At 39.4% G+C, this 105619-nt stretch overlaps 11 protein-coding genes across 22 annotated transcripts; 6 read left to right on the top strand and 5 right to left on the bottom strand.

The window, feature by feature from the left end:
* Positions 1–11615: 11615 nt before the first annotated feature.
* On the top strand, positions 11616–16994 carry LOC135167204 (L-lactate dehydrogenase-like). Its single transcript, XM_064130150.1, has 7 exons — positions 11616–11630; positions 11722–11810; positions 11879–12028; positions 12482–12599; positions 14495–14833; positions 15566–15816; positions 15931–16994. The coding sequence occupies exons 2-7, from the start codon at positions 11748–11750 to the stop codon at positions 16129–16131; spliced, it is 1122 nt and encodes a 373-aa protein (XP_063986220.1). The 5' UTR covers positions 11616–11630; positions 11722–11747; the 3' UTR covers positions 16132–16994.
* A 47-nt stretch (positions 16995–17041) lies between these two features.
* On the top strand, positions 17042–23645 carry LOC135167205 (L-lactate dehydrogenase A chain-like). 3 transcript variants are annotated; one of them, XM_064130153.1, is made up of 7 exons: positions 17042–17374; positions 17813–18009; positions 22089–22206; positions 22343–22516; positions 22624–22797; positions 22865–23103; positions 23161–23645. In XM_064130153.1, the coding sequence occupies exons 2-7, from the start codon at positions 17869–17871 to the stop codon at positions 23335–23337; spliced, it is 1023 nt and encodes a 340-aa protein (XP_063986223.1). In that variant the 5' UTR covers positions 17042–17374; positions 17813–17868; the 3' UTR covers positions 23338–23645. The 3 variants fall into 3 exon arrangements, with proteins under 3 accessions (XP_063986223.1, XP_063986221.1, XP_063986222.1); XM_064130151.1 differs by having other exon boundaries at positions 17042–17413; XM_064130152.1 differs by lacking the exon at positions 17042–17374 and having other exon boundaries at positions 17739–18009.
* Positions 23646–28506: 4861 nt separating this feature from the next.
* LOC135167227 (uncharacterized) lies at positions 28507–29782 on the bottom strand. 2 transcript variants are annotated; one of them, XM_064130202.1, is made up of 2 exons: positions 29277–29782; positions 28507–29208 (listed from the first exon to the last, which is right to left on the bottom strand). In XM_064130202.1, the coding sequence occupies exon 2, from the start codon at positions 29195–29197 to the stop codon at positions 28916–28918; it is 282 nt and encodes a 93-aa protein (XP_063986272.1). In that variant the 5' UTR covers positions 29198–29208; positions 29277–29782; the 3' UTR covers positions 28507–28915. The 2 variants fall into 2 exon arrangements, with proteins under 2 accessions (XP_063986272.1, XP_063986271.1); XM_064130201.1 differs by having other exon boundaries at positions 29282–29780.
* Positions 29783–39380: 9598 nt separating this feature from the next.
* LOC135167694 (TSC22 domain family protein 1-like) lies at positions 39381–78694 on the top strand. 5 transcript variants are annotated; one of them, XM_064131154.1, is made up of 7 exons: positions 39381–40111; positions 63687–63960; positions 70932–71034; positions 72002–72024; positions 74015–74176; positions 74727–75108; positions 75313–78694. In XM_064131154.1, exons 1-7 carry the CDS (start codon positions 40097–40099, stop codon positions 75476–75478), a joined length of 1125 nt encoding a protein of 374 aa, XP_063987224.1. In that variant the 5' UTR covers positions 39381–40096; the 3' UTR covers positions 75479–78694. The 5 variants fall into 5 exon arrangements, with proteins under 5 accessions (XP_063987224.1, XP_063987223.1, XP_063987226.1 ...); XM_064131153.1 differs by having other exon boundaries at positions 75310–78694; XM_064131156.1 differs by having other exon boundaries at positions 74727–75227.
* Positions 78690–86420, bottom strand: LOC135167693 (ubiquitin carboxyl-terminal hydrolase 47). Of its 3 annotated transcripts, XM_064131149.1 has the most exons (5): positions 86309–86387; positions 85780–85850; positions 85605–85682; positions 80005–84215; positions 78690–79847 (listed from the first exon to the last, which is right to left on the bottom strand). In XM_064131149.1, the coding sequence occupies exons 4-5, from the start codon at positions 84201–84203 to the stop codon at positions 79646–79648; spliced, it is 4401 nt and encodes a 1466-aa protein (XP_063987219.1). In that variant the 5' UTR covers positions 84204–84215; positions 85605–85682; positions 85780–85850; positions 86309–86387; the 3' UTR covers positions 78690–79645. The 3 variants fall into 3 exon arrangements, with proteins under 3 accessions (XP_063987219.1, XP_063987220.1, XP_063987221.1); XM_064131150.1 differs by lacking the exon at positions 85780–85850 and having other exon boundaries at positions 86309–86379; XM_064131151.1 differs by lacking the exons at positions 85605–85682; positions 85780–85850 and having other exon boundaries at positions 86309–86420.
* Positions 86421–87098: 678 nt separating this feature from the next.
* On the top strand, positions 87099–89660 carry LOC135167639 (ran GTPase-activating protein 1). The gene is made up of 4 exons (XM_064131035.1): positions 87099–87413; positions 87628–88850; positions 88996–89217; positions 89304–89660. The coding sequence occupies exons 1-4, from the start codon at positions 87299–87301 to the stop codon at positions 89520–89522; spliced, it is 1779 nt and encodes a 592-aa protein (XP_063987105.1). The 5' UTR covers positions 87099–87298; the 3' UTR covers positions 89523–89660.
* A 45-nt stretch (positions 89661–89705) lies between these two features.
* On the bottom strand, positions 89706–92880 carry LOC135167641 (phosphatidylserine lipase ABHD16A). 2 transcript variants are annotated; one of them, XM_064131038.1, is made up of 8 exons: positions 92739–92880; positions 92590–92643; positions 91882–92192; positions 91299–91722; positions 90893–91185; positions 90571–90806; positions 90258–90409; positions 89706–90093 (listed from the first exon to the last, which is right to left on the bottom strand). In XM_064131038.1, exons 1-8 carry the CDS (start codon positions 92808–92810, stop codon positions 89986–89988), a joined length of 1650 nt encoding a protein of 549 aa, XP_063987108.1. In that variant the 5' UTR covers positions 92811–92880; the 3' UTR covers positions 89706–89985. The 2 variants fall into 2 exon arrangements, with proteins under 2 accessions (XP_063987108.1, XP_063987109.1); XM_064131039.1 differs by having other exon boundaries at positions 92710–92850.
* A 437-nt stretch (positions 92881–93317) lies between these two features.
* On the top strand, positions 93318–95504 carry LOC135167640 (uncharacterized protein). 2 transcript variants are annotated; one of them, XM_064131036.1, is made up of 4 exons: positions 93318–93458; positions 93543–93657; positions 93742–94293; positions 94444–95504. In XM_064131036.1, exons 1-4 carry the CDS (start codon positions 93382–93384, stop codon positions 95467–95469), a joined length of 1770 nt encoding a protein of 589 aa, XP_063987106.1. In that variant the 5' UTR covers positions 93318–93381; the 3' UTR covers positions 95470–95504. The 2 variants fall into 2 exon arrangements, with proteins under 2 accessions (XP_063987106.1, XP_063987107.1); XM_064131037.1 differs by having other exon boundaries at positions 93321–93458; positions 93528–93657.
* Positions 95505–95784: 280 nt separating this feature from the next.
* On the bottom strand, positions 95785–98102 carry LOC135167638 (negative elongation factor B). The gene has a single exon (XM_064131034.1). It carries the CDS (start codon positions 97805–97807, stop codon positions 95888–95890), a length of 1920 nt encoding a protein of 639 aa, XP_063987104.1. The 5' UTR covers positions 97808–98102; the 3' UTR covers positions 95785–95887.
* Positions 98103–98282: 180 nt separating this feature from the next.
* On the top strand, positions 98283–100603 carry LOC135167642 (ataxin-3-like). Its single transcript, XM_064131040.1, has 5 exons — positions 98283–98449; positions 98552–98716; positions 98883–99019; positions 99559–99713; positions 99786–100603. The coding sequence occupies exons 1-5, from the start codon at positions 98426–98428 to the stop codon at positions 100394–100396; spliced, it is 1092 nt and encodes a 363-aa protein (XP_063987110.1). The 5' UTR covers positions 98283–98425; the 3' UTR covers positions 100397–100603.
* Positions 100604–103943: 3340 nt separating this feature from the next.
* LOC135167643 (serine protease inhibitor I/II-like) lies at positions 103944–105252 on the bottom strand. The gene is made up of 3 exons (XM_064131041.1): positions 105097–105252; positions 104447–104653; positions 103944–104373 (listed from the first exon to the last, which is right to left on the bottom strand). The coding sequence occupies exons 1-3, from the start codon at positions 105134–105136 to the stop codon at positions 104249–104251; spliced, it is 372 nt and encodes a 123-aa protein (XP_063987111.1). The 5' UTR covers positions 105137–105252; the 3' UTR covers positions 103944–104248.
* Between the last annotated feature and the right edge of the window lie 367 nt (positions 105253–105619).

Below are 105619 nucleotides of genomic sequence, written 5' to 3'. Positions count from 1 at the left end.
GCTCAATACTTCATTAACCCTCAATAAAAAATCAATGACATCATATACAGACAATTGCTCTAACAGGGCATTGATCCATAGAGAAATAGGATCTTCCCATCGATCTCTCATCACTCAGATTATTTAAATTTTTAACGCTTTTTAGAATTTAATATTCAAACATTTATCTAAACCTTCAAATACCTCGTGGTCGCGATTATCCATCGGGTAAAAATATCCCGACATTTCAAAGTTATTGCTCAAAGGGACTCACTCTATTGTACTAGGGTCACCTGCCCTCCTCCCCCTCCCCCCCATAGGTACGCAACTTATTCACACCCTGTGCAGAGCATTTATAAACGTCCACCTCGGCCAAGATAAATTCACTCTCGCTATTATACGTGTATTGATACATGTATAGGATATACATAGGGAGCCAATGGAGCAGTATATAATGCCCCGCTGTACTTGTTTATTTAGTTTACAGTGCATTTCATTACGACCAGAAAACGACGATGCTATTACCTTTTTATCTCGGCCGTAAATATTTTTTATTTTTTCCCACTGGAGACACCTTTCGCACACGATGCATTAGGTATTGAGTACCTGTAATCGGATTTTCATCAGGGAGAACGTCGATTGGCACGATTGGCTCTAGCCATTGGTCCATCGTATAAGGTATCCATCCAGCTTAATTAACAGCATTTAGTTATCTCAATGATCGTCATGTAGAATTTTATTATTTTTTCGAGGGATAATATTTATTTTTCTTTACCCTCCTGTGGTTTTTATTTTCATTACCTTCGGCATTAGATCAACGAACTCAGTGGTATGGTAAAAATGCGCAAGTTTGATGCTCCATTGCTGAGTGGTGGAAATTTTCGAGGGATATTTTCAGGGGGATTGGAAATTAATTGTCAAGTTATGGTTAAATGTCTGGAATTTTTTATTTTTTTAGCTGTGCGTGGAGATAAAAATTGTTTAGAATTTATGTACCTGTTTTGTAATGTGTTGGTTGAAACAATATTCGGTAAAAATTGCGGAACAGTTGACCACTTTTTCGGTGAACTTTCAGGAAAACGTCCGGAACGTTCCAAAAAATGTATGGAAACCTGAGTCGACATATTTGTCTTCGTTTGGGCCTCAAGAGTTCCAACGAGAGGACTATGAGGTGTTTGTGAAATCTGGGTATCAAAAAATATATTTGTTTTTGAGCCTCAAAAAGACCTGGAAATAGTAGTTATTTCCCTTTTATCATTAAAGAGGTTTAAACGAGGTAATTGATTAGCACTCGGGGGACCCTCGTAGGTCTTAAACTTCATTATCCGGATAGTCCTCAATTTAGCCTCACCAACCGCGACTATTGCAGGAAAGAGTCTGCCAAAATGCATCGACAGGGCAATATGAAACAATAAACAGTGACTACTTGACATAGTTCATGCGAAACGAAAAATATTTTTTTCACATCTCGTTTAGATGAACTTCTGTTGATTCATCATCTTGTCTATTTATTCTGTTTTGTCATTTACAAGATAATTTTATTATAATTCACGTTTATTGTAGATGTGAGTCCCATCTCACTATTCGAAAATTTATACCAAAATGGTTAGGAGGCCGTGAAGGTGACAAAATATTTTTCAGGAGCAGACGGAGGCTAAAATCGAGGTTCTAACCGATTAAGGACTCATTCAATCCTCGTACTTGACCTCCAAATCGACTCTGAGGCCTGAACAAAGACTAAACAAGACTATTGACGCCCAGTGAGGGTCAGAAATGTCTCCTCGGGACGTTCGGTAAAAAAATACCTAATTGTTCCATAATTTTCATTGAATGCTATTTTAACTGGCAGATTACGGCACACAATATTTATAGAATTCTTCTCTCCGCGTATAATGTCAATTTGATAACATGTGCACTTCGACTTTTTATCCCGCATTACTTCCGGGAATCTGGTGAGTTAAAAAACTACGCATTCCCACAACGCAAACGATTTTATCTGAAAATAGTTGGTAGAGAGAAGTTCGAGGTGCAGTTGTGAAGCGCAAATAGGTGCGTTGACCGGTGGGCAGCGTGAGCTTTTGGTTTACGATGTAGCCGAGTGACGTTTAATGCCTGCACGGTGCCCTTTGCAGCTATTCCCTTCTTTCGCACTATCTTCGGAATTTTTTTTTTTATATATTTTTTTTTCCACTAAAGTTCTTCACTGAGACTCCTTCCGAATGTAATCAAAGATAATTTATCTTCGAATTTTAACACGCAACCATTGACTTCGGGGGTAATCATTTTTTCCCTCTATGTCTTTTCACGACACGGTTTACACACCTGTAAATCTCGGATGACTGTCAAAACCTGAATTCGTCAGTAAAGTGTTGGAAAATAATTTTACGGAGGTTTTAAGGGGGAGAAATTATTTTCTCTTTGGACGGTACGAGGGAGATTAGACGAGTTTTATTATTTTGATAAAAATATACAGGATAATGTGCACCTGCACCGCTTCTCCTCCACTACAACAATTTTTCTTTTTTCTTGCGAGACCTGGATTCCCTAATCATCGAGCGAATTACGAGTCCCATAGATTTTACCCAATATTTATCCCCGCGTACTCGAATAAAAAATAAAGTGCGCGCTCATTATCAGCGTCGACTCTCAGGAAAAATAACAGGAAAAAAAATCCTCCCCTTAATGACTGCAGCGGAGGTCTTCACCAGTCTACGATATTCTCAAGACGTCTGATTGTGCAATGATGAGTGGTGCATCCACTCGAAAGCCCTCACGCGACTGAAGATGAGACGCCTAGACATCTCCCCATGTGACTCCGGTCCACTTGAAAATACCAGAAAAAAAGCCGAGTGCGCAGAGACGAGTAGATGAGTGAGGGGGGAAAAAAGAGGAGGCAGAGAAGAGGGACATTGTATGGATGAGGTGACGAAGGCTCGAGACATTCGAATACTCAAATGATGACCAACGATAAATCTCGAACTGCAAGATGAGTAGATGTGAAAAAAAAAAAATCATCGAGACTCACATGTTGATTTTCAAATTTTACTTAATGTCTTTTCAGGCAAATTAAGTTGCCCGAGCTGTCAAATAAATATTCGCCGACGAAAACCACAAGTCGTCGAAAATTTCATCGTCCCACACGTATTGCCGGAATATATATTCACCGTAGCAAAATTCTCCATCATTGGTATATACCCCCTCCCCCCCCCCCCACCCCCCTGGGGAACGAGTGGTGCAAATGCGTAGGCCCTCGAAGGCACTTCACTCACTTTTAATATTTATTTTTTTACAGGATTCATTTTTTAAAATTCTTTTTTTTTTTCTCTCGTTCTCTGTGTCCACCGCTCTTTGGAGTTCCTCCGACCAATTGCGAGAGACTCACCGGAGAAATTAAACCGCTTGGTTCGAAAATTCACTGTGTGTCAGAGGGAGAGAGCCATGGGGACCGTAAAAGAGACCGATTCAACTCAACCCTGAAACCTTTTTTCTTTTCCTTCTTCCTTGCCGGCGGTGTGTGTCATGCCCGGATATGAAGAAAGTACAAGGGGGTAAAACGAAGCCGCTGTTGTGCGTTAAAAATGAAGACATTCAGATTGAGATATGATTCTGCATAAATCACCGGAGACCCCAGAGTTTCTGTCATGATGCCATGCGTTATGCATTCACCCTACTTTTTCCACTCCCCTCATATTTTACATGTTCCCCCTTTTATCAGGGGACTTGCATGCGTGCCAATCGAATGTACATACGTTTATGTGTGTTTTCAGATTGCGGACTGAGTTTTGTTTACTTGTGACGGGGAGACACTCGAGGATTCCAATCATCGAAATGAGTTGGCAAACATTTCTTGAGGTTTTTCAATATCCCGGGGGGTTTTGTCAACTCGTTGTGCGAGAGAAAGAGAAAAATTTCCAAATTCCGGACTAAAAAATCCATATACGAACAAAAACATTACGCCCTTGGCATAAAAATTACGGTAGAACAAATCATCATTTACCTACTATCAAAGAAAAATTACACCCCCCCTCCCCCTAATAATTATGTGCCCTCGATTTTATAACAACTTCCTACGCACCTCAGCATCAAAAATCAAAGTTGCTCCGCAGTTGTTCCTCTCAATTCAATAATTTTTCTCCACCATTTTCCTCGTCCCCAGTTTGTGAGTGGTACATTCAATAGACGCGGGAGGGAAGAGGTACACCAGGGTAGACAAGAAAAGATGAACTGGTGCGCTATGCGCTGAAGGTTTAGATCGTATGTTGGGTCATTCGCGGGGCGATTTAATATAAATCGAGAAGACGAATGGCATGCGGTGTCTTGTGACTCAGGATATGTATCCCCCTCTTAAACCCTATATACCTGCCCCCTCCCCCATCCCCCTGCATCCCACCCCGCAAGGCATACATGTATTTACAGGCGTTTAACATAATTCATCTACGAGCGAGAGTTCTCTTCATCTCTATCTTTACGCCGGTATTTCTCGGTCTTTGTGCCGACACACTCGATCGCTTCCTCTTTATACATTTTCCTCGTTTTATGTTGGGTATAGGTTTACCATGGATTTTTCACCAGTATCAACCGCACTGCACTGACTAGGGGTATGTCTCATCCCAATGGTATGGTATGGTTATTGAGAATTCATATAAATGCTAATGGTAAATGTGGGTATGTTGGAAAACCGGTCATAGGGAGAGAAGGTTAGAACCTTTTGATCGTCAATATTCCCATATTTACTGTAAGCAATGGATAGATCGCTGGGCGGAAAGAGAATATGACGTACAATTAATTATATGCAATTTGATATTTATTGGTTGTAGAGTTTGGGGTGATAATTGCTTCTATATGTTTAATACAAATCACGGGGGGTTTCCTTCGGTGGGGGGAGGGGGATTTATTGATAGTTTGAGAATTTAAGGGCGATGGGGTGGAGGGAGGGGGTGGAACACTTGCTGTCGATTCACTATTCTAATGCCTCTGGACATTTGGGAAGACACGAAGTGGAGAAGAGAGTGAACCTCCCAGAACGTTAGAAAAAGAAAGGGAGGAGAACATTCGTGTAATGTTGGTAATAACAATGTAAAAGTTCGATTGTTTAGAGACTTTGAGACGTGTGGAAACAAATATTGGTTTGTCATGGAGAGAAACTTGGCGAAATGTATTTGATTCAGTTTATTTTTTTTATGTTTCAAATGTTTTGTTTGTTTTACATCGACTATATATCTATAATCAGGTGATTAGTTTATTTATATGTTTGTTTAGACGCACGTATAAACAATAACTTAAAAGCTAGTCTGGAAAGAGTATCGAAATTATTTTTTTCATTTAAAATTATGGCCACCCAGTGATTCTCAAATTTGTGATGTGTTTGTAGCATTTGAATAAAAAAAAAACAGGATATTTTGGATTTTTACCAACTTTTTGAATTTTGTTAGACGCGATTGATTAACTATAAAAAAAATGTAATGTAATTGTGTTTGAAAAAAATGAAACACCCCACTCCCTCAACCATTACAGTCGCTCTTTGACAAAATATAATTTTCCCAAAAAAATCGTAAAATATTTTCTGAAACCCAAAATGTTTTTCCTCATTTCCGAGACAATTTTTAATCAACTTTTTTCACAATGCAGAAGACTTTCATTAGATTGATGTGCACGCATTGTATCCTCCCACAATAAAAGAACCTGAAAAACACCTGTGATATCTTCAGGCATGAAAATAAATGGTGGAGATCGAGAGACTAGTCAGTGCCACTTGATATTGCTTGGTGTCTCTTTTGTTCACCGGTAAGGATTTACTATGCGTCCACGGTGGCTCCTATATAGATAAATATATACATTTTTCCTATTTAAATGAAATTCACAGAACTGAAGAATATTCTTTAAAAAAAAAATCGCAGACAAAAAGACCGTAAAACCACGGTACCCTCCCCCACACAAGAGCAAGGAGAGGTGACTACTATCTCTACTATACATAGGGTACCTACTATAGGATACCCACAGAACTGTCTTGCTCGTGGCCTCTTTTCTCCTTCTCTCGCATTTTCTCTTCTCCGGTACCTCGTGTGCCTCGAGAAAATTAAAACCCAAGGTGTACGCGGTCATAAAGCTTCCCTGCGATCCGGTAATTACGTATATAGGGTTCGTATTATGACCGCCATACCACCCCGACTTCGATATGTATGAATGTACATAACGTACATCATATGAGATACCGAATGACTGGGGCATAACTTTACGACACTTCTTGTGATCTCAGATGAGATAGAAAAAAAAAAACTTTAAAACCTTGACATTTTTAATTTTATTTCCCTTAATCATTCCTCTTTTTCTGCATAGTATTAGCAGTGGGAGAGGTAATTTCTCTCTTCAAAATCGGTCATTATGAAGAAGAATTCATAACGTCCTTTGAAAATTACTTTCAGCAAATTACCGTCAATATAATTTGCTCAATTACGCTGTTAGTTTCAGTTAATTTCAACATGAATTTAGTTTGATTTCATATCTGGAGCTTCCCATTGCGGAAAGTATGACCGATAATTCTTCAGGTAGAAGTTGAAGAGCGACGCATAGAACTTCGGATCGAGGCGTTAAACTTGTCGATGAGGGCAGGTGGTTACGCCTGAATAAGCCTGAATTATTAGAAAAAATAAATCTGGCGTATTAATGAATTAATTAATTCATAACTTCATTAATTAGAGATGAAGATATTTACAACTGTGCAGTTGCACGAGATAAGTCAATTGGAATGATGTGGTATACTCGAACTATTTGTTTGTATATTTATATTTTTCATTATCAGTTAATCTATTTGTTTCAATATTTTAATGATGGAACAGACCTACGAAATTGATTGTTGCAGCAGCCCTAGGTGATGCTTCATTCTCCCCCAAAAAAATGTTGATATTATAAATCTCCTCATGCACATGCTGTACAATAAAGCTCGAGTATATAAATTCCACGAGAACTTCCCCCATGAAGAGATACACAAGGGGGTATACACCGTTGGTAACGAATGGGCCGTGTGTGGTTTCGACTATCCCTCGAGATATGACGCTACAGTGTCTTCCTCCCTCCTTCGTCGTGGTATTATGGTGCGTATCTGCTTTTTTCCGCGGTGACTCGCGGGTCGTCCCTGCAATGTCTGTATGAGTTGCGTGTGTGTATCCGATGCGTCCCGATAGGGCGGGACATGGGCATAAACAATTGTGCACACCGGCCTCGCCCCTTCCGATGTGGTCGGAGCAAAAAAAAAAAACTGTTCGATAAAGTGAGAAAAAATCACGGGGAGAAATAAATCGAAAAAGCGTCGAATTAAAAACTTTTGTGATAAATAAAATTGAGTGGGAGGGGTGATAAATATGTGGTAGAGGGTAAATTATATTGTTATTGGTGAGAAAGTTCAGTTGTGAAGGGAAGAGTAGTTTAAATATTGTGAGGACGTGTTCACACGGACGCGTAATTAAAAAAAAATTATCTCTCCGCAGTTACGTATTTTTTTACTGAACGTTTCGTACTTTTCCCTGAAACTTTACTGAACAAGTCTGTCGACGTTCCGTAATTTTTACCGAATATTCCCTTGACTGGCATATTACGAAACGCTCACGTAATTTTTCAAGAATTTTTCCCTCCACGTGTGCATACAGACACTAAACTCAAGTTTTGTTCGCCCGGGTGTCTGAACTTGAAGGGGAGGCACAAGTATTGTAGGAATAGCCAGTGGATCGAGTACGGAAAACGCATAGATACACGTTTTATGCGCCGGTGTATAGGATATACCAGTTCACCGTGATATTTCAGCGAGCTGTGGGGGTCTAGGAAGTTATCTCTCCACACGCTCAGCCTCCCTTCTACCCCGACCCCTGGACCGTCCTGGAGCCGCCTTGAAGGTTGCAAATGGCAGACCGGGCGAAAGAGACGTGCGCCGGTGTGCGGATGTTTGTTATTTATGCGTGTGCACCTCGACTCGGGTGGGAAACGCTCGTCTTTCTACATTATACCACCATTATGTGTATACATTATATCGCAAAATATCAATAAAGCATGGATTATCATTGGAATTGCTTTACACAGGGGTCTGTGGATATTATAAAAATCAAAGTTGTACACAAGTGGATGTGAGTGTGTACATACGTACAGTTAACTGGTAAAAATTACCGAGGGTCTTGAGGCCCCTCTTTTTTTTTTGAACCTAACATCTACGCCAATTCCATATATTCTCCAAATTTATAAAGGTTACACAGAACATATGTATGAGACATATATCGAATACTTTATACATCACAAATTTTACGGTATTCTTTATTTAACATTTTACAATACTACGATAGTAATAATTTATCCTCCCTCATTGTTACTTTAGACGTTTTACATCCCCCCTCATACCCCACCCCTCAATATACAATACAACTATTTTTTAAAGAACTTCTGCTGTACTATAACACCAAGGTCACAGCCCCTTTTACCATAAATAAATAAGTAGAACCAAATTTTATGTAAAAATCAGACCTCCAGGGGGCGAAAAGAGAGACAAGGGTTAATTATATCCCAAAAATTAACCCTCCACGTCTAAATTTTCAACCGAACCATGACCTACAAACTAGTTGATTGTCATTTCGCCCTCTACAAGTCTAATTTTTATATTTAATGCACTTCACTCCAATTTTTGCAACTATTTATTTTTTATAAATCGAACAGATTCAAATTTTTTTAAAATCATTCTTCAGAATCATATTTTCCGGATGTACTCGGCTAGATAGCAATAGACCACAAGGTGAAATAAAGAATCCACCCCCCCCCTTTCCCCCTCTCAATCGCTGAATGACTTGGAATCGGCTCTATTGGCACAAGAACAATGGCCAATGGCCCTGGTGTGGACGTCTAAAATCCAGAGGCAAACAAATAGCCAATTAAAATTCCGTGTGCAAAGGCAAACGTTCACTTACATGTATACTGTGGCATGCAAGGGAGGGGTGGGGGGAGGGGGCTTATGTGCCTTTGCAAGTCCTGAATGAGGTCCCCACTGTTGCCTTCCTCCCCCCCCTTCACTCTTTATCCTTTGTAGTCCAACTTTTTCTCGCCGTGTCGTTCACACGATGCCATTTACTCCCTCTCGGTTTCCTCAAAGTTTAAAGGGAAAAAAAATGACGATAAAAGGGAGTAACATGTATAATATATCAATGACACTCTTGTCAATAGTTTTTACGTTTATAATCTTATCCGTAGGTGTATCGATGTTACTTGCTTGGCTGGAGAAGATTGCATGCAACATTGTGGAGAGAGCGGTGGAGTTTTTGAGGAAGTTAGCAAAGGTTTTCGATGGAGTTTTTGATTTTAAAAATTGGGAGTGTGGGAGGGAATTTTTGGAAATGTTATGAGATATGGTTTTGGGGTTGGAACAAAGACGAAATGTGCGGGGATCGGCGAGACTGTAGCATTAAGATACCGAGATGGAGAGAAAAATTGTTTAATAGTTGCGGAGTTAATGCGTAATCTGTCAGTTAATATGGGGTTCAGTAAAAATTATGGAATAGTTATGGACTTTTTAGGGAACTTTTGGTAAAATGTCTGGAAGGTTCGGGAAAAAGTGTGAAACGTTCAGTGAAAAAATATGTAACTTCCCTGGCAGGAGATGAGGAATGGCCGACAGTGGGCCGACATTTGGCCGATGCTGGCCGACAGTCGGCCGACTGAATATTCTGAATTGACAGAATTATTTGAATGAAGGTATTTCGATTCTCCCACACACTTGTAAAATATTTACTACAACTGTCACATTAGTTTCAGGCAAACACTTCTGTTATTATTTGAAATTAAATATCATATAATCATATAATTACCATTTATTAATTTATACTAAAGTTCAGGACATAAATAATGAACCGATGACTCATGATACGTTTTCGTAGAACGACAGGATAATTTCAATCACGAATTTATTTTCGCGCAGTGCACTGACCGATTGCGAAATGGACTCGGATAATTTACTGACTGTTCAAAGAGTCATTCAAATAAGTGAATATTATTCTCCGATTATTATCGGTTACTTAACTCATTGATATTCAGTCTGAAGCTGCAACTTTGAATTCATTCCCATGAATTTTTTTTTTTCTTAGTGAAGGTTTAGATAGGAATCGAAGTTGAGGCCGGATAATTGTACCACAGTTTGCGTACATTATTGGCTCATATATTATTTGACGCGATTCAATATAAGTTTTGGTGTGAGCTCAGGGGATTATTTGTAGACACCACTGGCTACCTATGCCGCGTAGTAAGGGCTTGAGGTCTGTGAGATGCTATCGGGATGAAAATGGGTGAGAGGTTGCGGGATCGAGAGGGAGAGAGAGAGAAAGAAAAAGTTAAAGGGGTTTGAATGGTTACGGCACGCATTTGTGGTATCGATCGGTGAATCTGATGAATGTCGGCGAGGGGGCGGCTGAGGAGGAGGGGATTTGCTCGTCATTTTTGCTCAGTGATTATTAATGTTGAAATTGAATGCCGGTGTCCGGCGCTGGTACCCCAAGCAAACCTGTCGGTAGGCCCACGTGCGGTGTAAAAAATCGGCTCCGAGGGAGGCCCCGATGGTACGCTACGAGAGGTGCAGAACTGATCGCGATCGAAAACCGCGCCGAGAAAAAATACGACGGCGCTTCCGATTATTATCGATACGCGCAACCCAGAGTCTCAACATAAATTCCACGGGTCCTTTATCGATGACTGCTTTAATTCGAATGTTAATAAAATTCTCGTCACTTTCGGTTTTTTTAATTGATTTAATTTCAACGTGACGAATGGAGACGCGGTGTGAGGAGCTGAACGGGCAGTATTTACTCTGGTGATTTTGCAATCAGCTTGATGATGCAGGAGGAGCGAAGTTCATTAAAAATTATGTAAAAAAAATTACTGTGTAGCACACAGAGACAAAAATTACAAAAATTATTGATTGTTCCGTAATCTGCCAGTCAAAACAATATTCAGTAAAAATTACGGAATAGTTATATTTTTCGACTGAACGTCTCCTATTTTTTCTCGAACATTCAGAATTTTCAGAAAAGTGCATAACTGTCCCGTAATTTTTACCGAATATTGTTTTGATTCACAGATTACAGAACAGGTACGTAATTTTTAAAGAGGTTTTCTCAAGATGTATTTCGTCCTCGAAGAATATTTTACAAACAACTATTCATTTACTTGAGATAAGTGTCTGCGAAATATAGTAATCCTTAATATGGATAAGATTATTATAATTGAATCGTAATTAGGCCCCTGGAAATGACTCAATTAAAAAATATCCACTCACGTGATTGAGAATTTTTTCTCAATGTAGATTATCTGTAAAAAATCATTCATCATCAGATTCCAATTCCCGAGCTGAAAATGAGTTTTCCTAAACTTCAATCAAAGATCCCAACTACTTCAGTTTGTAAATTACAACCGAAAAAAACTACATCTCCTATGAAGAAAATGGTTAGGGACGAAGGACGGCCAAAAGATTGATTGTTTTTAATACTCCGGATCGCCGAGGACAGCCGAACATTGAAATATGAATGAAGGGTGAAGAAAATTTGATAAGTCAAGTAACTTTTTTGAAAAACGAATTACAAAAATAAAAGACGATTGTACTGAAAGTGATTGATTGACTTTTTCATGCGTCGGTAAGAAATTTTTTTTGTCCTCGAAATGTCTCGGTATCTGAAAGCTACTATGTATGCAACGTGATGTTTTCCATTATTTTCCACTGCCCAGAAATTCTTCTCCCTCGATAGGTTAGAATGGAGGAAGAGCCGGATGTCAATACTGATGCAAAATTCCCTGAAACTCTCGACGAGTCGCAGGTAAAACGTGAAGAGAATTTTTCATTTTCTCATTTTCATTTTTCTATAGTTTGGATTTTAAACTTTAGGTCGACAGGGGCCCGATAACGACCACAACAAAAAATGCCTTGATTTCCAAACACCTGAGCCCATGCGATAGCTACCCCCATAGGCTGAAGGTGTCTGTCGTCGGGACTGGAAAGGTTGGCATGGCCTGTGCGATCGCTATCCTCATGCAAGTATGTGAAGTCGATGAAAAAATAGGGGAATGTAGATAACATAAATGAGGAAAAATACACGTATAGGAGGATAAACTAAAATGTCCACTTGTGCATAAAAACAATTTTAACACGTGATACCCTTCGTCTTCTCACTCCAATAATTAATCTCCAATAAAACTTTATGGAATAATTCTTAGGTTCATCCAAATTAAATTTCCCTCACCAAGTATCAACTTTGATAATTAATATCTACTGTTTCTTAACACAAATGAGATAAATTAATTCATGCAGATAATTCATGATACACTGAGAGCTAAAAATTTTCCCAGATATCCATTTCCTTCCTAAAATTACTGATTTTTTCAACCCCTCATTTCGGAAATCGACTAATTCCGAGTAATTCAGTTGTCTCTAATATATCCTAAAATGTGAGATAATTACCGCAATTAATCTGTCGGCAAAATCTCACAGAGAATGGCGAGCGAAGTCTGCCTGATCGACAAGAATGCGGCACGAGCGGAGGCCGAGGCCGAGGACATCCGGCATGCTGGCATTTTCCTAGGGAATCCATTGGTCACCGGTACAGCGGGTAAGGATTCCCAAAATTTTTTCAATGCAGCACATTCACCTGTTCCCAATCCGTGTTCCCTCTCCCCTTTCTCCACCAAATATTTAACCATATCCCACCCAACCTACGTATCCTCCTAGAAAAATGGAAAAATCCTGAGGAAAACAATAAACGACACCTGACACCCTTCCACCTGCTTGTCCCCATTGTCCCCCGTTAAAAAGTCGGAAATCTCCAATCTTTTGACTTATTTTTTATTCCGACCATTTCGTCCTATCAACGGGTGCAGGATTGGTCGTTTTAACGGATCACGCTCATCGCGTCGGAGGCCTATCTACGTGGAAAAGGCAGACAGACAGCTCAGTGGCCAGGACACGATTCCTCAGACGATGGAAGGACACGCTCACCCGCTCCATTCGTCCCCACTCATTCTTCACTAATCTCATCAACCGATCTCTCACCCGTTCTCCCTCTTTATTTTTTCTCTTCCATCTTCAATACCCGGAGTAAACCTCCTCAAGCGACAGCATACCTTTTATCTTCTCCCCAGGATCGTCCTGGATGTGCGGATTACCAATTTTTTCTATTCCACCGATCTATTTATCCTATACTTCAGGTGACTAGAACTGGCCAACCGTCGGGAAGGCGATTCTAGAATAGAAATCCTTCATTGGGTCCCACATGAAGGTATCGTGGGTCCGGTAAGACTCGCCTGCGGCCAAATTAAGCCGCGGTATAAACGTCAAAGTGATTAGATTTGAGACTCATTTAATTCGGCGATTTTTTGTGAAAATTGCAGTTCGAATAAACGAGCTAATTACACGGAGAGATTTTTTTTTTAATTACGTGCCCCTTCCGTAATCTGTCAGTCAAAACCATATTCGGTTAAAGTTAGAGGATAATTACGCACATTAAGAACAAAAAAATATTTAACCAAATATTCATTTACTTCAGAGAAGTATTTACTTTTTGAAAATTGTATTTCTTCGGTCTAATTATTCCTGAAAGGGATCAATTTAATTTTTAATTATGATAATCATATTACTCTAAAAGATGAGCATATTGTACCTGACCTTGAACGAGCTCCATTAAGAATTATTTCGTTTTTCTAAAGTTGTAATTTCCTTGAGGGAAGATTTCTATGAATTATTTAATGTTCATAATCATAGCAGGAATTCACTTAACTTTATAATTAACATGATCACGTTCTAGAACAATATAAGTAACGCAGTTTAAACCTCATCAGAATTATCAGAGAATTACTTGTTTGTGGAGCATGCACATAAATTTTCAAGAGTTTTTCTCTTCGCACATCGACAAACTTCTGTGAATATTACTACAAACTCCTATTAATGCTGATTCTTGGTCCAACAGAACGATCCTGATTCCCGAGCAGCCTCTCCGATCCTCGAAATAAATTATCTCCCGATCTCCTCACCCGTTGTCTCGTACTGTTGCTGTTTCTAATTTATGCGAGCTTCACTCGGTCGGTGTAAAATAAAAACCACTGGGGTTGGGCGGGTCTCCCATCAGACCCCAGAATGTCTAAATTTGAAATTTCCCCAAAACTAAAGAAATTCCGTGAAGACTCATTAGAGCCCCTGTTTTTCGTTGTGGCAGAGAAAAATAAACACAGGACCTATCTCAATCAATGTTCGTGACGAAAATGATGATTTCACGCTTCACAAGGTGGAGAATTCAGTAACACAAAAGGCCGAAACGATAAAAAAAAAGGTTGAGGGGAGAGTATTCTTGGAATGAGAATGTATACACACGATTTCGTCCACAGCTTCTCTCAAATACCGTTGGGAAGGGACATTAGAATATCTTAATCTCCTCGTGTCTTCATTAAGTCCAGCTCGTATTGCCTCAACTCGACATTTGTTTTTATTCACTGCATTTGGATGGTTTTTCAGATATAACTATGGTGAAGGAATCAGCAGTGGTGATAATAGCAATTGGCGAGCCGAGTCCCCAGGAGAAACCGAATATTCGACATAATGTGGAGATCTTCAAGAAGATTGTACCGGCTATTGCCAAGTTTGCCTGTCGTGCTGTGCTCCTGGTTGTCACTCAGCCCGTTGATGTCATGTCCTACATCACTTGGAAGCTGTCAAAATTTCCGTCCAACCGAGTCCTCGGAACTGGCACATCTGTGGATACCGTGAGATTCCAGTACTATCTTGGACAGAGGCTTGGAGTTGCCAACACATCCATCAGCTGCATGAGCATTGGGGCACAAGGGGAGACTTCAGGTGAGAGCCAACATTCGGCGACAAGGGAACTTGATGTGATGAGAAAATAAGTCGGTAGAGTGCTATGCAAATAAAATATGTCGAGTGGGAATTTATTGTTTATTACGGAAGTATTATTGAAGTGAGTAATCGAGGAGACGAAATTGGAGTCGAATATTGCACGTGGATGACACGTGTTGTTATGTAACGTTTATTAATATGTCATGTTTTCCGTCCTATCAATGATGATTCAATCAGTCTGACTTCCTCGTTTTCTAGCAAAACACTTCCTCATTTATTACGAGAACAACTTAATGTTTATGCATCATATTTTTTTGCAATTTCGAGAAGCCAGCACGTACGGAACGAAAAGTTCTTTCAAAATTACTTACCTGATTTGTAATCTGCAAATCGCAATAATATTCGGTAAAAATTATGGAACAGTTAAGCACTTTTTCAGTGAACTTTAAGAAAAAAGTCCACAACGTTCCCAAAAAAGTATGAAATATTCCGTGAAAAAATGCGTAACTGTTCTGTAATTTTTACGGAAAATTGTTTTGACTGACAGATGACGGAACAGTCAGGTAATTTTTCAAGAATTTTTCTCTCCGTCCAGGGCCTCGATTACAACTTTAGTAAAAGCAACTTGAAAATGAAAAAAAATTATTTGCCCATTTAAATCATCGCTGATGACACGAAAAAAAATTGTTTAGCGATCAATTGAATTTCTCTCATCAACGTGCCACAATTTAGTTCCAGTTTGGTCAAGTGTTCACGTAGCCGGCATGAAACTGCGCGATATAAATCCACGAATGGGTGAAACAAGTGATCCAGAGCGTTGGTACGAGGTAACGAATGCAATGAACGAGACAGAATCGAAGTTGAATAGTGAAAAGGGTGAGAACGGGCCGAGCTCCTGGTGCCTCGGTATATGCACATCCCAGATTGTCGACGCCATCCTGAGAAATACGAAGGTCGTAATCCCAGTTTCTACGTACATCCACGTAAGAATTCTCTCTCAACTCTTCGGCTTGATCACGATCGATGAGTGATTCACTAGGTGCCGAAGTCGAGGTTTGATTTTCATTTTTTTCCCCCCTCTCATTTCTGTACCTCAGAGTTGCATCCATGGCACCGACAAGGACGTCTACATGTCTGTACCATGTGTTCTTGGAAGAGAAGGCGTTCATCACACTGTTAGACAGAAATTAACTGACCAGGAGAAGTCATGTGTTCAGGCATGCGCTGATGCTATTCGAAATACACTGCGTGATTGTGGCATACTCCAGGAGTCACGCGATGATGATGAATCGAGCTGATGCCTTCGTCAATATTCCACCAACATATTCTTATGAATTCATTTATTTCAGAATTTCAGTCTGAGGAGAAGTGCTCAACGGACAGGATGAAATTATGCAAAATATTGTATACAAATTGCTTGATGAATATCTCAGAATACAGAGGTTCAGCCAAAAGATCCCGGAAGACCCTTTACGAATGTCCTAGACTCTCTTAACCCGACACTAATGGACTGTTACGCGATCCTCTTCGTGACATGAGACATTTATATAATTTTTATACAATTTTTCTCCCCGAATTTTCTTCTTCAGTCGTCGGTACGAAATAAGAAATAATCTGCTAAATAATTTGACATTATTTCATTCACCTGATTCAGCACCGAATACAGTTTTTCCTCAATTGAATTCTTCCCTATTTTTACCCACCTTCTTCTTCTTTCTTATTCCCAAGAAATTGCATAATGGATAGTCGACTATTCATGAAAAAGGCAAAATGAAGAAACACAATCGAAAACAATTCAATTCCAACGGAAAATAAATCAAATTAGTGAATAGTGAATGGGAAACTAGCGGGTACCACTGGGGTAAGTTGGTTAAGTCTATCGGAAATGAGAATCTTAGTATCCATACGTATGCATGCCTGTAGTCCTTTACCAATGGTAAAAGAGGAATGAGGAATAAAAGAGGAGATCGGGACACGCACCTGCGCGATAGAGCATCTGGCGATCGATCAAGTGAGGCTATAGAACCGTTTCTTATTCCCACTGGATAAAAATTGGTGAAAAAAAAAATTAAATGGGTATGATGATGATAATAGCAACAAAAAATGAAATAAATTGAAACTTGGGATCGATTGCAAACTCCAACGGAAATGAAAAATTCCGCTCGTGCCTCTCAAGTGGCCTAATGTCCAGCTGGAGAACGGTCGGGGCAGGTCATTATGGCTCAAGTTTTACTCTATACCGATCACTCAATACGGTTTCGTATGCTTCCTGTCTATTGTAAATGAGTTCATGCGAATTCTTAAGGATGTGGAAATTTTCATACACTTGGCTGCGCACACTTCAGACGGAGAAAAAAAATTCTACAATAACAAGATGTTGCGTTTGAATAAAAAAATATGATTTGGATAAGACAACCCGGCGTGTGGTGGTGAATAGAAAATTATCATAATGTAAATTCACATAATTGTCAAAAATTAAACAGATTAATATCTGACTCATTATCTATCCTCGAAAAATTGATTCGGAAAATTTAAGTGAAGGTATTCTCCTTTTTCTTTGGATTAACCCCCTGATTTTAGGTAATTAATGCCTGTCAAATATTTAATCACTCCAGAAATCCCTGATTCTAGGGAAAATCTAGCAAAATTCCCAGCAATATTCTTCCCCCCAATTTCACTATTTCATTTGAGGATTTTTTTTAATTAATTTCTAGTGACAGAACCTATAACGTAGGTTATTTACACTGTCATTCTATTACATTATTTTTATGTGTACATTCACCTTTCCTATAATACATAATTTCCTAGATTTGTAATTCCCTATAATACATAATTTCCTAGATTTGTAATTCGCATTTTTTTCAAATCTGCAAATTTTTTTATCTCACAAAATTTCGTGCAGTTCGTTGTCCCCTATCTGAAGATTTCTAACAGGGCACTTTTGGATAATTGTCAACCCTTTAACCTCAACCCTTGTAGCCACAACCTCTCGTTGCACGTGCCAAAGATTCTCGTACTTCAGATATTGAATAAAGATGACTGAGAAACCGGAGAATACAGCGACTTACCTATTAGCAAAACAAGTCAAGCAACTCCCCGACGTCCACCGCGTCAAGGTCGTGATAGTAGGTGCTGGTAATGTGGGAATGGCAGCAGCGATATCGATATTATTCAAAGTAAGCCCATCATTCTATTCACAATTGCAATATCTATCATCATCTCATCTCATCCAATCTCACCATCTCCAATCCCCGTCGATAATCATGAGTGAGCCCGCTGGTCAGCCCCTGAAGTAATTTAATACAATTCCCTTCCACACTGACCCAAATAACTCGATCAAGTAGCATCGCAGTAGGACCATTGGAAGGGCCGTGGAAGTGGCCCTCGATATGATGACACACGAGTCAGGCTGCCATCGCAATTAGTAATCCGAGCTCTAACGAGCCCCTTCTCACCCTTAATCTTCCTCCCCGCGCCCTTCTGGGCATTCGCACATCCCCTTTGTGTATGTACACCCTTTACCCCCCCCCTCCCGGCCACCCCTGTCCTTCCACACTAGAATAACCGAAGAAAAATCGCGGATAGTAGTCATGATCCGAGTGTCGATTTACTCAGATAGAGACTGAGTTGTTTGTTGATGCGAAAATCAGAGGAGGGTGGAAAAAAAAGGAGTCAAGCTACCGCATGGCTGAGGACGACGGGGGAAGGGGGGGACATATTAATGAACCAGGAGGGGAAATTGGATGCTGAAAGAAAAGACGAGTCTGAATTCTGTTTCCCTTTTGGACAGAGATGAGAGAACTCACTATCCGATCGTAAGGCGAGCATTTACAAGTCCTCCGAGCGCACCCGCAGGACTTTCTCTCGGGTAGTCCTTTTGTTTTTTTTTTTTTAGTGAAGAGTAAAACCAGAGCAGGGGTATGGACTTATCTGGACTTTGGGGAATGAAATTTAATTCTTGTCTCGGTGCAGAGGCTGGATTAGCAACAGTTCTTGTTTGTCATCTTTGTGATTTTTGGTAGAGTTGGATATAGTTTGTTTTTGAAGTAAAAGGGCTCTTCTGAGATGAAATTATTTTGTACAGATGAAGACTACTTTTTTATGTATATTATGTTACTGAAGATTTAGCAAAAATTAAGACGTGATGAATAATGAAGTTGAAGGTATGATAAAGTTTATTTCTTCAGCAAAATAATTTTTATAGAAATAACAAAGAAAATCGTAGAACAGTTGGGGAAATAATTTTATGAGGACTTTGCTCAGTAGGAGAATTGGCTCGTTATAATTTTCGCAGAACACATAAGTGATTCCTCATGTGTACAAGCTCGCGTTATATATAATCCACATGTGATCGTGGACGCGCGATTCCGGTGGAGTGGAACTGGGTGGGATAATTTTTAGGCCGACTTCCGTCCGGTTCATCATTAAGAGGGTGGTAACAAATGTCGTGTACAAATGAGACCAAACGGATGCAAGGTAACCAACACGATATAGTTACGCTAACGACCTGGATCGTTACTTCGGGGGTTCTTGTCTATAGAGTCCGTTTAATCGGACTTTCGTGACTATTTCACAAGGCAATGATGATTGCTAGTTATGCGTTATTAAATCATGCCGTATCCCTCGGAGGAATTCTCTAACTGTTTGAGACAAGTTATACGTTTAATGAACGATGATAATGAAATATATTCGGTCGTTCCCTTACACGGTGAGAAATATTCAGTTTTTTTTTTTTAAAGAAGTAAACTTTTCTTTTCTTGAGATCGCCCTTCCAAACATAATTTTCGTATTTTTTTTCCTGTGATTTTTATTGAATTTTCCGGGCGAATCAATTCGCATGAGACAAGAAAAAAATGAATATGAGAAGAAGGTTAAATTGTCCGTCACAAAATTCACGTGTAACAAGCGCAGAGAATCATAACCGATCTCGTCATGGTGAAAATGAAATTAAAATAAAAAAACTGAGGATATGAGTGAAAATGTCGTCTCACTGTCGAATGAAGAATTAAATTTGGTCCGTCGTGACCCAAAACAATGAGCAATTGCACCCCCCGTTGTCCCGCCATTCGTCTCAGTCTAACAGACCGCATCAACAGCATAATTGCCAAGTATGACAATTGTCCATCATCCTGTACAGCCCGAGGCAGAGCAAAATATGCCTGTCCTCCACCACCAAACCAACAGTTTGAATTTCGTTCGCCTCGTCCATTTTCGGCTCACGCCTCCAGTTACCGTCCTGCACCAGCAGTTTATCCATCGAGCTCCTTATCACTCGGTGACATAACATGCAAGCAACATTTCAAGTCATTTAATGTGCCATTAGCACTCCCAGGACCTAATTTACAACGGTACATGTCCACCAAGACTATTTGCCCCTCCCTCAGAGGTCGTCTGATGCTGTATGAGAGACACCCAGCCTCACAGTGTCCACCATTGTTACCCAACTGTCCCTTCAAGAAGATCCTATCTTTTTGTGAGTGTAAACAACCGAGATTTCCGAGGAACCCGTGTTTAACACCTCGAAGAAGCTGTGAAATCCCGGAGACAACATATGAACCGCCATTTTCGTCGCCCAGCCTCGAGCGAGAGTTTACCAGCAGATTTACAAGAATACCTCTCATCTGCTGCGATGATTAGGGAGATTGGTGATGTCAAGACGTGTTGGGTCAGACATTTTTAACGATTACCTGGGGCTGAGGTCTGTGGAGTAACGGCAATTCTCATGTGAATTTCAGTTACATTTATTGGGTTATCAGTGGGATATTTTGAGACTAGAGACCCTCTCTTCTTGACACGTACAGAGAGTAATTTTCAAGGGAAATTATTGAATCACTGAGGAAAATTTCACTGGTAACTTCAATTATAAGGTAATTGTCGCAGAATTTTGCAGATTAATGAGGAATTTATCGTTTGATTTACAAGGGTAATAGTGTCGTCGTTATTGTGATGTAATTTCTCCTGCAATGAACTAATTAAAGGGGTAATTTTTGTGTCTGTTCCGTCATCTCTCAGTGGAAACAATATTCGATATAAATTATGGGACCATTACACACTTTTTCAGTGAACTGTCAGAAAAAAGTTCAGAATGTTCAAGAAAAAGGATGAGATGTTCATAGGAAAAATTTAACTATTTCGTAATTTTTACTGAATATTGTTTTGACTGGCAGATTACGGAACGGTCACGTAATTTTTAAATAATTTTCTCTCCTTGTCCAACCATAATTACTCTTTCACATCCATCGAAACTCCTGTCAGTACGCAGTGAAAATTCGAAAGTCCAAAAGCCCCTGGTCTGTGACCCAAGGGGTTCACCTACTGCGCCAGACCGAGTCTCCGAGGAAGAGCTTATAAGTAGATTCGTCAGGATCCCTCCGAGTTAATATTGATTGGACTTATTACACGTGAATGCATGTTCCCTTATGAAAAAAGGGCGCTAAAACCTTGTCTCCGTGGTTATGAGCATAAAGATGAAAAAAATTCACCTCAAGCAGCAAAAAAGCCAGAACTCACATGCTTCATGCATATACGTACATATGTGGAGCTAAGATGCACGACGCGTTACAAGAACCGCTACCGAATCCTTGCATGCTCGCTTGAAATTCTGTAATGAATGGCCGACAGTTCGTGCCGTTGAAAACACACGTAACGATCGGCAGTGGGTACCATCGGTACCACAGCAGGAGTGCCACAGCAGGAGAAACTGAGGAGGATAGAAAATACGTTAAAAGTGGACCAGGAAAAATACGAATGGCAAGAGCATGGTCCAGAGGGGCACAGGACGTGTAATTACTCAGGAATGAATTATTGCATGGTGGAGCCAGGTTGTTTGATGTGGTATTGAAGCTACACTCACGCATTTATATGTATGCAGACTTTTTTCGCAATTTATTTGTCCATAAAAAAACGAAAAATCAACCTTTGACGAATCACCAATGTTTATACCTCATCTTTTTTTCCTTTGGTGAATATTTTCCAAATTTATTCGAAACGAAATCTGGGGATGACGATCTGCGTATCCATTTACAAATCTGATGATCGACCAAAATATCCTTCGATATCCAAATTGCTCTTTCTACTTAAAATGCAAAAATTAAAAAAAAACATCGGATTTGACATCATATTTTTTTTTCTCAATTTAATTCAAATTTTGGTGTCTCAAAAATTGTAATGAGGATAATTGTAATCACCTGACTCTTCACGTTATCAAATCTCCGGAAAACTGATTCGCCCACATATTCTTTTCCCAATGTTCCAGCGTCTGGCGTCTGAGTTAGTGTTGATAGATGCCAACGAGGAACTGGCGAGGGCAGAGGCTGAAGATATCAGTCACGCGGGTGCTTTCCTCGGCAATCCAAAGATCGTTGGTACCAAGGGTGAGTGAGAGGGAGGAAGAGGTCCCACATGGGATTCTCCGGGCAAGTTGAAAGGTCAAACTTGCGAGAGTTCCTGGCCGAGGAAGGTATCGTAGTAGAAAGATTAAGCCATAAGCAGTAATGTTAACCTGTCCAGATTACCTTGCGGCCAGCGATGCGGCTGTCTGCGTCATCACCGCAGGTGGCAGACAGCACGATCATCAACAATCCAGTGAAATACTTGGTAGTAATCTCGATATATTCAAGAGTGTTGTTCCAAACGTTTGCAAGTACGCTCCCAATAGTATTTTAATCATCGTGACGAGTCCAGGTGAATTTTTATTTAATATTTCATGAGAGTATACATCAAAGAGGCGGAGATAATGAGAGAGAATATTGAAAGGACTCTTTTGCAATATCATTTTTATGCTATTTCAGTGGATATCCTTTCATACGTGGCCTTGAGACTCTCCGGATTCCCGCCCCATCGTGTGATAGGCCTTGGTACATTTCTCGATAGCTGCAGATTTCAATACTTTATCGGTGAAAAATTGGGAATATCACCGAGCTGTGTTCAGGCTTTTGTCATAGGGGAAAGCAGTCCAGTGTCTGGTAACTAAAATTTTCTGGAGGCCCTGGGTAATGGAGTTAATCACGTTAATTATGCATAACTTGGCAGTGCCGGTGTGGTCTGCGGTCTCCGTGATGGGAATGCAGCTAAAGGACATAAACCGGGAGATCGGTGGAAGAATGGACCCGGAGGGATGGAGCGAAGTCCATAGTAAAGTTGTTGCTTGTAATCAGGAGATGATGACGAAGAAGTGTAACAAATGGGCAGCGGGAGTTTGTGTCGCTGAGATTGTTGACGCGGTTGTCAGGAATACATGTGTTTCCATGACAGTATCTACGTACATCATGGTACTTGATGAAGTTGTGGGATGAATTCGTGAATTAATGTGGTTTTTTTTCATTTAGGGATGTAAACATGGACTGGAGAAGGATATCTTCATGTCCCTTCCTTGTATAATCGGCAGAAATGGAGTTCAATCTTATATTCGTCATTGCTACACTCAAGAGGAACAAGAATTGACTACTAAATCCTGCAGATCTATTTATGAAACTCAAAAATCGATTCTGGGAAGATTGGAATAGGGACTTTTCTCCTTCCAAAATTAAATTGTGATTTGGTATGAAATATTCTCAAGAAATTTGCTGATGGAGAATGAAAAAAAATCAAACATTTCGGTATTTCACAGTTTTTCGTTTTGTTATCAGAATTTATTGACTGTAATGTTGATTGATAATAACCTGCGATCGAGTGACACAAAAATTGCATGGGAATAATGAAAGTAGCATGCGCAAGCACATGTGCTTACTGCAAAACCCGACGACGTCTCTTAATGAATCTTCCAATTAATTATGGAATGTGACAAAAATAAATTCACCCCCGGTATACCAGACACTCACAAGTTTCACGACATAGGCGTCGCATTTTCATCCAGAGTGATTCATTATATCACCAAGTAACGAATGTGCCCGTGGGCTGGCGACGGTCTTCATCTTACCAGTCGTTTAAAAGGGGGCGAATAAAAGCCCAGGGTAAGACAAGAAGAAGCCCACGAGATTGGCTCGAAGGAGGGCAACAGGAGCATAAAAGGTGTGGAGTCAAAGAGAGAACGTTTGCGACAGCGGCGAAATATTTGGGGTCCTTACCACACATACATACATGTATATGCAATCCTCGAAGACTTCCAAGAGAGGACCGGGCCCATTTTTCTGTATTATCTCGATGACGCGTCTCTGGGACCATAATTTATGAAAAAAAACAACTGCACCGATCGCACTCAGTAATGACATAATTCCCCTGGGCGCTCGAGCTGATTTTTTTCCTCTTTTTTTTATTGAATATTATTTTTTTTTCATTATATATGTCCGACGTATTCATCCAATGGCCCGTAAATTTTGCATCAAAGTTTTGAGTGTTGAAATGGAATAAGTCGTGAGTGGATGGAGGGAAAAATTCACTAGAAATTTTCTAACAGCTACTTTATGGCTCGGTAAAATTAGTCGGCTGGTGAGTAAAAATTATCCACTTGTTCGAGAATAATTACTTAACAATTGGACAATTTTCCTCAAAAGGGGGGATAAACGGGTAAATTTCCCCCGAATTCCCGCACCGTGTGGAATGCCATCGTGAAACACTGGGTGCAATGCTAATTACACTTTTTATTTCATCCACAAATTCGGTTAATGCCCTCCTGAAAGTCCCGGGGGATTTAAATAATGAAAAATCGATAGCCAGAGAGCGAGAGGAAAGAGAAGATGGGGGAACTCGTAAAAGTGAGTATATACAGCACAGTTGCACTCTGGGCTTTCTTTATCTCATTCGTTTGCTCACCTAAGGACTCTCTGCGACCTTGATTGAGTTACGATTTAATTAGGCCGCACACAGGTGATTAAGATATCTGGGGCCCCACGTTATTTTGTTTACCCTCGTTATTTTTTATGCCTTTTTTTTTTTCCTCTCTACGTTATGCTCGTTTTTAACTTGAATTTCCTCGGGTGTTTGGGGGGGAAGATGGGAAGGGATAGGATGGAAGGAGTGTGGGCGAAAGGGGTGTTAGTGACGAGTCAGTGAATTTAAGTAGATGTGAAATCTGCAAGCTGCGGGCTACCCACATATTTCAGAAGTCTTTTTATTCCTTCCTTCGAAATTCTTTTTTTCTTTTCATTTGCGTTTTTGCGTCTATTATCATCTCATGTCCGTTGCCCGGATCGTATAATCGTGGAGGAATATGGAGACGCTGGGAATGAAATGCTTGGATGAAAATAACACAAGACATTTCGGGAGGGGACGTTAATCCTTTAAACTGGGATTTTATTTGGCTGCGGAAGCCTTGAGCCTACGCCGTAGACTATCGCATTCGGATTTTTTGTCTATTGGAACTATGGAATTATGTAAGAAGATAGGTCAGAGAATATAGCCAGGGCAAGGGAAGACGGAATAAGATGTTCACGAGTTGATGTTGTTCTCGTGTCCCGGTTCTAGAATTCGTTAAACTTGTCGAGTCGACATATTTGTCTTCGATTGGGCCTCAAGAGCTCCAACGAGAGGACTATGAGGTGTTTGTGAGATCTGGGTATCAAAAAATATATTTGTTTTTGAGCCTCAAGAAGACCTGGAAATAGTAGTTATTTCCCTTTTATCATTGATGAGGTAATTGAAGCGAGGTAATTGATTAGCACTCGGGGAGCCCTCGTAGGCCTTAAACTTTATTATCCGGATAGTCCTCAATTTAGCCTCATCAATCGCGACAGGAAAGAATGCGCCAAAATGGATCGACGTGGCAAGATGAAACAATGAAAAGTGACTATTTGATATAGTTCAAGCGGAAACAAAAATATTTTTTTTTTGTTCATTTATTTTCTGGTTTATTTATTCTGTTTTGCCATTTACAATATCATTTTATCATAATTTGTGTTTATTGTAGACGTGAATCCCATTCCACAATTCAAAAATTTGGAGACCAAAATGTTTAGAAGGTCATGAAACATGACTTTGAGACTTGAACGAATACTAAACGAGAGTATGTTATTAAGGCCTACTGAGGCACATAAAAGTAGACTCCGGTGTTTCTCCCTCTACTATGAAAGGAACCACCCAATCAGAAATTGAAAATTTCACCATTGTCAACCGTCAACAAATAAATTGTCAAACTCCTCCATTCGAAGAGAATATATTCGCAAAATGAGACGTGAATTTCAGACTCACGTCACTCAGCCGCTCACGATGACTGGATTTTTTTCCTCTTCAAAATCTCGACCCGAAGGCAGAATGAAATTCACCGCCGGTGTCATTCTCCTCTTGACCCTCTCCCACTGCTGTCACCACTCTCATTTGGCCAGTGAGCCCCGTGTGAATGCGACCGCAAACCAGTCTCCTTTTTTTTTTTTTTACAAACGCATTGTTACGAAACATTCAAGTGTGAATGTACGATGTTTGTTTTGAGTTGTACGCAGGTAAAACGCTTTTGTCTCTGATCGACAACAGAACGAGTTTGCACCACCGGCGATGAAATAAAGTATTATAATACTTTATTTATGGCTGAATGAATATTCCCAGTGAAGTACTTCATTCTGATTCCTGACGACGAGAGTGAATTATTCAGAAGGGGATAATGCTGCATTGTGTCGGACAGTCTATGATATGCAAGTGGCTGTCAGACTTAATATCTTATCTCAAAATCTCAGGAATATTATCTCCCCAGATTAATGAAGAGGGAGGGAGAGAAAAAAAAAATGACAGAACAAGTGTAGAAATTCCCCGGCGCTGATGAAGACATTAGCGGCTTTTCTTGCCTTATTTGAAGATCCCGGAGAAGCCTCTCATCGTCGCGGCTAATCGACTCGACGATAAGAAGGTTGAATTCCCGTTTGCAACTTCTTCCTGTCCCGGGGAAAGAACTGCCCGGAGGTGGAAGAAAGAGGTTTTCAAATTGCCAATAAAAATATAAGTAAATGAGTGAATGAGGAAATAAATAAAAAGGAGAACTGGCGAGAGGAAAAACAGCCATTTTGGGTGGGGAAGGGGTGAAAAGGGGGGATGGGTTGTCGGTTAACTTTAACCAGTCGCATTGCTAATGCCCCCGAGTGATACAGTTTATGCAAAATTATCCGAGGAACAGCAGGAGACCCGTTTTGACAATTAAGATTCTCCCTGTTACCCACACCCTGGATTTGTACGTGTGTGGAACGGTTGGGCAGTGACCGTTTTAGTGGAATATATGGGGGAGATAGAGATGGAAGAAGTGACGAATCGTGCGTATTACTTCCTCATTCTTGCACAGCGGGTGTTCTTCGCTATTGTTCTAGTGGTTTTTTTCGAGAAAAATGGTCAATTGGCTTCTTTTCTGATTTTTTTATCTGCTGGTACCCCAGCGTAAATCATGAAAACTCTCTATAATGCCACACGGAGAGGGAGATTTTGAAAGAATTCTAGCGCTGGCAGGGAATAGAGACGTAAGTGATGTCCGGGAAAAAATTCAGTAGTGAAGTAGTAAAGCGAGGTAAGTTAAGTTCTCTTCAGGACTGTTGTGGTAAATATCTCAGAATGTAGAAACAATGGAAGATTTTTCATGAGAACTTTTTTGTGGAACTTATTCTCCCCTATAAAAAAGGTCATCATGAAAATTCCGCTATTTCCCGTCATTTTCGAGATATCGATTAGAAATCGAAGGTTGAGATTAGTTCATCTCGTTCTACGACTCCATTATAGAATTTCAGGTACTGGGAATTTTTTGGAAATTAAGTCGATAGTAACATCATCAAATAACTAAATGAATTACTTCTTCAGGATTGCGCAGAAAAAAAAATCTTAAATTATCTTAATTATTAACAATCTTTGATTATTATTATTAAAAAAATCATCAAATAACTAAATGAATGACTTCGTCAGGATTGCGCAGAAAAAAAAAATCTTTACTCAACTTTATCACGCTTCACCTTGAAATAAAAACCATGAAAATTAAAATGGAAATTTTGTTTTTCTCGTCCACAAGAGGTTGACCGAAATTAAGAATAAAATACGAAAAGAACCGAGACACGTTTGCGATGGTGCGTGACGTGACGCGCGCCCGTGGTTGCACGGTAAATTACAGGAGGACTCTGTACGTTGAAGAATCCGGTCGCAAAGGGGGTATTTCCAACTAAACTTTCTACAAGCTGAGGCGAGACGCCGCGTTCAACCCCCTATCGGTAGGTCGCATCTCCATGACAAATACTGGCAGGACCTCGCGCGGACTTCAGATAATAATCTCAGCTTCACCGCCACCAACCAGGTAACCAGATAAATGGTGACCAAGTATAATGCCCTCTTTCACTATAATGTCTCCCCGAATGGGCCCCTCTTCCAAACGCTCTTTTATATACTGTACACGTGTTGTATATAAGGTACGGAGAGAAAAGTGGATGACAACACTTGGGAATATTTATGGCGTTCTACTTCTCAGCCACTGGAACTATCTCAGGTGACAATGTCATACGCGGACATCCGCGAGAAAAGAGACCACTTGGTCGATTCCAGTTTCCAAGACATCTGAACGTCCACATACCATAATTTCGACAGCATTAATTTGGATAAAAATTTGATCAAAAAAAAATCCAGGTAGTGAAACACGAAACAAAGTCACTGACACTAAATTATATTTATGTTATTTCTTCCCGCGATAAAATCGCAACTTTGATGGATATCCACCAAAAACCGAATGAATCCAAAATTTACGAGTTATTTTTCGTGGATAATTTTATGTGAATATTCTCGTGAATTCATCAAGAGATCTTTATCGTAAAAAACCTTCAGGCAACAAAATAGACATCTTCATAAATTTGTGACCCCTAATTTCGTAGGCGTGTGCTCTCATCATGTTCCAGTGAACTCCTAAGACCGTTCAGTTGAATAAAAAAATCCAATTACATATATATACGATATTATTCATTCAAAAGGGAGTAAAATACACCGCTCCATTTATTAATTTTTTAATGAGTCATCGCCATCGTATAACTCTAACCACAACCGGTCTCGATATTGCGAGGTGTCTTGGAATTCGATGTAATCTCGAAACATCTTTCCTCCTCGTGTTGAAGCGCAACCTCATGATTTCCCTGACACACTAACGATTTTTTTCCCTGATTACTATAATTGTTCCCTATATACCGATTAATTTCTTCCACTTCATTCACTGGTTTCGCTGCTGCTGTCACTGAATTTGGGCTGCCTTATTTTGTAATGAAGACCTTCCGGTTTGGGAATACCCACCAGCAAATATTTTCCTCTGGGCGTCTTTATGATTGTCTTGGCAGCAATTCCCGTCTTGAGTATCTCAATGACAGCTTTTTTCGCTTCTTCAGCGCTGTAGCGTGTGTGTTTCATCACGTAACGCACGATCTCCCTGAACCTGGCCCCATCATCAGGATGGAAATCTTTGACAGGAGGAGACGGGCCAGTTCCCGACATTGCACAATATTCTACGAGTAAATAAAAAATAACGAGTCCCATACATGATAAACTGAAGGACATATTTATGTACACATACCGTACCTCCTATATATTAATCCATAATTGAGACAAAGTGACAGCTGCTGTGCTACAGTCACCCTACAACTCTGGGAATTGCCCTGCGGAATCGAACTGCGCAAGAAAAAATAAATAAAATTGTCAGATGAAATTTTAAAAAACAATGATGGAGACAGGGGTTAGGATGCTTGTACAAATGAAAGACGCCGACGAGTGGGACGTGCGTTCGTCTTCGCATCCATCCGAAGCCCCCGTCACGGTGGGAAGAAGTATCGACGGTGTAAATACTACCCGAGACATATAGAAGAGCGATGCCGAGTAGACGATAATTAGTGAGCCATCGGGAGCGCCAATGTCGGCTGTCGTTTAAATTATGGCGCTAGTCGCTCGGGAGAATCGCAAGGATCTCCCCATCACGTGTGTCACTCTCTTTGCATGCTAAAATCATTTGAAAACCGGCGAATTTTTGTCTAGGATCAAGTCAGTGATATTTTTTGTGATTGAAAGGGGATTATTTACACTGAGAAAAAATTATTTTTCCTAAATATCCATTTACTTGAGAAAAGTATTTATTTTTCCGATTCTTCACTTCTGAAGTCGAGTAATTCTCTGACAATTCTGATTAGGTTTGAATTGCGTTGCTTCTATTGTTCTAGAACATGATCATGTTAATTATAATATTGAGTGAACTCCTGCAATAATTATGAACATTAAATAATTAAATCATTATGATAATGAAATAATTATCAATTGAGTTCTATCAAGGTCAGGTAGAATATGGTTATTCTTTAGAGTAATATGATTATCATAATTTAAACGTAAGTCTGAGAATAATTAGACCGAAGAAATTTTGAAAAAATAAAAACGTCTCTGAAGTCAATGAATATTTGGTAAAAATAATTTTCTTTCTCCGCGCAGGGATTATTGGACCACTTCATGAACCACTATCACCTAATTGTCACAATTTCCTTCAATACCTCTCCCTCTCATCCTCCCGGAAGATCTTCAAATGCAACCCTTAATATTCCTCAACTAAATTATTGCCCCGTAGTTCGGAGAATTTGTTTGAAATCTCTGAAAGTTCAATCACGCGAAGAGTCCTCAAAAACCACGACAAAACCGTCCCTCCGAGGCACGAGAAAATGAAAAGTTTTTTCATCCCCGGTTCAATTTCTTCATTTGGTGATGTAATTGAAGAAGAGACTTTAAAAGAACGAAGCAAATAATTTTTTTCTTCAATTTACTAGAAGGAAGGATAGGAGAGTACGGACGGACAGGTGATTTCTCGATAGCGCTGTCTTAATTGAAGGGCAGTCGGTGAGCTTCGGTAACGTATAATTATCACCGGTACAACAAGGCCGAGAATGTAGCGGCTCGAGCGAGAATAAAGACATTATTCCACTCGTTTTCTTATGACTTCCCTGCTAATCCCTTTTTTTCTCTCCTCTCTCCCACTCCCATCGCATCCACCTCCAGGAGTCTCGATTCTTGTCTCCCTTCCATCGGCCATTGCCGGATGTCAGCCATCTTTCCATATTTTTTTCACTGGTTCCCTTTGTAATGTCTTACATCCTTAGATATTTATTGAGAGTGCTTGATATGTGTGGACAAAAATTAATCATCTGTCTAGCTGTTGTCAGTCTATCTCAGTATGTTATAGTTTTTCTCCAAATAGTACCGAAATGTTTAGAATAGTTTTAATAAATAAAACCAGAGAAGAAACAGAAAGTTATTAATGAACAAGGGCCTTTTGCCAAATGGGTCTAGAGTGTGAAATCTTTGGTGACTAAGAGTCAGTTGATCTGTCTGAAGACATCATACGATAAAGATATACCTTCTGCGTGCGATAATAAATAATTAAAGTTAATAATTAAATCGTTTTTATATTATTGAGACGATCCCTATCCATAATCCAATAATATTCATCTTCATTATTTATCAAACCATCGTCAACTCATTTACTCGGGTCACTTCATTCTTTTGATTCCCCACATTAAATTTTCCTCTCAATCAGCTAATAACATAGAGTAATTAGCCCATTTGATTACTCTCCCCCTCTCTCATATCTCCATTTTTTTTTTGTTTGGGGCGGGAAGATTTTCTCACCGTCCAGCCAACTACGTTCGCCGAAGAGTTAGCGATCACTCAAGGGTTCAGGGGTTGAATAGAGTTTCGCGGAATTCACGCGCAAACAGTATTTACGTGAAGAAGATACTGGGAAAATTAATGATAAAAAGGGCGGCGCTTCATTAATTACTGAGAAATGGAATTTGAAAAAAATCCATGAAAAAAGGAGGAGAAAAGCAGAGGCCGTCACGCGACGCAGCCAAAAGGAGAATCTTGGCGGCTCAAATGAACTCGTCAGCGAGGGACTAATAGTGCCGACGCCCTGCGAATTAAGTGATCCGTGTACGTATGCGTTTTACACGTAAGTTAGGGAACCGTTGAATATTTTGACGACTCATTCTTTTATGACAAGCGGCACGAACAAAAGATTCATTAGCGTGACACCGGGATAATTTATAATTGTTTCAGTGACTTCTAAGGATCAAATCGTACTCACAGACGGATAGAAATATTTAATAATTAATTTAATATCGAGTGAAGGACTTGAGATGTGAAGTCGGTTAGATTTGCGTGAAATTTCATGGAATTTCTAAAAGTAATTAGTCTTTGAAAAACTACGATATCGTCACTTACACGGGAGAAAAATTCCTTGAAAATTAGGCGCTTGTTCTGTAATCTTGCGAATCGACATTTCCACCCATCACTAGACCTCAATACTCTCGTTTAGTCTTCGTTCAGACCTTAGGGTCGATTTAGAACTTAAATACGAGGATTCAATGATTCCTTAACCGGTTAGAATCTCGATTTTAGCCTCCGTGTAGTCCTGAAAAATATTTTACCACTTTCATGACCTCCTAAACATTTTGGGCTCCTCATATTTCGTTGTTTCATCCTGCCCCGTCCAAGAATTTTTCACTCGGTGTATATTTTCCAAAAAATTGAAGTGACTGCGAATTATTTTAACAAAAATTGAGAGTTTAAGAAGTGGATTTAAATGGTGAATTTTCCAAGGGCCCACACGAAGAGTAAACAGTTCGATTATGTAAAAGGAGTTGCGCACCTCTTCACTTATACGCTGAACAGCGATCACCGTGTAGATTGCTCGCAGTGGTTAAGAGTCGTAGAACACCAGGTTATACACACAGATGTACAGATGGTGGAGAGATCTCGCTGGGTGTCATGTCGTTTGGTGGTGAAACCGTATAAATATGTGTTCAGAAATCCTAGTCCATCAGCGACGGTCAAGTGATGAAAAAGCTGTTCACAAATCACTGAAATAATAAATTATTCATGAAAAGCGAAATTAAGATGATCAAGATAAGGATGACATATCTGAGCAGGAATTCCGATATTCCATACTAATTGTTGACGACAAAAATCTTCAATACAGTGAACTTGTACGTTCTCCCTCTCAGATAACTTTATAGGGCTATCCACGTTAATACGCATTAAAGGCCTCACTCGCTCCGTTCAAACGTGATTTGCGGGCACAACATAAAAGTACGAAGATACCATGCAGGTGTATGGAAAAGTACTATAATTTACTCTTTGAGAAACAGTATACAATACACAGTACATTTGACGACTGTCATATAACTCGACATTTTTAAAATCTGCCACGAAAAACTTTCCACTCTTCCGGAGCAATTTTTTTTCCAACGCCCCTAATTACACTACATTAAAACGACCACTAATTAAAGAACGATTACACTGATTAAAAATTTTTCTCGCACTTCCATTATCAAACAACACATTTCGAATTTCCCTGAAATCGTACCCAGTGGCATTTGAATTTTATCACGTCCTGAATTAGCAATTGAAATAACCCATTCTTATGTCAATGTAATGGAGAACTCTTGTTCTGCAATTTGAATATGAATTTAAAAAATCCTCTTTTTCCACCGTCAAATCCGCTCATAAATAAATCCTCACTGAGATTTTCTCTCATTTCAATGCGATCAAGAATGCGAAGGAATTTTCAGTCAGTACCACTCCAAAAAGCCAAACCTCCCAACCCCCTCCTCCTCCACCTCCTCACCAAATCCGCCGAAATAATTGCATCTGTGCTGTGATATGATGGAAGGAAAAATTCCCAGTATACGAGAAACCAAATGGCAAAAGGAGATCCGCGAATGCGAATACACGGTAAAGGTGGATATAAGAACGCGAGAAATAAGTCTTTGCGAAGCCACAACGCCCGGCAGGGGTGCGGGGTGGGTTGGGGTACGAGGGGATGAGGGGGGAAGGGGGAGGTAGGGGGGAGGTTATGGTTGCCGACGTGCGAGAAGCGGAGGTAGCGCGTGAAAGCAGAACCGCACAAGAAAATACGAATAGCGAGGGAGGGCCACCCTGCACAGCAGATTACCATAAACACTCCTTCGCGCCAAGGCTCTACCGCGTCGTGCAGCTCTTCCACACTAACACCATCATACTTCCAACTTTCTTATGTAGAAAACCGCAAGCAGAAGCCGCTTATGTATACACATGTAAATCTCCATCTTTTAGATCTTATTCCGTCTTATTCACTATTGAACGAAACACAAACGGAGAGGGAAAAGTGTACATTAGGATATGCGGTAGCGCACCTAGACAAGTACATATCGCCGGGGTTTACCGCACGCCTACGCGGAGAGGATGTAAAATTTTTAAATTACTATGTAAACATTGTAAGTAAGGGCCGGGGAAGGGGGGGGAAGGGAAAAATCGTCGTTTTAGTTCGATTACAATTGTCTGAGGATTGCGATGATGGAATGGTTTTTTTCTGGGAGAGAGAAAGACTGGGAAAATTACTGTGGCGGGGAGGAGAATTGAGGTGCAATGGGATAGAATACTCGAATGTGTTTTACTCACACATAAAAATTCCTATTAATACCGTAAATTTTGGAATAAATTTGGTGATTAAAGATGTGGCTCCGTAAAATTGACTGAACATCACTATAAAAATTGAAGGTTTATCATTTTAATTTGAGGATAAATGAAAAATTGATTGTTATCTTTTAAAAATTCATATCTAGATCAGTTTGTGTTATTGCACCCTCCTTCATTTATTACTGTATACTGAGAGAAATTTTTTTGAAAAATTACTGAAGATTCCACACTTTTTATGGAACGTTGTAGACTTTTTTCTAAAAGTTCATTCCAAAACTGCGTAATTGTTCCGTAATTTTTACCGAATATTGTTTGGACTCGTAGATTACCTAACAATCATATAATTTTTCTCTGTGTGTTACACACTAATTTTTTCCATAACTCATTATGATTGGTTAATGATCAGCGCCTCATATATCCGATTATTTCCAACGTTGGACTTTGTCATGAGAAATGCTACATCACTTTTTGAAATTTTACTACGCGCCATAGTAATTTATCTCAGGTCTGCAGTTCGTCCTGAAATTATCATTCAGCACAGAAGTTTTTACCGGAACCTCACTATAAAAATTATCAGATTTTTCTCTCCCTGTGACGGAGGGAGGGTTTCCTTCCTGAACGACAAGGATATTCTTCAGGAAGGTAACTCTACCTGCCTTCGCCCATTGGCAAAACTTGTGATAATGCTGGAACACTTTGGAATGGATCAGGAAATCGATTCACGGCAAATTTATGGATACTCTCCATCTCGAGATGAATATATAAGCAAGGAAAATCCTACACCAGGAGCTAACCCGAAGGGATTGCTGCCCATCGAAATGGATGAATAAAGGCTCAAGAGTGATTGAAACATTTTACGTTTTCTCATGTGATAATTCGATTGTTTCATAACGTGCGCGGGACTCGATGGGAGTGGAAGTAATTCGATACGTTTTGTTGGCTCATAGGTGCCCCGAGAAGCAAGAGAACAGAGGCGGAGAGAGGAAGTAGTAGTGCGAATAGCTGAGGCACAAGTGTTTAGAGGGATTGGAAAAATCGGGGGCCGAGAGGCATTGAAGTGCAGCACCAAAGCAGTCGCCATTATTTTCGCGGTATCTCAGCGAATCTTATGGTCTTGCTACGTGGTATGTGCACATGGAAATACCTATCTACTTGTGTGACAGCCACGGGTGCTCCCGATTATGCAATTCTCCCCTTTCTAATTCAAGTCAATTGTTTTAGATTTACAATCTCACATGCAGAAACCAAGAAACGAACCTCACACTTGACGCTGACGCCTTAGTCTCCTTCCCGTGCTCGCAATTATACACCGGAAATGGTCAGGAAGTCGATAACTTCCCCGAGTCGATATACTCGAAATGAGTTCCAACGAGAGGTCAAAAAATATTTTTGTTTTTGAGCCGCAAAAAGACCTGGAATAGTAGTTTTTTTATCGTTCAAGAGCCCTCGCAGGTCTTAAACCTCATTATGTGAATAGTTATTAATTTAATGTCACTAATTACGCCTATTGCAGGAAAGAATGTGCCAAAATGGACCGATGGGACAAGATGAAACAATGGAAAGCGACTATTTGATACAGTTCAAGCGGAAACAAAAATATTTTTTTTTGTTCATTTATCGTCTGGTTTATTTATTCTGTTTTGCCATTTACAATATCATTTTATTATCATTTACGTTTATTGTAGATGTGAGTCTCACATCACGATCCGAAAACTTGGAGACCAAAATGTTTAGGAGGTCATGAAACTGGCAGAATATTTTTCACAAGTTCGGAGGCTAAAATCGAGATTTCAACCAGTTAGAAACTCATTGAATCCTCGTATTCCAGTTCTAAATCGACTCTGAGGTCTGAATGACGACTAATCGAGAGTATTGAAGCTAGTGAAGGACAGAAATATCAACTCGGGTTATCAATTATGCGGTCGATATGACTTCACTGCACACCTCGTGTTCGGATAACTTCCTCCAAATCAGGTTTCCGTTATTGCATCCTCAATTAACTTCGGGTGATTACAAGAAATCCAAGAGTCACGCTCACTCGGCCATATGATCCTCTCCGCGATGCCCCATTCACTTCTTCAGATTTATTTATTTACTCTCCGCGATTCACTCGACTCACTATTTGTTATCTTTCGGGATTCATTGGCCTCCTATCCTCCATTTCAGTTTGTTTAGTCTCCATGCAGTGTCATCCGGAAATGAATTATCGTAATTGTATTACCTGAGTGATGAAATATTTGCTGTCCTGATTAATTGGAAATGTCGTTGTTTATGAATGAAGGGTAAATACCATCGGCATTCAACGGTGCATTTCCTTGGACTTGAAAAATGTACTAATGTTCAAGGAAGAAATTCTTTTCCCAATCTAAGAATCCATTGGAATTCAACGAAACGTGATTTCCATCCACAATTCCAAGAATTCCAACACGAAAATTGACGATAATTTTACGTTTATTTTTACTAAAAATAATGACAAGGGATAACCGACGTTTCGCGGTTCTACACCACGTTATTACAACAATTTTTAACCCCTTCTTTTCACCCTGAAATATTGTTTATGATGTAATTACACGAACATATGCCTGATAATTAATTAATGTACATTAGTGATAATTTGACGGGGGACAATAATATACAGGTGATAAGCGTGTAATTGAGTGGAAGATGAAATGCCACCCTACACCGTTGATTTGTAGGCGAACATTAAACTTGTACAGCAGAAACTCCATGAATGTGCAAGAATGAAATAAATAAATAAAGGGGGAGGGGGAATGGGTGAAGCAGTAGACTGGTTGCATATGTGCGAGGAAAAGTCACGCGTATGGTTAACCAATGCGCTCATAACGTCACGTAAAATATATCTTCAACGCACTTACACAGATTATCCTAAGCACCGCAGACATCCTATCGCGTTCCATGCGCATCTTGTATGTACCTCTTTTCCCTTACACATACACACACCAGCATTCTTCGTTCAACAGACTTTTTCTTCATTCTCTTTTTAACCTATCCGCATCGTGGGCAATTTTTGTTCCCAAGTTCATCGAGCTCAAAGTACTCCGGCAGCTTTCACTTGTAGATTCTCCATGAAATTTTTCATATAAATATTTGCCCAGATTATTCATATCTTTTCGCATTTTGTTTGACATTGCGCATTCAATTAGGAAATATAATTATTGCGGCACTTGTAAGTTCAGCTCTCGTTTTTTTTTTAAAACGAGAGTGTGAAGTGTAAATAATAAATATTCTTTTCTCCATGGATTCTGATTCCGTAATTAGTGACACTAATTTACAATTTCCACTTTCGCATCGACCGGAAATATCCGAAAAATCATTTTTGTTTCTGAGTGTGGAAGCCCTTTACTCACTCATTCATATATTTCCGTTACTGACTCTGATTTCCCTGTCACTTTGATAAATTAAATTAAATTTATTGCCGTTCCCTTTTCCTCTTCCCGTTCTTGTTAAATTCGTTTCATACTTTTTTATTCAAATCCTATCGTGATTCAGGATCTCGTACAACGGGAAATACCAAAATGTCTAAGCCGAGGACAAATGGACACCACCAGACTTGCCCTGGGATTCTACACAGTTACGGCTTCGTAACTACAGCTTTCCATCGTAATCGGCCACAATCGATCTCGTTTTAATCCCTCCCCCCCTCTTCCTCCTCCCCCCTAGTCGTACCCTCATTCATCCTTTTTTCTTCGCACCCACACCGACATTTCCACCGACGCGAATAATGAAATCAGACTAGCGAGTGTGTATCCCATTCATTACCATTACGATTGAAAAAAAAAACTAGCAAAATTGGCGCAAAAAAAAAGGGCGCAGTGCCTGAATAAATATTGATCCAAAACACTTGGCGATGTGTTATTAAAATTGAATTACTCGATCCGATCGATAACGAAACAATTAAATGAAAAATTAATTTAGGAGGCCATATACACACGGGAGGAGGCCAGGCCCACTGGATAATCGAATCTCCCTTCTCATTTTTTTTTTCTTTTCATTCTTCATCCTTCGGCCATTGAGGTGGCCGTAACTCACCAGCGGAAAACCGCCAGTCGACGATCGCATCGCGGGCCGAGTAGAAGGAGAGGCTGAAGGAGAAACAAACAAAATACAAAAATTCAGAAAAAAAAAAAAATCACGAAGACCGAGGGTTTGGGGGCCTCCAGTAGCGACCGAGTCCTTGGATAAAAGGTCCACCCACATTGACTACACAACACAATGAATATATTCGCATGATACTGCCCAATCAGCGCAGATTTATATCGCTTTTCCATCTACTACTCGCAAATTTCACTAAAAAAATTCCTTCCCAAATAATTAGAAACTGAAAAAAATTTTTTTTTGGCGAAAACGTCCTCCGTAATCAGTTACCTCTGCAAACATGACATGTACCCCATATTTACCCCCGTCTTCCTGCACGAGGCAACCTCACCTCCTGATAATCTCAACGACAATAACAAATTTCGTTAAGCCGAATAATCCCCCTCTCCACGTCCCCCCCCCCCAAAAACATCACAAAGCAACTGTCGATCATTCACCCCCATTGGCATCATATTAAGATTTCCAATCAAACCCCAATCATCTCCTGCATGCGATTCGCAATTCATCCATCAGCTTGCTCAGCTTGCGGTCCCCAGAAAAATCCCCCAGCACCCCCCTTCCCCCTTATTTCAACACCACACTCGAAATACATAATATCCCGCACTGAGGGAGTAAGAAAAAAGGCGCGTAATGCCGAGCATCTGCACTTTTCACCCCCTCTCCCCCCCTACAATCATAATACAAAATCATCCTCCATGTTTACTTCAATTATCTCGTAATCAGATTAATCACCAGCACTCCGGTGACTGCGTAAAATCAATAATGCGGGATTAGGGGCGATAAGGTGAGTCGTAAATACAAAGCCCCGCGGCACCATCATCCATGATCTTCATCTTAATCTTCGTCGCCTCTTATGTGCATTTGGTATATGAAAATTGCCCAGTGGTGTATATGGTTTCCCTCTGACCTCATCCACCTCCCTCCGTCATTTCCAATCCAACAATTGTTGTCTCTGTCGCACTCGTACGTTACGCGTGCGTACGAAGTTCGTATTTGGCGGCTCTTTGGGGTAGAGTGGCCACGGGCTGGTAAGCGTGCACACCACTGCCGCAGCCAGAGCACTCGGCGAGACGAGTCAGTGAGCCTCAGACCGAGCCGGTGTACACATCGATCGTCTGCGGATCTCCCGACTCTTTCATCGTCTACCCGTCCCTTGACATTTTCCAAATTGTTTTCAGTCACTCAAAATGTTTAACAAAACGACTGAACAGCAGTCGGATCACTAGCAGTTGTCAGTACCGTAGAAAAAGTGAATCCTGATGGGATTGAAATTAATTGCAGTCACAATGGCGGAGTAGGATTTGGATTGTTTTTCCGGTGAATATGAACGACCGGGTAAAAGTGAATAACGATTGAGAGATTTTTAACCGGCTGATACTCAATATGCACGTGGTGGGGTGAGGAGTGAGGTGATTCATCCGTTCATTCATTAAAATTTCATCACAACGGTGATTTCGACGATAGACAGACGATGTTGTTCGCCGGTCACTGTCAGCGACGCCGGCGTCGCCTGGAGTTCCATCAACCACCCACTTTCACCCTCAGTGATAAAGCTAAATATGAAGTCTGATAAATTATCCCACAAACTCATTGACGTGGTAATTATTGTGAAGTGATTACCATTCAAGTGTTTACAACTTGTGATAGTGTTTTATTTTCATTTTTGGAGAGGATTAAATCAGTGATTCGCGTGTGCAACCTATCGTTTTTTTTGGTTGTGAGTTATCTACTGACGTCGGCTTAACGTGTGTTTTAAGGAGCTATTTATTTCACCAGGAAAATTGCAGAATGGATGACTTGAGTGTGAGTAAACTCTCTATTTACATCTCCCCCTTGTTTTTCTGCAATTTGTCCCTGGCGGCTTCCGAGAATTGCGATGAAAACAAAAGCAGTCGTAAGAGCAAAGGAGCGACTCAGGCAACAGCGAGGGCTTTACATTTTCTAGTGCATGAAAATTGAGAGGTTTTAAATTTATTCAGCTCGTTATTATCGGCCAGTCTTACCTCAGACACCCCCTTCCCTCCCTCCCCCTCTTCGCCACTGAGTACATTGGCGCGACGTTGCGGACAATGAGAGCGAGATTGCTCATTGTTGGTGATAATAACGCGTTGCAGCATAAATCTTCGTTTAACTCTTATTCAAGGAATATCCGTGATTCAAGTCCAATACTCAGTCTATTCTCCTCTTTTCCCTCTTTCACTTGAAGTCACCTCATAGTGGATGATGTGCATGCATGTGGGTTACCTTTGGGTACCTCAGAAGGGGTAAAATGCACCACTGGCCACGCGGTCTTCGTCACGGATAACGCGCGGTCTTCATTAAACCTAACCTCCTTGCGTGTTCCGCGGCCATTAAGCCGCCCGGGACCGGCCTACAACTAATTTGTACTGTAAATGAGATCCTGGGACCCTCATCCCCCCTCTCCCCCTCGCCCTTTACCTTTCATTTCCATCCGCCCCACCACCCAACGAAACCCAATCACTTTGGGAGGACGATGGTGACGTAGGGATTGCCCTGAAATTTTGTAGTAAAGGGGTGCCCCATTTTTTTTTATTAAATATTATCAGAAGATTGCGGTGATGTTTGTGGTGTTTGAACGTAGGTTGGGACTGGTGATGGAATTACGATTATGTTGTCATAGACGGAGGGAAAATTGTTGGGGAATTATGTGCCTCTAGCGTAATTTGTCAGTTATGTGGAGGGAAAAGTCGGAAAAATTATTGTCGTGGGCACTTGAATCGAGGTGCAACATGTTAAAATACTGGAAGGTATTTTACTGATAGGTAGACATTCTTATCAATACTGTCGATTTTGTAATTAATGATGTGTGGCTTCGTAAAATTTACTAAACAGCGCTAGAAAAGTTGAAGGTCTAATATTTTAAATTTCTGGGTAAATGAATAATTTATAGAAATTATTTTAAATTTCTATGTGGGTCAGTTTATTTTTTAGAGGGTCGTTGTTTATTATTGGCTACTTTATCAACCTCCGTGTTTGCGGGTAATTTCACTCGGAGTTTGCGGGTAATATCGCCAAGGGTTTCTGGAGGGCTCCTAGATTCTGCGGCTAGAGGGCCGCCGAGCGACAGTTCCCTTGTTTGAGTAGTCGGTGGCCTTTGGAGTATCAGCAAGTTTCGAATAATTTATGATTATTACCGTAAAGTCGACGTTAAAATTCAGTTAAAGAGTGGGAAAGGATGAAAACAGGAAGCAGGATAACTGTTGGCCTGCATCGCTCACGTGAGACATCAAAACCAAGTGGTTGACGTCGTCCTGAACCTAAGGTTCCATCGTTCACTAGTTAATGACAGTTGATTTGACAATTAAATGCACTCAATCCTCTGGTCTCTTCACGAGAGCGAATACTAGATACAAACAAGTTTATCACATCTTCAAGAATGCGATACTGGACACAGAAAAAACATTTTAACCAAATTCACATTTTTCAAGGTCATGCGCTGATTTTTTTTTTCTGATATCTTCATTTTGCCCCTTATCTCCTCTGCTTGCTCTAGTATCTTTCTGAACAATGACCTTCTGAGCTTCATTCGGTAATAAATTGATTTTTAGTAGCCAACAGCGACGGGGGGAAAGAAGTTGTTGAAAAACGTGTCGATCCTTTCGATATGTGCAAACGTGAAACAAAACTGGGTAAAGGATTCAGTTCAGAGGATTCGTAAATCTTTGAAAACACTATACAGCAGCCAACAGTCGCCAACACAAATGCGCCCTGAATTCCGATTCGAATCGAAAAACAGCGCCGCAACCCCAACTACTTGTTTTCGTTTATTTATTTAAGTTCTTCGTTTTGACTTTTTTATGGGAATTTTTTTTTCCGCCTTTCGATTTGATCGGGTGGCAAGGTGAATTTTTTAAAATTTGTAAAGTTATTCGTTGGGGGATTTTTTTTTCTTCACTTTTTCATTAGTAACGCCGGCCATTTCCTTCCACACTTTCAACCCGCGTTCCGCTATTTTGTGAATCACCCTAGAGACAAGACAAAAGGTAAAAAATATTACGAACACATAACACATAACGCGTTATAAATCTATGTCCACGATCTAACACTTGAATTCTCGAGGTTTTTTTTTTCCTCATTTTTTTTTTTATTCTTCAGTTTTGTTCCTTCATTTCTAGGTGGTTGTGTTGGAATGTGGGAATCCCTCTATCCGCCCATTTTTTATCATTTTTTTTTTTTCGATTTATTTAACGTGTTGCAAACGCATGGAAGAAACGGAGTAGCCAATGCGGGGCCTTTTCACAAATGGACATTTATTTAAAACCACCGCCACTACCTTTTCTCTCTATACACACCGTAGACTGTTTCTCCATGGTTTGTGCTCCACGGTGTTGACACCTCAGCGCAGAAAGGAAGAAATATGTAAATGTATGGGAAAGAGGGGGAGGATGGGCGGGGGAATTTATTTGTTGGGTACACACCGACGACACAGACGCAGTTGTGAATGAAAAAAAGGACGATTGAAGGATGTATTTTGTCTCAACAGGCGGAAAATGGATCAGATTTCGAATGAAGCCACCATTCCTTCCTCAAATTTTTCTCTTTCACTATTGCCATAGTGAGAAAAAAAATTATTTTTGCCAAATATCCATTTACTTCAGGGAAGTATTTGTTTTTTGAAAATTATATTTCTCCGGTTTAATCACTGCCCAGGAGGACCAAATTAGGTTTAAATTACTGATCAACTGATGTGATAAAATTTTACTCCAATTGAGATCATTTGATTTTTTGTCAATATATCGTATAAAAATTCAATAATAAATTCCAATCGGTGGTCTCTCATCCACAATATAATTTACTCTATTATGGAATAATTTTGTATATATATATTTTTTGTAAATTCTTCGCAAGCTTTCAATCTTCCAACCATAACATCTTTAATGATTTTCCATGATGAAAAAATTTTTATAAGGACACGCGAATTCAGTGGCACTGATCGATCATTACGAGCTCGGTTAGGGCAGTATATTCATCTCTGGAATATTAAAGGGACTGCATGTGTCGACTCTTAAACATTCTCAAACGTGTACAATATCGCTTGCACGATACGTAATCACTCTGTGTATCGTTAATAGTCGGTGGGGCCGTAGTTGGCGTTTTGACTGGATATATTCCACCACGGTTACCCATCCCTAATGACCTAAGTATTAATAAAAACATTGCATGTAACGAAGAAAAAGAGGATAAAACTTGAAATTCTCATTTTATAATTTTTTTTTTTACATTCCCCGGGCGTTGTGAAATGAGTGCATCGCGACAATCCTCGTTGATTACTCACTCTTACAGCTTTAATCGTGTACAAAAGTACTGATGATCGTAATAAAAATTAAACAAAAAAAAAATAACTTTTAGTTCCCTCATTAGTTTTACTCTCTTTATTCATTAAGGATTAATTAAAAAATGATTATCATCAATTTTAAATAATGAACCTTGAATGTTTTCTTTTACTCTCGATCCTGTTTGCAATTTGTAATTGCTCGCTCACAGCTTCTCTCACCACGAGTACGACGAAATTATTGACTCTATCAAGTATGAAATTAAGACGTAAAATCTCGTGCTCTGTGTAATCTTGCCTTTTACCGTGAAGTTCACATACACACAAATACCTTGTGTTTGTTGCTGCTGTGGCGGCCCAATGCTATAAAAAAACATGGCAGTGGACGCGGTTCAGCGACGATCGATTCAACCACGAAAAGAAATAAATAAAAGAGAGAGAGAGAGGGAATTAAAAAAGAGGGAAAAATATAATCGAGTCACGCTTTCATTCATGTGGATATATATATATCCACATATGGGGATTTGGAGCACGGAATATGATTATCCCATCTAAAAATTATGGCAGTGGAATTTCAAATTTTTTTTTTCAATTTAATGAGCTCAAATTTTTTTCAATAATTACTACCAGTTAAACGCGGGTGAGATGTTATTTGTTCGAGAGATGAGAGGATCAATTCATATACCAAAATTCCAGTTATTTTTGAATGAGAGTATTTTAGGATCGAGACTACACAACTGTTAAGGGGATTAAATAAATTTTACTGTGCGATTACTCGTCTTTTCGTTGTTAAAAATCGCCTGCGATTTTTTCTAGAAATGTAATTCTAAAAAAAATCTAGTTTTTCCCAATGAAATATATGCAAATGAAAAGGACTTAAATTTCAAACATTTTCCTCCTGCCATCAAGGTCAACCGTATGAATAAATCATCACCCCTTACCCTCATGAATTTTCCCTCAACCGTAAATATTTTCCGTAAAATCATGCAAATTTTATTTAATAATTTTATGGAGTAAATTACTCGTAAAATATCTCCCCAAGTTATCAGCAATTATTCGTTATGGAACGTTAGAAATTCAACTTAATTAACCTTCCGATCAGAAGCTAATTGCTCGCAACTAGGAAGCGATACACACCGATGTGGAGGTATATGCGCCTTTATTCACGATTACCATCGCCACATTGCTGACGGGGGCTTTATATGTGGGCCTCATCTCGTTCAACGTTCATACCATGCGAATGAGGAACCACACACAACATAAACTCTCCCAAGCACATCATCTACTGCACTCCCAGGAGATCGCCATGAGCAATGCGCTAGTCACTCATATATGTGGAACCCACTCTACTCTTTGCTCAAGAGTTTGTTGATGGTAACGATGGAGGAGTGTACACATTCCTGCCACGTTTATTATCATCGAGCTTCATCCACAACGAATTATTAGATGCCCCGTTGTATCCGTTATCCAAGATTATTTATCAATTTTTTTTTTATTTTATTGTTACCTGAATTTTTACAAAACTTATAAAGTTATTACGCGCTACAATGGCTCGTACAGCGATCAATGAATAACTCGTAAATTTTCTCATTGAATAAATAAAAATTGTATAACTGTCAGGGCTGGTGTAACTGAGTCATTTTGTCGTGTCTGAAAGGGAATGGTGGGATTGAAAAATTGGAAAAAGCCAACGATGAAAGGGACACCGCGTCTGGGTAAACGACGATGGTGCCCCGAGGGAGATAATACCCTCCTTCATCTCCAAATACTATTTCAAATTCTCCATCCTTAGTCAATTTTTTTTTTTGTTTCCTTCTCTCAGAGAGTTTCAATACAGATGTACGTGTGTACAGTGGTTCGGTTGGGGCCATCCCCTTTCCCCCCTTTCTATACCCAGTTTTACTTACATTTACACAGAACACTCAAAGGGCTTGAGGCAACTCGAGAGGACCCGCAATTCTAGCTATCCCACAGGGCTTTAACTCTCATCTCCTGTTGATGCTCAAGGGTGTCGATTACGCCACTCCAGAGTATCTCTTTGTGTTGTGTGTATCCACCCACTATGCTACCCTCACTCGAGTGAACCTACGTCTATTGAAGTATCTAGTGCGATGAGTCATCTAATAGTATATAATCTACCGATTGTTTTCCCCGATGTTTTACGGAGGGAAAAAAATAAATATATTTGTGGGAGTAATCTCTAATCTGGGGGTTTAGCTTTCAGAAGAATGAGAATTTGATACTTCTTAGGGTTGGGAAATATGTATTTTGTTGGCTGTGTAAATACATGGGTGAAGACATGAAGTCATGAGAAATGTTTGTGAATAATTACTGCGCTGGGGGTGAGAATGTGTTTTACTGACACATTAAAATTCTAATCAATATTGTAAATACTGTAATTAATAATGTGGGCGTTCGTAAAATTTACTAAACAGCACTATTATTTTTTATTTGAGCTTAAATGAAAAATTGATAGAAATTTCTTAGAAATTTCTCTCTAGATCAGTTTATTTTATTGGTTCTTCCTCGATTTTTACTGTCCCACACAGTAATTTTTTAGTAACTCATTGTGATTGGTTAACGATGAGCGTCGAACGCAGCCGATTATGTGAAAATTTCATATGAGACGTCGAATTTTTACTCGGCCGATATCTAATTTTTTCTAAACTGATAAATAAATTTTCCTCGACCGCATCATAATTTTCCTCAATTTTCATTAAACTCACTATAAAAAATGCCAAATGTTTCTCTTGGTGTGTTATTTCTGTGAAAAAATGCCGAAAATATTTGTTTACTGTTAATGTTAAACCAGCTTGCGATTCATGATTCGACACATGTCTGGACCAATTTATTGAATCATTACGACGTTCCCTACCACGTGTAGCCAACTGTCCAAACTTGGCGTTGCAAAAACAAACAATTAAAGTTTTTGTTTTTTTTTTTTTATTTGAGGTTCAATGTGTTCTCGGTAAAGGGTCGTTTCAACGAAATTTTCTCAGGCTAGGAGTTGCCCTGTGGTTTACACGAGAGACTAACGAGGCCAGAAAGCCACGTTGAAAGTGGGAAGAGGTATACCAACGAAATCTGGTTCGCCTGGCGCGCGTCTACGTTTAATTTCACGTTTCGGAAATCTCTTCTCCACCGATACAAGGCTACGGGCTGTTTTCGGTTATAAACCGTGGCACCGCACACACCACAAAATAATAACGCTCGTAAAAAGTTCGTAAAAACGTCTCCCGCCTTCTTATAAACGCAAACTTTGCCTCGTAAACACTCGAAATTATCGATCCCACGGGGGCGCTCAATAGGTGGCTGACTCTCGCTCTCTGCTGTCACTGATTATTTCTTATTATTCATATTTTCATACATTTTTCATTATATACGTTTCTCTTCATTTTCTTGGCAATTGCTCGTCAGGATGGTGTAAGGTATCTTACACGGAAATTACAAACGGTTAAGCCACTCACAGCTCTATGTCTTTTTTTCACCGTATAACTGTACAAGTTGAGGCATGCAACTATGAGCGAGTCGAAAAATTTATGGCAAAACGTTTTGCACGAGGAAAGCTACGGGGGTTGAATGATTTTGACCTCTTGAAATTACATTATTTCTTTCTTACCGTATGATGTATTTACTTTATTGTGTTGCCACGAGATTGAAAAGGCCGGTGCAAATAATGTGATGTGTCAGCACCGGAGGCTGAACTCATCAAGTCAAAATTAATTATTAATGTTTTGTGTAAATATTCCGTAAACTACCGAAAAATTTTAGTCGATGAGGAAAAGTAAATTAGCCCTCAAAACCATCAATTTATTGTGATAATGTTTTTTTTTTCTCACAGTATTCGTGGTTTTTTTTTTTTGGGGCCCAACATAATGGTTTTTAGATGCAAATCACTGACAGGCAGATGTTGTTCCTTACCCACACTGGGACCCCAGAAGTCAATTCTTAATAAAGCTATCACCCATATATATTAGCCTTTACTTTTTAAAGTAATTGCCGGTTTTATTATCATTTCATCTGGTCGCATTAATTTCATTTTGTACCATCAATATGGTTTGTAATGGGGGCTCAGTAGCTGAAAAAATGCCAAATATTTTTTAACCATGTAGCAAAAAGTCCCACAATCGTAAATTCAAATTAAATTCATATCAAACTCATTTTGAATTTTAAAAAATCACTTTACAACATCATTTAATTATTGAAAAATATCGTGGGTTTTTTTTTAATGATCCAACGAACTGGTCAGCTGGGGTCAAAGCCTTTACGACAAAAATGAAAACTAAACGGCTCCATGATGTTCTTGCAAGGTTGGACACTCAACTTTGTCCAAACCCCAGAGGCTAAACTCTGGACGAAGGAGACATGAAGTAATGCCAAAGTGTCCAACTATGTGCTTACCGTCGTCTTCCCGACTTTCCCAATTCCCATGCAAATTAGTCAATTTATTTTCGCGAGGATGGAGGAGCTCACAACGATTAGGTTAATGTGACCTCCCTGGGTCCGTCGGCGCTTGTTGAGTCCTCGTTCGGGACCTCTACACAGTCATCCTTTTTTTCCATAACTTTTCTTTCCTTTTAGCCCCTCCTGCCCCTCCACTCCTTCCAACCTTCTTTTTACTCTCATTTCATAAAATACAAATTTATCCATTTCTCTGATCACTTCCCAACTGCATCCATAATGCCACCCTGGCTTGATTAACGAATAGCTCAGTTGTAAATCGAGCCTCGTGCTCGTTAAAAATCGATAAGCCTCTATACTCCACTTGAAATTATCCACTGTATATTCTTATTTTCCATAATTTTTTTTATACCACCGTAATCATCATACACAACTCTATCCTCTTCCGGTTTAATCACCGCTCACCCATACATTTTTATTTTTAACTTGTTTTAACGATAAGTCGAGATAATTCCCAGATTCTCATACCACCCAACATCGAACTTTAATACCTGTCGTTTAAGCTTTATAAAGGATACATGTTGTTTGTCGGTGGTTAAAAAGCCGGAGAATTTAGCTGTTGACGAATTAAAGTTCCAACCGATGAATTCACGTGAATCGAGCAAATGCCAGGGAGGAACGCAAGGAAGCGTACATGGCGGTAGGTCCTCTGAGGACTTTTTTGACATTTGTCTTTTTTATTATTTCGTTGGAGAGAGAGGGGGGGGGGGAAGAGGGAGGTATTTGAGACACTTCAAGGTCCCACAACGACGCTGCCCCCCAATGGTGAAGGGTGGATTGAGGAGATGGTTCCAGGGAGTATCGAATTGCTGGCGCTGCTTAATTCCACTCACCACCCGTTGACTAGCGCCAAAATTCCCTTTGACTTTGGCCCATAGGTGATGTAAAGAAGGAAAAAAAATATATTTAACATATGTGTTAGGTTGTATATTGCAAATGTATTGGTACATGAGAATCGATTGGTGGTGAAGAGCGATGCTCCCGCAGTGAGCCGTTGTAGCCACTCAACTTGGTCCAGTGCCAAGGTAGAGGAACCAAGATCAAATGTGCGATCGAGTGTGTAAGTGCGAGTCGGGCCACCAGCAGAGCCTGGGGACCACCGCCGGTGCTGTGGCATCGCGGGGCCCCTCTCACCAGGGAGAAACGAGGAGTTACTTCACTGTGTCAGACAGGGACGGAGTTATGCGGTGGTATCGGGGACTAGGGACTACTCTTGGGGGCCTAAGAACCCGAGGACGACGAGCGATAAAATGATGAAAAACAACAAAATTGACGACAGAGATCTTCCTTCACTCGGGGACTCGACTTTTTTTCCCCCTTCTATTCTCATTTTATTCGTGAACGACATTCTTTTTCGAGTGGCTGATGATTTTGGATGATAATGGGGAGGTATGGGAGAAGGGATTAATTGTGATATTCATTAGAAAGTCTGATGCTGAAGGCATCAGATGTATGGTTAATTATTGAATTAATAGAGGCGAGATACTCGGGTAATGTCGGCTTTTTTTTGTCGTCGGGTTTGATTTTATTGTAAGATTTTGTTAATCTGCCAGGTAAAGGAATATTCGGTTAAAATTACGGAACAGTTACGCACTTTTTCAGTGAATTTTGAACTCGGTACCACCAGGTCTTAGGTTTATTGTGGAGTATCGAATTTCTGGTCGATATGAAACAATGTGACAATTAATCACATTCTCGAGATTATGAATTATCGATATTAGTGTCTCCCATAGAATTTCCAACCGTACATTTCCCTGGCCTTCCACCTATCTAGGCCAAATGTGTTCAAATTGTTGACCTCCATTGTACTGTACATTGTTCCCTGACAATCTCTCTCTTCTCACTATAAATCACCACCAATTTGACAATTAGAATGACCATCCCCCAAGGATTTCAGTGAATAGTCCCGAATAGTTGTAAACACGTTTGATACACGGCTTTTCGTATTGTCGATGATTTTGTCGGAATTTTATTTGCGGCTGCGTAGCCCACGTGCCTCCCATTGAGGGGGGAAAAAGTAAAAGGCCGATGGGGATGGGCGAAGCATCAAATGACTCATTAATCACGTAAATATATTAAATGAACAAAAGGAGGAGACGTGGGGGTGTTGGAGAAAATGGGCATTAATGCATTCCAGAAATTCATCCGTGGATAATGCCCCCTGACACCCTGGTATTGTCAATGGACGCCAGATGGGTTTGTAAATGTACTGCCCCCCATGTCTCCCCCGTAAACGTTAAAATTTACTAGAGCAGAGGGAGAGAGATTTTTCTCTTGATCGATATAAAAAGGAGATGGGGACGTCGAGGGCCGTTCTGGGGCCAGCTTAACCCCAACGATTCGACAGACTATACTCGTCACGCTTGTGGATCGAAGGGTCCACACAAAGCAACAGTAAGATGACAAAAAAAATGCAGTGAGAGAATAAAAAAAAAAATGTCACAAATTGGTGGTCGATCCTCTGGGTCCGGAAGATCACTGAGACTTACCCCAATTTTTTTTTTTGCTGTCACGTTGAAGAAGAATTACCAGTGAAGGTATTCAGAGAAAAGTTGTTTTGTTGTGTGTCTAATTGACACCTGGTATGTACTCTAGAGTGCAACGAGCAAATGACTTACCAGTGCATATGGATTTATTCATGATACTCATTCACCACCTGGAAATACCGAATGAACTGTGAAAATTTATAAACACCGGGAGCGAATGTATAAACCAGAACTTTAACCCCTTGAGGATACAGTCCAACTGTGGAGTGTATCCCAAACTCTGAACGATCCTTTTTTTTTTCACTTTGTGATTCCAATCTAGACAATGAAGAATGGAACTTGGAGAGTTGTAGGTCGAAATGGATTGAAAAAAAAAAGGCACCTGGAATGACGCATTCGGTTCACTTTCGTTCAAAGGGTCCAACTGAAAAAGATGAAGTTAATCAATTATAAAAAATTATCCCTCAGTGAATCATTTAAGATTAAACGTTTTGTGTTGCTCAGCAGTTTAGTCGCTCGATTTTTTACCTGAAATAATTTTAAAATTGATACTAAAAGGGGTTAAATTCATTAATTAACTCTTAGGTGACGTGAGAAATGGTTTTATCGTAATTAAAAAATTATTTGGGTGATATTTTATGGTTTTTGATACAGGAACAGACACACTTTTCATAACACTTTGATTTTTTTACGTCGTGTCAGGGAAAAATAACATCGACCACAGCACATGTTACAATTTTTAAACATATGTAGTGGTGAACAAGATGGTGTTTATAAATAAGCTTAAATTCAAACAACTAATTCGACCACCTGGCGTCCAACTGAGTATAAAAAAAGCACATCCGAAAATAATACAATTTACTGGTTGTATCGAGTTACACCCTTTATCCTCATGAAAAATTCCGCCTCAATGAAAGCTAACCCACGTTGTCGTACAGTTAGAGAGACGAGAGACATATCCCACAAAGACAGAGTCGACTACATCATGTGGAATGACAGCGGGACGTGCCACAAATGTTTCAATCCGCTCAACCCTGTACCGTATCTCTCTCCTTTCTCTCTCACACAATGACACGGGAAAAAAGCACGTGTGGCACGTGCTTACCTCGACATTATATTTCCAGCGTTAACCCGAGCCCCCACATGGTGAGATACTCCATCGAATGGGGTTGGAGACTTAAATGTCAGATAGAGGGTTGAAGGGCTAACAATGGCCGGCCGCCACATAAGCCATGACAAGTGTCACATTTCTTCGTTTTTCTTATAAATTTTATGACAAAAAAAAGAATTTCACAAAATTGAAATTTTCTGTCAAAGACAAGCGTGAAGGATTCAGTGTATCGGAACAACTGTAGGTGGACTCTAGTGGTTTGCAAGCGAGACTTGAATCAAAGCCGAATGAAGACGTCCAGAGGTTCGTGGCAGCTCAAGGTCTTCCACTTTCCCCACCCCGCCACCATCATCCTCTTTTCCCTCTCAAGTTTCTCCTCATCCCCTCGGCTCACTCCACCTATCCCTTGTCCTTCGCTTCGACGTCAAATGTGTAGTGTATACTTGCTCGAGTTGGGAATAAACAAGTGGGTGGGAGAGAGAGGGAATGAGGTGGTGGGTTAGACCGAAAAAAGAGTGGATAGCCAGCGGACTGAAATAATAGGTTGCGCCTGCGCGCTCATTAACCTTTATACCCTAGCAGCACTGGCCGCCCCAAGTACCACCAATCTTCTTGCCTCGGCTGAGAGAGGCCCCCAACTTTCTGCGTATTTATAAGATATAGGATACCACCTTGTGGATGAGATAGACGGGGATAATATGTATACATTCACGTACATAACGCGTGTTTGTTCTAACCATCATTTTTGTAATTTTGCACGTTTTATTTTATACTCGTGTGAAAGGAGAGGGATAGCAGGGGATGCGATTTTTAAATTTTTTTTTGAAGAGGTGAGGTGTATTGTGTCGATGTGTTCTCGTTCTTTAGACTGACAGATAATTATTGTAAATTCGGAATGTGATACATTCAAATAATTATTTAAATGGGATGAAATATTCAGGGAATTTAAGGGAATGTAGGATGGATTTGACCTTCCATTTGATGGAGTTCAGATTTTTTGTGCGAGCCCTTAGAGTCAATTGCGATATTCACACTGAGAATAAAAATTATTTTTCCCAAAAATTTATTTACTTCAGGAAAATATTTATTTTTTCAATTTTTTATTTCTGAAATCGAGTAATTCCCTGACAATTCTCATTACGCTTAAATTGCGTCAATTATATTGTTCTAGAATATGATCATGTTGATTATGATTTTGAGTCAACTGCAATAATTATGAGCATTAAATATTCATGGAAATTCTTCCCTCAAGAAAATCAGAAATTTCGAAAAACTAAATAATTATTAATTGAGTTCATTCAGGGTCACGTATAAAATACTCATCTTCTAGAGTAATATGATTATGGTAATTTAAACCTAACTCGGTCCCCCTTGGCAGTGATTAGACCTCAGAAATAGAGTTTTGAAAAAATAAATAATTCTTTAAAGTAAATGAATATTTGGCAAAAATAATTTTTTTCTCAGACGTTTTGTTAAGTGATTGGAGGCCATAGATTGTGGGCAATGGATTCATATTTATCGATGAAGTCTGCCACCCAGAATGATGTGTAAATTTTCACGTCTTGAGGAATGTTTCCGAGGCCAACAAAAAATCCCCCTAATGATCACCCTGGGAGAGCTATTATATGCTCAATTGGACACGGCTCCCTGAGAATTTTGTTGACAATGTACCAGGGTGAATCTATACCTGAACTATTTCCTCGGGTTATCTTCCCGTTGTCCATAGACTCTTTAGCCTCGTCGTGGAGGGGCAACTTGGGTGACCACATACGGCAGGAACTCGCCTATCTTATCAACCAGCCGCGGTTCCTGTGTTCAAGAATGTTCTTATCGAAAAAGGTATAGAAACAATGGCTGTCGATCAAGGCGATGCCTGCCTATCCCCGATGCCCGGACTCCAGAGAATTTCAGAGCTGACGTGTTTGATAACGCTTGGAAGTCCTGTACAAACACTCCAGGATAAACATTGAATTATGCCCAAAGGATTTTTGGGGACGCGATAAGACGGAAAAGCTTCGAATGGGGGGAAAATTGAGCATTTGGACAGTAATCAAGCGGTTTCAACCGACGTATGTGTCGGCCGATTAATGGAGACATAACAGTTTCAAACGGACGGTCACACCCAGACTCTAAAAAACTCGAAATCCAGGGGATTGAAACATTTCTGTGCCTCCAATACCTATCATCATTTTTTTTCATCCTTCGAAAAAGGTCTCAGTATTTTCAAACGTTTCATAATTTGACACGGTTTGCCTTCCCTGTCATGGTCACGAATGTTTCACTGAGAATGCACCAAAATATATAATATATTTGAATTCTTCCAGGTGACAAAAGTCCACTCGTCAACGTGGCATTTTTCATTCTTTTCCCTTCCTACAAAATAAAAAAAAAAAAAAATCTCACGAAACTGGTGTGGTCTTGAGTGTAGCTCGACGACAGCTTACAGTGGGAACAGCTCACATATGCATTTAATGTATTGGTGGAAGTGATGGTTGAAAGGAGCAATGGGGGAAAGATTAAACGAGAGGAAACCGGCATATAGTGAACGACGTGTTTATGCTTTTAAAAAATGCCCTGGCCAACCCGATGTGTCGCATTGCACGCGGTCTCACCTTTAGTAGGATTATCCCGTTCATTTCTTAATGTTTCAAGGGTCCTCCCTCTCCCCCTTCCCTTCCCCTCGTGGCTATGAATTTCTCGGCTGTTCGAGGCACCTTGAAAAGTGCCTTGACGAATCGACGATTCTAGCGTCGATTGGTTTACAGGTGATGAATGGTGAGATCACTTACTCAATTTATCTAATGAATCAATGAAAGAAAGAGACAGCGAGAGTTTGATCCAACGCCACTGGTTAATCATTTTTTTTTTCGTCTAATCGGTTCGACTTTCTCTGAATTTCAAGGTCAAAAGTGGAGAAATGAGCTTCTTCTGTTGGTAATGCGCTGTGACGAATTAACAAATTTCATTGGGTTTAAAAAAAAATCAACGTCTGGCAGTGAAAGTGGGAAAAAAAAAACGATTAAATCACGAATGATTCGGCGTAAATGCGTTACATGGAATTCGATCGATTCCTTCGATTGGCTCTGCCCTCGGTCCGGTAGCCCCTGGATGATCGTAGTCAGTGTATTCCCCACAAAAGGACCGGAGGAGAGGATGAGAGAGACAGAGGTAAATGAAATTTTTGGTGTACTCCTCTTCTTATTCGTACGCAAGGCCAACAGTCCCTCTCAGGGTGAATTTATCACCCAGACATTGGACACAACGAGATATCATCTAATACTTTCCATCGCTCCTTCCCACCCCCACCCCCCCAGCTTCTCACCCCGTTCTCCCTTTCTCTCGTCTTCAAACACCGCTTCCATTCCTCATCCCCCACCATTTTTTCTCACCATTTCTTTTGGTGTGAATAACTCTAGGAGACTTTACCTTGTCTCTAGCCTCGAAGGGATATGGAGATTTCCCTTTGAGATAATTTTTTCGATTTTTCTAAGGACTTGATGAATGGAAGTGTTAACAAGAGAATCACAGGCGCATTTTTTTTTTCTCTTGAGTCATTAATTTTTCACTAGTGAGACTATAATTTTTCACCAGGAAAAATGCAGATTAAGTCCGAGGGGAAAATGGGGAGAAAATCATTCTAGAACTCGGGGCTGGCTTCCAATTGTATGAATGTCGCTCTGTCAACTGGAGAGATTGAATCACCTCGTGTACTCAACGAATCTTATCCAGTCTGATTCATCAACGAGATTTCACGGATTCGGATGATAATATGTTGTGGGGGAGGTTCCTCGTTCTGTGGGTGATAATCGTGCGAATGAGACGTCGGATGTCCGTTGACATGCTCCACTTTACTCGCACAGCTATTTCTCAATTCTAAAGTACAATACAGCCGGGGGAATGAGCGTACGCAGGCGACGCATACAGAGGAGAAACGAAATAAAAGTAATGGTGAAAATAAAAAAAAAATATATAAAAAAAGAAGCGAAACGGGGGAAAAATGTGAGACTCGTGACAGCGTATAATCTGCAAGTCGAAGGCAAAATAACAGGTTTCCGTTTTACCTCAGCATACCTGGGACCCTGTCGCCCCTCACACGTGTTATATTTTATATGTATATCTATGTGCATGTGAATATACTCAACGATATCATTGAAAAATAGTCAATTTAACAAAATAACAAAACAAGAGTTATCATCTGTCTCTCCAATGTCTCATCAATACTCTTGATATGGTAAAACGACATCACCATAATGGAAATACAAAAGACACTCACACAAATGAGAGGTAAAAAAAATATCCGAGTTACTCGATTAAATTCCCCTTCTACTGAGCATTGTTGTCCCTCAAACGTCCGATTGTCCGTATTTCTATGGGGTCATTAGAGCCATACCCCGGATCAACCTGTCTATCCATTGTGACAACACTACCGTACGAGATTGAAGGAGAGAAGTGAAGAGCTGAAGACACCAACGTGGCTCGGGCCCTTCGAATACTCCCGGTGTGCATAATGTAGTGGTAGTGAATCCAGGGGGCACCATCGATGGGTTGGGGGTTCTTTAAAATCTGCAGTGAGGGAAAAATATTGTAGATTGTGGGGAATATATTTTGGTGGAGGCGGGTTGTTTCATGTGAGAATATAATTCCATTTTTCCAACATTTTTAATGTTTATTTTACCGGTGGATTTTTTATGGAGCGTAGATGATGACATATTCGGTTGAAAATGAGGAATTATTTGATTGAAAACGTCTTAGTGCATGCGATTCCGATGATTTCGCCTGTAATAAGTTTTTTGATCGACGAAATGCGATATATTCAAATAATTATTTAAATGTGATGAAAGACTCAGGGATTTTGAAGGGATCTACGATAGATTTGAACTCCCATGTGATCTAATCATGAGATTTCTGTTTGGAGACGTCTGAATAGGAGATTGAAGGGTATAGTTGAATCACGCAATCCATTAAAAGTGATCAGATATTTTTTATTGTCAAGGAGTTATTCCCTTGAGGCTATTGCAAAATACGGAGCGTTTAAATCAATAATTAATTCGTCCGTTTTATTACATTTTCATTTCAGTTTTAATGTATTTGTACACACGGAGAGAAACATTCGTTAAAAATTACGGAACAGTTACCCATTTTTTCCCTCAACGTCACATTTTTTTTTTGGAAAATTTTGGACTTTTTTCTGAAACTTCATTGAAAAAGTGCGGAACTATTCCGTAATTTTTACCGACTATTGTTTTAACTGGCAGATTATGGAACAGACACGTAATTTTGACAGAATTTTTCTCTCATGAATATGAAAAAACCTTCAATTCAAACAGATATCGGATTTAAAAAACAAATTGTTACGGTTGTCTGCGTATTTATTTTTAAAATTCAATTATTTTAGATGATTGAATTTAAAACGATTTTATGAGAAAAAAAATGGCTGATGTTGAGTGGACTTCGATGTTGGCATTAGGATAATATCATGACAATGTGAAGAGTGCCAATGTAGTGAAAAAAAAATAATCAGGAATCCGACGTTATTCTCCGGGCATTTGATTGAGCCGTCAGAGAACTGACAGGTCCATATGTATTCATCATTTTCATAAGCTCGTGATAAAAAATTAACGAGTTTTTTATACAAGGTTACTCATCATCAATCATTCTATTATTCTATTGAGTTATTCAATTTAATCGTCACTATACGCGTGTCGTAGAGTGTAGTACTTGGGAATGATAAAACTGATAGTAAACGGGGCAATTCCCAGTAGCTCCATCCACTCAATTAGAAGGAGTCAGCCACTCAAATCTCGTTCGGGTTTAATTCTTATTAATACATCATTTCAGCTTTCACGAAGAAAAATGTTCAATAAGGGAAAATAATTCAATTCACATTAACAATAAATAATAAATCCTGCAGCTTAAACCTGAATTTATCATTCGCTTTACTGTGTCATATTTGAAGCTGCAATTTTTATTGTTATAATAATAATTATTTATTTTTAATGTCCTTGTAGATGAAATTGGCATTGAAATTTTCCTGTGTCGGTGAGAATTTTCCGGAAATTTTGATACCTGACTTGTGCACGGAGAGAAAAATTCGGTAAAATTATTAATATTCGGTAAAAATAACGGAAAAGTTACGCACTTTATCAGCGAAATTTTAAAAAAAGTCCGAAGCGTTCCAGAAAAAATATGGAAAGTTCAGTGAAAAAACGGCGTAACTGTACCTTCTTTTTTATGGAATACTGTTTTGACTGGCAGAATACGGACACGTAATTTTTCAAAAATTTTCTCTTTGGATGTAAACAGAAATCAACAAAATACAGACTTTTTAGTCATAAGACAATTTTTTTTATGTCCCTTGCTGCGACACAAATCGAAGCCATTGCAGATTGCACACCGTGTTCTGAGTTTGAAACGCGACTTCCGCGAGGGATATAAAATGGTGTAGATTATGTGGGCATAAATTGTATTTTCAACGAATACAGGAACATATCTCGCCTTCAGCTTGGCCTATAAACTTCACATTCGTCAAAAATGGAATGCGTGGTCTAGTACTCTAATTGTACTCATAATTTTCTCACTCTGGCGGCTTTCATGTGGAAAATAAACACGGAAAAACCGCGGGGATTCTCTCACAACGCCATCAGTCGCGGATATGGATGTGAAAATGATCGTTATTTTGTTTCGTCGTATAACAAATTTATGATCTTCATATGATAGTCGTGGAATCTCATATTTTTTTCTCTCACGCGAATCCTCGAAGCAAAAAGAAGATCATCGGTAGCTGAATTGGAAGAGTATCAGACTGAAAAATCCAGTCCTTTACGGGATATTTTTATTTTATATTTTCAAAAATTAATTCTCTACAAAATAAACCAAATTATAACGTAAAATCGAAATCATCAAAATAAATATTTACCCACACGAAAAGAAATTGCAATAAAAATTAGACCTCTAGAGTCTGAAACGTGACTCAATCAGTCGCTTTTTGGGTTAAATTTTATTGTAAAAATTAGACTTGAGAAACTAATTTTTGTCATAAACTCAACCTTCGTCCCTCCCCTCGCTCCCCGAAACCCTAATTTCCCCCTAAACCTTCTCTCCCTCCGCATAATTAGGGCACCAACGCCTTCCGATTAATTTACGACTTTTCCATTCCAGACATTCGACAGATAAATTTCCATCCAAATACATTCGATAGTTTTTCCTTCAATTTATCTCCACCACAACGGAGCACCCATAAAATAATCTGTCCAGTATCGCCATAAAATAATCGATGAAATGAAATACAGACACAAGTCTCAAATTTTTTTTTATCACGCGAGAAAGCCTTAGAGATAACGCGCAAAGAAACGTGTAAACAGGCGTATATCTGTACACTGGCAGTACCCTGTCTCTGGGGGTCGCCGGCTTTTCAGCGTAAAGGAACGGGGACGGGTGTATAATCTTCGGTTCGTGCGAGAGGCTGAGAGAAAGAAAAAAAAAAATACATAAGAGGCAGGGTGGCACGGATGAAAGAACGGAGCGGTGGTCAATACGTATGTGTGGGTTATAGGTGGAAGAAGGATGCCCTTACCTGAGGATGAGAGACAACCGTCCTCGACACGAGGAGATAGACGGCGAGGAAGAGAGAACGAGAGGGGTTAGAAGAGGGTCGGTGGGGATAAAGGTAGATCGCGGATTGAGTCATTATGCTTGGGGAGGAGCTGAAGACCACAGGCCTCGATCCTTTGGCTGAAAGAAAACCAGCCGCATGATACTCAAACGTACATTCAGATGGACATTGAGTGCTCATCCAGTTGTCGTATTTCGTTGTCTCATTGCTCTTTGAAATTAAAAAAAAAAAAAAGTCACCATTGAATTACTGTTTGTCTGGGGTTAATCGTAAAACTGTGTGATGGTCTTTTAGGGAAATCAGGTGGAGATTAAGACGTTACCAGGGACTTTTAAATGGCATCGACGAGCTGATGTGTGTTGAAGCACTTGGTTCAGTGATAAGAAAAGGATATTCTCAAATTTCATTCCCAATCACGCCAATAAATTTATCTTTAGTCACTGGGAAACTAGTTTTAAACCCGCATGTGACTCGATAAATGAAAAATGAATGAGAAAAAAAATGAAATGGATAAACGAGTCAAGGATATAGATTTTTTTTTCTTCCTGCTGATGATGTGGGTTACGCGTATGGGTCGACGGGATACCGACGGGGATCGATAGCCCAGGTACAGACCGTACGGGATGCTCTATCGCTTGAGAACACATGACAAGTCACTTTTGCCTCCTGTGAGTTGGCAGAAAATACCTAAACTCTATCCAAAAATAATTAGTATGTGTCTAAACTCATAATGATCAGTCGGTACCTTGAAATATTGACGGATATATACACCTGCAGTTGCTGCTTCTTTTGGAAAAGGAGAGGCTGAAATTAGTGGGCCATCGGTGAGTTTTGTTCGCATAAAGGTGCCGCTAGTGTACGAAAACCCCTAGAGATTGGAAGAAACAGTGGGGACTGAAAGAGTCGTTAGCCAAACTAGCTGCACGTCTGAGAGGCACGCGCAGGTGTTTAGCTCACGGCATATATTTTTTTATGGTCTCGCTGATTTCTACACATGCACCCTCATTTACTTCTTTATCCCCTCTTGCAATCCCCGGATTTTTATTTTTACCAGTAATTTTAACGAGACGATGAACAAAATTTGGTTTAAGTTGTTGGTTGTTGTCAGGGTGCGAGGAGAGAAAAATTTTTTAGATTACGGGTCTGTTCTGTAATCTGTCAGTCAATAATATTCGGTAAAAATTACGGTACAGATACGCACTTTTTTAGTAAACTTTCAGGAAAAAGTCTGGTACGTTCGAGAAAAAATGTAAATAGGGAATGTTCAGTGAAAAAATGCATAACTGTTCAGTTATTTTTGTTGAGTAGTGTTTTGACGGGAAAATTACCGAACAGACACGTAATCAGTCAGTCAAAATAGTACACAGTAATAATTACGGAATGGTGATGCATTTTTTTCATCGAACGTTCCATATATGGAGAGAAAAGTCTGTGGAAAATTACTGTGCCGGGCACTGGAATTGAGGTGCAACATGATAGAATATTCAAATGTGTTTTACTGACACATAAAAATTCCTGTCAATACCGTAAATTTTGTAATAAATGATATGTGAGTTCCTAACACTTAGTAAACAGCACTATAAAATTTGAAGGTCTATCATTTTTTATTTCATCTTTTAAAAATTTGTATCGAGGTCTGTTTATGTTATGTGGCCTTCCTTCATTTTTTACTGTACCACACAACAATTTTTCGGTAACTCATTCTGATTGACGTTGGCCTTTGTCATGAAAAATGTTGCATCAGACTTTAAATTTATGCGCCATGTTACATCAGACCTCGAATTTATTTATAATAAAAATAGTAACATTTTTCTGTGCGTACATTTTCCTGCAAAGTTTTCGACTTTTTCCTGAAACTTTACTGAAAAAGTACCCAACTCTTCTGCAATTATTATCGACTATTGTTTTGACTGGCAGATTACAGAACTGGCACGTAATTTCTCGCGAATTTTTCTCTCCACGTGTCGAAAAATTCCCAGAACGTGCTGCATCTCCAACACGTGGTGTCCAGCCGTTACGAATTTACCCGGATCCTCCACCTTTCCCATAATGCAATTAAGCCCATACCATGGGCAAGTGAGTGAGACTGTGGACATTATCAACTTCTCGTCAGGACAGGATGATAGAGAACTCGCACCTCCAAGTTTTCCTGCGTATCCGAAGAATTTACAACACTTCAGCATCAACTCCAGTCATTTGGTGTCTGAGGAATACCCGCAAAAGTGAATATCAATACAAATATTAACTATCAGCACTTTGATGGCCCTTCAAATGAAAATCAAGGGAAAGTTTAACACAAAATATTGTGAATAAAAATAAATCACGTCGTATTGAAAGGGAGGAGTGGATTATCCACGTCGGCTGCAGTACGTCTGTTAAACTCTAAATGTGCGCCTGTAAGGAACGGACACAATTCAGATGCAGAATGATTGGGGGCGGGGGGGGGAGGGCATTCCGTCCACACGTGAATTTCAATGTCCATGCAAACACAAACGGCGGCCAGTACGACTGTCAATTATCCATTATATACGGCCCCAGGGACCGCTCAAACCCATCCCTTTAACGACCTCTCAAACCCGAATCGCGCGTCCACCAAAAGTGAAGTGGACAGCTAAGGGGGGGGGGGGGTGAGAGGGGGAGAAAAATAAAGTAGCATAAAAGGGTGAAGGTGAAAGGAGTCAACCTGACGAAAGACCCTGATGTGCCGATTGTTGGTTGTTACAAGAGGGAGAATCAAATTCACTCTAGCCCTCACGATATTTTCAACACACTCAACAACTCCTCTACATGTGTCAGAACTGTAAACATTTATACGACGGTTTGAGAATTTTGTTTTGTTGATTGGATACATGTGAACCTGAGCATCGTAAAAGTCAAAGCGCAATAATTATAAATGGAGCTTGAGGATAACAAGGACGAGGGTGAATTCTTCCTCGTTATTTCTCATCGACCCAGACGTCACAAATCAAATGTTAAAAACTGCCTAACCTATCCCGAGGGCCCAAGGGTGGGTAGCCGGGAGGGGCATGGGGGGGCTGACACCCCAGGGGGTGCATCAGTCGTGGGGAATTCTCGGTTAACCACCAGATGTCACCGGAATTTTGCAATATTTTTTATTCAACAACTTGAGCAATCAGGGATTAATGCACTCAATTGTCATCATCAATTGTACATTTGTTTTTATTTCACTGGGGGAGGAAATATTTCATGTGAATATGATACTCATATCCACATGTCACCCAGTGACGTTGATGAATAACAAAAACGCACATGTGAATGCGGGTTTAATGTGCAAAGTCATCGTATCAACAGTATGAAGAAGTGAAAATTCACTTCATGGACGATGGCAACAACGGATCTTTAATTACGCTGATATCACGGTAATTAAACTGATCAATGCTCGCCATTGTCAAAAATTTCTCCGTCTGGTTGTTCTCATCCCTGTCCTCCACGTTTCACACAGGCGCCTGAAACGACACTACAAAAGGAGTCGAGTGGATTCAAAATGAGAAAAGAGGACAGGGAGGTGAGAATAAAAATAATGTCAAAACTTGCTAGTCACCCTTCATTCTACCAGATGAACGTAAACAGTGACGCCGAGAACTTTAATATCCCTAGTATTATAATCACATCATGTCTTGATCGAATCATCGTTACGGAGAATCGTGAAGAATTTGAGGGGGTGAGGAATAGGTTAAATCAGTCAATTGAATTGCAATTATGGATTGATTCAATACCAGGAATTTTTTTCATGTTTTTATTAGTTCTCCTTCATTCCCAAGGATATTGCTAATTTATTGGTGAGATTAACTTCACCACATGCAATGGGGGACCAGTTTCTCCCTCATTTCCACAATTTTCCTGAGACGTATTAATTACGTTTCACCTGGTATCCACACGTGGAAAATTTTAATGGAGTTTCTTGCTATGATTGACTGTTTCACATGTTGCCTTTACTTAAGAGTTTTCAGTTTCTTTTTTTTTTTACACACTTTACGATGCGTGTTTCGTTGTTGAACGTTTGTAAACTTTGACGGTTGGGTAACGTATTTCCCCTATACTTCAGTGTTTGCCTCCAGCATTTCTCGAGACATGTAGTTTAGAATCAGGGCCCCCTAGCTCTGTGACTTTTTTTTTTTTCATCGTCAGTATGATTGAATACGTTGGACCCTCCATTAGACGGGTGTTTGTTCAGGACCCGGTGTGGCCTTTTTAATGAATAAAAAAAAAATGAAAATGTTAAGTAAATAAGATGTTTGACTTTGGGGTCGTCCAAACATTTCCGGACTTCATTCCTCAATCACGTGAATGCTCTCTGTGCTTGTGTATTCTGTTTATAAATGTTTATATGCTGAATCAAATTACTTCCTCCACTCGAATAATGTAAACAAGAAATTTTTTTTTTTACTCTCCAGATGACAGCTCCAGCATCAACACCAAATCCACCAGTTAGTCCAAGTGATGACATCAACTGGTTCGCTGGTATTGCTGAGGAGGAACTACTGTATTACACCAGTAATGACGTTGACTCCCTCTGGGCTGTCATTGGCAGTTTTGTTCCACCTCCACCACGACCACCTTATCTCCCTGAAGAGGGCATCGCCACTGATGGTCTTACTACCTGTGATCTTTGTACCTGGGCACTGCGTAATGACAGGCACTTATCGTTTTCCCGGGATGGTACACTCGGTGAGTTTCTAAAACCCCTCATTCAATCACCATGACAATGTAATTCTAACCATGAGAAACAGAAGATCTTTAGGACAGACACTTAAACCTCCCCCTGGATGTTTGAATAACAAATGCTCTAGGACCCCTGGATTTTCCCTTGAGTATCGAATCCTTTGAAAATTTTCCTGCCATCGAGTGCATATATTTGACAGGACCTACGCGACGGTCAATATTTATTTTTTACTTTATATCTAAAATTAAAAATAATTACAAGCGCCATGATTCTTGTTCAACTATTTCGATCGACGTTGGACTTAAAATTTGTTGAAAATTTGTGGGAACTGGCGCATAGTTTTTGTCCTGCGGAACTTTCAAATTATAAATCAAACTGGGAGATAAGAATTTGGTGAATGTTATGGGTGGTAGATTTGCCTTTACTACAGTGATAGGTTTATGGTTTGTAGTGGATGGAAGGGAGTGTGCAGCACCACATCCGGTATTCCTTCAACCAATGGTGGTGCGTGCTGATGCCACTATGGCGGACTCACACGGAATCCAACTTGGCATCCGTTGTTTCCGCTCATTCCCCCAGCCCCACCTACTGTTTCTCATTATGTGTGTGTATGTGTGTGGGTTATTCGACATTTTTTAACATCACGCCCATTCTTTGATGAACTTCCAACACACCTCTCTTCGCGCAATTTGCTCTGAAGAGTCTCCCCTCATTTGTTCGTCTCAGTTTCGTGAGTATATCAGGATTTATGTCTCATTTAGGACTAAAATAGTTAGCTTCATGGTTCATAAGATGCGTCTGAGCGAGGAAATTTATTATGCGTGAATCTAATTATCTTGGTTATTTGTTTTACATGGTAGACAGGGGTCCCGGTTACAGTAATAGTTGCAATCCAACGCTGCAAATATTTTGTCACACAGTGATGAATTGTTTTTTTTTAATATTCAGAGAATTTGAATTCCTATTTTTTCAATTTTTTAAAAATTCGTTAATTTTAATTTGCCTGCTGACTGAGGTTGATTGGAATATTATGATTACTAATTTATTGACCATATGTATACCCTTTCGAATTTTTTCATTTTGTTTCCCCTCCCCTTTAACCCCTATTAGTACATTCTTAGATATTGTTCTTAGAGCTAATTTTACATTGGCTCGCGTTTGAGCTCGTGCAGAGATGTAGACAGACGAAGAAGAGATTTAATTAAATTTAATTCGGTATTATGAACATAGATTGGAATATTATGATTAATTTTCATGTGAAGAACAACTGCATCAATGAGCGCAGTTAATTAAAATTATTTTGAAATTTTATGGTTCTCTTCATTCAAAAGTACTGTCAGAAAAAGCTTCAGGTGCAGTACATCGGTAGCACCAGGTCGTAAATTACTATTTCTACGAATGTAAAGTTAACTCACGTTCGTTGAAACCGTAATTCATGTCTGGATGGTCTATAATATTTTATATCACTCGGCGGCGCGTACTTCAACCTCAAGTTACTGCGTGGGATGATGAAGAAATTACTCCGGAGCACGCTAAAATGTTAATTAGTTAATTTTAACACAGTCGGAGAGATTCACCGGGCGATATCGGGAATTTTGTTGCAAAGTATTATAAATTTTTTCCAAAAACATTCAGTTTACTTTCATATCACATAAATGTCTCGCATAACTCACAATCCTCAGGATAATTATTACCTATTAATTCCTTCGGGTAATTGTAGGAAACATAAATACTTCAAAGTTCACCATTATCAACAAAAAAAAAATCACATCTCTAAATCAAAGTACTTCACTTTCTACCCGGGAAAATCTCAGTACAATGTTGCACCAGTAGAATGGAAATAAGATAAGTCAGCCGAAGCTCTTGAGGTAGAACGTAGCAATCATCGCGTCACTTCTCAGATGTGTATTCACGCCGGAATAATTACAAGATCACACCTCAAGCAAGAGGTTGCATCTCTTCATATAACTCGTTCACACGTCTACCAACATCTCTCTCTTGATCTTGAATTATGTTTACCCGTTGGAATAAAAAATTTATTATTAAAATCTCCCGATAATCCAGAACTCACTCATTCACCTTCACTTCCTCCCCCTGAGCTGTGCATTCACTGATAAAAAAAACGAGAGAATGAATTAAAAAAAAAAAAAAAATTAATTTATCATTTCTTATTCCAATTTCACCGCTCCCTTTCTCCGTTTATTTTCGTTATGGGAATTCAGTTAAGCGAAAATTTGCAGTACCTTCTTGTTGTCTCTCGTGATTCTTATCAGATACCTGCCGAAGCTTGTATATCGTTAGAGAAAACCACTCAGGGTGAAAAAAAAATAGGTAAAAAGGTGAAAAACAAAGGGGTAAAAGGGCGGACGGGCGGTCGGGGGATGGTGGTAAAGAGGGGCGGGGGGGTAGGGGGAAGATGTGAAATAAAATGAGCCTACCTGGAACGTAGTAACGAGCTCTCTTCCACCTTTTATCTTCCTCGTTATTATTTCGTTTCTTTATTGCCTCCTGACTCTTTCTTTTTCTCACCTCCGTACTACTGGAAATTCTCTTCATTTTATTTGTTTATTTCTTCTTTATCTTCATCCCCTGGACCTCTACCTCGGCCTTCTTTTTCCACCATCGGCTACCTCTTTCTAAAAGTATTCTCGCCTGTTATGCATGGTGTAAACGAGATCGGGAAACAGTGTAGTGAGCTCTTGAAAACATATAATACCACCTCCCACCGTTGAAGCCCAAAAATTTCTCTCTTCGTTTCTCCACCAGCCGTGCACGTGTATGGATGTTACCTCGGCGAAAAGTAATCTTGGAACGGATCTCGGGTCTTCCGTGGATTTATCGGCGGGCAGTGTCTGCTGTGCTGGACGAAGCCACGGGCTACGCGTAAAAGAGAAGTGCATGGATGTGTGTGTGTGTGTGAGAGAGAGAGAAAGATGGCTGCTGTGCGTGAAACGCGGGATACATATACGATTGCATGTACGAGATGCTACTGAACGATAGGTTCAGCCGAAAAACATGAAACTCCGAAACTAGTGAACGATATATTTTTTATACTGATTTTATAGGGAATTCTGATTTCAATTGAATGTTAGATTTGGTGAGATAGACTGTTAGAATGTGGGGGGTGTTATCTGTAAATGTATTTTTTCATTTATATGTGCAGGTCCATATGGAAAGAAATCGCAATTTAATTTTGAAATTGTATTTTTTTATAAATGAAAGGTCTTCATTATTTTAAACAAAATTGTGTTATTGAGTGAAGAAGGATTTGATTTTTTTCGCTGAATGGCTGATGATCTCGCTACAAATATTCAATAATCTCATGAGTCGCCGATGATTTGCACTGAATTATGAATGAAAAATCTTTGAACGAGTGAGAATCTCTAATAAATGTTCTCTCCGTATTAAAATTTCCATAAAAATATTTTTACCGTCATTGAGAAACGGACAAGCAAGAGCCTTCCAACGTGTAATAAATGATCGCTGTCACAATTCCCATAAATCATTGCGCAAGTATTACATTCCCCTCCCTCCTCCCTCCTTCCATCCCCCACCACTCAGGCCTTCCCAAATCGTTCCACATCCCGTTTTAACTCATTTTTATCTCTCTACTGGTGAAAAGTCGCCGACACACCTGAACAGCACTTCTGAATTGTGAATTTAGTCACCGACAGGAACGAGTCAATCGCCGTCTGGCACGCGATAGAAACCGGCTTTTATAGAAAATAATGTAACCCGTCTGATCTCACTGAAGCGTAACGCGATCAAGTCGATCACGCGAAGTATATCATATCGTAAAATGAAAAAGAATTGATCAGGAGGTAACAATAGGGGAGTGGATAATAATGGACTTATTCTCTGATGACTTCTCGAAATAACAATCTCCGTAGTTTGAAAAATCTCAGTCTCTGTGTTAGATAAAGATGAGATTATTAAATTCCAGATTGAATTATCTGTCACTCAATCTTCTGAATTATCGTTTGAAGTCCATTGGAGGTGTGGCTGGTTCTTGACAAAATGACAGCTTCACTCCTCTCGTGTGATACGACCTGAACAATTACCTCTACGGGTTCACTCACCAAAGTGCCTTTTGAACACTTGAAAACCCGCCGTAATATCGAATTAATGCAACGGTACCTGCAGCTCCTGCGGGTGATGAACCGTGAATATATAATACTGAGAACGTCAATCGATATTTTAAATGAAAATGTTGATCCGTTGAGGAATTTTTTAAAGGACAAAATCATTCCCGTTCAACCGCACGATCAAGGGAGTAGAAACGTGGAATGAGAGGTATCAAGTGGCTGATAAATGCACTCCCTAAATCACCAAGTTTAATTGGGTCTTCCAATCGAAAACGATATGTGGACCTTTGCCGCAGGTGTTGTGCGTGAGAAAATTAAGCTTGAATATATGATTTACTTGGCTGTCTCTAAGGTCTTGGAAAAATAACGTCGGGTATTAGTGTGATATCGCGTTTTTTAGTAATTCAAGGACATGGAGAGAAAAATTCTTTAAAAATTACGCGCCTGTTCCGTAATTTGCACATCAAAATAATATTCAGTAAAAATTACGGAACAGTTACGCATTTTAATTTTTCTTGAACGTTTTGGACTTTTTTTGGAAATTTCACTGCAAACGTGCTTAACTGTTCCGTAATTTTTACAAAATATTGTTGTGACTGGCAGATTACGGAACACTAGCGTGTATTAAAAATTATTAACATACTACGATAAATTAATTTTAGAATCTGCACAGAGAGAATTTTTCCACGAAAATTACTCTTCGGTTCGGTAAACGTGGATTTTTCAGAGATTTTTTTTCACGTAAATTTGTCCAAAAGAACATAATCCAGGAATTTTTGTTCCGAGGAAAAGAAAAATTTTCCGAAGATCAAGTCTCCGATAATCATATTTATCCGGTCGGTTCGTTTATTATAAATCTATAAAATTAATACGACTGTTATTAACACTTTTACTGAGTGCCAGGAATGCCAAAGATTCAAAGACCGTTACATCTAGTGTGAGAAATCGTCAGAAATAAAAACATGATTTATGATTTATAATTGAGAAGTGGAATATCATCGGAGGGTTGACACGAGATCATCAGGCTGGGCCTACTGTTGAGTAAAGCCCCCTAGTTCTCTCACCAGGGAGGAATACCCTGAGTTTCGTCTACAATCGTGAGCTCAACTCCTCGAACTTGGTCCCGCGAGTTTCCCTTTACTACTTCATTCCAACTTTGTTTCCTTGTCTCACGGCGGGAGATTTTCCGTGTTAGAGTCTTATCGGCAGGTACGGTGCAAGTTGTTATGTTAACGTCAAAGGTGCATGCGCCACTAGCCAATGAGAAGGAGAGGAGCCAATGAAACGATGAGAGACGTTCTCATTTTGAGAACTCATTCTCGCTCATTCGTATCCTGTCAGAGTTAATTCAAAGTTATGTCTTGTCTTGTGTCGATTATGTTGAATTTTTATTTCTCTTTCAATGGCTTCTCCGCACTGTCATTTTATAATCAGCCACCTGTCACGGTTCAACTCAATTTCAAATTTGCTTTTTTAGTTGTACGAGGAAAGAATTTAAATGTGAATTTACGTTACGTCGAGGAGCATTTTTCCACGTTATTTTGGGAAAATCGTTAGGATAATATGGAGATAAATATTTAATAACATTTATGTATATTTTCGCAAAATCCAGAGCGTTCCATAACTTTTATCACAAACGCTCAGGAAAAAGGTGCTGATATAGCGTCACGTGAATTCTCCGAGTCCATTTCGTAATCGATAAGTGGACTGTGGGTTCCATAATTTTTACTGAATATTTCTGATCGCGAAAAATATTAAGATAACTTTATCGAAATATGGCTGCAAAAATAAACTTCTGTTTGTACCGATTACACAGCCAATATTGAAGTTATATTCCATAAAAAATTCCCGTCCATTATTCCATTAAATATAATATTAATCACGAATATTGAATCAACGAAAAATTGGAGTTGTCTTTAATTTTCAGTCAAATTTCATGAATTTGTCGTTTTTCCCTGTCGTAAATGCTCACAGAGCTCTCCAATAAATTTCCTTTTATTTCCTATTAACATAATTCAATAAAATGACCAATTGACATTATCTACTTTTCCGACAAAACCCCAAAGAAGAGGAATTACTCTCTCCAAAGTGATGAAGGTAGAGGAGTGGGTGGTGTTTACAACAAGCTCGAACCGCCCGACAATTCGTGCATGGACCGGGATAATTAGCTATAACGATGGCTTGTATCAGGGATCGAATACGTGGGTGGTTCCTCAGATCCTTTCTCCCCTCTTTTCCCCACTCCATCCACTCTCGATCGCAATTAGTCGAGAATCACTCGTTATATCGTGCGAAACTCCGAAATATAAATGGCGGAATAAAAAAATACTCGGAACAATAGTTTGTAATGATGAATAAAATCTCTAAATTGTGAACGAACGAATAAAAATATTCTTCCCATAATTTGTGGTTTCTCTGAAATTTCTCGATCGCAAATTTTCCGATGCACTTGCCTCGTTAACTTTCTCCATTGGACTTAAAAGTAACAGCCACGGCTGGATGGGTACTTCACAATGTAATTATACGATTGAATACCACGCGTAGAACTTGTTTTCCCAAGGTGAATAGGGAAATAGTAAGCCTTGAAACGAGCGTTTGTGAGTTTAGTTGGTTTTTTTCATTTTAAAACCCCCCCGTGGTAACTCTTGGTTAACAGTTGGTGGTGTGAGGCGCCAATTATCGCACTGGTAGTTTACCACTATTTCCTCATGCCGGTAGAAAACGACTTATTTACGGGATACTGCCATGTCACATTTACACTAACTACTCTGCGGTTGTCTGTACACGTTTACGCCTGCCGCAGCTATTCAGTATATTCTATAGTGCACTTAGCTAATTTAAATATCATTTAAATATTTATCATTTATTTATTCCTTGAATTTATTTTGCAGAGGCACCTGGAGAATTCGGCTGGGTTTTGACTCTGATAATTGTGTCACTGATATCAGCGGTGATTGGAGCAGTGGTCATGGTCACACTTCTTCACTGCAGAAGGTACATAACTGTTTTTATTTTTATGATATTGTTAACTCATAGTTTTTCCCGCTGATGATTTTTTTCTCTGGATTAAGGCTCGGTTGGATCTGGATTAATTTTTGTTTATATATTTTACCTGAAATTTCGGTGCAGTTCTGCATCAAACAGAGATGCATAGAAAAAATGAAAATATCCTAAAAACAAGTACAAAAAAAATTAGAATATAGAACCCGGATTTTTTAATTTATGTTAAATTAAATGCAATCAATGCAAAGCCGGTAATTCCTGATTTGGCGACGGAAGGGGTAAGGGGTAGGGCTATAAAAGTAAATGATTTCGTGAGGGGTTCATGGAGCATTTTTAAAAAATATTGTTCTCTGAAAAATTATTAAATATTTCTAGAATTTTCTTAATTACCCTAGTCTTACCATAAAATGGCTAGAACCATGGCTAGACAATATGAATTGGGCCACCCCTCCCCTTCTCTCACATTAAAGTGACAGTTGATTACCACCTCAATTAAATTTTTTTCATTCCCAGAGTTCTACGCATTATAGAGTAAGACTATTGACATTAAAAAACTGCTAAAAATAATTAATAATTTTTCAGAGAACGATATTTGAAAATGATCCTTCTTGAACACCTCAGAAAATTGTTTACTTTTATACCCCTCCCCTCTCCCACCAAATCAGACATTACCGGTTTTGCATTTATTGCAATTATCCTAACATAACAATTAAATAGACCAGGTTCCATATTTTTATTTTGTTTATTTTTTTTAAACATATTTTCAGTTTTTGTGCATTTTTGCTTGCCATTCCAGATAATTCAGTGTATCCAGCCAGGCCTGAAACAAAAAAATATACAGACAGATTAATATTTTTTTCTTTGCTTTCTAAAATGCACAGACAATTAATCATTTGTTCACTGACTCCATGCCACTGAGAATAACTCCAATAATTCGATCCTGAATTATCTGTTACAGAATAAAGAGCGCCGGTGGCAGAGGTAAGACATCGATTTACAAAACGTCAAATAGTCCATTGGGTTCCCAGGTTCTTCATACTTTCCAATTACACAACCCGGCGATCTCTCATACGTAGCTACCGATAAAGATCCAATGATTATCTACGTCGACAATCGAGCTTCCCTCGGTTGGTCTCTCTCCTACGGTGTACATAAATCCTTTGCGGAAATTACCAGGTTCTAATAAAAAGTCAACTCCCCAGGGGTCTAACATGAAAGGGTGGAATGCTTCAAGGTGTAAAGTTCACGGAAACAGTGACATTTCACTGTGTGGTCAGACCAAGATAATTGGTACACGAGAATAAATGAGTCATAATTTTGTTTAACAAAATTGATGACTAAATTTAAAAGGAGAGATCCATTACTGACACGTTGCAAACGGTTTCATCAACCTATAACTCAAACATCTAGTAGATATGGTAACTCTTGAACAGACACGACCATTCGTCATTATGTCGAGTTGTATAACTCGAGTTAAACATAATTTGATCGTAATTTAATCGCATGCAAGTCATCACAAATGATTTCTCGAGCTCTGTATCAATAGGATGTGCCTAGATATCCCCTGCAAACTGGCCACAAGCCAAATAGTTATCATCATCAGTATTATGTACACACGCGGTCCCCAAAGGTAACCAAGATACGAAGGGGTCGAAAGGATTGATTGGCGTTTAATTAGTTGGCGTAATGGAAGCGGTTGTATATACATTGGCAATGTAAAACAGTCCACGTGGTTTGAGGAAGAAAGACACTAGTATCTAACAGCCAGCCAACGTGAAAGAGTGAGTGAGAGTTGGGTGGTAGGGGGTGGAGGGAATGAGGAGACAGGCGACACAGTGGACAGTGAAACGCGTCTAATTAACTTTCCGATTTGAAATCAACCGTGCCTTTGGTGGCTGATAGCATCAGCACTGGCGTCGTGGCGTACGTGCGCCTGCCACACGAGATACATATACACAGAGAGCTCGTTTTTTTTTTACTCTTTGATTTTTTTATATACACTTCCTACTCCCCAGCCGGTGGTTTACTGCTTCGGAGAGTCATACGTTACCCTGGAAGTGCTGATGCAGTTGGCTACGCGAGTGTGGAAATATTTGAAATAATTACTGACGAGGAATACAGAGTCGCACCGCCAGATACGGGGATTATTATAAACAACTGGAAAATTCATTGCAAATTTTTATATGACCGAGTAGCGATGAAGTAGCTCTCGAAGATTCTTGTGGAATAGTTTACCCTGAATTTTTCCGGCTTCTTCCCTCACCATCCCCTCACAAATTTATTGTGCAACAAAATCCCACGTGTGTATTAGAATATGCAAGTGCTGACGGATATTGGATGATGCACTTTTTTTTTTAGTTTATGTTTTTTTTTTGCATTCCTGAAAGCGGCTCCTGTGATCTACAAAATCCAGTCTGGATGTCTCGATGACATGAGCACAATGGCGGGACGAGAAGTTGAAAGAGGAGGAATAAAGCCAGTGGGGGGATAGTCCCTTCGCATCTCTTTTTCATATGCTCGTGTATGTCATAATGCCTTAAGGGGGATACGTATGTAAAGCAACGGGTAAATGTACTGGGACCATATCAGAATTCCAAATATCTACCCTCACCTGGCACTTGAGCAGCTTCGTCCCTCGATTTTTTTTTTTCTGTACCACTCGTTAGACCCCTGGTATTACACTCAGGAACGCACTGAGACAGGTTACGAGGAATAAAAAAAAAAATGGGAAAAAGAAATGTATGAGAATATGAGTTCAACGGTCGTGTCGAAAAATATGATGTGGGGTGAAATTCGAGGAGCCACTCCCACCCCAAACAGAAATTCGACCTAATTTCCCCTATGACCGCTCCTCTCTGCCATCGATCTTTGTGATAAATAACTGGGAAGTCTTTGTCCCATTGTTCCATAGCGCTCGTTTATTCGGTTGAACTGATATTAATGCTTTGGTTGATATATTTTTTTTCAATAGGCGGTTGCTGCGGTGTAGGCGTTGATGAGGCGAATCCACAGGAACCGGTGAGCTCGGGGACTGGTGGCGTAGCTGGGGGTGGCGGTGTATCAGTCATACCGGATAGACCGCCATTAGAACTTGACAAGTTACCCCCTTATCATGATATAACACCTACCCCTGGTAAGTTCACAAATTAGAGGGGAAATTGAATCATGAATGGGAGAGCATTCTTCAATCAGAAATATTTATTTTCAGTGCTCGGGTTTTTCACTTCCATTGTCAGATGCGAAGGAAATAAATCATTGAACGAGTGGGAAGTCTCTTTGTACTTCTCACCCTCTCCCCCCTCCCTGTATTTGATATTCCACAATTCACTTTTGTAGTTCTCTTTTTGGGGGAGGGAATATGAATAACAGACAGTACCACGCGAAGAGAAGTCGGTACCGTGTACCATCGAGACGATTCATTTGAAAAAATATGAAATTGGGAAAGTTTTTGAAATGTTGAAGAAAAGGGAAAATTAAACAGGCGGTTATGAGTCAAATAGTAGCTGCAACCAGTTGTTAAATCCGTAAATATAAACATGACCCTAAAGACATAATTTTGTTATTTTTCAATAGTTTCTAATGTATTTGCGAAAGAAGCAAAAAATCCCTCTAAATCGTGAATTTATAGCTTTCTTCATGTTGAAAAATGAATCACATTACAAGTACTTAATCTCTAATTGCAGGACATAATGTATGGTCCTGGCTGGGATCTCGTCGTGGAGGTGGTACAACCGGGGTTGTAACGACCCCCCTGAGTCTCCCACAGCATCGTTGTGCCATTAATTTACCAGTTGAGAATCACTACACCCACATGCAGACTGATGAGGCACTCTACGCTGAATTGGACTCACAGACAGCGAGTTATGCCAGTGATCTACAATTACAGCTGAGGGGTAGTTCAACGTATGGTGATGGAGGTACGACACCAGGTGAGGAGGATGACTACCACGAGTTGGATGCCGCACGACTCCACAGGAGATATTCGACGAGTGATAATGAGACACTAAAGAGGGATTCAATCAGAACGAGACACAGTCAGAGGTTAAAGGAGTCTGATTACGAGATGTACGAGAATGGTCCATCCACTCCAATCCCCTTACATGTGCAAAATCATCATCACACTCATCCTCATCCTCATCATCATCACCATCATCATCATCACATTCAGAGCCACAGGAGTAATGGTAGTGCTAGTGAAATTAATCCCTCTTACCAAAATACTGGATATACAGGTAGTGATAATGAACCTGACGGTCCTTTTCTCAGCAGTGCCCCCAGTAGTGCTTACTACAGTGATCTGAGTTCAAATTCAACTAATCAACCCTCAACTCTACCAGTTTTAACGACACCAATCAATCAAGACCAGGGGCAATACAGATTGGCAGCGATAAATGAATCTACTGAATGGAAAACAAAAGATGCATCAAGAGAATAGATAATTTAAGTGAAAAAAAAACTGCGAAATTAGCTTTCACTTCACTGAATGCAAAACAAAAAAAAATCATTCAGATGCTGGATAACGATTTGAGTAAAAAAAATACCTGCGAGATTCATTTTAACTCCGAAATCACTGCACACGTTGGGAAATAAATTCAACAGATTCAAACTCCTGAACGGCTCTCTGCTACCATGCCAAGTCCCTCCTTCTGTTCGATGATGATTAGTATCATCAGAAGCCAACACGCTGAACACGAGGGAGACCCATTGCCAAAATTGTCAGGAGTACGAATCTGATGAAGTTATTTCGCAGGTGTTTCGTAATTCGACGTCAGCAATGGGAGCCCCTTAGGGACTTCTTCCCTCTCATTCTTCCATTCTTCCTGCAGCGATTCTTTTTTTTTTCAACGAGCTCTCTGTCTCTCGGGGTTTTATCCTTTTTTTAACGATTTTTTTTCAATGGTTTCGCTGAATTTTTCTTTTACTCAATTCTGTTTCGCCCGACGTCCTTTCACGCTGCACGCAACAATGCTCGAGCAAGGCCGTGAAGCTGTTTTTAGGGAGACGAAATTGAGTGGGAAATTTATTTTTCATTTTTTAGTGAATTCGTTTCGATATTGATTTATTGAATTTTTCTCTCCCAGAAATTTTTACGGACGGTTTCTCTCTGTGCATATCACAAAAATTCGTTCATACGGGGAAAGACCCGGGGGTAGGGCTAACATATCGATTGACCGTTCTCAGGATATCATTAATGTCCCCTTCGGTCCACATCCTGTGTACGTGAAGAGAAGACAGGTCGCCTCCATACTTACACGAAGTTTAATTTATTAGCGACGAGAAAGCCGTGGCGCAAGACACTGTGGGTGCTTGTGATTGTTGGTCTTTTGTATTTTTTTTTTGTTTTAAATTCAAGCATCAATGTGTGCGAGTGTGAAAGACAAAGAGGCGCTACAGATGCAACGGCACAGAGCCTGGCGGCCACGGAGTAATTAATTGCGGGTCTCGCGGTCACAATGTGCAGATGAGAAAGAAAGGGCGGGCTTGGAGGGAGGGAGAACCAAGCGGCCCGAGAAGCAACACATTATTCAAGCCCGAAAAGAATCTTGAGACTTTTTGCTAGGGATAAATGAATAGAGACGGGGAAGGTATTTTTTTTTTAATTTATTGTGATGTTTTTCGAGGATTTATTAGATGAGTATGTTGGGAGAGAACAAATTACTGAATTTCAAAGCGATTTTAGCATTTTTATGAAATGCTAAATTGATATATCATCGGATTAAGTGTGCGAGAGATTAAAAACTGTACTTTCTTTTCTATCCGCACTATCCCTGAACATAAGAAAAGGGGTGAAGCTTCGACTAGTGATATGTGTGGATGGGAAGATGTGAAATTCCGTCGGACCATAGAAACGAGAAGTAGATTATCAGTACTAATTTAATCGAGAACTATTGCATTGTATAAAGACTTGAGTATATATTATTATGTGAAAAAAAATGAAAGTAAAAGAGAATATGGAATAGTGATGAATATTCTTATCTTTCAAAAGTGTAAATACTCCTCTCCAATTTTATAAATTATTTATATATAAATGAAGTTTATTCATGTGATGGAACGATTGTTCCAGGCTCTACAGAGCTGTCAATTGGAAATGTAAATCGAAAAAGTTTTATCTGAAATGAAAAATGCATATCAGGTCCGCTGTTGAGGCCAAAATGTGTGAACATATTTTGATGGGGGAATGGGGAAAAGCCAAGGAGACAGACACGTGCACATGAATCACCATCTCGTGGGAAGAATTAAAGACGTGAAAAAAATGTGAATAAAGGAAAAAACTTGGGGTAGAGGGTGAAAGAGGTGGGGATTACCGCAAATTGAGATTCCAGGGGGAATTTTTCAAACACAATCCATGCGATATTGTTGGTAGTGTATGTGCATCGAGTCTTATGGCCCTCGTACGCCCGTACCCGCCCTAGCATCTTTCTTTTCTGCGTTTCACGGGCGGGATATATAAATTATACATGTAAATATACGGGCGGCGAGGGACTCGGTCAAGATCGAAGTCGAGATATGTGTTGGCGCGACCCCCGTGTACAGCCCGTCTACCCTTCTTTGCACTCTTGTGCCTTCACGCACAAGCGTTATTTCGACTTTTTTTTTTTTTGTTCACTTCTCCCTCTCTCCACTCACCTTTTAGCTGAACCTCCCCGGGCGTGTTGGATAGTCCTCGAAATTTGCACATTCCGTCCCTTGGAAAGTCAATAAACATAATTTGAAAAAAAAAAATAAACAATGTAAATTTGTAAGAAAGTATTGAAAATTATTTATGACGATTTTTGATGTACGAAAATTTATGGGTGATAGTTAAGTCTGGAGGAATGTAACTCATTGAAGAAAAGTTTACGTTCAAAATAAATTGCATGTCACTTTAATTGCATGTCAATTGAGAGTAGTTTCTGTGCATGTAGGGGGTGATTTTTGACACAATTGATGAGAGATAGTTTTTCTAGCCCTCTAGCTACAGACAAATTGGCATCAATTATCAAGATGATGACGAGCTACAGCTGAAATATTCCATATTAATTGACTTTGGATTCACGGACATAAAGTTTACCGCCATTTCAGTTCTTCTTTGAGTTTTATCATTCCAGATAATTGTGAGGAATGTGCATTAGTGAAGAACATTAACAAAAATAATGTATTGTAAGGCAGAGAAAGAATTCCAAAAATTGTGTTTTGTGAATTTAATCATTTTTTATGAGTAAATGGTTCTAGTGTTTATATATATAGCGTGTGTATATAAAAAGCTTTCTTCTTGTAAAATGTGATTACAGCTGCTTTTCAGTGTAACTGAGCGCGCAACAGAATAGTTTTTCCACATGAGATGTAATGAGTTGAATAAGAATAAAAAATGACTGGTAGGAAAAACAAAATCTGTGAACACTGTGCTTCTTCGTACGTACTCGATCCAATAATTTTTTTATATCATAAACAATGTGCCAGAATAAGTAAAAAATCAATTGTACCTTGTTGCGATAATTATTAGACTGTTGGTGTTCCCGACATGCAGAACAAAGTGTAGATCACCATTGAAAATGTATACGCTGCTCATAATCGAGCAGAAAGCAATAAAACTGCAGTAACATTTACCGATGAAAAAAAAATAGAGCAAGAAACCAAGAATGATTGTAAATAATAAAGAAAATGAAAAATCTTCACAACTTATTTAATTTTTTCTCCTCGTGTCACTTTCCATTTTCAATGTTTCGTTGTTTCAGATATTGACAATAAATGAATCTTTAATCTAACGAATTTCTGGCCGAAAACAAATCGCTTGGCACTGACTCTTAAAATTATACTTTAAACACAATCTTTAATAAATAAATCGCAGGGTACCTCCCTAATACAAAGATGAATAATAAAAACTTGCAAAAAGAAATTAAATCAGTTATTCCAACAGAAAATGACAATATGATTCATTCCAATAACTCTCTGTCATCCGGTTTCTACGGATTTACTTGAATACATGGTGACAAAAAAAATCAATTGAAGCTTCGCATATTTTTTCGGATTTTGTTTTTCTTTAATCGTGAATAATTAATTATAAATATAATTTCTTTCATAACTACAGTGTATGATACAGAGAGAAGGTACAGTTGAACGTCGATTAAATTCCAGGAGGAAATAATTCTCATCCAACATCCCTAATTTTCCTTCCTTTTAGTCTTTAAAAAATATTCATTTAACCTCGGCTATCATTCTCTCAATTTTCACCACAGACTCTAATGATTCGAATTATCTGTGGAAATTTCCTCTTGTTTTTAAATGACGTAAGCTCGATTTGGTGAATATGCAAGATAATTGCGAGGGCAAATGCTCGAGGGAAAAAGGAAAAAGAGGGATTCCATTTCGTAATTATCGGTATGATTGATATTTCGAGTAGTAATAATGGCGGAAAAAATATCATGAAAGGAGAAAAACAAGGATATCTTCTCCTACGTTCTTTATGAAGAATTTTAGAAAATCCCCTGATGTGTCTCCTGCGAATTGTGTTTTTTTCAAAAACCAAAAAAAAAATACAGGTAAAAATTGCTCAGCACTGTGTCATCTGCACAATCTATTGGATCTGCGAGATTAGATCAATACTGACAGTCTCACAGTTGGATCATTTATCATCGAGATATATTTTCAGAGCTTTCTCTCGTCTCGGACTCTCGGCGTAGTGTCTGTCCTGTGGTACACTTCTGGTGAATACTTTCATTTTTTGTCGGACACCTCTTGAAAATCTGCCTTTCGCCTTATCAGCTTCATTTTCCGCTGTACACATTTCTTCTTGGGTATTTGGTAGCGCCTTTTCCGTGACATCTCTGTAATGAAAAATGAGGCGATTTTATTTTTGATCCATTAATAAACATTAAGGAAATTAGAATAAACTTTTAAAAAAATTTTTAAAGGCCTCAGAGAATTTTCAAAAAGACGGGAAGCATTTGATTTTTGTTAAATAAATTGAAATGACTGTTGTACCTGTAGAAAATACAAGCACCATCCTCAAGAGTTCCAATCTGCCGAGTTGGTTTATTAACCGGTTTCCAATACACCCGTGACTCATACCGACTTGTCGGCCACTTGCCCTTGATCATCTGTAAATTATCCTCCTCTATCCCGGACAATTCCACGATTTTCTTCGTCAGCTCCTCGTAACAATTTTCATCGAGAACAATCTCTTGAATTGGTCCCAAAACAGACCAATGCCTGAATACCCTCGTCACCATCACGACAATCTGACTACTGCTAGTAACAGGTTCCTCCTCTGGCAATTCCTGGATGAATAGTTGACACAGTGATTGGAAATTAATATCCCGAATATTCTGGTCATTCAGTAAAACCTTGGATGGAAGTTGATAATGTTTTATCCTGAGTCGACACTTGTCGAAAGGAATTATACCACCGTGTTTTCGTTGCAATTCAGCCAACAATTGTCTTTTGACATCCCCTACAGTAGCATCCTTCGATATAGTGGATTCAAATAAAAATTGAGAAGGCTTATTATAACATTCCAATTCTAGGAAGAACACCTTCACCCTAAATTCGTGAGGCCTCACAGCTCTACCCAATTTTATACTAATTTTTTCTCCATCGTCCCATACTCTCAATGCTGTTGTGGGTCGCGTACAATCGACATCAGCTGAATCAATGGCCGTTCTCAGAATTTTGAAATCCTCCATTGGAACCCCAACGAAGGGCTCCAGGTGTTTTCGGAAATTATCGAATTTTATTCTTTTATCTACTATCACCCGCAGATGTTTTTCACCATCCTTATCATAAGGAGTAGCCTTGAATAAATAATCTATCTCCTCCTCCTGATCCATTTCCCAGTTGTCCTCTTTGTTGACGAGCCTCTTGCGAGGATACCAGTCGTGGTCAAAACTAATAATGCTTATCTCATCGTCCTCCGAAGCATTTCCAACGAGTGTTCTATCGCTATCACTGAGGCTACTGTCCTCACTATTGCTCTGCTCCTGCCACTCCTCATTATCACCAGCTGAAGCCTCAGGGCACCAGTTGGTAGCTTGATCACGGGATTCGTCCTTCTGACTTCCCTCACCCAAATCAGATTTTTTCTTCTGATTATCGAGTTTTTCAGCCTCTTTTTGTTCTTTCATTTCTTTCAGTTCTTGCTGCTCTTTCTGTCTGCTTTCCAATGACTGAATACCGAGTTCTTCCAGTACCTCTTTGCTGATATCAGGTAATTCAACATCAAGACAAATGGCCGTTTCAAATTTGTTGACAATATCGGTCAAACTATTATCAATGTTTGCGGTTACAAATACCAGGTCTCCACTCGTGATTCCGTGGCTTGCCAGTAAATGATCATTCTCCGTAAGTACCCTCTCTCCTGATGGACAGTTTTGGAGGGCCACTGTCATTTCCTCTGGATTTATATTCAAAATTTTACCCACTTGTTTTTTGTACTCTCTGAGTGTTTGTCTTCGATATCCTCGCACGTAAATTGGCCCGTCAATAATTTCTTTATTGGCGCAATCGATGTGAAAGACTTTCGTGCCAAGACCACCGGGCTCATACGCTTCGAATTCCTCATCTTTCTTTCGAATTTCTAACAACATATCTGGATTTGATTGTTGAAGAAGTCCACCCAGAGTCTCTTGATCTTGACCATCAAATGTTGACTCAATGGTGTCCGATATTATTTCATATGTTACAAGACGGCACTGATCCAAATCAACGACATTCACCAGGTCCAATGTTTTCCACGCCTTCTCCACCAATTCCGCAAGTGTTTCATCATACACTGAGAACAATCTTCTCGATTTAATAGTTTTTTCTTCTGGATGATGAACGTAAACCCTTATCTTGTACATTTGGGATGATCTCTCGTAATTTTTCCACTCGTCCTCGTGTGCCTTCATTGTCACTAATAAATCTTGAATGTGTTTTGGGAAAGAATCGACCTCCATAGGTAAACAATTTCTCTCTGGATCTATCTGACGATACATAAGCATATAGGCATTGGTGCTGCTGCTGTAAGCACCGCTGTAATATCCCCGTGTAGGTCCTCCTCCATATGTTTTTTGAATGTCATCATCGGTAATTCGATTGACATTCTGATCATTGAAGCACAGCCAGTCGTTGGTCCTGAAGTCTTTGATATAGGCATAGTAATGTCCACCGCTGGCACTGCCACTGTGAATCATTATCGAGAATAATTCGTACACATAAGGACCACTGGCCGATTGATGACGAGTATCCTCATGACTGTGCTCTGTACTCGATGTTGAGGGCCCATTACTCATGTCAATGCCCTCATCGTCATCCTGTTCATGATTATTTAAATGATCACTAGTAGCTTCACTCGTAATTCCGTTCTCATTAATTCCATTGGTATTCAAAGAGCACTCGTCCAAACCTCCACTATCAGTTGTACAGCTGTCATCGCATTTTACTCCCACCCCAGCGTCCTCCTCAGCAGTTGGCGATTCCTGATTGTCAGAGGATATGAAAGAATTGAGATTAAGAACATCTGGGAAGCTCACCCTGTCATTCAATTTGATTCTGTGAAACGTGTTGTTATCGAAATCGAAACGCTTTAGATGTAGTGTTAGTAAATAAGGAAATCTGCTAAATTTCAGGCCTTTATGTGCATCACACTTCTTATTACAAGTTTCACAGAAATACTGATTTGTTCCATCCAATGTTTCCGGTTGCACAAATGCCCTCAAGGCCTCCTCCACACTGTTATACGCCACATTGCTTCCAAAAGGTTTAACTGGCAAGGGAATATCTAAAAAAGTGTCTTCCCGTGATTTTTCGGTTTTACATTCTAAACATTTGACGTAATCAATCATTTTTCCTTCGTAAAGTCTGTTAATTAGATCAGCCTGCTGAGTATTTTTGAACTTTTGTTCCAGCGCATCAAACATCACACGACACAGCTCCTGGATGTCATGTTGCTGCCATGCTTCTGTTGAATCCCAGCCAAAACTCTTAGTCAAGGAGGTCGTCTGGACAGCTGCCTTAGTTGACGTTTGCAGATTGAGAAAGAGCTTTTGGAGTTGATAAGGAATACTATTGCTAGATTTGTCCTTTTCAGAGCCTACAAACTCCCAGTTGTAGAGAGCATTGCGAAACTCTGGAGTCATGTACAGAGCTTGAAGAAGGCTGTTCAAGTAGCAAGTCATTGCCTGATTTACTAGGCCAACGTACGCCACATCTGGTTTAGCTTCAGCCTCAGAGTATTGTCCTACTATCTTTCCAACCTCCACTTGCAATGCACTGAAGAGAGCGTCGAAAGTGACGTCTCGTTTCTTTACAGATATCAATTTTGGTGAGGAGGGAGAAGAATCCTGGCAATTGAATAAATCATTGGTTAATTTTTTGGAAAGCACTGGAATTGAGTCGAAGAAATTAGCCAACCCCACAAGGACTAGAATTTGATGTGATCGATTGAAGTCAAATGATATGTGTTCTAATGTTCGTCGAAGATCGTCAGCGCTGTTGAGAAAGTGGGTGGTAGTGGATACATTTGATGCATTCCTGTGATACAGATCCATTAAGTAGCATATTCCTACTGTAGTGTCTGGTAGTTGTGACGCGCGAAAGAACATGATGTTGTGGCAGAGCTCCTCAAGGGTAGTTGAGGGTGAGACTAAGAAGCTCCTGGCGTGGAGAGGAGAAGAGTCGTGAGGGATTACTTCGACCACGTACGATTTATCGGGTTTGTTGATGGACGATTTTATGCTGTTGCATTCGATTTTATTGTGAGGGGTATCCTCTTCGGCTTTAGCAATATCTCCATTGGTGATTTCGCTAGTTCGGTTGACACCGATGTTGGCGGAGTAGACCTCCTCACACGACTCCAGGTCGAGGTTCGGAATAGGCTGATTTTCAAATTTTAACGGATACTTCTTGTCGTTGTACATCAGGACGAGGTTGAAGGAGTCTGGAGATGAGTAACCAGGGTAGAGGTGGGACACTGCATTGTAGAGTTGACTGGCTGTCGCTTTTTGACTGAATAAGACGGATTTCGGCGTGAGATTGTCGATAAGGGGCTCCAACACTCGGGCATGAATGTTAGCGAGGCCTGACACAACCACTATTGTTTTACGGGTTATTGTTGGCGGCACGAAATCACCGTTTCTGGTAGAGGAACTCGCCGCATGGTCCATCGCATCCCCAAGAAAAGATTCTTCTGCCACCACAACCATTTTTTTTTTCACCTAGAAATTTGTTCTTCAGTTAGTTATGGAGAATTGAAAAATAGAAGAAGGGGAGGGGAAGATATTTATGAACGGGAGGAGCATAAATAGTTTTCGAAAGTTTTTTGGTAGTGTCTGTAACAGAGGGGTCTAGAGAAATGCCTGGAGAGACAAAAAAATGTCTTGAGTGCTCGAAATGTTTTCGAGTTTTTTTCAAAATTCTTCTGACATTCCAATTTCTACTAAATGTTCTAAAAATAAGTAAATCAATACTGAACAGATTAATTGGCCTCTGAATATTACTTGTATAGAATCATGCGATTGACTATGTTGTTTTAGTAATGAACGGTAATGAAATTCAAAAAGATCATCTGGTCTAGATATTTTCAATTTAGTTATTCATCAATTTTCCACGTGGCTCTCACAGAATTTTTTGCCATAAATTAAAGCATTCTTGACGGTAAGGAAGTGATCCTCATTCAGATGATCCTACCACAAAATTTTAACTCTTCTCAACTGCTCCACAATTGGCCTGCTCACCCTAGTCTGAAATTGATGGTTTCCAAATGGAAAATAGGGTCACAAATTATAGTGTGCAATAGTGTATCACCAAAAGCGAAAGAAAAAAAAATGTAAAAGCTTTTCACACAAGAGTATTTCCAAAAAATGTTTATTTATTAGACAACTAAAACAATTGTAATTACTGTAGGACTTACTATAAATGAATATTGCTGAGTTTGATTTCAGAAAAGCTATTTCATGAACATGAGTGAGTGGAGATTATTTGTCATCAGGTGACGAAATTGTCTTTCTGTTAATTTAATTATTCAATATTTCCTATAGAATCCCTATATTACAGAAAATATTCGGCTTCAGGAGAGTATGTCGAGAATAATTCAGACATCTCTGATCAACTTTCTATAAATGAATCCGAGTGCAAACGGAAAATCACTGGAGTTGACTCCCAATCCATTCCCCACGAACTTAGATTTAAGCACAGCAGCTTGACAATCTTAAGAATAACCGGCAAAATAGTAAAAAAAAATCGCGATCATTATCGTCAATTGGCAAAATGAGAATTTTGGCAATGGGCCATGAGGAAGGTGGAATACTTCTGGTTTCTGATGTATACGACAAAGCAGGAAGCAGTCATGACTACAGTTCTCTAAGACATGGGCTAAAACTTGACACGGCACTACACAGTGTAGAAATCTCTCGCGGCAGTTGAAATTTATATTTAGACAATCTAAACCAAGACTTGGAAAATGGCTCTTCACACTTCAAAACCCCTGCTCCAAAACTCCCACTACCTTATTACGTTTCATCGAGTTTCCAAAAATTATGCAAAGACGATCATACCATCGATTCATTGATAATCGGTTAGAATAATAAACGAGTAAAAATTCTTACGGTTATCTACGGCTTCTCGATTGTTTCCAACGCTGGTCAGAATTTCGTCCGATTAGTAGAATTGGAATACATGGGCGGCTGTGATACAGAAGAAATTATTTTTATAAATAGAACTGTCTTGATTCAGCCGGTTTATTTCTAGCCATTATAATTATTTACGTTCTATTTTTCTCACCCTATTATGTTCGATGAGATAACGATTACTGAATCATCAATTACACGTAACACCGGCTATAGTCCAGTAACCTGAACAAACATGGTCTCAAAAACTCATTTGCATTCCTCAATGAAAAAGTTAACGTAGAATTTTTAGTAAATTCTGTAGCACTCTGTTCAAGAAAGCAAAAAATAAAAAAAAATCCACAAACATCACACCAACAATTATTCTTCTCAAACCCCACAAAGATAAGCTGCAACTGTTGTTTATAATCGCAAAAGTATCAACTTCTTTCAAAACGAATCTACAGGTATATCTATCCAGGACGAATGACGAATTTCATAATAAAACACATGAAATGGCTGGTCGAATATTAAAACCCCGAAATATGCGTCTCAAAGTACTCAAGTCCAACCCAACAGCATCACCATTACATAAAGCACAGGAAAAAAAACCATCCGTCAATACAATAATCACGTGTTACTGAATTAATACGCTTTTTTCCTCCCGAACGTACAGATGCAGTACTTTTTGTAATATTTCTTACCAAAAAAAAATCGCTGACACATGTGTAACAAAATCACTCTACTGGTTCTACGCCATGTTTTCGTCGAACCAGGTGTGTGTATCTGAAGATGGCTAAATAACCTGAAAGGCGGCTTGAGGTTGGTAAAACAGTAGACGCGGTGAATTCAAACGAACTAATCAAAACGTTTCCGCTGCCCTGCAGCGACGAATTTCCCGCCTTGCAAGCACGATTCAACGTGCAATGCAAAAGGATAAAATAAGGTAGAGGTGCAAATCATGCAGATTAGGGGACCACCTGAACGCTAGTTGCGAACCCGGCGGCGGGACGCGTCACCGTCGATTATGACGGCTGGGTGAGGCGCCCGAAAATTCACCGGTTCATTTAAAGAATTATATCTCTTCCTAATAACTATTAACAAGTGAAACCAACGCTGTTGGGACGAAAATAAAATTCTCGTGGGACTTCTGCAGCAAAAAGGGCCCAAATTTCTAGTCAGTCCGTTTTTCGCAGATATCTCAGGAAATAATGTAGATAGCAGAACGATTTCACCGATATTTGATTCGTGAGGTGATCTGCGATTTTTCTAAAGCTCCGTCAGTAAGTTCTTACCGAGAGGAACGTTCTCCATCGTAATTCTGCATAATCTCTGCTTAGTGTCAATAAATAAAAATTAAAAGCCACGAGAAAGTCGAGCCGCGACATCGCGTTCTTCCAACTGCCAAAATCGACGGTGGCGTCTCCCACGGTGGGGTCATTACTAGCGTTGACGTGGGGTTCCTTGGCTGCAAAAAGTGACACCTCTGTTTTTTAGTTCATCTTTGGTGCAACGCAACGTACACAGAGAAGCGTGGGTCGCAATTCGAAGCATTCTTCATAATTTCCGACGAATTATTTATATATTTGACACGTTAAAATTAATTTCTGCTTATCGTATCGCTGAGTTCATCGCGTTGATTCCATTGATTGAGTGCTTGAATCAGGAACATTAGTTGCAAGTGCCCTTGAGCCATGTCGTTCAATTTCAAGGAGATCACCGAGCAGCTGAATGAGGCTACCTCAGATGCTCGAGGTGCCGGTGTTTCTTTCTCAGGAAAATCATTGAAACTGAACTCTGAAGATGATGGTGAGTAAATAATCTATAGAACGACGAACGACAGACTTGGAAACATTTACAACAAATTACATATGCGTTAGAATGAAGGGTCTTTCATTGTGATGAATCACTGGTGAACGACTCCACAGAAAATTGCATATTTAATTCTTTCAAGCAGTATTGAAAAATTCGAATGAGAAATTTGATTGCATGTGCTAATTATATGACCACTTTGATTATCTAGCCAAAGAAGTCTGCGACGAGATCAAGAAATGCGAGAAAATGGGTTATCTAGACCTGGAAGGTAACACTCTGGGTGCAGATGCAGCGAAAGCGGTCTCAAAAGCACTGGAAACCCATGGATCTCACTTGAAGCGTGCTCTCTGGAAAGACATGTTCACAGGGAGAATGAAAACCGAGATCCCCAAAGCCCTAGAATACCTTGGAGATGGGTTGAACCGTGCAGGTGCACGTTTAGTGGAACTCGACCTTAGTGACAATGCATTTGGTCCCATTGGAGTCCAGGGTCTTGCTGCCTTCTTGAGATCGAGCACTTGTTACACTCTCCAAGAGTTACGTCTCAACAACAACGGTTTGGGTATTGCGGGGGGTAAAATGTTAGCAAAAGCCCTGTTGGACTGTCACGTGAACAGTTCTAAGGAGGGCAAACCTTTGGCATTGAGAGTCTTCATCGCTGGACGCAACAGACTGGAGAACGAAGGAGCTACAGCTCTTGCTGGCGTCTTCGAGAAGTTGGGGAGTTTGGAGGAGGTCGTTATGCCGCAGAATGGAATTTATCATCCTGGAGTCTCTGCATTAGCCAATGCATTATCGAATAATCCTGGATTGAGGATATTGAATCTGAATGACAATACTGTGGGTCCAAAAGGTGCTCAGGCACTCGCTGATGTGCTTCACAATTTTAAGTCTCTTGAATATTTGAATCTTGGAGACTGTCTATTGAAGACTAGAGGTGCTTTGCTGATAGCTGATGCCCTTGGTATTCAGGGAAATCACATATCACTGACAGAGCTCAATCTCTCGTTCAATGAGATTCGCCCAAGAGCTGCTGAATCCCTAGCTCGTGCTGTTGCGGATAAAGATCAGCTGACCAGTTTCCATCTGGATGGCAATGCATTCGGAGAGAGTGGAAGAACTGCCTTGAGAAATTTCCTGACGACTTCTGAGCGGATCGAGTCACTTGGGGGTTTTGATGAAGATGTCACGGATGATGAAGAGAGTGAGGAAGGCGAAACTGGTAGTGAAGAGGAGGAAGACAAAGACACTGACGACAGTGATGAGGATGATGGAGTGTATATCGAGAAAGAGGAGACTGTTCAGACTCCTATGCAACACAAGGGTGTGAAGAACCCTATCAAGGTTGAGGAGTTTATGAAGTCATCAACGGGCGAGAATTTGTTGCTGATTGAGGGGGATAAGGTCGCCCAGTTCTTGGAGTATGCTAAGGTAAATAGATAAGGGTCCACAATGTGGGTTCCCGACTTAAATAATGAGTTGACGTGTTTTTAATCTGTTTAGTGGTTGAGCAAATATTGTTGTAATTCATAGAGTCGTTTAGTACGGGTTATTCATTTTGTATTTTTCTATTTAGAGGGTTTCTCAAGACAACAACCATCAGGACACATACGTCGATGAGTTGTTGCCTATCGTTATGAAGGTCTCTTCACATTGTGGCAGTGGCTACGCTGATATCAGAGTGGAGGCTGAGCATTTGACAGATCTTTTATACTCCGAGTTGTTCCATTACGCCTCAAAGAATGATCAAATGTCGAATTTGAATAATAATTTATTAGTCGATTTGGGGCTGATAAAGGTGAGTAATTAGAACAAGAATGAACATTATTAACGACCCGATCGATAAGCTCCATTCAAACGTAAAAATGATGTCTATTTTTGCAGAGTGAGGACAAAAATGGCGGAAAAATTGATTGGAACCTCGAGGGTTGCTTCAAAGCTCTTGAAAAAATTGTTCAGAAAGATTATTTTCCATCTTTAACGAAAGATGCATTAAAGTTGTTCATCGAGAAACCGATAAAGCCGGGAAGGAAATTCGTAGATCCATTCCAGGAAGTAAAAACCTCCCTCAAAGCAATTCTGGACAGACTTCCTAACACGTAACGCTCCAGCCAATACTGTTTTTCAACGATCAACGTGTGGATTTTCCTTCTGCAAAGGTGTCATTACTACAGAGAGATGTATTTATTATTTGATCATGTCACCTCGAAGAATATTGATAGGCAAGTGGGCTAAAATTAACTCAACTCCTTCTCTTTTACTCCATAAAAAATTATTGAAAGACTCTTCGTGTTTTTCCGTTTTTAATATTTTAATATAAAACGTTCGCATTCACAATTTTTGTAATTACTTCATTCATTGAGCCTCAAGGTACTCGAGACAAAAAAAGACATCGACACTGGGTTCTATGATGATCCAACGGATGTGGTTCTTGCGGAAGTATTAAATGCCTCGTATCACTCTCGCAGTATTCTCGACATATATTGGGAGTGAACATTCAGTTTTTGCCTTGGAAAAATTCCTAACTCTTCAGCATTCTGTGATTTTTAAGAGTTAAAAATTTTTATTACGTAGTTTTGAACTGGAGTGTCCGTGGATCCCATCCTGGGTGAAATAATTCGACCACTAGGGGTGCACAGTGCTGAGAGGCTTGATCCTCCATATACTTATTTGCCTGAAACAAATTTTTCCAAGTATCAATGGTGATGACAGGAGGGAACATCAGAATTTGTAAACAGAGGGGATTTTATCCTAAATTTTATACGTAAATTTTACAATGATTATTACAACAAACTGTAAAATATACTTGAATATCTTCAAGTTAATTTCATTACTCACGAGATAAATAACAAGTTGCTGCTTAATTAAAGTATCACAGTCTTGTCCCAAACTTGATGGATATTTGACTTCCCCTTTATTATTCTCAATATCTTTTCTAATTTCTTCTTCGCAGAGGGTCTCGTTTATTGGACTGCCAGTCCTGAATAAATCTGTAATAAAAATAGAACTGAATCATGAATTCAACAAGAACCAAATTATTTTGGGAATATCTTGCACATTAAGAAGTTGATGGGAGTTCATGGACTGATCTCCTGTGAGTTATTTTTTTGCTTTTAAAGTATTTACTTTTTAATACACAAAAAGTATTTACTTTGAGTTCTGGCAACAAACGATCTCGTAGTATTGCCACTGGTGTCGTGGGTGGGATTCGCCAGATACTGTGTCAGTACATCAAAACTCTCTCGATTTTCAACGAACAAATGTGGGTAACGATGCAGCAATAATTTAGTTAACAACGAATTCGCGCGATTATGAATGAGATTACTCGTTGGAGTGCACATTATCTCATCGTCTGTGCGTCTCACCAATAAAACACGACGGTCGTACCTACGTCAACAGCAAAAAGAAAATATAGAGCGTTCTTACAAGTAACTGATGAATATTCATTCGTGAATGAATCGAGGAATTTATACTTTTTCAATTGTTCAGCAACATTGAGATTCAAATAATCCCTGATGACGTTTCGTACAATACTGTCGATAGTGGCGGGCATTCTCGACGTAGCCAAGGGTAAAACGTCATCAAAAGTGGCGTCAAGAACTAGACTATGAATGTCAGGATAATTCATAGCTGCCCAGGTGGCCGTATACCCTCCAATGCTCCATCCATACAAAATGATTCGATCTTCAGGAAAAGATAAATGTTCTTTTGCAAATCTCATCACAGCATCAATTGCATCTATTTCAGATGGAGGATAAGGAGCCCCCTGTCAATTTAATTGATTATATTGATGAATTGACGTTTGCAATTATGAAACTGACAGAGAAGAATGAACAAATTAAAATGACGAATTCTGGGCAGAGAATTGATTTCACTCACTGTGCTCCCTCCAAATCCGGGATGATTCCACCCCAAGACTGAATACCCTTTATTGAGAGGTGTCGCCATGATACCTGTCTCATAGAATCCACAATTTCCCTCGCATGTGATCACAAGAATGTTTCCATTGCTCGATCTATTTCGTCTATCAACAAACATAGCATCAATTTCCAGTTTTTCGAACGTAATAATCTTACATCTTTGACCTCCAAGATCAATCAAGTCTGTTCTTCCCTGAATCATTGCTGCTTTCAGGGCCATGTTAATTAGTGTCATGCTTCCAGGGTACATGAGTTTCAGGGCAATTGTATGAGCAACAACGTAAGAGATTATTTTACAAGGCACAGCTAGTATCAAATCTTTCCCTCCTCTCCTGGTTAATCTATTCGAAGATGTCATGACTATTCTTTTCTTACCGTCTGGCCTGCAAAGAGAAAATCATCAATCTAATTGAGATTCAAAATTCTCGTAGCAGTATTGAGATTGAGTTTGGATTAAGTTGGTAATCTAGTACTATCGATAACAATTCATTTAGAAGTGAAAGACTGTGTTTTTGATTTTAATCATTGCGAGAATCCCTTACCGATCTATCGAACTGACTTTAAAATCAGCTGGCCAAGCCCAGAACTCGAAATCATACTTCAAAAGATCTTGTTTGGCCTCATAACTATAAGACATCTTGGCTTTACTAAGAGCCTTGACGAACTTCGCATAAGTGGGATTGTTAGCTCGTGCATATCCTCGTACTGCCAGCGATGCGATGAGAATGAAGCCCGCACCAGCAACGAATTTCGTAAGGGAGTAGGCATTCTCCGTCAGCGAGTAGCTCCGACGATACATAAACGTTGCGATAAGGGGCAGAGCATACATACTGATCGACCATATTGCTACGAACTTGGGAAAAAATAAGCCATTAAAATTATAATTCTCTAACATTAGGTTTTATAATTTAAATTGATAAATATGTAATATAATCGACGACTGCGAGCATGAACAGCAACTGTCATTCATGAATAGCAATGACCATACCCGACAAATAAAATATTCATTCAACCTCGCTTCGTAATTTTCTATTCAATTATTCATATCTCCAATCAGCACCAAAAAAATCATTCAACCCCTGGAGTTTATGTAAATAAATTATCAAAGTACTCATCAAAATTGTTATATGGTCGTTAATTGACCAGAAGCAAATGAATTCGTCTGGAGCATGAGGAAAAGCACTTCTTCAAAATGTGCAAACATCCTTAAACGATAAAACGAATGGATAAACAAATGATGATGTACTCACTGATGTTATGACGTGGTCGCCCCATCGTTCAAAACTATTCTGCTCGTAAGATTTCTGGAAGTCAACACAGAATTTCAATCAATATTAATCAGTAACCTCATACTCACTATTTCCTTGTACCATCTACATAAATACACTGCATCATTTACCCATGTTGTCTCTTGTATTTTGTACAATTTTGGACTGAATGCACACTCCCACACTGTTCTAATGAGTGACATATCTCCGCTGCGAGAATAGATTGAGTTCGTAACCTATTTATTGTGATGTTTAATACGTTACTTCCTAAAAAAGAGGATTATTGATGGGAGAATTTTCACCGCGCAATCCTACACTGATATCTAGTGTCTGTGCACTGTCGTGCCCTCTTCGGCCCACCAGTAAGTTTTTTATAAGCGAACAGTTATGGCATTAATTCGCAAATAGAAGGACGGTGAGACGGTTTTTTATATGTTCACCTGTCGATACTGGAGCCACATAAGAGCCAGAATCAACGTATTGCGGTTACAAGTTCAAGGCCAACGTCTGCTGCAGCGAATATTCTCTCCTTAACGATTTAATTTTCTCATTTTAAGTGGTCCAACAATTATTCAGTTCTTCAGTTGAGTTCTGAATATTCTGGAGTATTGCTGTTCTGTGTTTTCTTAGATTATCACTCGTCTGAAGGTGTCATCGTGGCAGTTTATTGACAGTGGGGATCCTAACCTCACTTTCAGTGTTTATTTTATCCTCAGATGAATTAGCAATGGACTATGTTAATTAATTCTACTGTGGAGTAATTGTTCAATTGTTATGACAATCATGAATGACCCTGCGGTTAAGAAGGCGAAATTGAGGAGTGCAAGGATTAAAGCTGTCAAGGCTGCCAAGTAAGCGATTTTTTAATGAATTATGCTCGAATGTTTCTTTAAAAATTGGGATGAAACAGTCTCATTTAGATAATGACTTTGTAGGAAACTTCCGACAGCCATTCTGCTCCAGAGAAAGGTGGAATGTGATGCTAAAGCTTTGAAAATTGTGGAACGTTTGATAGAAACAGGAGTTGAAGAAGAATGGTTGCTCACGAATGTAAATACCGGAAAATGTGCTAATAATTCCCCTATTCTTCCCACTTTTATCACACAGTCTGATATTTAACGCTCCTCCTTACAGATGAGGCAGGTCAATCGATCGCACCTAGAAGACGTGATCGAGGAGAGAGCGATTATGAAGCTCTGCGGCTATGCCCTATGTGACAATCCTCTAACAAGAGTAGTCAACAAACAGTATAAAATATCAACTCTTAGGAATAAAGTCTACGATGTCCAGAAAACCAAGAACTTCTGCAGCTTCTGGTGTTACTCAGCAACTGAATATCTTCTGGCACAAATGCTGACGAGTCCTCTTTGGCTCAGGGCTGAAGAAGAGATTCCAGATTTTATTCTGTTCGATAAACCAAAAGAAACAGTAAAAAATCCACCTGGAGTTGAGGTTAACATCATTGGACTTGACCTTCCCTCTGATGCAGGTCATCCATCAGGAACAGACGGTAAAATCAGTAGGAAAGAAAGTGACAGAGATTTTGAAGAATCTAAAGATGTTAGTGCAAGGAGTGCCACGAAAGTGGAGTATAAGGAAGATGTGAATGCCACCAATGACAAGAGTAAGACTTCTACAAGAGATTGCTACAAATCATTGAAGCAAGTTCAATTCTGCCCCGACCAGGTAACGATACAAACATTATCTTGAGTAATGTCACTAAATCCGCTTTTATTCCTTATTAAATAACTGACCTAATATGAGGAGAACACCCATCAAATAATTAATGAGATGACATAAAGGCAGTCAATATTAATATAATATAATTTGTTCCAGATCAATGCTCAAGACACTAATGAATTGCAGGAAACTGGTCGAGATAAATCTGAACGTTTGGAAGAGGAAAAAAACAGCTTAAGCACTGAACCGAAATTCCCTGATACCCTTATCACATCAGAAATAACAGAAGCATCAACAAAAAATTCTGAAAAAGCCCGTCAGAAACCCCTAGAAAACAGTAAAATTAACAAATCTGAATTCACTAAAAATACCAACAAAATGAAGAAGCTCAAACAGAGACCAACTGTATCTTTTGCATCACTGACGTCTCGAGTGGAGCAGAGCATCACAGAATGGATCAGCAAACATACAATACAGCTTTTACATGGTGACGAGTCAACCAAGCAGAACCTTCTGGAGACCCTAACAATGCAAGAGAGATACGGAGAGCTTTGCAAGAAGTTGAATGCTGTTCAACTCGAGGAGTCAAAAGAGGATCGAGTCTCAGCGATTCAATCGACTGTTCTCCAACCAATGCCCCACTTCTCAGTTCTCAAAGAGGAAGCTGAGGCGTTAGAACTCAAGGTGCGAGCGTTTTACCACGGAAGTACAGTCGTTGAACCTCAAGTTTCGAAACCTAGTGCAGAAGAAGAGGCGCCAGATACTGTGGTCCCATTGACGCCAGCACATGCCCCCATAGCCTTACGACGTAGGATTTTCCTTGATAAATTGAACAAAGTGCTTCCTGACCTGTTGAGAACTTTGGCAGGTTCAGGACAGAGTCAATACACCTATACGCCAGACAAAGCAGGAAAAGTGAAAGCACTAATCAGTACCTTCAAGCTCTCTGCGACAAACATTGTTTTCAAAACTGCAGAGTGGACGTTGGTGGCCTTGTTAATCATTAAAATTCTCAGTATCATCGATGTAAATGTTAAAAAATTGCTGGCTAGCAAGCAAGCCACGATGTATACGTCGATGATTCTGATGTCTTATCAGTTAGATTCTAGTTATTTGGATAGACTGGTTGGTTCGTTGACTCTCCCAGAGGATACCAATGATAGTGCTCTTTCTTCTGATTAATCATAATTTTTATATTAATAAATTTATTGAAGATATATTATACATCGTATTCTATTTTTCGTCAATTTCAATCAGTTTAGTTTTCGTGGATATCCAAGTATCTTTTGCAGTTTTGTACAGAAACGGCCATTTTTAATCATTTCATCAATAATTCGTCGAAAAAAAACTTTATTTTAAAAGTTAAAATAATGAAGCTATTGTTTATCTCTGGGAACTTAGACTGGAATGAAACAGAGAACGAAATTGTGATGATTAACTACAAAAATAGAGCATTTCAGTAGAGGAACAATAGTCAAAGCCCTTAGATATCCGTAATTAACGTAAAATATTTCAAAATATGTTTATTAATAGTAATCACATGCTGTACCACAGTACAATCACAATGCTCGTAACCTCCTGTCAATAGTAATTCAAAAATTTACAATGAACTTAGTGGTCTCATGGGACTTGCAATATTGGGTGATGACACCCCGGGTACAGATGAAACCCCAACTGTAAGTGGTGGAGTTGGTCCATCAATACTCATCCTACTGCTTTGTGATGATTGTGAAAGATTCTCAGACGTTCTACTTCCCACTTTCTCTCGAAGTGCCTCGTACAGACTGTGAACTGCCTCATTATGTTGACTCGTCGGTTGCAGTGCTTTCATCAACGAATGCAATCGTGCTGGAGGTAGTTTAGGATAAATGTACCAAAGTAATTTCAGTAAATGCCTGGTGACGTTGTCCCTGCCAAGTCCAGCGAGGAAGAATTCATCGAAGATAACAGTGCAGAAGGACTCGTTGGAGAATTCATCGGCCATGTTGAGGATCAGGAGGGACACTAGAGTGTGCAAAAAAGGGTCTTCAAAGGCACGCTGTGCCTGGCAGTTTGGCAGAGTTGCCAAGACTCTCATGAGGCCACGAGCATCACCACGAGACTTTCCCAAACCTAAACTGCTTCCACTAACTGCTGATACACCAGCTGCACTGGCACCTCCTGCTACTGTACCTCCTCCCACATGTAATGTGTAGTACATTGAAAGGACTGCAGCTACTCCTGACAGCTGGGAGTAGGCTTGACAGGCGTCTGGAGGAGGTCCCGAGTGTTCAATTATGGCAATTGCACTTTCACGCTCATCAGGAGGCAGTTTGCAATTCAATTGTCTTATTTGATCGTCTACCATCAATGACATCAGTGCTGGAAGAAATTTAGTCACAACTTGGCTGTCGAGTTTGGGCTCTTTGAAGTCCTGCGAATCAATCATATGCCATGCTGATAGTCCCAGTGCCAACATTCGAAGCAGGAGAACTAGTACGGCGTTTTCCCTTGGTAATGATTCACCATTTATCAAGTGCAATGCTATTTTGATTGCACTGCTAGCCAAGAAGTTCACAGCATACGGATCGCACAGGGTCATGCTGAGATCACCCAGCACTTGCTCTTGTCCTCTCTTTATACTGTCAAGAAATCCCTGTAGCTCTCTAGACCTCTTAATATCCACGTTCTTTTCTCGTATACAGGCATCAAGACACCACGTGAATTTGTGACAGGGATCAACAGAAATAATGCTCTGTACTTCCAGGTCATGTAACGCCATGAGTAATTCAGCCCTCAATGTGCAATAATGAATATTCTTTGTCCTGAGGAAGAGAGTTCTCAAAAACTGCAGCACCATATCGTATAACTTAACACTGTGTCCAATCATATGCGCGAGTTTTTGCACTACTTCCCCCTGTCTTCTCACCTTAGGTGAAGGCGAGAAGAACAAACTATTCAAGTTCAGATGATCGAAGAGGACCTGCTCCTTCTCAATAATATATTTACTAAACAAAGGTGAAACTTCATCCCCAAACAAACTCTGATTGTCCTTCCAAATTTGTCGTTTCACTTCAGTATCGGCACTGTTGTAGAGTTCCTTCTCCCTTACGAGCACCCTCAGGTACTTATCATCGATATGAGGTGTATTTCTGAGGATACACATGACCACAGGGCGAAGTGCTGGCACTCGTACAGCAGCGAAGCTCTTCGATAACATGTCCTTTAACCTCTTATCTCCATTGGGCTTGTCAGGCGTTATTTCAGCTCCAATTTCGTTAATCCTTTTTACCAACTTCTCACGAAGTTCCTCCAGGACGGATGCGTGAAAATCCAGCCGTCGAACCCCGTGGAGGTCTAACAAAGGCAACATTGGCCGTAGGGAAGGTAATAACACTCCATTCTCAAGTTGAAATTCTTCAATTGCTTTGAGAGGATCTGTACAGCTGGTTAAAGCATCTCTGAGAAACACCGGTCCAGGTATCCCGAGGTCCTCAAGACCATCACCTGTCGTTCCACCGTTATTCCTTGTCACACTCATATTCTCGGAATAAAATTCAGTCTTCAAAAAGTTTCAAGATGATGTTGAAGTTAATCAGAAGTTCACCACAAAACAATCACAATAACATGTCTACTTTGAGGTTAATATTTCCACTATTTTTCAGCAGCGTATGGCCTTCACACCGGTTCAAATTGATTCCTTTGGCTTTCAGATATTCACAAAAGATGAAATAGATTCATTCATACGAATTTTAGAACGAAAGTAGAACTGAATGACTTATTAAGGCGGATTACACGTTTATGGAGCGTCCATTGGGAGGACATTGGAGGGGAGGTTCTCTTCTAATTTGGTTCTAATCCGTTTCCTCCCAATTTGCCATTCGTTCCCCCGTCCACAACATAAGTGGCGACCTCTGTGTGCCACATGCAAAACACAGTAGCACATCCTCTTCCGGTCGCTCGTGATGCAATTGCTGTTCTCACTAGTGCGTCCTACCTTCTCGTATATTTGCAATCTCAGTTAAAACGTACAAATATTTTTGTGGATGACGTTTAGTCGGTTTAGTCACTGGTGAATGTATATTTGTTTTTATCATTCAATGTAATTACGCCAAATTATTTTATTTAACAATCGGGACACAAGAGCAATTGTCACACAATGGAGGAAATATTTCATGAAAAGGTAAATGCGAAAACTAACACGTGCACTATTGCGAAATTAGTTTGAGGTATTTTTCTGGTGCAAATGTGCATGAATTCTTAAATTTTCTAATCATCCTTTCAGCAAGAGGGATATCTGTGTGGCCAACATTGCTTGAATTCACTTCTTCAAGGCCCTTATTTCAATGCTGTAGACCTCGGGTGTCTTGCTAGGCAGCTGGACGACGAGGAGGAAGCGAGAATGGCTGAGGCGGGTATAGACAGTGACGATTATAGAAGATTCAGAGAAGTAAATATGCATTGAAAAACTTATTTAGGCATTAACTCACGCTTGGGTGTGATTGGCTCATTCGCCTCGCTGAATCATCCACTTTTCCTATTCGGTATACCGTCCCAGAGTTGTAAAAATAATTGCATCATGAGCACGACTGACAATATTTTGATTTTATTTTTAGCAACCTTCTGGCAATGTGGACGACAGTGGATATTTTTCAGTTCAAGTGATAAGCAGTGCCCTCAAAGTCTGGGGACTGGAGCTAGTACCCTACAACAGCAGAGAACCTATAGCTATCATCGCACAGAATGATCCTACGTAAGTTTTTAATCACCGAGTTAATTATGAAGGAGTCGGAGAACATGGGCATATGGGGTAAAATGGGCTGTTGAATATCAAAGCAAACAAAATTTTTTTCCTTTCATTTTTTTTTTGTTCCATTGGGAATTATAGACCTGTGATGAATCCACATAGGATGGGTCAAAATGTAAACCAAAAAAATTATCAATAATTTTCTTTTCTTTTCATTAAAGAGAGATAGAACAACTGATTAAAAAAATGATGAAATCGCAGTCGCAAGTGGGATTCAGAAATTAAATAATACATGCGATAAAAAATTGAGGACGAATTGAAGTATCCACTTTGTATTTGCTTTCCGACTTCGCATTCATAATCTCTGAATGAGTATCAGAAAGTAGATTTAATCTAATTCAACTCATTGTTTAAATCTACTAGACATATGGCGCCTCCTCTATAGGCTATTAATAAAATTCCTCCTGTTAATTCTTCTTGATCATATTTACAAAGTTTTACGTCAGAATCCAGCTATTTTTATTCCCTTTATTCGTTATTTTTAGACAAATGCAGGCGTATATATGCAACTACAAGGGCCACTGGTTTACCATCCGTAAAATAGGAAATCAGTGGTTCAATCTCAACTCGATATTGAGTGGTCCTCAGCTTTTATCGAACACCTACTTGGCAATGTATTTCGCACAGTTGTTGCAAGAGGGTGAGTGTGTCTACAATCTCTTACTTCACCGATGATCTACATCACATACTTAATTTGCTTCTGTGTCCAAAGGATATTCAATATTCATCGTCATTGGAGAATTGCCAGAATGTACAGCTGACGAGATACTGCTGACGAATCCAGTAAAAATGATCCCGAAATCCGGAAAATCCGATGTAGAGGAGGTTAAAGGGTTTGAGTCGAAGGGTCATAGGTTGGGAACAATGGAAGACGAGGAGGCGAAAATACGAGAGGCTGTGGCAGGGCTGGAGGCAGTCAGAGTGCCATCGAGTTCGAGTTCAAGTGCAGTTGGTGGCGCAGTTAAACAATCAGACAAGCCACGAGAGAGGATAATACCGATTGAGATTGAGGGAGATGACAAGGATGATAATGACGATGAAGATCTGCAGCGAGCACTGCAACTCAGTCTTCAGGATGTTGATGAGACACCAGACAAACCCCTCAAACTACGACTCAATCTAGATTTAAACAAACCCGAGAGGTTCTACGATACGATAGGGGAGTCTGACGATGATGATGAGTTGAGGAGGGCTCTTCAGTTGAGCCTCGAGTGCGTCACAGCCCCACCTACACCAGACCCTGAGGATGTACGCTGGAAACGTCTGAGATATCTGGGACTTCATCAGCCCAACAGCGAGCCCTCAACTCAGTTGAATACTTAACAGTGAAATGATAGCTGGTGGTTAAATTTGTTTCTCTTGAATTTTATTCTTTTTGTATCCCATTCTTGAATCGACCTTTGAAAAGGACTGCCGTGATTGTCTTTGATTCCAATGGAATTGTAGAAAAGATTATGAATATTTTTTTGATTGAAATCTATAATCGTGTGTTTGGAAATAAATTTATATATTCATTTTAATGATTAATAAGGTTGTGTACTTTGTTTTTAATACTGGGGAATTGAGCAATGTGCATGAATAAAGTGTTTTTGTTTCGTAATGTGTGGCTTCTATTTATTGAGGCTTTAATTTGGTTCTAAAACAACGAGGTCACTTCCTACTGCTGTTATGGACAATTTAATTTCAATTGCTGTATTTCGCACAAAAATCGTTTTTGAAGGAAAAAACATTTTTATCGCGTTTATGTCGCTTCTAAACGTTCGGTTGGCAGTTTGAAGAGGAGAGCAGAGGCTGATAAGCCTGAAAAAAAAATATCTACATGTTCCTTCGAAAAAGCGGTCAAAGCATACGTTCTCCAGTCTGTGAAGTACCCTTGAAACGTAGTTTCATAAATGGAAAGATATTGAAACTTTCCAGTGCGTTTTAACCAAATTTTTATAACAATTGCATCATGGAGGTACATAAAGACATCTAGCTTGCACTTAGGAGTCCCCTACTTGTGTCCTCATGATGCCTTAATACAGGTTGAGATTTTTCTGGTCCGAAATACTGTCATTGGCACTTTCAGTAGTTGAGACGAAGATTTGGGCTCGAAAAGTGACTGGAGATAACAGGGTAGTATGACACTTGACCGTACGTCCGTTGTTTGCGGAGGGAAAGTTCGAAAATTCTCGATTAGATTCTCTCAATGTTTGGAACGAACATTTGGGCTTGAAAAATCGCCTGACGTGACAGGATCTCAGGATGATGATGAAGGTAAACTACTTAGTATCACCAAAAATCTCACAATATTTAAGTCTAAATATTTGGTCTCGAAAATGATAGACTGTAACAGGAGGGCAGAAATAGCTAGGAGCTGTGTGGACTAGACGATGCTTCGGGGCAGTTTTCATTACTGTTAGAAACTCACCATAATGTATCACGCGATGGCGGTAAATTCAAATACAACTACGGTGCAATGGGTGAAATAATGATATTTCATTACTAATGTTCTAGAAAACAATCATGTTTATTATGTTACTCCGATTATAATGCAACATAGGAGAATTGTCGTTAATATTTGAATCATTCATTTCATTCTAATTGCAACTAATTTCTTAATATGAATCTTAAATCTTAATATGAAATTGGCGCCAGCCAAATTGTCCTAGCTATAATATTTCCAAAGATATGGGCGAAAAACGGTCTGATGCCAAATCTGGGCCCTTTTTGCTCTAGGAGGCCCAGGAGCCGAGAAAAACGCGAAAAACGAAAAAATTGATTTTAGAATATTTCTCGGAGCTCTAGACAAATCGTATATTATTGTCATCCGATATTAAATGATAATTTACTGTAGCAAAAGATCTATATCCTATTACATTGTTAGAATAGTGTAAAAGATCAAAACTTACAGAAGGCTTTGAACAAATTGCGCGCCCATTCATCTGGATGAGTTTCTGGTTAGTTTTATCATTGATTACTTTTCGGTGAGGATCATCAAACAGAGTTTTTCTTCAATTTCAATAATTGCCAGATATCCGACAAATTAATCTCTGATTCGCGCACGAAACAGCTATTATCATTGCACGGTATTTCACCACACGAATTACCTCCATGAGAAAATTAGTTGGTTTTTTTTTCTGCGAGAGGAATTACCTTGACTCATAAAAATATTTCATTAATAACGAAAGTATTCTTTATTCTGAATCCCTGATGAGCCTCAAACACAAATATTCTTGAAAAACCTTAATTATTTTTTAAATAAAAGATTCAATGAGTTATACGTTTCCATTCAGTGGTAGTTAATAGAAAACTCCTAGAATTGGCTATGTTAATGTAGCTTATAGGATAAGACAAGAGGATAGAATGAGGAAAGCAGCTGATGAGCTATTTGAAGTGTGATAGTAGCTTTATTGACATAAAAAAACTCACAATTCAATTGCTGTAATTCCTGTCATTAACATTATTCTTCCATTTGCATTAATACAAAGTAAACAGCCAGAGCTATTCCGTCTCCAATCCATCGAAAAAAAATGTAATTGTCAATTATATTTTTCCAGCGAAAATCCCTATTCTCCGCACTGACGTCAGCAATTTTCTCGAGTAGGTCAGTAAATCGCAGGCGTTGCAATAAATTCAGAAGAATAAATACTCGTATCCAGAAATACACACAAAGAACTGGTTTACGCAAGTTCAATTAGTAATTGATTTTTAAGGAGATAGATATTACGATGAAAAATGTCTACGTTCATAGAATATCATCCTGAATCCTGATCAGCCTGAATAATCCATAGATGTCATATCTGACGGTAAATATTAAATATATAACGGTGTATGTGAAAATATTAATGTATATTATCAACTCAAAACAGTTCCATTTTGATTGTAATCGCCGGGTTTGCAGATGTGTTTAGTGCAAATGAACTTCTGCTCTGGTAGGCTGACGCATATGCAACCGTTGCAATACCAATGGAAAAAAGTTCCGTTTTGACAGTTGTAATCGACAGGTGGAGAACTTTCTTCTTCGCTGGATGTGGCAGTAACAGCTGCAACAGAATATACGAATAGAAAATCAAATGATATCTGATAGACTCAGTACCTATTATGTAAAATTCATGGTGTTGTTTTTTTAAAACTAAGGTAGTTTATCCTCTTCTGGCAGCCCTACATCGTCAGGGCACGGTAATGAAGGGATGACTGCAAATATCGTGGCGGTTTGTTTCGCATTAAGCAAAATTGTATTGATTTAGCACTTCTACAAAATAAATGTTGCAATCCAGATTTGTTTTATTATGCTAAATATTACATAGTCAAATATTACAAAGTTATAACTTCACAATATCATATGTCCTTGAGAGTCACTACTGGGCCGAAATTTGATAAATGTATTATACATATATACTCATAGATATTTTTTATACTAGTTTTTAAGTTATGTATAATATATTTTTAACCAAAGTAAAAAATAAAAAAAAATAAAATAAATAAAAAATAACAAAGTTTTGAAGTAAATGGATATTTGGAAAGAATTTTTTTTTATTCGTGCAGTACCTACCCACAATAACGAAAGCCAGAACAAGAATTTTGAACATCCTGTCTTCTCCCTGGGAATTCTCCTCGTCTAATGCTGAATAAATCAAGACGAAATTCACAGACAAACTAAATGAATTTTACGAGAGCGATCTCATAGTTATATTGACACCCAGGTACGAGGTGACTAGTCATAGATCGATAAGAGCCACAGCTGTTACTATTAGAATATCGATAAGATTTAGCGCCTGGATTCAAGATAATTGAGGAAGTACAATTGAAAGAGTGGATATGAAATATGATTCGTTTATATTTGATTATGATAATTACAATTGCTTCATTTAAAGGAGATACATCTTCACTGGTTTAAAAAAATGCTGTTTTATTAACATCCAGTAATACAAAAATGACATGTAGGATTGCTAAAATGGAGAGCAATAGAGAATTGGGCAGGAAAACATCACTTTTTTCTCTCTCAATATTAATAAAGACATTTATTCGCTGATCCGACATAAACAGTTTTTTTCACACGAACATTTCGACAACAGTACTATCGACTTCATGAAATACAAGGAAAATATCACTATTGTTTAATCGTCGTGGCTATGGTATGTTGACTTCCATATTAAATCCACCGAAATTTCGAAAAATTAAATTGTTCAGTCCTTATTCCTCTGATTCATCTGGACAAGCCATCAAAGTACAAACTGGAACATTATTTTTAACGCACCGACAAGTGTTGCAGTCTTTTTTGTACGTTTGTCCAGCAGTGCAGGACATATCATCTGGTACTGGAACACAAGACCATCAAATCAGACAATTCATGATGTTAATGTTAAGAGCATCAGATCGACAGATACATACGTGCAGGAAGATCTTCAGTCTTGACTGTGGTCGATTCAATTGTGTTCATTGTTCCATCCTCGTTAAAAAGCCCGGGATAACAAGCCTGTCTTGTACAACTGGCTCCTTCTCCATCAGGCCCGCACGCGCACGTGTTGCAAAAATAGTTGAATTGGGTTCCGGGGGTGCAGGGTGAGTTTGCCGGATCGCGCTCAACAGCAACAATAGCTAAATTGAATAATTAAATTATAAATATAAATTATAATTAATAACTAAATTATAATTAAATTATACTATTTCAATATTAAAATAAAAAAATAAAATATAAATATTAAAATTTATTTTAATATTGAAATAGTATATTAGAAATGTGATAATTATAATGATTCTAAACCCCTGTTTAGACCCAAGAAAACAGTCTACACATCATACCCCAAACTTGTTAGAATTTTCACCCATAAAAAATGTTTTCCGATCTCAAGTGGAAACACAAGAATAAAAGAAATACAAATCGTACAAAGACCTATTCAGTCCAACTAAAATTAATTTTTAATAAATACTTTGAAATGTAAACTCTAATATAGTGTAGGCGTATAATAAACTATTACTATATGTCTTATCTTATAGCAATTATCCCTAAAATATTCCTGTGTCAACGCAAAATTACTCACTCGTGACTACGACAGCAAGAACAATGGCTTTGAAAAACATTTTTAATATTTAATTTCTTCTCGTTACTGATAATGTAAGTCAGCTTTCAGAAGTTTGAAAATAACTGATGGTGAACCATCCAGTGACTGTACTTAAATACTATTGACCCCGCGACCTCGAAGTAGATGTCCCTAATCAACATAGAGATAGGTCGATGTCTGCGCTCGACAATGAGTGGAAAAACCAACATTTGTTATCCCAAAAGCTGAACCGTTCGGAGTAATTGCTTTTACGTCGGCCTACAATTGGGGCAAACATGTTTTGAAATACATGACAGTTATTTAAAGGATCCAACGATGGTTCCGGGAAACGCTAACACTTGCGATAGTTTTTCATGAGATATCAATGTGTGAGACGGCTAGAACGCTGGAAATGACGAAATAATTGACAATTAAATTTATGTAATCATTATGTGGGTCGGAGGGTATCGAGAAACACTGACAATATTGATAAGCCAATTGGTTTGTGTATGTTTACATTCTA

The sequence above is a fragment of the Diachasmimorpha longicaudata genome, chromosome 11 (genome assembly GCF_034640455.1).
Source record: "Diachasmimorpha longicaudata isolate KC_UGA_2023 chromosome 11, iyDiaLong2, whole genome shotgun sequence".
Classification (NCBI taxonomy): Eukaryota; Metazoa; Arthropoda; class Insecta; order Hymenoptera; family Braconidae; genus Diachasmimorpha; species Diachasmimorpha longicaudata.
Note: the sequence above shows the minus strand (reverse complement) of the source record. Positions and strands in the feature narration are given on the sequence as shown.

What these genes read in the sequence shown, in the direction of transcription:
- LOC135167641 (XM_064131038.1), bottom strand. Translation starts at nt 92,810, where the DNA reads ATGTCACTCATTAGAACAGTGTGGGAGTGTGCATTCAGTCCAAAATTG. An exon ending in GTTGCTGAACAATTGAAAAA is followed by an intron (nt 90,807 to 90,892) that starts GTATAAATTCCT and finishes CTGTTGACGTAG; the next exon opens with GTACGACCGTCGTGTTTTAT. An exon ending in GTTTGTTGCCAGAACTCAAA is followed by an intron (nt 90,410 to 90,570) that starts GTAAATACTTTT and finishes TTTTTATTACAG; the next exon opens with ATTTATTCAGGACTGGCAGT.
- LOC135167640 (XM_064131036.1), top strand. Translation starts at nt 93,382, where the DNA reads ATGACAATCATGAATGACCCTGCGGTTAAGAAGGCGAAATTGAGGAGT. An exon ending in AAGAATGGTTGCTCACGAAT is followed by an intron (nt 93,658 to 93,741) that starts GTAAATACCGGA and finishes TCCTCCTTACAG; the next exon opens with ATGAGGCAGGTCAATCGATC. An exon ending in TTCAATTCTGCCCCGACCAG is followed by an intron (nt 94,294 to 94,443) that starts GTAACGATACAA and finishes AATTTGTTCCAG; the next exon opens with ATCAATGCTCAAGACACTAA.
- LOC135167642 (XM_064131040.1), top strand. Translation starts at nt 98,426, where the DNA reads ATGGAGGAAATATTTCATGAAAAG. An exon ending in AGGAAATATTTCATGAAAAG is followed by an intron (nt 98,450 to 98,551) that starts GTAAATGCGAAA and finishes TCATCCTTTCAG; the next exon opens with CAAGAGGGATATCTGTGTGG. An exon ending in ATTATAGAAGATTCAGAGAA is followed by an intron (nt 98,717 to 98,882) that starts GTAAATATGCAT and finishes TTTTATTTTTAG; the next exon opens with CAACCTTCTGGCAATGTGGA.
- LOC135167643 (XM_064131041.1), bottom strand. Translation starts at nt 105,136, where the DNA reads ATGTTTTTCAAAGCCATTGTTCTTGCTGTCGTAGTCACGA. An exon ending in TCTTGCTGTCGTAGTCACGA is followed by an intron (nt 104,654 to 105,096) that starts GTGAGTAATTTT and finishes TATTCAATTTAG; the next exon opens with CTATTGTTGCTGTTGAGCGC. An exon ending in GACTGAAGATCTTCCTGCAC is followed by an intron (nt 104,374 to 104,446) that starts GTATGTATCTGT and finishes CTTGTGTTCCAG; the next exon opens with TACCAGATGATATGTCCTGC.
- LOC135167638 (XM_064131034.1), bottom strand. Translation starts at nt 97,807, where the DNA reads ATGAGTGTGACAAGGAATAACGGTGGAACGACAGGTGATGGTCTTGAG.
- LOC135167204 (XM_064130150.1), top strand. Translation starts at nt 11,748, where the DNA reads ATGGAGGAAGAGCCGGATGTCAATACTGATGCAAAATTCCCTGAAACT. An exon ending in GGCACAAGGGGAGACTTCAG is followed by an intron (nt 14,834 to 15,565) that starts GTGAGAGCCAAC and finishes GCCACAATTTAG; the next exon opens with TTCCAGTTTGGTCAAGTGTT. An exon ending in CAGTTTCTACGTACATCCAC is followed by an intron (nt 15,817 to 15,930) that starts GTAAGAATTCTC and finishes TCTGTACCTCAG; the next exon opens with AGTTGCATCCATGGCACCGA.
- LOC135167639 (XM_064131035.1), top strand. Translation starts at nt 87,299, where the DNA reads ATGTCGTTCAATTTCAAGGAGATCACCGAGCAGCTGAATGAGGCTACC. An exon ending in AGTTCTTGGAGTATGCTAAG is followed by an intron (nt 88,851 to 88,995) that starts GTAAATAGATAA and finishes TTTTCTATTTAG; the next exon opens with AGGGTTTCTCAAGACAACAA. An exon ending in TCGATTTGGGGCTGATAAAG is followed by an intron (nt 89,218 to 89,303) that starts GTGAGTAATTAG and finishes CTATTTTTGCAG; the next exon opens with AGTGAGGACAAAAATGGCGG.
- LOC135167205 (XM_064130153.1), top strand. Translation starts at nt 17,869, where the DNA reads ATGACTGAGAAACCGGAGAATACAGCGACTTACCTATTAGCAAAACAA. An exon ending in CGATATCGATATTATTCAAA is followed by an intron (nt 18,010 to 22,088) that starts GTAAGCCCATCA and finishes CCAATGTTCCAG; the next exon opens with CGTCTGGCGTCTGAGTTAGT. An exon ending in GGAAAGCAGTCCAGTGTCTG is followed by an intron (nt 22,798 to 22,864) that starts GTAACTAAAATT and finishes ATAACTTGGCAG; the next exon opens with TGCCGGTGTGGTCTGCGGTC.
- LOC135167694 (XM_064131152.1), top strand. An exon ending in TTCCCGGGATGGTACACTCG is followed by an intron (nt 63,961 to 70,931) that starts GTGAGTTTCTAA and finishes TTTATTTTGCAG; the next exon opens with AGGCACCTGGAGAATTCGGC. An exon ending in AAAGAGCGCCGGTGGCAGAG is followed by an intron (nt 72,025 to 74,014) that starts GTAAGACATCGA and finishes TTTTTTCAATAG; the next exon opens with GCGGTTGCTGCGGTGTAGGC.
- LOC135167227 (XM_064130202.1), bottom strand. Translation starts at nt 29,197, where the DNA reads ATGTCGGGAACTGGCCCGTCTCCTCCTGTCAAAGATTTCCATCCTGAT.
- LOC135167693 (XM_064131151.1), bottom strand. Translation starts at nt 84,203, where the DNA reads ATGGTTGTGGTGGCAGAAGAATCTTTTCTTGGGGATGCGATGGACCAT. An exon ending in GGTGCTTGTATTTTCTACAG is followed by an intron (nt 79,848 to 80,004) that starts GTACAACAGTCA and finishes TTTTCATTACAG; the next exon opens with AGATGTCACGGAAAAGGCGC.